Genomic DNA, 144,179 nt, shown 5'->3' with positions numbered 1-144,179 from the left:
GGTGGTCTACACAGCTACATGAGGCATACCATCCTCATGTTTAATCCCACTAGTATAGATGAGGTATCTGTACAAGCTACTCATCTAGAAGCTAGAGGAAAGAATGGAAATCCAGAACTTGGGGGACCATCCCAACCCACTGTAAGCAAGAACAAGGAAAAAAGAAAGCAGAAGTGGAAAGCAAGGAAGGCTAACACTGCACAAAAAGGCAAAGCTTCATGCACTCACTGTAAAAATGAGGGGCGTGATGATGAGCACTAGTGGATTCTGCATCCAGAGCTGAGACCTAAGAAGTCTGAGGGCAAGAAGAAGAAGACTGTTGTAGCTATTCAGAAAGATTTGGGGTCAGACTCGGGAGATGAAACAATCATTGCAGCCATAGGTATAAAAGGTAAGAATTCTAAAGCATCTACTAGTAATTCTGCTCAATCTGTTATTAATGAAGAACATGAGAGAAAAAGACATGAGCTTTTCCATATTCGAGTTATTTCCAAAAATCAAAAGATTGATACTTTGTTTGATAGTGGCTCACAAGTAAATCTAATTTCTGAAGCAATTGCAAAGAAATTGGGATTAGCAACTACACCTCATAAGAAACCATACCAATTAGGATGGTTGAATGATAAAGCACAACTACAAGTGACTAGACAGTGCAAACTCAAGTTTTCTTTTGGGTCAGCATTTGTAGATGAGGTTGAGTTAGACATAATTCCTTTGGATATATGTGGAATTGTTTTATGAAACCCTTACTTGTATGATAGAAAGGTTATTTTCTATAGAGCTGAGAACAAGTATCTGCTTGTTAAAGATGGAATCGAATACTTTGTAAGAGCTCATAAGCTCAAGAATAATTATACTCTCATAAACTCAGGACAGATGAAAAGAATGATACATTCATGCAAACAATTCTTACTAATGGTTGTAAAGGAAAAGAAACCTGATAAAACCAATGTATTTGAGGGTTGTAATGCTGATCAACAAGCTGATATAGAAAATATTATTTCAGAGTATGATGTCTTGTTTCAAGAACCTAAAGGTCTGCCACCCAAAAAGGGAATAGTACATGATATTATTTTGCAACAATATGTTCCATTGCCTAACATTGGGATGTACAGGTTGTCTACTTTAGAGAATGTTGAAATCAAGAAGCAGGTGCAAGAGTTGCTCAAGAAAGGGTTCATTAGGCCTAGCACATCACAATGTGGGTCACCAATCGTTTTGGTGAGAAAGAAATATGGCTCATGGAGAATGTGCATTGACTACCGAGCACTGAATAAGATAACAATAAAAAATCGTTATCCCCTTCCTCGCATAGATGATTTTTTATATCAATTAAAGGAAGCTGTTTATTTCACCAAGCTGGATTTGCACAGTGGATACCATTAGGTCAAAGTTGCAGAGCAAGATGCATGGAAGACTGCTTTCAAAACAAAGCAAGGATTGTATGAATGGCTGGTTATGCCTTTTGGCTTAACTAATGCTCCTGCTACTTTCATGAGATTAATGAATGATGTACTCAGACCTTTTCTTGATGATTTTGTTATTATGTATCTGGATGACATTATGATTTTTAGTAAAACGTGGGAAGAACATTTAAAGCATGTTAAGCAGACATTGGATGTTTTGAAAAGAGAAAAACTTTATGTTAAACTCTCAAAATGTGAATTTGGAAAAACATCTCTAAACTACTTGGGTCATATAGTAGGGGGAGATGAATTGAAAATAGACCCCTCTAAAGTGGCAGTCATTGTAAACTGACCTAAACCCAAGTCTGCTACAGAAGTGAGAAGCTTCTTAGGAGTAGCACAGTATTGGAGGAAGTTCATTTCTAACTTTTCCTCAATTGCAGCTCCCTTACATGCTTTGACAGGATTGAACAAGGTGTTTCAGTGGGGAGGCAAACATCAAAAGGCCTTTGACACCTTGAAAGAAAAGATTAGTATAGCACCTGTACTAGCACTGCCAGATCTACAAAGACCATTTGAGATCCAAACTGATGCCAGTGACTATGCCATCGGAGCAGTGTTGACACAGCACGATAAACCCATATGTTATCATTCTAAGACTTTTAATCCTGCAGTAGTTAACTATCCTACATATGATAAAGAATTGTATGCATTAGTTCAGAGTGCGAAAAAGTGGAAACATTACTTAATGGGCAAAGAGACAGTAATACATACTGATCATCAACCACTTCAATACCTACACTACCAAACTAAGTTGTAGCAATCAAGACATTACAGATGGATGGGTTTTCTACAACAGTTTCATTTAGTCATCAGATATAAAAAGGGCATACATAACAAGGTTGTAGACATGTTATCTAGACCCATTATAAATGCATCTACCATACTTAAGCATAATTCTGTGATACATGAAATCTACATAGAACAATATGCTCAGGATATGGACATTAAAGATGTATATGCAACTTTGAGTCAAGGAAAAAGAGTAGAAGAATTGGACTATCATGTGAAGGACCGACTCCTATACCATTGTGGGAAACTCTGCATTCCACAAACTGAGAGGATAAATATAATTAGGGAAGCACACACTTCTCTGATATCAAGTCACTTTGGGGTAAGTAAAACAGTTGCGCAGCTGCAAAGGTTTTGCTATTGGTCGAAAATGAATGAGAAAGTTTCTAGATATGTAAGAGGGTGTGCCATGTGTGCCAAAAGCAAGCCCAGCAAAAGAAAACTAGGCTTGTACACTCCATTGCCAGTTCCTTCTCACCCTTGGGAAAGTGTTTCCATGGATTTTGTTGGAGGACTGCCTAAGTCTAGGAAAGGTCATGATTATCTATATGTTATTGTGGATAGGTTCAGCAAAATGTGTATTTTGATACCTTGTAATAAACAGATTACAGCTGAACAAACTGCAAGATTGTTCTTTCAACATGTATGGGTTCATTTTGGATTACCCACTTCCATTATTTCTGATCGAGACACCCGATTTGTGGGGAAGTTTTGGTCGAGTCTATGGGAACTGATGGACACCAAATTAAAGAAAATCACAGCTTTTCATCCACAAACAGATGGCTAGATAGAAGTAGTTAACAGGACAGTGATCCAGTTACTGAGAGGATATTGCAGCAAACATCCTAAGCTTTGGGATGAACACTTGTGTTATGTGCAGCATGCTTACAACAGAGCCAAACACTCTTCTACACATAGATCTCCTTTTGAGACATGTTTCGGTTTCACACCAAGGTCTCCTTTGGATTTTGTCTTTGGTAAAGATACCATGGTTGATAGACACAGTGATGTGGACAAGGAAACTACATTCATTGAACAGATCCAGGAGATCCACCAGGCAGTACAGGAACAACTGGAAAGGAGCCAAGCCAAGTACAAGGCTAGGCATGATAAGCATCAAATGGAGCATAGTTTTCAAGTTGGAGACCAAATTTGGTTGTATATCAGCAAGGACAGGATGCAAGGTGAAGGTAAAAAGCTAAAACCTATCAGGTATGGACCCTTTAGGATCCTTGAGAGGTGAAAATGCTTTTCGCCTTGATCTACCAGCTTACATGCACATCTACTTAGTCGTAAATGTAGATTGCTTGAGGTTGTTTGAACTTTCAATGATTGAGGACCGTGAAGAGCAGAGTTAATTGCCTTCTGTTGATGACCTGCTACCTGAATATCTTAATGAATTGTAGGAAGACATAGTGCTGGATAGGAAGGTAAGGATGACGTGCAAGGGAGATGTGGAATACCTCAAGATTGGGCTCAGAGGTTCAAAGTCGAGCAGTACGAAGTGGATTGAGATTGGACAAGTGAGAAAGCAATACCCTCACTTAGTCGATGCTTGAAAACCAGCTTTTTGTGGTCCAAAGCTTTTTCAGTGGGAAGGCCATGATCCGAATTGGATCCATGAAAGACTGTCAAAGAACCATGACTGTATCAGGTCGGGACAAATCTCTAAAGCATTCCAAAACAGCGATCAAAAACACCCTATACCAGTGGCAATGGTAGCCAGCGTGGAACGACGAGGACCTCGGTCAAAGCGCGCTAACTGAGGCCCATGGAGACTACGCAGGAGGTCAAATTAGCCCTTGGGAGCCCCGGATAGGGAAAATAAGGAGGTTTTTGATGCATGATTAGCGCCAAACAGGGCCGAAATGGGGGGAGCCCAAGCACTCTGACGCATGGCGAACCGGAGAACCGCGGGCGGAAAAGGAAAAAAGCACTAAACATACAAAGGCGGGACCCGCGCTCTAGAAACCGATGGTATTCATCGAGGCGCCCTCAAATGGTAAGCGGGTTTGGATGGAAGCGGAGCAATCCCACTCAACGATCGACACGTGGCAAGCGGAGGTGAGAGAAAACCGCCGTTGATCGCGTGCTATCGGTCGACCAAGTCAACTGCCCAGGACGTGCGTATGACATTGGATCTGGGGGACTCAGATCGGACGGCTGAGATTGCGCCCAATTGAGGAAGCAGAATTGACAAAGGATTAAGCCATGTTTGTAAAGATTTGAGGTCTGTTTGACCACCATGGTGGAGGAAAGACTTCATCCACGATGTAACTGAAGAAATGAACCGACAAAGCAGGCTGGCGCCATTTAGAGGAGGACATGTGGCCACTCTCTAAGCATTCATGCTGATGACGAACAGGGAACTCCAAGCGCAACTGCAGAAGGTGAATCGACAAAGGCAGAAGAGGAACCGAATAGGCATGGGAATGAATGGCTAAAAGCCATGAACAACAAAAAAAAATACACAGTCAAGTCAGAAAGATGAAAAAAAAGAGAAGACAAAGAGACCAGAATCCCGAGAGGAGGACAGAATACAAAGAGAAGAAGGCAGTAAAGCAAAAGCAGAAAGAGATAGAGGGTCGAGCTGACCAGCGGTAGCATCGAGCACCAGAGAGCTTGAGAGATTCAAGCCATCCCATAGAGGAATCTGTCCGGACTGAGCACCACATTTGGCTCTTTCCACTGTAGACCAGAAGGTTATAGAGCTAGTATGAAGAAGAAGAGTCTGTGTACTCCAGTGGCTTGGGGAATTGTTGTGGGGAAAAGTATCCAACACGGAATGACCCTATCCCACTCTAAGGGTGATAGTTCCTTAGCAACAGCTGAAGCAAATCTATCTAAAGTTACTTCTTTATGACATGCAAGAGACGAAAGGAAGAGATCCACTTACCGATGTCTTGCGCAAATGGTCGATCCAATCTCCTCTATTTGCCGCTTGCTCCCAGCTCCAAGTCTTCTCACGGGCCCAGCTACACGAGATCCTGCGAACAAGACAAGAAAAGGAAACTACAAGAAGCATGCATTCATAATTGATTCAAGGATTAGCATAAATCAAATACACAAGTAAGACAATACACCATTGAAACACATGCGAATAGAAGAACCTCAAATGCTTTATTAATATAAGGAAGTAAGGTTCAGGCGGTGATACAACCGTAAGAGGTCCAATCCAGCATCACCTTCCCGACGGAAAGAAATCTCCTCTTCACCTCCCTCAAGCAATCACCCAATACTCACAACTGTAAACCAACAGCAATTCTTTGCACTAAATTCCGGCCTCCAGATCCCATGGGATGAGATCCTTATATAGAGTTTTGGAGTGAAGATAAGTCAGCTTGATGTGTGACTTGTTGTCCTCTTCAACTCCAGTTGTTCTTCAGTCCTTGAGTCCACTCGGAGTTTCTACCTTCCACTTGGAGTTTTAGAAGCTCTTAACTCATCATTAGGCGAATCTTCTGATCCAAGTGTCATTTTGGAAGCTTCCTGGGCACTGGCACATTGAGAAAAGATTCCTCCACATGTCAAAGTACGCCCAGCGCAGGTAGCCTTTGTTGCACTTGCTATGCAGCGCAGGTACACCATAGAGCTTTTGACATTCAGCGCAGATGCTTAGTGGAGCAGCTGCTTTGATCCAAAATTGACCTGATTTTGAGTGTTTTTCAGTGGAGAACTGATCTGAAGTGTTGTGGTTTGCTGACCTTGTTCCTCTAGGGGTAGGAACAACATGTTTAGGGACTTTGGATCCCTTGGATTATTGACATTTCATGCTCTATGTTGTAAGGCACAAAAATGTCTATAACAGTTGCCCCCTAAAGTATGAGGTCGTTTATCGGGTGAAATGCTTTATTAGGAGGATCCGAAGTTCATTCAATCGTCGGGAGGTGACCTGTAACAAAATACAATACAATACATTATCTTTTCATACTTTCTTTCATGATCTAGCTGATGCGGGCATTTCCCATGCTCAGCTTTATAAATACATTTGCTGTACATAGACAGACGATCGTCTGATAATAGACCGATAATTCTCTGCTTTTAATTATCATCCTTTTAGTAGGATGATCATCTGCTGCACATGTCTATGTTTTTTATCTCCTGAATATATATCGCAGCCCGGATGGATGAAACTAGATCCGGGGTCTTCAAACTTGTCCGATCTTCACTCTAGTACAAGTCGATCCATGTGAGAATTTCTTGAAGTCGAACATGGAAAGACATCGCTTGATTACCAGTCAATAATGTAAACTGTTAACAAGCGCGAGAGGAATCACCGATAATGATGATGACCCTCAAGGTACTGCAGCACAATTCACGTGGCGTGAATATCGGATCTGACGTCGAACACCACGCAAAGTCTCCTGGTCGAAGGTCATTAATGTATACCTATCGCCGGAAGTGAGAAACTTGCCATTGAGGCATGCAAGCTTCAAAGTACTGAGGGGGTGTTCCTAGATCAACTTCTTGGATAATGAGCTGATGTCGACAAGAAGTGATCCGTCAAAGGAGGGCCTTAATGAATCCCACATCAGTGACACGGAACGGAGCTAGTGATGATGGTGAAAACGATCTGTGAAATATGATTCAGGGTGGTGGTCATGGAAGGATGAAAGATGATGTATGGTAGTGGATGGGACCCGGTTGACACTTTCTGAATGACATCTCTTGAACATATAACGACACTGATGTGATGGATCGGTAGCATTACCCCATGTATGGATGGTATGGCGAGACCATGGTGAAGGGACCGGTGAATGATAATAACCCAACCCGATATTTACGGAGGCAAAAGTGTCATGTTCAAGAGCGACTTGCTACCATTAAGCTTTGAGGTTCTCCCAATTTTTCCCCAGTCATTTCTGACCAGTACCTCTTTATTTTTGTCAAGCTTGAGGAGGATAACATATGCTTGTTCTATAACCTGCCCTTCGGGCAAGCCCATCGCTATGTTTTAACGAGCCTAGCGATAGGGAAACTCGTTCTCGTCTAAAGACAAGTTTGTCGCTATTCAATATTTTTAACGAGCCTAGCGACAAAGACAACTCGGTCCTTTTCATTTTTAGAGAGTCTGAAAAGAATACATAAAGTGGACTCCAGGGGTCCTTTTTCGTAATCTAATCCCTTAAGTCCGAAAAAGTATAAAACAATACAGAAGGGATGAATGTTCGATATCTTTATCGAGCCGAACTAGACAAGCGCTCGATCTTTTTGTGCAATAATCCCTCAGGTCCAAAAAGATTAAAATCTAGAGGAGGGATATCTCTTCCGGTCCTTTTAACGAGCTGGAAGGCCAAAACTCGGCAAACTTTTCATATTTTACGAGTTAGTGAAAAGAGCTCAAAGAAGACTCGTCTTTTGAGGAACGAGTGATAAACAGGGATAGCAGCAGATTCCAGGTACAGGTTGGAATTTTCCAATCACGGCAGTATTACAAGGATGGCTAAGTGAAATCACTCTTCGCAGTTGTTCCTCAAAATAGGTAAACAATCAAGTGGATGTGAATGATCAGCCAAATGAAAAGTGGAGGTGACGGTGCACAAACACGACCAAGGCTTTTATGGCTGATGAATTTACGGTCTCAAATGGTTATTTACCAGTTCATTTTTTCTGGATGAGCTTGAACTCTGGGGGGAAGCTTGCTCACATGCTTATGTTTATTTTTTAACGAGCATGAAGTCCGCGTTAAAACTGCTCGGTTTTGCGTTTATTTTTTAACGAGCATGAACTCTGCCAAAACTGCTCGTTTTTACCAGTGATAAAGTAGGAAGGCCTCCTGGAAGATTGCTATTTTTTTAAGGAGCTTCATCTCCCTGCGCTTTGCTCCATATCCTCTCTTTATGCAAGCTGGGTATCGGCTAATCCTACGAGTTTAACGGGTTAGACCTACAGGTTTAAAGGGAGGACCTAAAAAACTAAAAAACAAAATAGCCGCCCGTGCTTGCATTCCAAGAGGTTTGCATGCCCCCAGGTGTAAAGTCTAATTTCAAGGTCGCCCCTACTTTTCCGTTTAAAAACTTTTGTTTTCAACGGGTGAGGCTTGCCTCTTTCTGGTTACCCAAAGATCGTTCTGCTAATCCTTTCAAACAGAAACTTTCTTCGGCGATGTCTATCATTAGGTTACTCAAAGATGGTTACAATTTGTTGCAGCAATAGAATCTCTTTCTTTGGAGGCTGCCCCTACTTATCCTTTAAAACATTTGTTTTAATGGGTGAGGCTTGCCTTTTACCCAAAGATGGTTACTACTTGCTGCCACAAACGGATCCCCTTCTTTGGCAGAGCCTACTTATTTAGACAAAGGTGAATGACCTTTGTCAAACAAGTAACCTTGACAAAAGAATCCTTTTCCAGAACAACCCCATTCCTAACTGCCTCTTCTTCTGCATGAGAGCTCTTGCCGGCTCTTCTGTTTTACGAAGATGAAGGAGGGGATGGGGTACGGACTAGTCATATTCTCCCGCGGAAATTCTACTTTACACCCAAGGTTTTCTCTGACCCCAGCAGACTAGGATGCATGCCCCCTGGGTTCCGACCCTACTTTCCCGAATCACTCGCACTCATCAGGAAGAAGAACCGGAGGTAGAGACCTTTCTTGATCAAATAGACCATTCAGGATAGGTATGTGACTATTTGCGATGCGTGATCCCGGAAATGAAAGTTGGTCTACGAGTTTGACCATTCTTCCTTCGTATGGAAAACACATTATTCGAAAGAGTGAGGAGACTATTGCTTCCATGCAATATATATAGTCTCGTCCAAGGAGTAGGTTATAATCCAAGGGTCCTTGGACGACCATCAAATTCATCTTGACAGCCTTCCCTTTCAATGTAATAGGCACGTTAGGTAGAATCCCTAATGGTCGACTGGTTCCTTTGTCAAAACCCGAGAGATTCTTTATCTCAGGCAAAAGCGCTGGGTAACCCAGTGCTTTCCAAGCAATAGAGGACAGGATACTCACAGATGCCCCTTCATCAATGATAGTTCCAGCCATCACCATTTTGTATATTTGGACTATAATTCTAAATGGTATACTGGCTGGCAACCGGGGTCTGCCTAGTTGGTTCCAATCAAAGGACACAACCAGGTTGCTTGGTGGTGGGACCGAATATATGGCCGGGTATGATCCTGACGATGCTCCTTCCTGCGATAAAGGAGTGGGCACATTGCCTTGATGTTCATCAGAATCGGTGTTGATGAAAAGAATCTGGACGGTGTCATCCTTACTCTCTTCGGTAGGGGTGTCAGCTGAAGATGAATCCTCAGTGACTGTGGTATTTGAAGATGAAACTTCTGAAGGGAGAACCGGGTCAACTGCCATTTCGACCTTTGGACTTTCGTCCGGTCCGGATTCAGTAGGTTCACTTTCAGTGACTGACACTTCAGCTGGCCCTATGAGTGGGGCAGCTGTATTTTCAACCAACGAAGGACTTGGCGCGAGTTTTTGATATCTAGGAGGAAGTAGCAATGGTGCAACCGGTTGATCTTCCAAAACTCTCTTTGCTTCGTCTAAAAAGGGACAACGGCAGAGGGTGTGATTGCCTTCACACAGTTCGCAGGGGAATCTCATTCCCCTTCGTCGTCTAGAACCTTCACTTTCGTTGGTCGACGGTAAGCATTCAACCTGGTTGTCAGAGGTTGACGCTTCTGAACTGTGCAAACGAGGGGACCAGTCCCTTAGTATCCGGGGAATACTGGGACAATCACGGTGGAGGTGGTCCCCTCTACATATGACACATGGCGATTTGGGCCCGGTCCATGCTGTGTGTGGATTTTTGTTAGATGCCTTTTGCTTGCCCCCAGGCGCCTTTGGCTCCTTCTGCTTCTTTTCTTTCTTCTTCTTTTCCTCCTTCTTTTCTATGGGAGCTCCGCTTTCGGCGGCTTGACCTTTCGAAGAAGAAGGATCGGAGGAAGGCTTATAAGAAGTGGAAGGTTGGAGGGTAGCTCTAGACTGGTCTAACTGTTGACTCGACTGTTCAGGAACCGTGGTGGTCTGAACTACAGTGGTTGAGAATAGCCAAACTGGCAGGCCAATTGTCAATCCTGGAAGCGACAACGTGGCCATGTGGGGCGCACCAACTTCTCCCCAAGAGGAGAAAGGGCTAGGGTTTCCATCATGTGGAATCCCTTGGTTGGTGTGTTCCATGTTCTCAACCTAAAGATCAACGTAGGAATAAGGGGTGATTATGTTCCGTTTAGAATGAATTTTATATGACGACGCTTTAGACACAACTTGCTTTTTCAATTTTTAAGAGTCGAGAAAAAGCTAAAGATGACTCTAGTCTCCTTCGATGTATTAACGAGCCCGAAGTGACAAATGCTCGGATGGACTTTTTCAGTTATAGAGTTTGAAAAAGGCCAAAAGAAACTACTCTGGAGTTCTAGGCAGAGGGTGTGCCAAACCGTTCGCGAAACCACAGAATACGTTTTATGGTACGAGTGGTCGATCTTCGTGAATGCTGTGTTCACTACATCGCGATCAGTAGGGCGGCCGACACGGCTTCCTATGGATAAAGGCTTTGTTCCTATAGGGGTCTCCCAATATACGCGACGGTACGCGGGAGCACAAATCCGTATTAGTGCTATCGTCCCTCAGGAGGAATCACCCACCTTCGTAGAGATCGACAGTCACTATGTTTAACGACGTCGGTTCACGTCTCTACCTAGACCTCTACTGTGTTTCGTTATGTTTCAAAGCGTTGTTAGATAAATTCAGTTCTTTTTAGGTTGATCTTGCTTAGCAGTTTGCCTTTATGGATCACCACGTGATGTATGATACAACTCCTAAATGCAGTCTAAGAATGATAAGCAAGCTTTTTCAATTCTTTCAACTTATGAAAATCTTAACTACTGAAGGAAAAGAAATACATCATCTTTTCAAACAGATCATAGAGCACACACTGATGCACTTTCCTAAATCGACATGCAAACTGTCAAAATGCACATGCACAATGCAAGTATTTCTTTTCTTCTTCCTTAATGTTGATGTATTACAAAAAGAAAGTTGTTGTATAATTTCGAATTCAATTTCAAGCGAAAGCAAACAAGTTTTTGTCCAATAATCAAAAGAACACCTTAAGATTCACTCGTTTCAAACACAAGAAATACTGAAATCCAAACCCTATAACGAAAGCAAATGCTCAAGCAGCTATGAACAACAATAAACTAGCTCTTAGAATCACAACGACACTTTCTCACAGGTCTAGATCCAAGAGGTCACAGCAAGACTAGTTCACTTTCGCTATGGGAAACTGTGAATGAAAGCAAGAAATACAATAAGAACAATCACGGTTTCTTCATACAACTGAGGCGGAATGAAGGCAAAGAAAGGTAGTTTCAGCTGGGTATACAGGTTGACAACAGGCTGCAAAAACAATATTGAAAACTGGGCAACAGACAGGAGGGAACCCCAGTTGCACAAGGCAAAACTGGATCAGCGCAGGTGTTGCACTGTCAATCTGACATGCAGCGCAGGTAGCCCCTTCGGGACCTGCGTTGCAGCGCAGGTAGCCTTTGCTGCAGCTGCACTGAAGAGACAACTCTCGTCTCTCTCAGATTCTGGGTCACAGTTTGCTCAAAAATCAATGGTTTTTGGCCAAATCAGAGGCTATCAGCCAAGTATACACTAGAGGATGATTAAGGAAGATGAACACTATCACAAAGAGCTAAAAAGAGTCCTTGTGGATCAGCTCTTCAAATCATAAACATGCCCAGCACTGGGCTAGAGTAGCTGCCCTCTACTTTGCATTCGAAGGATTCGGATGCAGTTCGATTCGGTACTCCCTTTGTTTAAGAAATGAATAGCAAGAAACACAAGCTACCAACAAGACACGTTCCCCGGCGGAGTCGCCAGTCTGTTGTGGGGAAAAGTATCCAACACGGAATGACCCTATCCCACTCTAAGGGTGATAGTTCCTTAGCAACAGCTGAAGCAAAGCTATCTAAAGTTACTTCTTTATGACATGCAAGAGACGAAAGGAAGAGATCCACTTACCGATGTCTTGCGCAAATGGTCGATCCAATCTCCTCTATTTGCCGCTTGCTCCCAGCTCCAAGTCTTCTCACGGGCCCAGCTACATGAAATCCTGCGAACAAGACAAGAAAAGGAAACTACAAGAAGCATGCATTCATAATTGATTCAAGGATTAGCATAAATCAAATACGCAAGTAAGACAATACACCATTGAAACACATGCGAATAGAAGAACCTCAAATGCTTTATTAATATAAGGAAGTAAGGTTCAGGCGGTGATACAACCGTAAGAGGTCCAATCCAGCATCACCTTCCCGACGGAAAGAAATCTCCTCTTCACCTCCCTCAAGCAATCACCCAATACTCACAACTGTAAACCAACAGCAATTCTTTGCACTAAATTCCGGCCTCCAGATCCCATGGGATGAGATCCTTATATAGAGTTTTGGAGTGAAGATAAGTTAGCTTGATGTGTGACTTGTTGTCCTCTTCAACTCCAGTTGTTCTTCAGTCCTTGAGTCCACTCGGAGTTTCTACCTTCCACTTGGAGTTTTAGAAGCTCTTAACTCATCATTAGGCGAATCTTCTGATCCAAGTGTCATTTTGGAAGCTTCCTGGGCACTGGCACATTGAGAAAAGATTCCTCCACATGTCAAAGTACGCCCAGCGCAGGTAGCCTTTGTTTCACTTGCTATGCAGCGTAGGTACACCATAGAGCTTTTGACATTCAGTGCAGATGCTTAGTGGAGCAGCTGCTTTGATCCAAAATTGACCTGTTTTTGAGTGTTTTTCAGTGGATAACTGATCTGAAGTGCTGTGGTTTGCTGACCTTGTTCCTCTAGGGGTAGGAACAACATGTTTAGGGACTTTGGATCCCTTGGATTATTGACATTTCATGCTCTATGCTGTAAGGCACAAAAATGTCTATAACAGGAATCCAAGAAGCACCCTGCCAAGCAAAATCGCTTCAGGAGAACTCACATTGAGTCCCTGCATTGTAATTCTCTGCTTAAAGACAAAATAAAACAAGGCCACCACTGAAAGCTAAATTGGAGATGTAGCCCTGGAGAATAAAGTGAACTCCTTATTAAAAATTCTTGTGTCTTTATGTTTGCTTACTGTATTTCTCTGCTGTCTTTCCATTTAAATGTCTGTGTATTGGCAATCTAATTGATTTGTTGCTTAAATAACACAGAACACACACCAGCACATGAGTTTGTAATACCTTTGTTTAATAAATCTTCAATTGATGTCACTCATAGGGTGATTATCAGATCATTCTTTATCAAGAAGATTCACCCACAATTAGATTAATACCCATTAACATTTTAATTTTCCTAAGTTTAGACTTAGGAACTCCATTAAAAATATTAATTATTTTAGTATAATCGTCTTTGGGTGTAATTTCCCAAAAGGGTTTATGGGTTCTTTGGAATGCGTGTGCCCAAGCCTCCCTACAAAATTTGAGGCTTAGAGCACATCCAATGCTACCCAAAATCAACATATACCTCATTGATCGAACAGGGAGGAGGAGGTGCATTGAGAACCTTGGGGACAGAAGGTGCTTATGTTTGCCCCACTTTTCAAACTTCAAATCAGCATTGGACAATGCAAGAAACCTCTTACCCTCTTAATCACATGGCTTAAAAACAAAAATACTCACAACATTCATGAGCAACGCACAATTTCACAAACACCACACAGATATAAGCGAAAACATGCCTCTTGCATGCAACTCTATGTAGCAACACTTTCTCGCACACACAATTCACAATTCTCTACCCAACACGATAGCACAGGTTTTTCTAGATCACATTCGTGGCCTTCATGCAACATCGATTTATTACACAACCTTCACTACAATCATGTCTTTGTGTAGTCCTCGATGCAACTCCAGGTAGCATGTCACACTCTCAACATCCTCACTAGTCACACTCAACACTGCACTCATCACAACTGAACTTCATGTTGGAAATAGTATTGAGAGGGGGGGGGGTGAATCAGTATTAGCAATTTAACATTTTTTCATTTTCATAAACAAATTGATGTACACTACTTTTGTTAATTAAACCTGCATATATACGCAACTGTGTTTAGAGAAAACCGTGTTTATCTTGTAGAATTCTAATTTAGTTAGTTGATCTTAATCTGTGTATCAGAACCATAAAACAGTAATCAAGTGCGGTAAACAGTACAGGCAATCACACACATGAACACAAGATATAAGGTGGAAACCCAATGTGGGTGAAAACCACCTGCTGTAATTCATCTCTATCTTCTTTTAATAAGAAATTTATTTTTACAATATTTCTGTACTGGTGCAGTCTTATACCAGTATGCAGGCTACTACCTGCAGAAGGCTACAACCTTCTCTCGTTCTCCAGCTTCTCCTGGAAGGGAGCTACAACCCCCTTAGCTCTTGTACTAGTTGATGTCCTAGTACTTAGACACTGACCTACAGAAGGCTACAACCTTCTCTTTTCTTCCAGGGACCACGTTTCATAAATTTTCAAACTGGATCCATCAATAGCATCAATCAAACATCAAATATATCTGCATCAACCAAACTCCTTTGAACCAACCAAAACTGAATCACACAATCACTTCTTTGAATGTTGTAACTAGAATACAGTGACGGTACCAGAAACCAATCCTGAACCCAGAGCACTGCAGCAATGAACTGAAGTAGCTAAAACATAATTTATGAGATGTACGCCACTTCAATATGTGGAACCTACATGCATACGCTACTATATTAAGGCAAACCTGCATATACATTGTTTTGAATTACCAAACCAGCGTGTATACGCGCCTTTTCTATGCCGAACCTACGTACAGATCTATAAAAGATAATTTACCCTTTTCAATTATTCAGTCATCAGTTATACCTAGATTATCAGATTTATAGATCAAGTCTTGTGCCAAGTATACACAAAGATACTTCTTTTCAAGCCTTGAGATCTTGACCCATCAATAGAACTTCTCCTTCTTCTAGCGCTCTGGTTCCTCCTTGATTTAGATCCAACTATGCATCATAGCCCAAAGTTCAGTATTCTAGATCTTGCTCTTCATCAGATATTCAATACTTGAGTGCCTTTGCCTAATGATCTCCTTCCCCTTTTATAGTCTTAAGCCTTGCTCAATACCATGGTCCAAAACCATAGGTCCCAATACTAAGGACTGAATACCATGAACAAAAAAACAAGTTTTCCCACATGTATGTGCTTTTCCTTGCATGAAAGTGCGTGCATACACATACATGCCTTTTGATTGTCTATCCCGCATGTATACGCGACTTTGTTAAGTGGAATCTACGTATATCTCTTTTTCCTTCATTCTGAGAGCCTGAACTGTGATCTGTCATCTGAGTGAGTTGTCTCTTTTTCCTTCATTCTGAGAGCCTGAACTGTGATCTGTCATCTGAGTGAGTTTCCATCAAGGACAACACTTGTGTCATAGTGCCAAACCTGTGTCATAATGCCAACAATCTCCCCCTTTGGACTTGATGGCAACCTCACGTCACTCAAAAACATTCTCCCCCTTTGTCATCAAGGGCAAAGATTTATGCTCCCCCTGAGTACATGCTAAAATCTCTACTCTACTGTGCTGTACATGCTCCCCCTGACTGTAGGAAAGATCTATAAAAAGTTTTTCTACAAGAAATAACATGACTCTATACATCATAAATGACCTTCCTATCATCAAAGACTCATACATACATCCATCTCCCAACCAAGTGGGGATGTACCAAGATTGACTCATCCACCCAACCAAGTGGGGATACACCAACAGTTTACACATGATAAAACAAGAACATTACATCATCCATCCCAGGCATAGTGGGGAAACCAACATAGGTCGTTACATGACCTTGATAATAAAAGAAATACATGACATAGAGACTAAAATATCTAAGACAAGACTATGATAGTCATCAGCAACTATCATCAGCAACATCTGTCAATCGTCATCCAGACCAGCAACCATGATCTCCCTCTGCAACTGTTCCACCAAGATCTTCTAAGATAATGCCAACAATGCATTATTAGAAGTATATGCTCCCCCTGAACCTGTGCCAGTGGGTCTCTGTCAGACCCATATCATACTCTTTTCATCCTGAGTCTGGCCCACTGATTGTCTTCAAACCAACATATACGCGACTGTATCCACAGAAACAGGCGTATGTACGCGGATGCTCTTCATGAAACTCGCGTACAACCACTTTTCTCTGAAACAGATAAGTGTCAACAGCAAGATGATGCATCAACTACTCCCAGCTTCTGTTTGAGGTATTCAAATGTCTCCCTGGGCAGTGGTTTGGTGAATATATCAGCAACCTGTTCCTTGGAGGGAACATACTCCAATTTGACCTTTTGTTCAAGCACTTGTTCCTGGAGAAAATGATATTTGATGCGTATGTGCTTGGTCTTTGAATGCATGACTAGATTCTTTGAAATACTGATTGCACTTGTATCATCACATAAAATGGATATAGGTGGAGTACAAGTGATTTGAAAGTCTTGCAAAGTTTGCCTCATCCAAAGGAGTTGTGTGAAACATGATGCAGCAGCCACATATTCTGCTTCAACTGTAGATGATGCAATTGAATTTTGTTTCTTGTTGAACCAAGATACTAATCTGGAACCCATAAAGAATGCACCACCACTAGTGTTTTTTCTGTCATCCACGCTTCTTGCCCAATCTGCATTTGTATATGCATGAAGTGTGAGATCTGTATCTCTAGGATACCATAAGCCATAGTTTTGTGTTCCTTGAAGATATTTGAAAATCCTTTTAACTGCCTGAAAGTGTGCTTCTTTTGGATTTGCCTGGAATCTTCTGACTATTCCCACTGCATGCATGATGTCTGGTTGGGTACCTGTCAGATAGAGCAGACTACCAAACATGGATCTATAGGTTGGTTGATGTACTGCTGCTGATTCATCATTTGTGCTAAGGTTGCATCCTGTTACCATAGGGGTACATACTGGTTTCAAATCTTCCATGCCATATTTTCTCAAGATCTGCTTGAGGTACTTGGTTTGTGACAGAAAGATACCGTCTTTGTTTTGTTGGACTTGTAATCCAAGAAAATATGCGAGCTCACCAAGCAAGGACATTTCAAATTCTTTCTGCATCACCAAAGAAAAGTTTTGACTCATGGCTTCTTCATTGCTACCAAAGATGATATCATCAACATACACAATAAGTATTAGCAATTTATCATTGTCAATTTTTATATATAGATTGCTATCTGCTGATCCTTTTGAAAAACCTTGTTGATGGAAGTATTTGTCCAGACGATAATACCAAGCCCTTGGAGCCTGTTTAAGACCATAGAGTGCCTTCCTAAGTCTGCATACAAGTTTTGGATCATTTCCAAGGATGAATCCATCTGGTTGCTCAATATACACTTCTTCTTCTAAGTCTCCATTTAGAAAGGCAGATTTCACATCCATTTGATATACTTTGAACTTCTGAAAGCTAGAAAGAGCAAGGAACATTCTTATGGCTTCAAGTCTAGCAACTGGTGCAAAAGTTTCTTCAAAGTCTATACCTTCTTGTTGAGCATACCCTTTACAAACAAGTTTGGCCTTGTTTCTAATAACATCTCCATTTTCATTTAGCTTGTTTTTGAATATCCATTTGGTCCCTATGACATTCTTATCATTAGGTCTAGGAACCAATTCCCAAGTGTTATTCTTTTCAATCTGCTCAAGTTCTTCATTCATGGCCTTGACCCAGCATTCATCTTTGCATGCTTCACTTACATTTCGTGGTTCGACGGAGGAGAGCAATGCTAGATAGCTTGAAGCTTCTGTAATAGTTCTTCTTGTTTGAACACCTGCCTCTTTCTGCCCCAAAATTTGAGTCTCTGGATGATTCTTCTGTACGTACCTAGATGGAGTCTTTTCTTCTACCCTTATCTGTTCTTCTGGTGCCTCATAGGTTTCTTCTTCATCATTAGTCTGATTTGAAGTTGAAGGATAGTCCTCTTCATCTTCAAAATCTTCAGTTTTTATCTGCTTTGGATTGTCGCCTGCTTCATCAACCACCACATCAATACTTTCAACAATTTTTCCAAGTCTTTTATTGTAGCACTTATATCCTTTACTTCGGGAAGAGTAACCAAGGAGAATGCCTTCATCTGCTCTAGGTTCAAACTTGCCAAGATTTTCATCAGTCCTTTTGATGTAACATTTGCTTCCAAAAACTTTGAAGTATTTTACCGTAGGAGTCTTACCATACCAAAGTTCATGAGGAGTTTGAGTGTTGTTTACCCGGACGTTTGTTTTGTTGAGAATAGTAACGGAAGCAAATGCAGCTTCACCCCAGAAGGTTGCAGGAGTTCCAGACTCATCAAGCATAGCATGAGCCATTTGTTGAACCGTTCTGTTCATCCTTTCCACTACTCCATTTTGCTGAGGAGTCCTTGCAGTAGAGAATTCCCTTCTTATTCCATGTTCTTCACAAAAGTCGAAAAATTCATCCGAGGTAAATTCCCCTCCTTGATCAGATCTGAGGCATTTGATTTTGCGATCTGATTCATTTTCAACCAAGGCTTTGAATGCTTTGAATTTTTCGAAAGCTTCGTCTTTATGCTTCAGAAGTCCTATCCAACACATTTTGGAAAAGTCGTCAATGAACAATATAAAGTATTCTTCTCCTCGAGGTGACTTTTTCCTTGATGGACCACATAAATCAATATGGACAAGTTCAAGTGGCTTAGTAGCTGATCCTTCCTTCTCAGGGAAATGAGTTATGGTTTGCTTACCAAACTGACATGATTTTCATATTGTATTGTCTGGAATTCTGATGTCAGGGAGATCATGAACCGCTTGATATTTGCATGCTTTCCTTATCTGAGGGAAGCTTAGATGCCCCAATCTTCTGTGCCATAGCCAATGTTCATCATTTTTTCTTAGATAGCATTGTTGTTGTCCTCCCTTGAGTATGTATAAATTATTTGGAGTTCTTATGCATTTGATAATTGTTTCTCCTGTATCAAGCTCACGAACACTACATCCATTTGATTGAAATATTACCTCATTTCCTTGATCACACATTTGACTAACACTCAATAGATTATGCTTTAAGCCACCAACATACATAAAATTTCCAGCTTTGACCTTTTCTTTCAAAAGAACAGAACCTTTACCTTTTATGAGTGCAGGGGTGTCATTTCCAAATGAGACCTTCCTTTCCTTTTCTAAGGCACTATATGACTGAAGTTTTTCTTTATCGCCTATCATATGTTTCCAACATCCACTGTCGATGTACCACTGATTTTCCTGTCCTTCTGCATATAAGGCTATACCAGATCTTTCTGGTTGTGGTTCTTTATTTCTCCATGTTTTGGGACCCAATGAAGGTTGCTCCTTCTGAGATGTTTGCCAAAACTTACTCCTGCATTCAAAATCTTCATGACCGAAGTTGTTACAAATAGAGCATTCTATTTCATTTTCAAGAGCAAAAAGTTATTGTAGGTCCTCTTCATGATCCCAGTCACGCTCCTTTGATTTCGTGCTTCTCGAGTCATGATGGTCTTGTAGGCAACACATTGAGCAGCTTTGTGTCCAAAGTTATGACATGAAAAACATTGGCCATTAAAAAAATTCCCGCGATTATCAAATTTACTGTCCAGGTGATTGTAGTTTCCATTGACATTCATTCTTGAGGCAAATTGAGAATGATTTACCTACAGTTGGTTGTAGCTTCTATTCATCCTTGAAGTAGAATGACCCCGATTTACTTGGTGATTCACTTTAAGCCTTTCCTGATGATTGTCGACCTGTTCACTTCTCCTTGCTGCATCAAGATAACTTTTGGAGGTGGATGGCTTCTGTGCTTGAGATGCTTCTTCAGTATATCCAAGACCTGTCTTGATTAGAGGAGAATGTTGCACTTTGATAATCTCATCTAAAGTTTCAGATCCTTTAGCAAATCTAAGATTAAGAGCTTTTGTTTTCTCAATATCTTTTCTAAGTCCCACAATTTCACATTCTAACTTTTCATTGTGTTTTTCCCTTTCAGCAAGTTGGAATGTCAGAGTATCTATGATCATACTCTTTTCTTCTAAACAAATTTTAAGTTTAGAAATTTCTTCATAGAGATCATCTTCATCTATAGCATCCAAGAAATCATCATCTTCAAAAGCCATCAAAAGTCTATAATCATTACCATGTTCATCTTCATCACTATTTGAAAGTCCATCGTTGTCTTCATGTGTATAATAGCTCTTCCTACTTACATTATGTTTTATGTTCCATTTAACTGGTTCCTTACCTTTATCAAGCTTATCTTTATGAGGACATTTGGCTGCATAGTGACCGACTCTCCCACAAGCAAAGCATTTGAAAGGTAGCTTACCTCTGAATCTTCCTGAGCCCCGTTGAAGGTTCTTGACAAAGTTTGATTCTTCCTCTCCTTCTAACGTATGTCCTCACTCATTGTATTCTCCTTTTGAAGTTTTGAATGCGGCTTCTCTAATGTCTGACGAAGCCCCTTTTCTCATTTCGAAAGCAGTTAGGATTCCGTGCAGTTGTGACATGGTAATACTCTAAAGATTCTGCTTTTCTTCTATGGCAGAAACCTTTGATTCAAACTTAGAAGACAAAGATCTTAAAACCTTTTCAACTAAAGTAACTTCTTTTATCTCTTCACCCAAGTTTTTCATGCGATTAACAATCTCATCTATACGTAAGAAATAATTAGCCACAATTTCATCATTGTGCATTCTGAGAGTTTCATATTGAATTATGAGAGATTGTAGTTTTTCACGTTTTACCTGATCGTCTCCTTCATAGCTTAGAATGATCTTGTCCCATATTTATTTGGTGGTTTTGAGCTGCATAACCTTGACGAATTCTAATTGAGATAGACTCCCCAATAGAGTATTGATAGCCTTTGCATTTGTTTCATACTAATTTTTACCAGCTGTATCTGTAGGAGTTGCTAATGGGAATGTGTATCCTCCTTCCACGATATCCCAAACTTCTGCACCAAGAGATTGAAGATAGGTTGTGGTTCTTACCTTCCAATAGATGAAGTTGCTCCCATCAAAGATTGGTGGCCTGATGGATGCCTCCCTTTCGCAATTGCTTATGATGATAGATCTTCCTTCAAGCGATCAAGCTTCTTCTAAAGGACCGGCTCTGATACCAATTATTGGAAATAGTACTGAGAGGGGGGGGGGAATTAGTATTAGCAATTTAACAATTTTTCATTTTCATAAACAAATTGATATACGCTACTTCTGTTAATTAAACCTGCGTATATACACAACTGTGTGTAGAGAAAACCGGGTATGTCTTACAGACTTCTAATTTAGTTAGTTGATCTTAATCTTTGTATCAGAACCATAAAACAGTAATCAAGTGCAGTAAACAGTACAGGAAATCACACACATGAACACAAGATATAAGGTGGAAACCCAATGTGGGTGAAAACCACCTGCTGCAATTTGTCTCTATCTTCTTTTAATAAGAAACTTCTTTTTATAATATTTCTGTACTGGTGCAGTTTTATACCAGTATGTAGGATACTACCTGCAGAAGCCTACAACCTTCTCTTGTTTTCCAGCTTCTCCTGGAAGGGAGCTACAACCCCCTTAGCTCTTGTACTAGCTGATGTCCTAGTACGTAGGTGCTGACCTATAGAAGGCTACAACCTTCTCTTTTCTTCCAGGGACCATGTTTCATAAATTTTCAGACTGGATCCATCAATAGCATCAATCAAACATCAAATATATCTGCATCAACCAAACTCCTTTGAACCAACCAAAACTGAATCACACAATCACTTCTCTGAATGTTGTAACCAGAATACAGTAACAGTACCAGAAACTAATCCTGAACCCAAAACACTGCATCAATGAAATGAAGTAGCTAAAACATAATTTATGAGATGTACACTACTTCAATATGTGGAACCTGCGTGCATACACTACTGTATTAAGGCAAACCTGCGTATAAGTTGTTTTGAATTACCGAACCAGCGTGTATACGCACCTTTTCTATGCCGAACCTGCGTACAGATCTATAAAATATAATTTACCCTTTTCAATTATTTAGAAATCAGTTATACCCAAATTATCAGATTTATAGATCAAGTCATGCACCAAGTATACACAAAGATACTTCTTTTCAAGCCTTGAGATCTTGACCCATCAATAGAACATCTCCTTCTTCTAGCGCTCCGGTTCCTTCTTGATTCAGATCCAACTATGCATCATAGCCCAATGACCAATATTCTAGATCTTGCTCTTCATCAGATATTCAATACTTGAGTGCCTTTGCCTAATGATCTCCTTCCCCTTTTATAGTCTTAAGCCTTGCTCAATACTATGGTCCAAAACCACTTAGAACCAATACTTGGGTCCAAATACCTGGGTTCAACACCTCGGACGAGATACCATGGTCCAAAACCATAGGTCCAAATACCAAGGACTGAATACCATGGACTAAAAAACAAGTTTTCCCACATGTACGTGCTTTTCCTTGCATGAAAGTGCGTGCATACGCATACGCACCTTTTGATTGTCTATCTCGTGTGTATACGCGACTTTGTTAAGTGGAACCTGTGTATATCTCTTTCTCCTTCATTCTGAGAGCCTGAACTGTGATCTGTCATCTGAGTGAGTTGTCTCTTTTTCCTTCATTCTGAGAGCCTGAACTGTGATCTGTCATCTGAGTGAGTTGCCATCAAGGACAACATTTGTGTCATAGTGCCAAACCTGTGTCATAATGCCAACACTTCACTTCACTAGTCGCACTCGGCACCGCACTCATCAGTGCCGAACTTGGCGACCCTCAACTCACTCCTTCCTAGCTCTAATACCAATTGAAGATAATTAAAGAAAAATAAAATAATATGAGAGAGACAAAAGCTTTGGCGGAAAAGGCTTTTAAGCCTCAATGTCCAATTGAGCCGGTTTTTGGAGTTGACTTAGTTGTCGAGTGAGAAATTTTTTGTCTCTCAAATATTTTGGCCAAATTATCTATGGAGTTTAGCATCTATAATTTTGTACTCAGATTTTAGTGGTGCATTATAATAAAATATAAACCATGCTCGGTTTTTTTTTTTCCTCTAGATTTTTCAGAGACTATTGTCCAAAAATATAAGTGCCATTTTTATTTTGTGTGTGCATCTATTTTCTGAGATTCAACATTTTCTTTAGCTTCCACAAAATTTATTTTGTAAAGAATTAAAGTGTGATTTAAAAAATCTAGGAAGGTGCTAACCATTTAGAAGAGTAGATTCTAGTTAGTGCAATTTAAGGAAAGTTCACGAAGAAGACGATGGCCACTTAATAAAAGAGGAATGAGATAATCATAAGAAGTGATTTTTTTTTATTCCCACCTCCGAAAAGTCCAATTGGGGGTAGGATATAGCCCATTGGTACTCATAAGAAATAAAATATATAGATAATATGGATTTGAAATTTGAATTGATTGTGTAAATGGGAAACTCTTGAAAAAATAAAATATATAGATAATATGGATTTGAAATTTGAATTGATTGTGTAAATGGGAAACTCCTGAAAAAATAGGTTAAAAAATGGCATTTATAAGTGACTTTGAATGCGATAGTTATACCATTTTTAAGAAAAACATGAAAGGTGACCAAAGCGACATGGCACGTAGAAATAGATGATGAATTCATGGGGTAAAGTAAGATTCCCATCTTTCTCTAACTTCTTTTGTAAACCCATTTTCACAAATAAATTACTTACTAAATAGTAATAATCAATTTTATAACAATCACTTTCTAATTAACGTAGCATGGGAAAAGTAACTGAATAAATTTTTTAAAGTGCTTTACAGTGATTTGTTTTTATAACTTAAAACTGAAATCTCTTACAATGAAGTTGTGAAATAACTCAACTTTGGATGAGAAACTCCTAACTAAGTGAGATAATTCAAAAAATAAGTGTGTTTTAGTAAAGAAATAGGTATATTTATTTTACTCTTGGTCTCATTGTGCATGCTCGGAAATCTTCTGAATCTCAACAATAATGATGTTATATTTCAATTAGATTAGGTATAAAATGCAATTTCTCTATACTTTTTATTTGCTAAGAGAGAGTGCACAATAAACCACAGCGTGCATAGTAAAGGAAAATGCTTTCCCCTTTCTTTATAATTTCGAAGATAACAAAAAATGTAAGACACAGAATATACATGGATTAGAAAGAGTTGTAAACTCAAAATTAAAAGTGGAAAACCGAAAGTATGACTTTTAAAACGGTGAGCTCAAGTTGATTTGCAGATTTCGACAATCTGATAGACATGACCGCCAAAATTGACTTCTCTCCAAGAAATCTGCAGTCAACTTAAGAATGGCCCTTTCAAAATAAAAAATTGTATCTCAAAAGCCCCCTTTTTAAATAAATAGCTACAGGAGAAGGAGCAAGCGAAACCTCTCCGCTCAGGTTTACCGGCGTGTTCAGGCTTACCCTCGTCTAAGGGTTTGAAGAAGCACCCTAACATGGCAAGATTCGCAGAAATCCTTCACTCAGGAAGCAAAGCTAGTGGCAAGCCCAGGAAACCAAGGTTTTCTGGCGATTTATGGCTTGAAGTACCATTTTTATATATTCGCAGTGCATTTCAACTCATTTCGTTGCCCTTCAAAACAGTTCATTTGGTCCTCCAATCCATTTCCGCTAGTATGCGATGGGCTTTAATTTGAAAGTGCCCCCTGGCTTTAGATTTGATCCAACAGATGGGGAGATGTTGGACTACTTGCAATGGAGACTCAACGATTTGAACGCCAATAGGTTGGCCTTTATTCCTAATATCAGGATGCAGGACCATGATCCGTCTGAGCTCCCTTGTAAGTCATTTCTTCTAATTTTTTGTTTACATGTGCCAATTTTAGTGATTAGAATTTAAAAATTTTAGTGAAGACGGATAAGATTTCTTTCGCATTAATTATTTAGAAATCAATGCTGTGTAATATCTGGTCTGTGAAGATAAATATCTGATGGGGAATCCAGGACTTCTCCTTCCCTGGGTTTTGATGCTCTGGAAAATGCAGGCGTGCTGAATTTTTAGTTCTTTTTGATACATTAACCATAATCCGGTAACTATATTTGGCAATCTGTTTTTGTATATCAGGCTTTCCTGACCAAGTTAATCCTGTATTTGACTTTATGTGTGTCAGTCCCCACTGTTTTTCCCTGATCCACAGGGTGTCCAGTAATGGTCATGTTTTGCTATATGCTTCAAAAGCTCTTGAATGTACTATCTGTTCTCTTATATTGCCTCAATATAATACAATTACAGCTTTTTCGTTCTGAAAAAAAATTAAAATTTTAAAAACTCTACATCAAAATTTGATTATTGCTTATTATTAGGCGTTTTCTTCGTGAGGTTGCGTGGTCCAACACGGTTTGCCCTACCCATCTCCTCCTCTGATATTCTCTACCTGCTCATTCTCCAAAACCAGAACGGAAACTTTTGCAAAAGATGAAGATCTCGAAAGAGGATTTCAGATTTGGCCTTGATATTTTCATTTTCGAGATGGCTTCTGCCAGTGTCATAAATAAAGGCCGTAGTCTAATTAGCCGGAGGAATTGCCTGGAAAGTTAGGGAAATTTTAGTCATATTTAGAGAAAATACGGCAATGACTTTTGTAAATCCAAGTTATAGTTGTTAAACTTCAAAATTTTAGGTGTCCTAGAAATTTTTGATAATGCTGAATCCTTTTCCACCATCAAAAACACGATTCAAACACTGTCTCTACAAGATTTTTTGAAATTTTTTTACTCAGATTCCAACCACTTTTGACCTTCAAAGCAATTCCTCTGCCTTCCTGAATAAAGCTTCGATTTCTCCTTAGTCTTTTTGGTAGCAGGTGGATGGTACGGCCCCTTAATGTAACTAGAACTGGTTTCTTGCAAAGTTATAAATAAAAGTTATAAATAAGTTGATATTTTGTATGGATTTGATCAAATAAGTCCAATCATTAAACCTGCCTCACTTCACTTTTCCACACATCTTCCGTCAATGGCCTCTGCTACCAGCTATGCCTACTCCTTAAAACAAATCTTTCTCACTTCAGCACACTTCTAGTTTCCTAGATTTCCTGGGATCCATTCCTCTCAATAGGAACGCCCCAAAAGGTTACCAAGTAACTCTCAGTTTGTTAAAAATATGCTCAGTTTCAGAATACCCAAAATGCTTGACAATACAAGAAACCTATGACAGCCTCCAATGAAGATGTTCCAACAAAAATTGACTCTAAACCTTTCTTTCATATCATCGTCCTATTTTATGACCGTTCACCTGTGATTATAAGAAACGCAGATTTTGTATAATCTTTTCCTTGATTGGATGGAATAATTATCCTTTTTTTCAAAAACGTTTCTTAATTTCATTTTAAAATATTAAATTCCTCATTTCTCTTTTCTCTTTTCCTTTTTGTCAAAACCGTTTCTTAATTTTATTTTAAAGTTTTTCTTCTTTATTATATAAAAATAGATATAAAAAAATAAAAAGATTATCCACTACCTAATAATTTGTTATAAAATTTGTGATTATTTATTTATTTATAATAAAAAATTTAGTTCGCTATATGATTATTTATGGTGAAATTTATAATTTATAATTGAAATTTATAATTTATAATGATGAGTTTAGTTTGTTGTAAAATATATGAATATTTATGTTGAAATTTATAATTTATAATAATAATTTTAGTTCGTTATAAAATATATGATTATTTATTATGAAATTTATAGTTTATAATAATATTTTTTTATTAAAAGTAATATTTTTTTTATATTTATTGTTTAAAATAAAATATTATTTTTCTTAAATTTGATAATAATAAAAAAATTGAAAAAAAAATAATTAATATAAAAAATTGAAAAAAAAATAATTAATATAAAAAATTAGTTTATTTTAAAGAAATTTTATTTTTTTTGTAATTTAATTTTAATATTTTTTTTTAATATTTAATATATATAATTTTAGAAATAAATTAATTCTATGAGTAACTTAATTTACAATTATTATTATTTTTTATGTAAATTGTGAAATTTGAGGTTCAAATTCCAATGAATTTTTATGTAAATTGTGAAATTTAAAGTTCGAATTCCCGGTGGGTTTAGAAAAATAAAATAAAAAAAATCTATAAACGAGCCTAGATTTTATTAGACATGCCCTTTGAAAAAAAAAACCATGATGCAGAAAGAGATCAAAGTTGTATCTAGTGTCGGTGGAATATGTAGTTGCAACGTGACTATACCTTCTGTTTGTTTGTTTTGTTTTGTTTTTGTTTTTGTTTTTTATTTTTTGTGTTTTTTTTCTCAGACGTACATAATTATTTCCCTCGATGTTTTGGTTAAATAGTAATGCATTTAATTAATATATGTCATTAACCTAATTTCTTAATTTTTTTTAGCTCGGATTTCCATCGACGTTTTGGTTAAGTGGCAGTGCATTTAATTAATATATGTCATTAAACTGATTGCCGTTTCGTTTTTTAAGCTCGGAGGTGCATAAACATTGGCCCGAAAATATTTTTTTTAATATATTCAAAATTACATGTTTTATTTGAGTTTTTTAACCAATATTTTTTGTCTTCATTTTTTAGAATGCATATCACAATTGAGTTCCATAATTACTATTTATAGTTTTCTGGGGTTTCTTTTATATTTTTTTATTTAACTTATTTATAGATAAGGGAACTTAGTGAAAATATTTGTGTATACTATTTTTTTTTTTTTAAATATTTAGGGTTTTATGTTAAAATTTCAAACTTATGCTAAATTTAGTAAGCACTGCTTATAATTTTATAAATATGTAGTGTAAATATATTTTTCTTGTACCACAAAATAACAATGTTATAAAAGTATTAATTATTAAATAAGTTTGATCATTTATTATATTTATTGTTTATAAATTATCTTAAAGAAGATGAAGGATTGAATATTTATAAAAATTGAAACTATTAGATATTAACTCTCTTAATTAGGATCGATGATTAATTTTAAGATTGAATTCCAAAGAAATATAAATTATCAAATATTAAATATTAATTACAACTAATGTTTTATCTTATATGGTTAGAGAAAAAAAAACGTGTACATCTTCGCTAGGATATGATGTGAATGCTCTCTAGGTTTTTTTGTTTTCCGGCAAAAAAAGAACAACTATGTTTTAATATTTATAAATATATTCTAAAAAAAATATTTTTTTACACATTTAATAAATACAAACATTTAAAAGTTTTTATTCAATCCATATATAAACAAATAATAATTTAGTATTTAAATTGTATTCAAACATTTTATAACATATGAAACATGATATTTGTCATCCATATATATATATATATGATAAATTTTTATTTAATATTTAATATTTAATATTTATTCAAATATTTTATATCATATTGTTTACGATTTATTTAAATATATTAAATAAGATATTATAGAGTGTCTAAAATATAATTTTTATCTTATTTATAATTTAGATCTGAACATACTAAATTATGGGAACAATGATCATATTTCTAAATTTTAGCAAAGAAAAACATTAAAAACATACAAGTTTGTTTCAAACTCTACAAGACCTTAAAACAACTATTCAAATTTTCCAATGATCATTTAGATTCATTGTTGGGCCCAAGATTTCATTGTAAGGCAATTCAGAGGCATGTAGCCGCCACATCTCTTCTTAGGGATAAGCTACCATCGCTCGAGCTAGTTTATTTCCATTTCTGTTACTAGGCATATTTCAATATTTTACATTAATGAAATGAAGTATTATTTCTACTGCATCTTTATATTTATGGTTATATCTGTAATTTGTTGCGTTCCTTTTTAAATTTAGATCTGTGGTATCAAAGGGGTCTTCCCTTTCTCTATTTTTCTTTGCATGTCCCCAACGAGGTCGGGATATAAGGAGTTAGGGCTTGAACTGGTCGAACCTTTGCGAGACCAGCCTTGCAAATCCCGATGACTTCCCGTGGCAGATGAAAAGAAAGACGAGGGGGAAGGAGATCCTATCAAAATCTTGCTCAAAGAGGCCCTCAAGCGACAAAGGAACATGATGATGGACAACTTTTCCCAGGTCCTTCAGCGGCTACCCAGGGGCAACACATCTACCTCCAGCAGATACTCTGGAAGCACCACACCCTTTAAGGTACAAGTTAACTTTGACATTCCCAGATTTGAGGGTCAGATAGATGTAGACGCTGTAGATAAATGGTTAAATCTGCTAGAAGGGTATTTTTCTGTTAATGGTTTTCCTAGATGGGAAAAGATTACTTTTGCTCTTCTCAAAGTTGGCCCCCACGTTAAGGACTGGTGGGAAACCTACTACGAGCAGAAGGATGAAAGTACAACCTCACTGTTTTCAGCTGCACCCACTTGGAATTCATTCCGGGATGCCACCAAGGAGCAGTACTACCCTGTCGGAAGCTATGAGGATAAATACATAAAGTGGACCATGCTGTGGTAGGGAAGGGACCAAGACGTGCTGAAGTTTACCAATATTTTTCATACCCTTCGCACAAAGTTGGGTATCAAGGATATTGAGCATCATTTGGTACTCAAATATCGCGGCTGCCTACAAAGGTACATCCAGGATGAGATGGAGTTTTGGGACATCTCCTCATTCGGCACGACGTACTGATACGCTATCAAGATCGAGCAGAAGTTTAAAAAGAAGAAGCGAGACTTTGGATCTGCGAATCCAAAGCAAGGGAAAGGTGCCCCCAAACCACAGAACAAAGGACAAAGCCAAGGCAGGGTGGCCCAGGACAACCTGCCAAAGCTGCAAGAAAAGAACAACACCGCGAAGCCGAAGAAGGACATGGAAAGTGGTGTGAGTTCCATAAGAGATCCATTCACAATACAAGTGAGTGTCGGGCCAAGCAGTCACTGGTGGCCGAGCTAAAGGCTTTAGATTCAGATGCATGTTCCAACTCCGAGTTAGAACTGGGCAAGGGGAATGACAAAGGGAATTAGATTATCGATGCGGAGCCCAATGCCACCATTGCCACCATGAAGATCCAGAAGGAGGAACCCGAAGATCCAGAGGAGGAGGAGCGCCTCTTGTGCTCCCAGATGTGGGTAAAGGGTTCCCTGCTACAGTTCATTATCAACAGCGGGAGCCAAAAGAACCTCATTTTGGCATAGGTCATGAAGCGGCTAGGCTTACCGACCACTACATCCCTAACCATACACCATTGGGTGGCTTCACCAAGGACGAGATCTTCGCGTGAGCTAGTAGTGTCGCCTTCCATACAACATCAAGCACTTCATGGATGAGGTATTATGTGATGTTGCTCCCCTTGATGTTTGTGATGTATTATTAGGCCAACCATACTTGTGGAAGAGACATGTTGTGTATGAATCAAGGTCTCGTCCTGTTATTGTTACTTTGGGAAATAAGTTGTACAGGATACCGGAGGTAACATTGCCTACCGCAATCTCTTTGGTTACTGCAAAACAATGTAGTAAGCTCATTTCCAAAACTGAGAAATTTGTTTTCGTGATGATACGTCCTGAGGGAAGGAAGAAGACGGTGGCCACGACCTCCAGACAGGGCCCCTACGCACGAAAACTACAAATGGACAAGGTCGTGGAGGAGTATGAGGACATATTCACCTCCCCCGCAAGGGTTCCACTACACTGCCAGGTCAAGCACTCCATCGATCTGACCCCAGATGTGCCGCTGCCCAATGGATCAATATATCGGCGCTCCATTCTACAGAACGACGAAATCAAGAGGCAGAATCATGAGCTGCTACAGAAAGATCACGTCCGACTGAGTTCATCGCCCTGTGGGAGCCCGATCGTGTTGGTACAGAAGAAGGATGGGACTTGGAGACTCTGTATTGACTATCGGGCACTGAACAAGATCTTCTGGACCAACTAAAGGGGGGAAATATTTCAGCAAGATCGATTTAAAGTCAAGATATCACCAGGTACGAATCGAACCCTCCAATGTGTGGAAGACTACCTTTAAAGCCAAGGAGGCCCTTTTTGAATAGTTGGTTATGCCTTTCGGGTTGACGAATGCTCCTGCAACCTTCATGAGGCTGATGGATGACATCTTGCGACCAATGACCAACTCATTTGTAGTGGTATACTTGGATGACATCTTGATCTTCAGCCAGAGTTGGGAAGAGCACCTCCACCACATCCGACAGGTTCTCCAAACACTGTGATAACACAAGCTATGTGCCAATTTGGAGAAATGCACTTTTAGCATGACCCAAGATCAGTATTTGGGATACATTATTGATTAACGGGGGGTGCATGTGGATCCATCCAAGATCCAAGTCATTCGGGATTGGCCATCTTCAAGCACTCTGACAGAGCTTCGCAACTTTCTGGGTCTTGCCAATTTCTACTGCAGGTTCGTGTTGGGATTTTCTCATATTACTTGGCCCTTGAGTCAAGTCACCAAGGGAGGAGCGAAAGAAAAATTCTTTTGGTCTGAATCTCAACAGAAGCATTCACAGAGTTGAAACATCGCCTCTGCTCGCCACCAGTGCTCGCATTACCATACTTGCAACAACCATTTGAGATCGAGGCAGATGCCTCTGACTATGCTATTGGGGCAGTCCTTACTCAACACGGGCATCCAGTGGCATATCACAGCGAGACACTTTCAGACATAGTCCGAAAGTATCCCACTTATGACAAAGAGATGTATTCCATTGTGCAGGCCTGTCGACAATGGAAGCATTACATTTTGGGGAAGGAAACGGTCATCCACATAGACCACCGACCCCTGCATTTCATATAGATGTAAGGGAAGTTGCAGAATGATCACCATCAGAAGTGGTCCACATACCTGCAACAGTTCCATTTGAATATCAAGTATAAGAAGGGAAACACCAATAATGTTTCAGATTGCCTCAGGCGACAACCGATCATGGCATTGACCACTATGCTCAACTATTATGGGCACGAGACTTCTGATTGGCCACTTCTCTACAAAAGAGACCCAGAATTCGGCCACACATACTAGACACTCTTGGAGGGTCAGCGTGTTCCATATTTTCAACTCCAAGATGCCTTGTTATTCCACGTGGGTCACCTTTGTGTTCCGTCAAGCGAGCGTGCCAAGATGATTTGGGAAGCACACTACAGTTGGGTTGTTGGGCATTTCGGGGTCGAGAAAATGGTGGCAGTGATGCGGAAGTATTTCTATTGGCCGAATCTTCGACATGATGTCGGGAAGTACATCATATTTTGCACTTCCTGCATCATTGCCAAATCTACCATTAAGAAGCAAGGCCTATATACTCCGCTACCTACCCCTAGTCGACCTTGGGAATCCATCTCCATGGATTACATGTCAGGCCTTCCTTCTACTAAGCATGGAAACGACTGTGTTTTTGTGGTCATCGACAGGTTCTCGAAGATGGCCATTATGGTCGTCTGCAAGAAGAATATCACAATAGAAGCCATTGTTAAACTCTTCTTTGAACAAGTGTGGTTACACTTTGGGATCCCACAGTCTATCATCTCAGATCGGGACAGTAGGTTCCACAGTACATTTTGGTCCAATCTTTGGTTGATGTTGGACACCAAACTCACTAAGTCCACAACCTTCCATCCCCAAACTGATGGCGAGACGGAGGTTGTCAACAAGATGATCGTACACATTATGCGCATGTACAACTCAAAGCATCCACGCACATGGGATGAGAGCCTCCCCTATGTTCAACACAACTATAATCGGGCTCTCTACAGCTCGACTGGCCACAACCCTTTTTAGGTGGGCTTTGGATTCTAGCCACTATGTCCCATTGATGTGGCCATGCCATTTGCAGCTACTCAGGAAGATTCAGCTCATGTCTAGTCTTAAACAGATAAGGCAAACAACTTCATTGAGCACATCCAACATATTCGCCAGCAGGTCCACGCCATTCTGGAGAAATCAAATGCCAAGTACAAGTAGTGACATGCTCAACATCGGGTGCCACACAAGTTTCGGGTGGGCGACAAAGTCTGGTTGCATTTGCAAAAGGAACACCTTACCGGAGCCTATCGGAAACTCAGATCACTCTGATAGGTCCTTACACCATTACCAAGGCTGTGGGAGAGAACGCATTTGAGCTCAACATTCCCCCATTCCTTGGCTTGCACCCAATGTTCAATGTGGACCGCCTTTGACCATACTTTCCACCATTATTAGACACATCCGACATTGCAAAACAACTCACACCAACAGAGTTAAATCCAGATTGCATGGAACAAGCTGCAACTGATCAGATCATGGACATGCAGATCAAGCACACTCGCCAGCAGAAGATCCAACTGTATCGAGTTGTCAAAGCAGGCCAACTCCTTCACCAGGGCAAGTAGCTCACCAGGGACCAAGTTCATAGAAGTTTCCTCATCTCATGGAGGAACTCAATGTAATGGCGATTATTGCTTCCTAAGGGGGGAGGAATGTTCCAGGTGGATATTGGTGGCCACCCGCCAATTCCACTTGGACCCCCACCATTGTTTCTTTTAGCTTTTTAGTTTCCTTAATTGTCGCATAGTTTACTATTTTTAGCAGTTTTTCATGTCCTAAACTTCGGAGCCTTTTGAGACCCTAAACGACGCTTTTTTGTCAATCTACCGCCAACGATTTCTAAATAAAATTGTCTTTTCTGTTGTAGTCCTTGGAGAGATCTTTCCAACGGGGTATCATGCGCATCAAATGGAGATAATATGACCAAGTCACGACCCTAGGAAGTTGGTTGTCCAACTAACCCCAACGGGGCCCATAAACTCTTAGTGTTACATCTCCTCGGGTTAGGGTTTTGGTTGTTTAGGGTTTTCTCTTATTGTTCAACAATAAAAAGGCCCTTGAGTCTCATTGTAAGGCAGTTCAGGGGCATGTAACCGCCACATATCTTCTTAGGGAGAAGCTACCATCGTCCGAGCTAGTTTATTTCCATTTCTGTTACTAGGCATATTTCAATATTTTACATTAACAAAATGAAGTATTATTTTTGTTGCATCTCTATATTTATGGTTTGAATGAATCATCCTCGCTACGCATTGCTGAGAGGGAAAGTTGTATGAAAATTGTCCATAATTGATGCATGCAATCGTTGTGTTGCTCATTATTCCTAATATAATGTCAGTGCCTACGCTACCTTCGCAAGCAATGATGTGCAACGGTGCAATGTTAGTTGACAATTCCAACTCAAGCAATGATGCAAAATGGTGCAATGTCAGTTGACAATTTCAACTCAATTTTATATGACTAGAGATTTGAACCCAAGACCAGATATGCACAACATACATGTGAGTTGAATATGAGTGATAAAAAACAATTGGGTTGCTTGGACTTAACACTAAAAGTCGAATTGAATTGAAGTGAATTACTCATGTACGTGAACATAAGAAGAAGAAACTAAAAATGATGATTGCCAATATTGATTTGGGTCCTTCCATTTCAAAAGCTTAGTCCCTCCTCTATCCCCACCAACTGTAGAAACAATATGATCAATGGAAAAATTCTAAGAGGCTCGAGCCCATTCTGCTCCAAATGGAAATGGTCATATAAAATTCAACCATGAGTTGTGCAGACTTTTGCTTTTGGATCATAATTTACTCATAAATGCAAAAGTGCAATCTTCTCTGCCAGTCAAGAACACCTTCAGGAAACCAAATCACTATTTCCTTCTTTGCACTCTCAACTACAACACTGCCATGCATAATGTTCCTTCGAACCTCTACAGTAAAGTCACATCTAATAGTTTTGGGTTTATATGGGTTTAGATGTTGTAGGATTTGTAGTTGTGATGATTTTCCTACCAGTTGCAACAACACCTTGCCTATGGGTGTTCCTTTGCACCTCTCGATGAAATTGCTAGTTTATTATTTCCTTTACTTATAATTTATTACACCAAAGGTGTTTTCGTTGTGGGCTTGGGGTGAGCAGACACTACTCACCCTACCTAATAGCAACCCTTTATTTTCATTGTCCTCCAACAAATAAAAAATGAACACGTGGCTCTTTGACTTTGCCATCTGTCGATTGTGATGTGATGTTCATTCCCTATAACTACCCCTGCATGTTCGCCTTTACCCATTCCAATGTCACTGCCTGATCCATAATGTTGCCCATGTATTCATTGGGCAACCCCACTACAAATTCGATTTCAGTGTTCACAAACGCCTCGCCTTCACCCATTCTAAGTACCCCTTCATGTTCTCCTTCACCCATTGCATTGTCACTACCTCATATTTAATGTTTCCCATGTATCTGTTGGTTAACCCCACTACAGTTTCGATTCTAGTGTTTGCAAACGTCTCTAAAACCTGTCAGCTCGCATTGTATAATTTTAAAATTTCTTGATAATATTGATTGAATGCAGCATCCTCGCCAAGCGTTGCTTAGAGGGAAAGTTGTATGAAACTTATCCATAATTGATGCCTTCAATTGTTGTGTTTCTTGTTATTCCTAATATAATGTCATTCCCTGCGCTACCTTCACAAGCAATGATGTGCAACGGTGCAATGTCAGTTGACAATTCCATCTCAAGCAACGATGTGCAAGGGTGCAATGTTAGTTGACAGTTCCAACTCAATTTTATATGATTGGAGATTTGAACCCAAGACCAGATATGCACAACATACATGTGAATTGAATATGAGTGATAGAAAACAATTGGGTTGCTTGGACTTAACACTAAAAGTAGAATTGAAGTGAAGTGAACTATTCATATACATGAGCATACAAAGAAGAAACTAAAAATGATGATTGCCAGTTCCAACTCAATTTTATATGACTGGAGATTCGAACCCAAGACCAGATATGCACAACATTACATGTGAATTGAATATGAGTGATAGAAAAAAATTGGGTTGCTTGGACTTAACACTAAAAGTAGAATTGAATTGAAGTGAACTATTCATGTACCTGAGCGTAAGAAGAAGAAACTAAAAATGATGATTGCCAATATTGATCTGGGTCCTTCCATTTCGAAAGCTTAGTCCCTCCTCTGTCCCCACCAACTGTAGCAACAATATGATCAATGGAAAAATTCTGAGAGGCTCGGGCCCATTCTTCTCCAAATGGAAATTATCATATAAAATTCAACCACGAGTTGTGCAAAATTTTGCTTTTGGATCATAATTTACTCATAAACGCAAGGGTGCAATCTTCTCTGCCAGTCAACAATACCTTTAGGAAACCAAATTGCTATTTCCTTCTTATAAAATTCAACCACGAGTTGTGCAGACTTAAAACCACTAGTGGTTTTAAGTCAGAAGTGGGTGAAGTTAAGGAAATTGTGGAGGAAATGGGTGAGGCCAGTCTTTCCAACTCATGGTTGAATTTTATATGAAGGAACACTCACTCGGATAATTTGATTAACTGATCCATGATTCTAACAAACGTCGTGGGAACTTAGAATGTAACGACACCTAGAGAAACAAATGTCGTGGGAACTTAGAATGCAACGACACCTAGAGAAGGGGAGTTGTCACATGTCATTTGTGACTTACGTGTGTAAGGCATGTGTTCTATCAAAATAAAAAACCTATCACTTTGTAGTGCAATGTGGAAAATGCGTACCATGCCAAGGTTGCGTTATGGTTGGTTTTGGAATGATTATATCAAGATTGATGTATAAAAATGTATGTTTTGCTTGCCTTGAAGGATCTGCCCTAATGGATCGAATCTGCCACGTGATAAATTAGAGAGTTGACCTTGACTAGACAGTTGACTTTGAAGGAAGGTGGTGTTCCTGCCATAGAAAACGATTGTAATGTCATTGCTTCCCGGGCAACTGAAGGTGCTGCCAGACAGGTGCAAGTGGGCATTGGTGCTTGAAAATCCTCGAATATTTCTTCTTAAATAAGTAATCATCAAGTTGTATCCACTATTTAATTGTTATATATATTGTAGTGTTTTTATCATCAAATTTATTGATAAATTTTGGTTATCACTATACATTGTGCTCTCAATATTATAATAGCTTACATTCATGATGATAATTTTTTTCGCACATAGTGAATATATATAGGGAATTATTATCATTTAGATAAAACATTAGCATTTATTCAGAAGGGAAGTAATATGATAGTTAAAAGATCTTTTTGGTTAGGATGGATTGTTATGAAACCAGCTCAAGAAAAGATAGAAAAGATAGATCAACGCCTTAGAATTCAGCCTCTTCGAGGGGGCAACCTCCTTTACATTACATAAATGAAAAATTCTTGGATGATTCAAATGACAAAACCTCCTTTCTATATCTAGGAGTCTAAGGAATCACGATATAATCTAGCCGACCTAACAATAATAATATAAAGCCACAAAAATAACAATAGAGGGATTCTATGGGGCACAGTAATAACAATATGGGGGAAATAGGGGCACAACAATATTAATAAGGGGTATAACTACAATAGTAATGGGGTAATCACTAGTATTATAGGGACCCAACAATCCACTATTTAATTGTTATATATATTGTAGTGTTTTTATCATCAAATTTATTGATAAATTTTGGTTATCACTATACATTGTGCTGTCAATATTATAATAGCTTACATTCATGATGATAATTTTTTTCGCACATAGTGAATATATATAGGGAATTATTCTCATTTAGATAAAACATTAGCATTTATTCAGAAGGGAAGTAATATGATAGTTAAAAGATCTTTTTGGTTAGGATGGATTGTTGGTTGTACAATATTTTCCTCATTTATTCTTTTATATAAAGGAAAAATGTAAAAAGATCATCTCGCTTGTATTTGAATTAAATGGCTTCACTTGAAGAGAAAGCCTCATCACCTAATGCCCAATCCCTAGTGTTTGTTGGGCAGCAGATCTCCCCATAGCGGGTTTTTGGGGCTGGAAGCCCGAATTTTGGTCAAGTGTAATGTAAAGACCTCGTGAAATGCGGGCGTAGAGCGCAACATTGTCTGCCCTAAAATAATGTAATTTAATGTATGGAATGTGGCCTACCCATGGTCCGCGGACCATGGGATTGTATAAATAGAGCGAGGCTCTAAGTGTAAAGTGAGTCTTAGTTTTGACAAGTAACAGATAGATGCGAAGGCATGGTTAGAAGATAGAAGTAAATCTGAAGTGTATTGGGTCATAGTGGTAGGTAGAGGTTCTGCAGCTGAGTGCACAGAGGCCCAGTAGAGTCCGCAGCTGAGTGCACGGACCCTTGCAACTGAGTGCGCAGGGGGGAGTTGGGGTTGTACTTGGACAAAGAATTAATAAAAGATAAGTTGATTCTGAAATATTGTGCATCTGATCTGTATTTCTATGTTCTGGTTATTCTTTATGCATTTATATTATTTCCAAGTACGCGCGCTAATCTGAAAGTTGAGCAAGTAATAAGAATATTGGGTCCGCACAAACTAAGTTAAGCACTAATATAATAGTACAGTAAGGATAAAAGATCTAGACAACACCTCTTCGCGCTCTTTACAGAGTTACGCGGAAGCAGTTGCACAAGTTGCAAAGGACAGACGGTTGTGCGGAGCAGCGCAAGCGCGCAGACTCCGTTCGCGAACTTCCTAGACTTCATTAAGACATCCCTAAGGTGCGGAAACCTGGTTCCAGCACCCTCCCATACTACCTCGAGAGAGACCTCAGTCCGCGCACAACGGATTGTTGCCGAAAGGGCTGGTAGTTTTGGGATTTGTTTGGCTAAATCACTTTTGAACCTGGGTCAGGCCCCAACAAGCCAACAATGTTTCTAGTTAAGTGGCCAATGATTTACTGCTTTTTATTGCCCCTTAGACCCTTCTACTATTAAGTAAAGTAAGAGCAAGCTACTACCTCATCTTTGGTGTGCGCCATTTTTTTATTCATTAACTTGTTTAGATACTATTTGTAATATTACCGTCAAATAATTGAAGATACTTATTTGTTCCAACTCAAATCTATGTTTATTGTTTTTTCATCAATCTCCTCTATTTCAATATGACACACATGATCTAAGAAATGTATCATATATGTATTACATCCTTGGGTTGAGAAATTTATTTTATATTCATTACACACTTGAGTTTTAAGGGTTCTTTTACAACATTGTTATTCTTATTAGATTTGATGATTTCATATGATCATTATTCTTATTAGATTTGATGATTTCATATGATCATTATTTGAGCTAGATTATTTAAGAACCTTGAACATGCTCTATTAATGGCAAGATAAATTTCTATAATCTTCCTACCAGGTACTTTGCATTTTTAGAAACAATTGCTATTTTATTTATTTTAGATTTTAAGCTTATGTAGTTTTACAGTCTTAGTACGATGAATTTGAACTTTTTATTACTATGATATGTGAAGTGTTACACTGAAAAAGTGTTCCAAAAATTCACATTATCATATTATTACTGTGAAAGTTTAGAAGGTAAAAGTTGCTGTGGTACTGATATTTCTTCTGCTATGCAGGGTTAGGCGCTGTAACGGGAAAGGACGGTATAATGTATTTTTTCGCGGTGTGGGATAAAAAGTATTTGAAAGGTAAACGACTGGACAGACAAGTGAAAAAGGGTTCCATGAAGGGTCGCTGGAAGGAAGTGTCCGGATTTGAACCAATTAGGAGCTCCGATGGTGATAAAGAAATTGGAACGAAGAAAAATTTTGTTTTCAAAGTCGGTGATTCTTTAATAGAGTGGCACATGGAAGAATATCGTCTTTGTACGGAAGAACCTTCGCAGGTAATCTTGGTTTTGCTTTATTCACTAATCTCGATTTCGGTTCCAAAACATTTATGCCAAAGAAACACACAATATTTTTAAATTCACAATAGTTTAACTCTGGAAATGATGTTTTACATCTTTGGTCAAATTTCCATTTTTATTATCTAAATTGAATTTTTTTAGTGTGTATATGAATGCATTTAATTCAGAAATATTCTGTAATGGTAAGGAATTCAGAATCCAAATTTGTAATAATCTCTAACAAGTAAATTTCCAATAAATTAAAAAAAAAATCTAAATATGCAAAATCCAGTGCTATTTTTTCTTCCCACCCCATCATTACACATTTATAGTGTGACAGTCATGATCCACACACATTTATAAAGTGATAATCAGGACCTACTCATTTTTTTTGATATTTTTAATTAAATTAGGAGTTGTTTTTTAGTGTGATTTTTTGGATTTTCTGTGTCAAAATCTTGTGGAAAAATTTGAGGTGAAATCTTGATCTGTGTTATTTAAACTAGTGTTTTTTTATTATATATATAGATTCAGCACCCTATAAAACTTTTAAGGCACTTCAATTACACAGAATTACCCATAAAACTCGTAATTTCAACAAATTATACCTAAAAAACCCACAAAAAAATCGCACTAAAAACAACTCGATTAACAACTCTATTAACTTATATTCCCCATCATTATATATTTAATATTCTGTTATGAAACTTAAAAATTATAGACACAATTATTTCACATTTAATATTTTTAATGCATTTATAACGATTTTGTGCGTAAGTGTTTTATTTTAGTCTAATTAGAACAATAATGGGGAGGGATGAGGATTTTTCCAATCATTTTGTATCATAGTTATTAAATCTCAAAACATGGTATATAGTTGATTGTTTTATATATATATATATATATACAGCAAACACATATGTATATATTTATTTTGTTAAAATCTATTTTGTGTAATAAAATAAATTTACTTTTAAAAATATTTCAAAGATTTATGGGAGTGACGTTGAATAGAAAATAGATTTAATTCAAGGTATTTTAGTATATATTATTATAAATGTAATATTATGTTATTTTAATATTGTATAGAAATTTTGTTCGCAAAGTATTTTTCAAATATTTTGCTATTATGGTAATAAAACTTCTAGAAAACTTTATTATTATTATGAGTTTAATCAAAAGTAATTGAGGCTAACTATGCCAACACCTCTTCCAAACACTTGTTATTAACTACAACACTCTCTCGTCACATGTAATAGGGATATAACCCACATAAAGCATGTACAAAATAAGTCAAAACATACATCTACTGCTGCGACTTGATATGGCAAGAAGTATGCTCGAATAACTAGAGAGAAACTGCCCAAACATTCCTCCTAGACACCACACATGATGCCTCAGGCCTACGGTTTATCTCTGCAAGAAATTTACACCTCAAAACACAGAATAACTCTCTGGATATTATGTTGTATCTGCAACTCACTTGTGGCCCAAAACAAAAGTCAAAAACACTATAAAACAAGCACATAATCACCCTCAACCTTACCTATGATATGTGGCTATGCCCTGCAAGGAATCCACACCCATAAACTATCCAAAGGTTGACCTCTAAGCATCCTCGTTTTCTCTTACAGACCTTGGACATATGCAACCTTATTTTCTCTAGAAATCTGTATGACAAGAGTGACCAAGGGACTCCTTCATATACTCGTCCTTCTTGCTTCCTTAGATCTGATGCCATTTCAAAGATAATATATGATGAGATTGACCTTAGGATTGTCAATTATGTCTCACACTTGACCTATATTTATATGCATCAAGTGAATCCAAAGAATTTGTCTTTGGGCACCACTTTGAGCTCAAGCTGACTCGCTCAACTAGACAAATTAACCCATCATATCTTCAAAAAATCATATCTTAACTTCTACCACTCATATTTCGATGATTTTCGTTGCGTTGGATTCTCCTCACCATCCTCTATCATCTCCATCCATCACATGTATAAATCGCATCACGCTTTTGGCCCAAACATCAATGGGTGCAAAACCCCAAGCTTGGGTTTCAAGCCCACAAGGCCACTTGTGGAACTCATTCCTCCAAACCCTTTATCCTAAATGCTTGGATTACCTCCCAAGCTACAAAAATCAACACTCCCTCTTAGTGAGGGAGGTACTTCCAAGGCTAAGAAGTAACCATCATCATATAGTGACACAGGCCCATCTCATGTACATCACTGCAACATACTCTCTAGAATGAACCCTGCAATCTTGGTAGTTCCCCTGCCTCATCAAATTTAAACCTGAAGATCCCAGACCTCCATAGGTATGCTCCTACTGAGGCTAGAATCCCTCTAAGCCTACACAATCTCCACTAGCTCAATCCTCCAAGCACTCATCCTTCTCGATCAAATACCACTCATGCAAATCCTTCCAATATCGAATATAAACACCACGATGTGATGAAGACTCTAGCCTCCCAATCTGTAGTCCATCACATGAAGCCGTCTCGATCAACCTGATCTCGTCCAACCCAAAGAAACCATTGTGTTGTCCCAACGATTCATGGCAAGTCAAAGGACATCCATGATCAACAAATTTCCCTACAACAAACTGTTGTTCACCACGCTCACCACCATTCCACTAGAACTCCCAGCCAATCTCATTGCCAAGAGAGTCAAGACCACATCTCCATGTCTTTAGCTGAACCCTTTGCTCTATGACCTAGACACCCAAAACTCCCTCTGAGTTGCTTTGTTGTGCCCACTATGATTTGCTATCCCTCAAAGTAACTCAGATATGCTCTAAAACCATGTTTTTCCCATGACCTTGGCGTCTGGGATAAAATCTTAAATCACTGATCTTACCAAACCAAGAATCACAACAAAGCTACTTTGGACAATGGAATATAAATAACATTAAATATACTCGTGCACAAAATATAGTCAATTTTTTACAATCTTGTATAATAACCTAACTTTGTTATATTAATCAACTTGAATAATACAACATTATAGGGCTTCTGTACCAGGGATAATGGCCCTCATACATTCACTAGTACAAGAAAACAAAACTGGAGCTTGGTGTCATTCCATCGACAACTAATCTACCCTCAATAAGATACTTTGACAATATGCCTGTCACATACACTCTCAGATCCTCTCGGTCGTACCTTGTACCTACTCGATCTGTCGACTCCCGATCCGCAACACTTCCTCTATCAATGATCCAAGTTCATCTTCTTATTGAACCCCAACTTTTCAATTTGCTCATTAGTTGTGCCTTAGTCCATCAAGGGAACAACGTATCGACTCCTATCGATTTGTTCACAGCTCCACTTGTGAACAAATCTCAAGCGCCCACTGCTGCTCCTCAACTATTCAGGGACTTCAACCCAATATGGTCTTCCTGTGTTGCTCCAATGTGGACCAACATAGGGTATGGAGGGCTACCACCTATTACTACAATATGTCCATCTCTCACACTGAACACAGGCTAGGAGGACATCCCATCATCTATTGTAGAAGTTCTTCTCCACACACAATTATAGGGTAGCTCAACTGCTCCTCTTGACTGATCAAACATTGACCTCAACTTCTGCCACTCTAGAAACCACCTAAGTCCATGAAGATGGTGCACATTGGGCTCCAACCTGGACACTATCATGTTTTCCTCCAACAGACCATAAATTCCCAATATAATTTTGACACATGGCTACCTCTCATGTTTCCCTCCAATAGATCACATGTGACCAATCTTGTTGTAGCATCTAATCCTATTTAGGGCATCCAATAATCTAGGAAACCCTTCCTCTTGGTTGCGAATAGACTTAACCAACAATCATCTTCTATGACACCCATCCAATAGCATCCAACCATCAACAAGATGACATATGCAACTCACTATTGCTACCTCCTTGTCATTGATTTATGTGCATGCACAAGATTGATTAGGTCACACACAATAGCCCTAAACCACTACTTCAAAACTCACTAGAATTCTTGTCCAAACTCTCACCTATATCACTGTAACTTCTTTGACCTCTAAGACAACTTGTCACCTCCAGAAGGCTCTCAAATGATCTTTGATTGCTACAACAATTTAGGGCTGCCTCAAGGCACAAGAATTAACATTGTTTGAAGCCTCCTTTATCCCTATACACCTTCACTGGTCATGGAGATGAATGCGACCTAGTGAGAGACTTTTCCTCAAGGCCTTATTGTCCTTCAAACTCCTTCAAACACTTGGTGTTAACCACAACACTTTGCGGCCACCTGTAATAGGGATATAACCCACACAAAGCATGCACAAAGCATCTCAAAACATATCTCTATTTTTGCGGCCTGATTTAGCAAGAAGTCTACTCCAAGAACTGGAGAGAAACTGCCCAAACAATCCTCCTAAACACCACACATTATGCCTCAGGCCTGCATCTTCTCTCTCCATGAAATTTGCACCTCAAAATAGAGAATACCTCTCCAGATATTCTATTGTATCTACAACCCACCTGCAGCCCAAAGCAGAAGTCGAAAACACTATAAAACAAGCACACAATCACCCTCAAACTTACCTTTGATCCACGGCTCTGTCCTGTAAGAAATACGCACCCATAAACTGTCCAAAGGTTTCCCTCCAAAAATCATTCTTGGTTGTTACAAACCTTCAAAATCTGCGACCTTATTTTCTCTAGAAAATTGTATCAAAATAGTCAAGGGACTCCATATACTCATCCTTCTTGCTGCCTGAGATTTGCTACCATTTCAGAGATAATCTATGATGAGATTTCCCTTAGGATTATGAATTATGTCGCACACTTGACCTATATTGTTATAGACATTTTTGGGCCCTACAACCCCAAGCATGAAATGTCCATAAACCAAGGGCTCCTAAGTCCCTAAAAGTGTTGTTCTAACCCCTAAAGGAACAAGGTCAACAGATTACAGCTTCTCCCAAAAGTTCTCCACCAAAAACTACTCAGAATTGGTTAAATCAGGATCATTTCAGCTGCTCCACTGGCTAGGTGCGTTGCATTGCACCTAGATACACTGTGAGGGTGCGTTGCATTTCAAAACTCCCTTCTGTGGGGTGCGATGGGCGAGAAATGACAAATGGCAGTGTCATTCCGCGAGGTGGAGAGGTAATGGAAGCTTCCAGAATCTTTCCCTGTGACACTTGCCTCACTGAATTCGACCAAGGATGAGTAAGAGGCCTTCAGTCTCCAAGTGGAAGCAAGAACTATCAGAGAGAAGACACTAATCAAATCACAAGCTGACTCATCCCCCTTACAGATATCTATATATGGATCCCTCATCCCAGAGATCCAGAGGCTGGAATTTTGCATATTGTAAGGAATTGCTGTTGGTTTTTGAGACAAACATCAGATTGTTGGGTGATCTATGCTTTGTTTGAGGTGAAGAGGGGCTTCTTTGCTGGGAGGTTGATGCTGGGTCAGGAACCACTGGTTGTAACTCCTCCTGAATCTTTTCTTGTTTATCAATAAAATCTATTTGAGTTTTCCTCCATGCTTTTGTATCATTGATGCTTGTTACATTTGTATGGTCAATTTACATCTGATCCTAGATTGTTTATGAATATAGATCCATGTCTTTGTATAGTGCTATGCTTCTGTGATCTTATAGGTACTTTGTGAAGCTGGGTGTGTAAGGGAGCAGGTAGCTGAGGACTATCAAAGAAGAGAGGAATCGACTTGAAGGATTAGCGCAAGACAGAGGTTGGTCTTTCTATTCCTCTCTATCTATAATTCATAAAGGAAAAACAAAAGTAGTTTTTCTCTGTTTGTTTCTAAGGCAGTTGTCACACCTTAGTGGGATAGAGCAGTTCTATATAGACACTTTTCCCTGTAACATATATTTATATGCATCAAGCAACTCCAATGATTTTTTCTTTGGGCACCACTTTAACCTCAAGCCGACTTGCCCAATTAGACAAATTAACCCATCATATCTTCAAAAATTAATATCTTAACTTCTACAACTCGAATTTCAACGATTTTTGTTGCGTTAGATTCTCCTCGCTATCCTTTATCATCTCCATCCATCACATGTAGAAATATCGTCACGATTTTGGCCCAAACATTGATGGTGAAAAAACTTGAGCTTGGGTTTCAAGCCCACAAGGCCACTTGTAGAACTCATTCATCCAAACCCTCAATCCTCAAGACTTGGAGTACCTCCCAAGCTACAAAAATAAACAATAAGAAAGGTGTCACTATTCAATTGTAGTGACTCATGTGAATTCATGCCAAAATATCTCTAGCATACTTTGATTGAGAAATGGTAATCTGAGAACCATTTTGATTGATCTCTAACCTAAGGAAGAAATTCAACAAACCCATATCTGTCATAGAAAACTACTTATCCAATGCAGTTTTAATCTCAGAAATGGTAGAAACTGAACTATCTGTTATGTAAATATCATCTACGTAGAGTACAATGATAAATGAGGAGTCAATTTTCTTCGAAAAATAAACATTGGAATCAAATTTGCAACATATAAAATTATGAGATAAAAAATAGGAATCCATATTTTCATACCCCACTCTAGGTGCTTACTTGAGGCCATAGAGAGATTTCTTTAGTTTGCATACTAAAGATGAATTTTTCACATATCTCTATGGCTTCTCCATCTAAGTTTCCTCCTCCATACCATCATGAAGAAAGGTATTCTTAACATCCATATGATGCACCTCCCACCGTCTTACTACTGCAATGGAGAGAACTAGCTGAATGGAATCCTTTTTTGTCATTGGAGAAAAAGTCTCATCATAGTCAACACCATGTACGTGCTAAAAATATTTCACTACCAACTGTTCTTTATATCAGTTAACTTGGCCATATACTACTTTCTTGGTCTAATAAACTCACTTGCACCTGACAATTTTAAGATTGGAAGGTAGCGAAACTAGGTCCCAAGTCTAGTTTTCAATGAGAGAGTTGTATTCCTCATCCATAGTTGCTTCCCATTTAGGATACCAAGCTACTTCTACATAAGTCTATGAATGAGATGCATGCATAATATAAGTATGCATGGACATGCATGGATCCATAACTAAGAGTTCTTGTAGAGATTCCTCAAACTGAGGTATACTAGCAGGATCATTTAAGAAATCACTCATGTTGGGCCACTTTTGTGCTGAAGCTAGTTGAAAATCTTCAGAATTGCATGAGGAAATATTATCTCGATGTTCAAGAACTAGTGGTCCAATAGGTGTCGTAGGAAAAGGCTCATCTAGATTAGAATTCTAATCTTAGGTATCATCTCCATATGATGCACCTCCCACCATCTCGCTACTACAATGAAGAGACCTATCCGAATGGAAACCATTTTTTCCACTGGAGAAAAAGTCTCATCATAATCAACACCATGTACGTGCTGAAAATAATTTTCCACCAACCATGCTTTATATCAATTAACTTGTGCATATGTTTCGTTCTTGGTCCAGTAAACCCACTTCCACTGGACAAGATTAAGATTGGAAGGTAGTGGAACCGGATCCCAAGTTTGGTTCTCAATGTGAGAGTTATATTCCTCATCCATTGATCTAGGTGGATATTAGTGGAAACCCGCCTATTCAACCTAGAACTCTAGTTTGTTTCATTAGTTTCCTTGATTATAGCATAATTTACTATGTCTAGCAATTTTTTGGGTCGTGACCTTCTGGAGATATTTTGACCCACTACACGACGTTTTTTTGAGGTCCGCAGCAAGCTCGTAGTTGTAAGACTCCACAAAAAGCTCATAGCCATTATCCTACAGCTACAAGCTTTCTGTAAATATTGTAGTACTCTGAGAGACCTTTCTAACGAGGTATCATATGCGCCAAACAAAGATCATATGACCAAGTTACGACCTCAGGAAGTTGGCTTCCCAACCAACCCCAACGGGGCCCACAAACTCTTGACGTTCAATCTCCTAGGTTTAGGGTTTTGGTTGTTTAGGATTTCCCTTTGTTGTTCAATAGTAAAAAGTCCCTTGAGCATTATTGTAACACAATTTAGAGGCATGTAGCTACCACATCTCTTCTCATAGATAAGCTACCATCGCCTGAGTTAGTTTATTTTGTTGGACAAATGGCATTGTCTGAATGGTTGCTGAAATTTGGTATGTTGGCATTGATATCAACTATACTGACAATGAGATCAGAGGCAGTAGATGTTGGCAGTGAAGAACAGGATACAATGGTTGTGGAGTCCTGTAATTTGGAGGATATTATGTCTGAAGAGATCGACTTAGTTTGTCCTGAAAGTGACATAGATGGATAGTGCTTGAAAATAGCTTTCCAACTGTATATTAAAGTGTGCAAACATGCCTCTTGAGTCATAACTTATTGTGAGTCAAATTTTTGTGATCTTAAGTCCATGATAGTATAGTTAAAAGGTGATTGGGTGAGCCTTTGGTGCCTAGACAAAGGTGGCACAAGTTCCAAACGCGACAGTAAAGGTTAGTGGAGCCACTATATAGAGCTTCAGGCAGACATGGCCGATAGCGCAAAAGCAGGAAGAATTTATAGTGGCGCAGGAGGAGCCCACATGAAAGCCTAACCCGACGGACTTACCCTAGCCTTATAGGTATTGTAGACAAGTTAAAGTGTCGCGATGCAATTGAGCGGGCTAAAAAGGAGCCTCAATAGAGGAGCATAAGCCTTTTTCATTGGTTGCAGGTGAAGCCCAATTCACAGCCTGGCCCAATGGGAGAATCCCCGAGGTAATCACTTGGTGTGATTAAAAGGGGCACACAAAGTTAAGTGTCGTGATGTAAGTTCCTGGCCACAGAGGAAAGCAAGAGCCAATGGAAAATTCATCAGCCAGACCCCACACTACACATCATCCTGCAAGGCTGATCCTAGAGGATTGCAAAGGGGAAAAAATTGGAAGCATTGAGAGATAAGGATCGGGCCACGTAGTGACATTCTCATGGGCCTTGAGATCGAAATATTGTCAGGCCTAGTTGTCATGGGAAGTGGTTTCCCATACCGTCCATCATGTAGATCAATGGTAGAGAACCACTTCGGGACCACTCCCCTTAATACCACAAACCATAATGAAGTGTTGTCGAGGCTAGTTTTTTCAACCTAGTGGTTTGTTTATTAACAAAGGAAATTGCTTGCAAAACATGGTCTTGGGGACCCTTCCTCTCTTCTATGGCCTGAGAGGTGGAAACATGAAATTGGCTCGGATGATGCAAGTGATGATGTCAACATTGGCCAATCAGTGGTGGACATGTGGAAGTCATATTTGGAATTTTTGAGTTCCCAAAAGGCCAATATTTGAGTGACATGTGTCACCCATCACAGGTCGACACGTAACTTAGGTGACATCATCCTGTGAGTCTGACCGCGGAAGAAAATAATGTCACACTTGAAGATGTCAACGGGCTGATTGGGCATCAGGTAGACGTGGTCGTACCAGAGCACAGGCCAATTGAAAAAGTGTCGGGCGAACCCCATGGGACGTGAAAACCCGCAAAACTCAGTCTAGAGGTTTATAAACGAGTGCACAAAGTTTTGGATCTAAGGATAGATACGAGACATGTCGATTAGACAGCTCATCCCAATGGGGCCTGCCATAAATCTTCTGTTACTCGGAGATACCTTTCTAATGAGGTATTGTGTGCACCAAATGGAGATCATATGACCAAGTTATGACCTAGGGAAGTTGGATGCCCAACAGGACCCACAAACTCTTGGTGTTCCATCTCCTAGGGTTATGGTTATGGTTGTTTAGGGTTTCACTTTATTGTTCAATAATAAAAAGGCCCTTGAGCTTCATTTTAACACAACTCAAAGGCATGTAGCTGCCACATCTCTTCTCATAGATAAGCTACCATTACTCAAACTAGTTTATTTTCCATTTTGTATGTAAGCATCTTTCAATTCTTCGATATTTATGAAACGAAGATTTATTTCTACTGCATATCTATATTTATGTTTAGATTTGTATTATGTTGCATTCCTGCATAGATCTAGATCATCCATAGTTGCTTCCCATTTAGGATGATGTTGTCATTGCGATAACACCCTCCAAAATTATTCCTACACTCGAATTTTGGAGCCTACTGGGGACCTTGTGATTGATCCTTTTATATTCACTTCTTGGCTGGTGATGATTTGTTAAGATTTTGGGCTCCCTTCTTGGATTGCAAGTGTCGAAATCACTTTCTCACACATGCTCAACCCATAATGAATTCATGAGCACATTATTTCACGCAAGCTTGAACAGGCCTAACATGGTTTGTCAAGACAACATATATTCCATGCTCAACCGATGTCAGCAGTTAGTGCACATGCTCATTGATTATCTCTAACTTTCGACTACGTTTGTACTTCTATTTTGGTGAGTTTTTCAAACTATCGCTTTTGCGCACCTTCGTTTTCATGAGTGTCATTTTCATGTCTTCGACTATCTCTTTCACTTGGTTTCACTTTAATTAGTGTCCTTCTCATGTTAATTTTTCTTTGGCATGTGTCACTATAACTGGAGTTCACATATTGCAAGTGTTGTTCGCACTTTTCTTTTCGTATCACATGTGTCGTATTCTAGCATGGGAAGTGTCACTCATCACATAAAGTTGAGTTTTGGTTTGTCTCAAGGGGTAATATTTGTGATAATGAATTTTTCTTATCATGTAAACATGTATCGCACTCATTCTCAAAGTTTTAAGCATTGTCGCACAAGTGTGGCATTTAGTAGGAGTCATCGCAAATTTGTTGAATTGAGGAAGGTATGTTGTTCATATGTTTCGAGTGTTCCTTGTTGTATTGCCAAGTTATCTAAGTGTGACATCATGCTCAAAGTCTCTCTTTTACTCATCTTCATCTCACTGATCCAACACTTAGTCGAATAGGGAAAAATCCATGACCCAGCCACTCAACCTCATTCTTCCCTGCCTAAACTGTGCAATGCACAGTCTCAACCCTCAAGGAAAACCCTTGTCCCTTGACACAGTGTAATGTGTAGTCTCTACCTTCCAGAGCTACACACAACACAATATTAGTGCTCAAGCCCAACCCCTAAGCTCCATAGTTGTGCAATATTTATCCCTAACCTAGCCCGAACTGCACATTTCACAATCTCATTCCTCAAGGCTTAGCCTTGAACTCTTGAGCCATGCAATTGCACAATCAATTGGTCTCCCTTTCTCCTAGAACTGCATAGTGGGAAAATTCAAGGCTCACACCTCCAACCTGAGCCCTTGGGTCCCTCAACTACGCAATCCCTTTTCCCAGGCCTCCCTCAACTATGCATTACATAGTATCAAGGCTCAAGCCTCCAGAATGAGTCCTTTAGTCCCTCAACTGCATAATTTCTTGGCCTTTGTCCTTTCATAATTGCACAGTGGGAATATTCAAGTCTCAAGCCCTTGACTTGAGCTCTTAACTCCCTCAATTGGGGAATACGTTGAACTTGGCCATCTTGAACTGCAAATTGTGTAGTCTCAAGCCTCAGAGCTAGACCTTGAAGTCTGGAATTGGATAGTTCTCTTAGCCAGTTGCTCAACCAGTCACCAGTTCCAACCCTAATAGGTGATTTCATGAAACATGTCAGGTTAGGGGGTTTTGATACTCATTCATGAACGGTTTTCAGTTGTAGGTACTTTTTCTTATCATGATAGGATGATGATGTAGGAAAAGGAGAGGAGGAAATTTCTAGAAGAAACATATGGACCTAATGAGATAAGATGATCATCAGGGGAGAATACCAAGGAAGACCAGATTGCAACATAAGATCAAAGATCAAGACCCCATGAAGTTTCCATCTGATTCACAACCCTTCGAAGGGAATATATGAAGAACAAAACATATCTCTCACGAATATAAAGCATTGCACATATCATATTGAAGATAAAGCAACAACAAATAATTGCTTGATATTTCCATGTAATCATGCAATCCTTGACATCATTGTCATGTCGTGTCATGAATCATCATGTGCCATATCATTTTTGGATTCTATAAATTCTATAATGGAAAATGTAATGTAAATTGGAAGTCCGAGAGTCATCCATATAATGTGAAAAGTCATGTGGGAGTCGAAAGGTCATAAAGAAGTACATTCAAAGGACTTTTCACCTTGGCTCCTTCTATTCGGCATTAGAGAGGAAGATAGTTGTTTTGGAGGAGCACATGATTTCTCTAATGCTCCACTATTGGGACTAGTCATGTTTGTTTTCTTGATTTATCTTGGAACTTTTACTTAATTTAGAAGCATATGTCGTGAATATTGTAAGATTGTTCTTTGAATGTTTGTGACGTGTGTTGTTTCTCATATGTAATAAAGAAATTTAACTATTTTAGTGGCCTTAGTACTTGTCTTGTTAAAATTGTGTTCTATTTTCTTTAACAATCGTTGTTTCGTTGTGAACTATTTCATTGGTTGATCAACGATTTATTATTATGTATGTGCTCGTGTTACATTTCTAGATTAATACTATTACTTGTATTTAAAGGGACCACTTTTCTCTCCCCTTTCGGTAGAAGGACCTTGATACTTTCTGCAACTGAACATTTCATAAGGCATACTCACTTGTTGATCTGAAGATACTTGTGTATTACTCTCTTGTGCTGAACTTTATTGCCAAGAAAAATCTACAACAATACATGACAATTGGGATGATACTCCATATGGGGCTTCTACTCCAAATGGTGTGAGCTCTAATTGGGACTTCACATCGAGGAGACCCTTTAGTTGATAAATTTCTAGCACAGTCAACAATGGCACTAGAAGGAGGGTTAGATGACAATTTGTGCCTATTGAGTTTGTTTTGAATTTCTTATCGCAAATGGCTCATCCACAAATCATACTCCCGAGGTGTTTTTCTAACCTAACCCCTAGTGAGATTTCAACCCCAGATGAATATCTTCATGACTTGTCTCAATTCAAGTTTGATGGTGAGGGTGATACATCCATTACCAAGCATGCATCTCTTTTTATCAAGTTCTATGAATACTATGAAATTTATTGTGAAGATGTGGCTTGTATTGTTTTCTGGCTCACCCTTGAAGGTTGAGTCAGCCGATGGTGTCACACTTTACTACATGCTTTCATTCATTCTCTTAACAATCTCGTTGAGGAGCTTCATTTAGAATTTGATAGGTATTATTACCGATATGTTTATAAAAGAATCAATTAGCTTAGAATGAAGCTTGATGAATCAGTTGAGGATTTCTCTAATCGATTCCTTCACCTTTGTTATGAATTTCCTGAAGAAGATACAGATTGGGATTTATTGAAACAAAAGTTTGAGCATTTGGTTCATATCTCTTTTCACGGTGAATCCAAACCACCTGATGTCTCTTCTTCCCTAACTCTTGTAAACCAAGAGACACCCCTAATTTTAGAGGAGGAATTTACTACTCCTTTTGTTCCTTGTCCTCCTCCTTTTCTAGTTCTGATGAGGGTGCCTTTGTACGATGATAATAAAGTTGGGAAATCTTCACATCAAAATCCTAATCCATATTTTCATCCTCTTTCTGATTTTCATGATTCAAATTCAATAGAGGAAATCCCAGAATGGCTCATGAAGCCTATGGTGAAAACGATTTTTTCCATTCCCCAAGATGGTATTAACATTTATAACTCTGTTCTTGAATTTGATTTCGATTCATGTCATCCTCTATCATCTACATCCCATGAATCTTTTTACCATGATCCACTTGATCAATATGCTCCACCAACACACTCTCCTAATTTTCAAGTTGTTGGTCCAAGTTGCGATCAGATTCAAGGTTTTCACATTACACGCGTAGAGAAGGAGGAAGGCGAATATTATTTCAATATTTATTCTCTTTTTCAAAATCCTTCGTGTAAAGATGGTGTTTCCTCATTTTTGGCTGATATTGAATATGTTAATCATGTAATGAATCAAATCAAATTAGTTTGTTTAGACTTGTAGTATTGCACAAAAATCAATCTGATGGTGATAATTATGTTGATGTAAGCGATTATGAATTCCCAAGTGCACTAATTGATCTTTCGATTTCTCATGAAGATTTTAATTTGAAAGATTTATATCTACAATATGAATTGGTCAAAGAAGACATTTTTGTCAAAACTTCCTATTCATCTCACTATCCCTTGTGCTCTATTGTTTTTGTTGTATCTACATGTGATGAACATACTCCATACACTTCACGTTCTTCATTAGATGATTTCACTTCGCAATTCGCACAAGGTAGTGAGGTTGTCCATGACAAAAGAAAAAATAATCATATCATTGAGTATCCTGTCCATCCTATATCATCTCTTGTTTTGCATGAAGACAACCCTTCAAATCGGCTTGTTCATGAAATTTCTTTGATTCATACATCTATAGATTTGTGACCAGAGGAATCTTTTGAATTGAGTAATTTGATTATTGAAGTTGTAAAATCCGATCAAATCAGTGACATAGATGGCCGCCATCAGGTCATTAGTGATCTCATTGAAATAAGTGAAATCAACTATCCTCACTATTCATGATCTGGTTCAATCTTCGAAGTGCGATTTTACAATCCTTGAAAGTTATGGGACTTGTCAAGGAGTTGAGGCACCTCAATTTCCGTTGATGGTTATGACATTATATTGTCACTCTAGTAAGATCCATGAACTGAGTCACATCTAGCTTTCCTCTGAAAACTCTTCTTTCTACATGGTTTCACTCGATGTAAATTCCTTCTTGAAATATGTTTGGTGTTGCAGATATACTATTTCAAACTTTAAAGATTCGATTTTTGATCGGATTTAAGTTTCTATTTCAGTTGATCCATCTCCATGCAAAACTCTTTCTCTTAACTTAGGTTTGAAGAGTGTATCTCTCTCAGAAGCATGGAATTGTGAAGTTGATTATCATAAAGGTTACCTTTGGCTAAAGGAGTCATACCTGTAACATTATTTCAAAAAAATTAGCTCCTGATCCTTCTTATGAATATTCTGATGCTAATATTTTTCTTCACCGCACCTAAAATCCTCTTGAGCGCTACTGAATCCATGGATTATTTGATTAATCAAATTCTCCTTAACTCATTTTACCCTGATTGGTTCCATGTGTTTTTTATACTAGTGTTCCTTTTTTACTTTTTTCAATGATTACAATGTTAGCAAAATGTGTGACTAGTTACAAGGAAATGGTTTGTTACACTCATCACGTGAGGAAGATGGTTCTACTATGAAAAGAATTTGCGAAACTGTTCAAATTCATCTGTCTTTGGTAATTACAAACTAGGAATTTGATGCTTTAATCAACCCATTTGATCATTATTTTGTCTCTGATGAATGTCTTTCAAATTACTATTTTCCCATCAGCACAACCAATGACAATTGTTTTACAGCCTTTGATTTTTATGGTTTAACACCTCACTATCCGGGTACTTGGCAAGCAATTGAGGTACTTCCTCACTCGCTGATGGTTATGTCAGATCCTCACTATCTTGACATGCCTACAGAATATGATCAGATCTATTTTACCTCGCAATATTCTCATCGTAATCCTGTGCCTATTATTCAGCATTAATCTTTTCAAACCTTTCAGGGTTTTCAAGAGGGTTGTCATGAATTTTACGATCCAATCGTTGAATGGTTGGAGAATATTACCTAGCAAGTGTCATCACAAATCACAAGTGTCAATATTTATGTGTGCTTGCTAAGGAGTTCAGTGTAGTTGAAGACACATTCGTAAGAAGCTTCCAATGGTTTTTGAATGATGGTTTTCATAAAAAATGTAAGAATGTGAACTGGTTAGAGGTAGGGACTATGGCCTATCTTTGCTGACAGGAATGAAATTAAAATTTTTGTGCAACTTATTTAAGTTTTTATCTGTTATGTTGCAAATTTATTTATGCCAATTTGAATCGATCATATCTTTGTGTATGCAGGTCAGGAGTAGCTACGGTGGCTACATTGGAAATTTCATTATACATGACCTCGACCTTTTAGATGGTTATGTCAGGAGTAGGTCTAGTTGCATACTAGTTTTCATGGACATCCATCTTGCATTCATTTTCTATAGTTTTTCAGGTTTTCTCATTTTAGTTTCACATCATGTTTTGGTTTAGAATCCTTTTGTTTTGTCTTCTAGTTTTTTTTTCTTGTTGTGTGTTGTCTTTTCTTTCGTTTTGTAAGACCTTGCATGAAGATGCTTTGTTGGCTCAAAAGGGAATGTGGAAAAATAGAAAAGGGCTTTGTGACACTACAACATTTGTCTAACCTTCTGTCCATATCTTCATCTTGGTCACATATTTTAGTGAGTGATGTTCTGACAGAATATAAGATCCTTTCATAAGGAAAACCTTGTGTTAAGCCATGATACCCATGTCTATCCTAGAAACCATACACCTTCACTCAGTTCAAAATGTTTCAGTGTTTTCAAACTAATCCAATCGATTTGAGAAGGACAAGGAGAAAATCTAAACGAGAAAACCAATATCATAGGTCTTATATATGCTTCTCTAAAGGGACATCCTCTTATGCTCTCAATAAGTTGGGATCCCTCCTCCTCCCATGAAATAAATAATTGTCAATGCATAGTCCTATATAAAATAAATAAATAAAGGAAAAAGAAGAGAAAGACTTCCTGCACAGAGAGGTGAAGCAAGCATCTCTTTTGATGTACTATACAGGCCTGTTGGTAGCAGAGAAATTTTTGTGTCCATGAAGTGTTGTCTAGGCTTGTTTGTTGTGGAGCAAAACCAGAGATGAAAATCTACACTATGAAAATCTAAAGCTCGCAAATTTCATTACCCTTTTCATACATTATGTGATCGTTGATATTATGTTTGTGTTCAACTGACCAAAGGAATAAAGGAGGCTATATTCATGCACAAGGTAAGTGGGGAAGTTGTGGTATCCAAACTATGAATCAATACTTCCTGAATAACTATACCTTGCATATTAAATAATTTACCAAGGAAAAGAAGTTGGAGTTCTACCAGTGTGACAAATTTTTGTCGTTATGAAAACAACCTCCAAAATTTTTCCTACACTCAAATTTTGGAACCGAGTGGGGATCTTGCAATCAGTCGTCCTGTAGTCACTTCTTTGTCAGTGATGCTTTGTTAATAATTTTGGCTCCCTTCTTGGATTGCAAGTGTTTAAGTCACTTCCTCACACATGCTCAACCTGTAATGAATTCATGAGCACATTATTTCATGCAAGGTTGAATAGGCCTAGCGTAGTCTTTCAAGACAGTGTCTACACCATGATCAACCCATGTCGATAGGTAGTGTGCATGTTCATTAATAGTGTCTCACTTTCGGTTGCGTTTTTACTTCTATTTTGGTGAGTTTTTCAAATTTTCACTTTTGCGCACCTTCATTTTTGCGAGTGTCGTTTCATGTTTTCGATAGTCGCTTTTTCCCGCTTTCACTTTAATCAGTGTCATTCTCATGTTATCTTCACTCTAGAATGTGTCGCTCTCACCATCGTTCATGTATGGCAAGTGTCATTCACACTTTCATTTCCGTATCACATGTGTCGTATTTTGGCATGGGAAGTGTCACTCATCACATAAAGTGAGGTTTTGGTTTGTCTCAAGGGGTAATCTTTGTGATAATGAGTTGTTCTTATCATGTAAACATGTATCAGACTCATTCCAAAAATTTTAAGTACTACCGCACAAGTGTTGTGTTGACGTTGCTAGAAATTTGTCAACCAAGGGGTCTTCGCGATGTGAAGTCCCAATTAGACCTCACATTATTATCAACATGGTTTCTATGTATCCTTATGGATATGCCTTGGCTCTAATTGTTAACAAGAGATAGGAGTGCAAATGCACCTTTGAAAAGAAAGGGGAGTGTGCCTCGTGATTGTTCGATCGTATGTGTGTCAAAGTTCTTTCATTGTAGAGGGGAGGAAAAGTGAGCCTCTAAGAGAGAGGTAGTAGTACCGCCCTAGTAGAGACACACATGAACAAGAAGGGTCCATACAACATCAAGCAGAATAGTCCACATAGATGCGATGATCTTTGAAACTAATATAACAAGGAAGATCTGTCTAATCATTGGGGGAATTTTGGGGTGTAAAATGGGCCTCCTAAGGAAATTATAAAGTAATAGTAGAAATAATAAAATAATATTAGGTTACATCATCAAATTTTAGAGGGAAAAAACAAAAACTATTTTTTCAACTCGTATTTTCAACTTATCTTCCAATGGATTTACTCAAATTTTAAACGACAACACTCGTTGGATGCAAAATTTGATTCCTCATCCAAGGAGTATCCATATTGCATACTTTCGATTGACCTTGCTACATGAAAAATGAGAAATACATGAAAAAATGTGATTGCAATCACGTTTTTTTCATGTATTTCTCATTTTTCGTGTAGAAGGGTCATCGAAAGTATGCAACATGGGTACTCCTTGGATTAGGAATTAAAATTTCATCCAATGAGTACTCCCACTCGAAATTTGAGTAAAACCTCAAGGAGATAAGTTGAAAATACGAGTGAAAAAAGTAGCTTTATTATTTTATTATTTTTACTTTTTTACTCCAAAAATGGTGATCCCCCATGGTGGACATCATCATCTTGAATACTATTGGTTCTTATAAAGTTTATTTTGGTTGTACATTTTTCTTGGGAGGCCCATTTTAGACCTAAAAATTCCCCTAATGATCCAGCGGAATAGTCCACGAGGATGCGGCAACATTAATAGAAATTAAAACACATTCTCAATATGATAAGTACCAAAATAATTGAAATAGTTGAACTATTTTAGCATAGATGAAAGTAAACATTAATTAAAAAAATTCACAGAATAGTGTTACAAATATCCATAATCCATATGAAGAATTCACTCGCCCATAGGTCTTCTCATATTAAGTAAAAGTTCCAAGACACATGTATCCAATGAACATCACTAGCTCCAATAGGGGAGTGTTGGAGGCCCTCCTTGCTCCTCAAAAGAACTGATCTGTCTCTCTAATTCCTTGCGGGAGGAGCTAAGGTAAAAAGTCCTTTGCTCATACAATGAGGGTGTATATAGAACCAAGGGTGACTATTTGACTAACCTCATGACTATTTGACTTCCTATGACTTTTCAACTTACATGGCTCTTTACATTCCATGTGTTTCCTTTGGGCTTCCACTTTACAATACAATTTTTATACAATATACATGTTCCATGATAGTGACGTGGCATATGACCACTCATGATATGACATGACATGAAACTATTAACATGGAATGCTTGATGATGTGGCAATGCCAAGCTGCTACTACTGCTAAGTGCTGGATGTCCTCTTGAATATGATTTTCTTTCCACCTCTGAATGGCTTGGTGATGAGGAATCTTAAATGATTTGAAGTCTTGAATAGTGGTCGAAAACTAGTGTCCCTTCACTTTCTCTTGATTGATCAACTTGTAAGTTCAGCTGCGAGAGAGTCTTTGATCATGCTTCTCTCCTTATTCTCCATTTTCATCATCTTTTCATGGCATGATAGGGTACTTTTTCCTGCAATTCACTCATGATGAGACACCATCAATCCGAAAACCCCTTTTCTAAGATAATGCATTTTGATCCAACAACTAAGCCCGAAAGAAGTGATAGGCTAGGAAAAGGGACTCAGTGACTGCATAGTTCCAACAACTAGGGGAAAATCTTGAGCCCTGAGACTGCATAGTGCGCAATTCAGGCAAGTCTGAGGGACAAGACTACGCAATTTCCGGTGCTAGTGGGACAGGTTGAAGGGATGGGCACTAGGAGAGCTATGTAATTTAAGAGCTTAGGGAATGAGCTTGAGGCTTGAGGTTGCGAGGTATGTAGTTTAAGTTGGGTTGGGGGACAATACTGCACAATTTTGGAAGTTAGTGGGATAGGCTGAGGGAATGAGCACCAATAAGACAAATTATGCAGTTATGGGAGACGAGAGAGCCAATATTATTGTAGAGATGTGCATTTCAAGGACTTAACCTATGATATTGAGGCTTGTGATTGCGCAATGCACAGTGGAGGCTGAGTTGTAAGGAATGACTGCGCAATTTTGAAGGTGAAGTTCGGGGCTTGGGTAGAAACACTGCACAGTGCAACAATCCTAGGAGGTAGGAATTGTGCATTGTGAAAATTCAAGTAGAAAGGTCACAGTTAGAGGACTGAGACTATGCAGTGAATAGCTCAATGGATGTCTCGTGAAGTTGGGTTACCTAATCAGGGAGTTTTTCCAAAAATGGCTAAGTGTGGGATCAGTGAGATCGGTGTGAATGGTGATGAACTTTGACTGTGATTACACACTTAGACATTTGATAAAACAACAATATAGATCATCCAAACACATGAACCAAGCATTTCCCTTCATGCAAAAGCTTTACAACAAGTTACGATAAGTGCGACACCAAAGATGTACTTTGCGGTGACCGTGACGACACTTGTGTGACAATGCTCAAAATTTTGGCAATGAGTACAACGGGTACTTACAAGGTTAGAAAAACTCATTTGTAAAAATATTACCTCTTAGAAGCACCAGAACAGGTGTATACACAGGATACGAGAACCAACATGCTAAAATACGTCACTTTTCCCATCTTGCTAAGGGGAACAAAAGACTCTAAGAAAAAAATGAAATGAGTTTCAAAGTTTACGACAACAACTAGAAATATCAAGGAAGGCTATAAAATTGGGTATAGGAAAAAAATTTGGAGGGTGTTGTAGTAGCTACAACACTTGGCGACAGACTAGTAGAATTCAACTTCTCTATCTCGATTGAACTTTCTCTGTGCAGAGCCTTGGTTCTTTAGGGAGTATTGATTCATTGTGCATATTAATTTGGTTTTCTCACTTACGCCATGAATACACGTGGTCTTCTTTATGCCTTCTCGATTGAGCACAACATAATATTCAACGATATCACTATATTTCGAGTTGGGAAGGGCAGTGTAGCTCGTGAGCTTAATTTTTTCAGAGTATAATTTTTCATCTCTCGTGTTTCTCTGCTACCAACAGGTCTAGATAATACCTCGATGGAATCACGCAGCAACACAAACATTGCTCCACTTCCAGCGAGCTTGCACAGTACCCCGGTGAGGTTGCTTGATTCACCTCTCTATGCAGGAAGCCTTTCTATTATTTTGCCTTTATTTATTTATTTTAAGAGCACTGTGCATCAACACTTATTTATTTTTTGTTGGAAGAGGGCTCCTGATTTATTGAGAGTAGAAGAGGTTGTTCCTTCAGAGAAGCATATAGAGACCTCTGATTTAGGTTTTCTCGTTTAGATTTCCCCTTCTCCGCTTCTATTGATTGGATAAGCATGAAAACACTAAAACACAAGATCGTTTGTAGGAAGAATGTTTCATAAGTAGACACAAGTTCATGGTTGGATCAAAAGTCTCCTTATGGATGGATCATATTTTCCATCCAAACTTCATCAACCAAAATATATAACTGACACAAGGAAGATAGACTAGAGGTTAGCCAAATATTGAAGTGTCACAAGACTCTTTAGACTTCAACCACACACATACTAAGAAGCCAAAAAAGGTCCAGGCACAACACTTATGCACATCATGGAAACAAAAGGAGACAAAAACACGAAAGAAAAACAAAAGAAACAAAACGAAAGGAAAGACAACAAACCATAAGGAAGCAAAACTAGAAGACAAGCAAAAGAAGCTAAGCTAACACATAATGCAAGAGAAAAGTAAGAAAAGATAAGAGAGACTAAAGAGAACAACACAAGATGAGTGCAAGATAAGGAAAACTAGGATGCAACTAATCCTACTCCTAACCTAACAACTAGAAGGTTGGGGTCACGTATAATGGAATTTCCAATGTAGCCATTGTAATTATTCTCGACCTACAATCACAAAGATGTGATCAATTAAAATAGATATAAAGAAATGTGCATGAGAAAAGATGAAAGCTTGAATGATTTGCACAAAAAATTGAAGGTCTTGTGTGTGGGAAGAAAGATGTGTCACAACCACGAATTTCATCCAATTCACACTCTTACCTCTCCAATGGAAAGCTTAATAAGATAAATCTCGAAGACTTCCTGCGAGTGCACATTCTTCTGTGTCATCTTACTTAGTAAGCATGAGAAAATATCGAAACCTGTTTATTGCACTGGAGCTTTCCGAGTAAGATTTCTCCAACCATTCATCGATTGGATCATAAAATTCATGATGATCCTCTTGAAAACATAGAAATATTTGAAAAGATGTATTTCAATAAGAGGGCCAAGATAATAAAGAGAATATTGTGAGGAAAAATAGATCTGATCATATTCATTAGTCATGTCGAGACAATGAGGACCTGACATAACCATTAGTGGAGATTGGAGTGCCTCAACAACTTCACAAAAATCAGAACAGTGAGATATTGAACGATGAAGATCGAAGGATGTAAAATAAATTCCATTGGATATACTGGTGGGAAAATGATAACATGAATGATAATCATCAAAGATAGAATAATGATTAGATGAGTTGATTAAAGCATCAGATTCCCAACTTGTCATAAATTAAGGTAAATCAATTTGAACAGTTTTGTGAATGTTTTAAACAATCGAACCAAGTTCCTCGCAAGCCAAATGTGACAAACCGTTTTCCTGTAACTGGTGACAAATTGTGCAAGCATCGTAATCATGAAAATAATTTAAAAGGGATGTCAGCACAACAAATACATGAGACTAGTTAGGACATGGTGAACGAAGAAGAACTTGATTCATGTGATAACTCATGCATTCATTATTACTCAAGAGGACTTTAGATGTGATGCCAAGGAAGATTTTTAATATAACATTGACGAGAAAAACCGAGAGATGACTATTAAGAGATGAATCTGATAGGCATGATTCCTTCAGCCAAAGATAGTCTTTGAAATGATCAACTTCACAATTCCATGACTCTATGAGAGGCACACATTCCAAACCCAAGTTTGATGCGAGAGATTTGCATGAAGATGAATAAATTGAAAAGTATTTATGAATCCAGTCAGAGGTAAAACCTTGAAAAATTGAAATATCATACTCGAAATACAAAACATTTTTCAAAAACAAAAATCATCAAGTGAAACCATGCAAAGAGAAGGATTGTGTAGGAAAACAAATATCTAACTTAGTTTGGGGGAGTTACTAGAGTTGCGAGATCCTAACATAACCGTCAATGGAAGTTGAAGTGCCTTGAATCCCTGGCAGGTCTAGAAACTTTCAAGAATTGTAAAATCACATTTTGAAGACTCAATTAGATCGTGCATGGTGTCAGCATAGCTAGTGCCATTGGTTTCAATAAGATCATTGCTCACCAAATGGCAACCATCTCTGTCACTAGTTTGACCAGATTCTTCAACTTCAACAACTAGATTACTCAAGTCAAAATATTCTTCTGATCGTAAATTTGAATATGAATAAATTGGGGAAATTTCATGAGCAAGCTGAATTGAAGAGTTGTCTTCATGCAAGAGAAGGGATGATGAGGAATGGGAAGAGTAATCAAAGCCTTTGATTGTTTTCGTTTGAATCATGGATAATCTCACCAACTTGTGCCACTTGAGAGATTAACTCATTGAATGTTGGAATTGAAGAACATGGAGTATCTTTGTTGCAAGTAGATGCGCTGTAGATGGTAGAGAACAAGGGATAGTGAGATGAAGAGGAAGTTTCGATAAGCATGTCTTCTTTGACCAAATCACATTCTAGCTCTAAAGTAAAATCTTCATGAGAAACCAAAAGATTAGCTGATACACCTGGGCATTCGTGATTGCATGCATTAATAAAGTCATCATCATTGGAGTGATTGTTTCGCAAGGCTATTGATAGGTTGAAAGAATTGACTGCACTCGATTTTCTACTGAGATGAGAATCATCTAATAATTGAAGTGCATGGAGATAGGAAAGATTGAAAGCATCTCCACCTTCCTGCTCTTTTACTTGTGTAATGTCACTACCTTGTACCTATAGGTTTTAACCCTGTACAAAAATTACCTGCAGACGAATTGAACTAAAAAATAGAAAATAAACAATGACGAGGATATAAAGCAAACACACAAATATTTCCCCTAGATCCGAAAACCAGGAATACCAGATTGATTTTTCATTATGTTCCTTTCCATGTTAGAATAGATATATATACATTTTGAAACATTCATAAACCCAAATCCATTCACCTCTGATTAGAACATAATTGTAGTTCCCTTGATCAGATCTACAAAATGCCATGGGAAGAAAACCAACATTCCCAAAACCATGTGAAAAACCAATACAAAAAACCATAGGCGGTCCCACCCACCTAATATAGGTTCAAAAAAAATTTCTCGGGGTGTTTCCCTGAACACTGTGCAGGGGGACTACCGGCCCCCTGAAACCCCCCGACAGGGGGGGGATGCACCCCCCCTGTGACCCCCCTGTTGTGCCCAACGCAACGAATGGAGGGGCTATCAACCCCCTATGAACCCCCCCACCTCCACGTGTGTGACTAATCATTGAAAGAATATAAAAAATACTCAACATAACAAGTCGTATGAGAATATAGGTCACGAGTTCGATACACACCTGCCTCGCGTTGAGGGGGAGATTATTGGACATTGAATAAAGCAACACTGTCCGTGTGTTATGTGACATGGAATGAATGCCTCTCATGGATCCTTATCTCTAGTGATACGATGATTGACTAACACTTGCAAGTTTTGGTGTAATGACAATCATGATTCCAATAGTAGCTGATCACAATTTAGACCAGTAGCGTGAAAATCAAGAGTGTGAAAAACTAGCTAGTGGAGTAGATTGATCGAGCATGTCATGGTACAAAGAGTAATGAAATGTACATGATAGAGGATAATATAATTCCATATCATATTTGAGACTAGAACTATGAACAGTGACAACATCTTACGGAATGGAGGAGTTAGTCTTCACCGTAGGCTTCATGAGCCATTCTGGAATTTCCTCCATTGAATTTGAATCATGAAAAGCGGAAGTAGAATGAGAAGATGAATTAAGAATTTGATTTTCATATTTCCCAACTTTACAACCTTCATAAGGAGGCACCTGCATTGGGACTGGAAAAGGAGGAGGACAAGGAACAAAAGGGGCAATAGATTCCTCCTCAAAAATTAGAGGCGCCTCATGATTCACAAGGGTTTGGGGATAAGGAATATCAGTGGGTTTAGTTTCACCGTGTAAAGAGATAAGGACCAAGTGCTCAAAATCTTTCTTCAAGAAGTCTTAATTCGTGTCCTTTTCAGTAATTTCACAACAAAGGTGAAGGAATCGACCAAAAAAATCCTCATCTGACTCATTAGGATTCATTCTTAAGAGATTGATTCTTCTACAAACATCTTGGTAATTATACCTATCAAAGTATTGATGAAGCTCCATGAGGAAATGAAAAAGGGAATTTATGGAAGAAGGCGGAAAGGTATGGCACCATCAATTAACACAACCTTTAAGGCTAAGGAAGAAAAACACACAAGGAAACACTTCATCATTGATTTCGTAAGATTCACAAAATTTAAGAAAATCATAAATGTGCTCGGTTATGGATGTTCCATCCTCACCATCAAACTTTAACTGGGACAAGTGATAGAGAGGCTCATCGAGGATTGAAAATTGATAAAGGGAAAAATTATATAAACACCCTGGGAGTAAGATTTGAGTATGATCCATTTTAGATAAGAGATTCAAACTAGATTCAACGGGTTAAGCTTGTCATCTGGCCCTCCTTTCTAGCACCACTGTTGACAGTGCTAGAAATAGGTCAACCGAGGGGTCTCCTCGATGTGAAGTCCCAATTATACCTCACACCATTTGGAGTAGGATCCCCATCTGGAATATAAACCTGGTTTCCATGTATCCTTATCTATATGCATTGGCTCTAACTATTAGCAATCATGAGGAGTGCAAATCCACCTTTGAAAAACAAGGGGAGTGTTCATGGTGAGTGTTTGATCATATGTGTGCCAAATTTCTTTCACTATGGAGGGGAGGAAAAGTGATCCTCTAAGAGAGAGGTAGTAGTACCACCCTAGTAGAGACACACATGAACAAGAAGGGTTCATACAACATCAAGCGGAATAGTCCATAGATATGCGACGGTCATTGAAACCAATATAATGAGGAATATTTGTCTAATATCTAGCATAATATTCCACGAGGATGAAATAATGTTAATAGAAATTACGACACATTCTCAATATGATAAGTACAAAAGTAACCAAAATAGTTCAACTACTTTAGCACATATGAAAGAAGACATGAATTACAAACCTTCACAGAATAGTCTTAAAAATATCCATAATCCTTGCATGAAGAACGTGCTGGCCCATAAGGCTTCTCATATTAAGCAAAAGTTCCAGTACAAATATATACAATGAACATGACTAGCTCCAATTGTGGAGCATTAGAGCCACTCCTTGCTCCTGAAAAGACCTAATATGTCTCTCTAATTCCTTGCAAGAGGAGTCACGGTGAAAATTTCTTTGCTCATATAATGAGGGTGTATATATAAACAAGGGTGACTCTTTTACTACCCTCATGATTTTTTGACTTCCTATGAATTTTCAACATACATGACTCTTTACATTCCATGTGTGTCCTTTGGACTTCCACTTTACAATACATTTTGTATACAATATACGTGATCCATGATAGTAAGGTGGCATATGACCACTCATGCCATGACATGACATGACACTACTTGATGATGTGGAAATGTCAAGCCACTATAGTTGCTAAGTGCTAGATGTCCCTTGAAGATGCTTTTCTTTCCACCTCTGCATGCCTTGGTGATGAGGAATCTTCAATTATATCAAGTCTTGAATATTGGTTGTAAACTAATGTCCCTTTGCTTTCTCTTGATCAATCAACTTGTATGTTTAGTTGCGAGAGATTATTTGAGCATGCTTCCCTCGTTATTATCGTTTGTCATCATCTTGTCATGACATTAAAGGGTACGTGTTCCTGCAATTCACTCATGACGAGATGACATCACTGTAGGTTTTAACCCGGTACAGAAATTACCTGCATACGAATTCTAAAACATAGAAAATAAACAATGCGAGAGCATAACACATATACACAAAGATTTCCCCCGGATCCAAAAACTGGGACTACCAGCTTGATTTTTCATTATGTTCCTTTCAATGTTACAATATATATTTATACATGTCGAAGCATCCAAACCATGGACCGAAAACCATTGCGTCCAAAACACTGTGCGAAAATCATGCACAAAACCATAGGTAGGTCCACCCAACCTAACATAGAGTCCAAAACCAAAATTTTCCAGGGCGCTGCCTCGGACCCCATAGAGTGGGGTTACCTGCACCCCTCAAACCCCCTGTGACCTCCCCCCCTCCCCCGCTATGCAATCGTCGCAATGAAGGAGGGGCTCTCCCCCCCTTCTAACCCCCCGGTTAACTACGTCGGCTAGTCGTGGAAAGAATATAACACAACCCAACATTATCCCACTTGTTGTTTTCTTTCCACAGGGGGCCACAGGAGAGCTTACTCATTTATCCAGCCTTGCAATGCCCATTGTTTCCCTACACCAAGAGAACTTCTCAGAGCTCACAGATTTTGTCAATGCATCTGCAGTATTCTTCAAAGTGTCCACCTTTACCAGCAACACCTTTTTGTCTTCTATCATATCCCTCACAAAGTGATACTAAACATCAATGTGCTTTGTCTTTGAATGGTAAGTAGGGTTCTTTGCCAAGAAAATTGCACTTTGGCTGTCACAGTCTATCCTTATAGCTCCCTGTACTAACCCCATACTTGAACACAATCTCTGCAACCAAATTGCTTCCTTGCTTGCATGAGTGGCTGCCATGTATTCTGCCTCTGTAGTTGATAGTGCCACTATAGATTGTTTCTTACTCATCCAACTGATTGCACCTCCAAATAGGTTAAATACATACCCACTTGTAGATCTTCTCTGATCCAGATCTCCAGCCCAGTCCGCATCAACAAAGCCACGAATATCCAAAACTCTGTCCAATCCTTGGTAGCACAAACCATAATCACTAATGCCACGCAAATACCTGAAAACCTGCTTCACTGCTGTCCAGTGCTCCTTCCCTAGTTTTGACATAAACCTGCTCAATACTCCCACTGCATGTGCGATGTCTGGTCTAGTATAGACCATCACATACATCAGGCTACCAACTGCACTTGCATATGGAACACGGGACATGTCCTCTTCCTCTTCTTGTGTCTCGGGACACTATTCAACAGATAACTTTACACCTATAGGAATAGGAACCTTCACTGGTTTACTATCCTGCATATTAAACCTCTGCAATATTGTTTCGACATGTTTCCTCTGGTTTAACTAGAGATTCCTCTTTGTCTGATCTCTTTTTATTTCCATGCCCAAAATAGAGTTTGCAGCACCAAGATCTTTCATGTCGAATTTGGAGGACAAATGGGTCTTCAAATCCTGGATAATTTCTTTGTCATTTCCAACTAGCAACATATCATCCACATACAAGACCAGATAAATAACACAGTCACCAACTAATTTAAAATACACACAGTGATCTGCTTTGCTTCTGGTGAAACCAAGTCCTTGTATAAATGTATCAAATTTCTAATACCACATCCTTGGTGACTGTTTTAACCCATACAAAGACTTCTTTAAATTGCATACCAGTTCTTTCTTACCCTTCATCGCAAAGCCTTCAGGTTGCTTCATGTAGATCTCCTCTTCCAGATCCCCATGAAGAAATGTTTTCTTCACATCCATCTGCTCTACATCAAAATCAAAAGCAACAACAATAGATAGAAGTAATCTAATAGAAGCTACCTTGGCAACATGAGAAAAAATATCACTAAAATCAATTCCCGACACTTGGGAATAACCTTTTGCTACGAACTGAGCTTTGTATTTCTCCACCTTTCCTTCTGCATTTGTCTTCTTCTTGAAAACCCATTTGTTGTCAATGGCTTTCCTTCCAGCCGGCAACTCCATTAGATCCCATGGCTCATTTTTGTGCAAAGATGCCATTTCATCAACCATGGCCTCTTTCCAGAGTTTTCCATCCTCTCAATCTACTGCTTCCTTCACAGTTCCGGGATCATCATTAGTAATAGATAAAGAAAAATTTAATAGAAAGCAAATGGACTATACCTTTCTAGTTGCCTTTTTTCTCGAACTGATCTTCTCACACCCGGAGTTTGTGGCTCTTCATCTTCTGATTCCTCCTCTACTGTAGAGTCTGATTCTTCCTCCTTTAGCTCAAAATCTATCTTCTCAGGTTCCTTTGGTTGGAATTTATGTTTAATAACATCTTTCACCTCTCTAAACACCACATCTCGGTTGTACACAACCTTAAGTGTTACTGGGTTCCAAATCTTATAACCCTTTAAACCATCCTTATGCCCAATAAAGATGCATTTTTCAAATTTACTATCCTACTTGGTTCGTTTCTCCTTTGGAATATGTACATATGCATCACAACCAAATAACCTCAGGTGTGAAAGAGAGGGTTTCTTACCAATCCATACCTCTTGTGGAGTCTTATCCTCCAATGCTGATGAAGGTGATCTGTTGACCAGGTAACATGCTCTCTCCATCGCCTCTGCCCAGAATTCCTGTCCTAACTCGACACCACTGAGCATGCTTCTTGCCCTTTCCATCAACGTCTTGTTCATTCTTTCTGCAACTCCATTTTGCTGAAGTGTATATGGAGTAGTCTTCTGTCGTGCTATACCACACTTCTTATAGAATTCTTCAAATTCCTTACTGCAAAACTCTCCACCGTTATCTGTCCTCAACACCTTTATCTTCTTCTCTGCCTGGTTTTCCACCGGAGCCTTAAATTCTTTAAACCTGTCAAAGACTTCAAATTTTTTCTTAAGGAAACATATCCATGTATTCCTTGAGAAGTCATCTATAAATGATACATAGTACACAGACTTACCCAGTGATGGAACCTTCACAGGTCCAAACACATCACTGTGCACAAGCTCTAATATATGTTTCGTCCTCTTACCACCAGAGGGCAAACTCACCCAATTCTGCTTCCCATATACACAATTTTCATAGAAATCAAAATCCAAAGAGCTATTACTCATACCTTCTACCATACCTTTACCATGAAGTATTTGAAGGCCCTTCTCTCCAATATGTCCAAGCCTTTGATGCCACAACATGGTCTTCTCTCCAAAGACCACTAGATTTTCTGTTCCACTTTCAGGAACCACATAACTGTTGCACCCATCAACAACAGTGCTACTTTGCAGCTTGTACAGAGTTCCAATCTGAACTCCCCGCATCAATACTAGTGCTCCCCGAACCATCTTGCAGGTATCCTTCTCAAACACTGTTTTTACACCTGCATCATCTAGCTTGCTTATAGAAATCAGATTTCTAGCCAATGCAGGAATATGTAGAACACCCAGAAGTGTTCTAACCCTTCCACCTTGTAACTTCAACTTTACTTTTCCGCGACCAATGATTCTAGCCTTCCTATCATCCCCTAAGAAGACATCACCACCATCGTATTTCTCATACTCGCAGAACCACTCTCTATGGGGAGTGAAGTGAAAGGATGCACCTGAGTCAATCAACCATGCCTCATGATCTACATGTGTACTTGAAGAAGCCAAGTACACATCCCCACCTTCCTCTGAGGTGGTTTTCGCCTATGCAAAAGGAGCATCATTAGATCCCTTTCCTTTGTTAGGAGCTTTAGATTTACAGTCCCTTTTGTAGTGCCCTTCCTTTCCGCATTTCCAGCACACCACCTTTACATGTTTTCCTAGAGTTTTAGATCTCCCTCTAGATTTAGATCTCCCACTCGATGACTTATTTTTTGTTTCTGTTCTGGGACCATCCTCGTACAGACAAGGCATCACCATTCTGGCTCTCCATACTTTTTCATCTCATCTCCTCTGTCAGCAAGGATGAGTCTATTTCATCAAACTACAAGGCAGTTGCGTTGCTACCTATTGCAATAACCAGACTATCCCACGAATCTGGTAGAGAACACAACAAACTAATGCACTTATCTTCATACGAAATTTTGATATCAACAAACGATAACTGACTTACCATAGTGTTAAACGCATTCAGATGCTCTATCACCGAGTCTCCATCTTTCATCCTTAGGCTATACAACTTTTCCGTAGGAATAGTTTATTCACCAGAGACTTAGATTGTTACAAAGTCCCTAACTTGTCCCACAAAGCCTTCGCTGTAGCTTCCCCTATACATTTAGCAATACTGAATCTAAGACTCACAATCGTATTGTGCTCTTTGCCTTCCGATCCAACTTCTTCCATTCTTCATCAGACACTCTCGTTGGTTTAGTACCCGGATCTACCGCGATCCACTGATCTTTATCCACCAACAGATCCTCCATCTTGAGTTTCTACAACTCAAAACTCTGACCATTAAATTTCCTAATCTCTATCTTTACACTGCTCGCCATCTTCTTTCACCACCAGAATCGATCTCGCAGATCTACCACTAAACAGGGTCTACCACAGGCCCGAGCAAAACCCCTCAGCAACAAAGGCTTCCCCTTGAAGTCAAAATAGCTCTGATACCAAATGTAGGTTTTAACCCCGTACAAAAATTACCTGCATATGAATTCTAAAACACAGAAAATAAACAATGCGAAAGCATAACGCATAAAACACATATACACAGAGATTTTCCCCTGGATCCCAAAACCAGGACTACCAGCTTGATTTTTCATTGTGTTCCTTTCAATGTTACAATACATATTTATACATGTCGAAGCATCCAATACCATGGACCGAAAACCATCGCGTCCAAAACCATGTGCGAAAATCATGCACAAAACCATAGGTAGGTCCGCCCAACCTAACATAGGGTCCAAAACCAAAATTTTCCAGGGCACTGCCCCTGGACCCCATAGAGTGGGGTTACCTGCACCCCTCAAAACCCCTGTGACCCTCCCCCCGGCTACACAATCGTCGCAATGAATGGGGGGGCTCTGCCCCCCTTCTAACCCCCCGGTTAACTACGTCAGTTAGTCATGGAAAGAATATAACACAACCCAACAATCAATCTAAAAACCTCCTAATCTGAGATGATGCATTCTGATCCACCAAATGAGCCCGAAATAAGTGACACATTGGGAAGAGGGACTCAGTGACTGCGCAGTGCACAGTTCCAATAGTTAGGTGAATTTTTTTTAAGATTTTCCTGTAGATTCACAGCTCATGTAATGTACTAAAACACAAGACAAGAATCTACCGTACTCTTTAACAACGAAAACCAATAGACCGATGAAAAAATAATCAATAAGAGGAAGATAATAAATTACACATAACACAATATTTCGCTGGGGAAAACCACTGCTCAAAACCACGACTATTTATATTGCATTAATCATAAATCTGAGTGAAAACACAAATCTTTTTCTCACTAGAAAAATTCTTGCACAAGTATGATCAACTCTCTGCCTCACAAGCTCGCTCTAGCGAACACTTAGCCAATTCTGCTACCTCCAAAGCCCCTATTTCCTTGCGCAATGCATGTGAGGATTAGCCCATATTTAATTGCGAAATCCTTTCTCCATAATTGTGAAATCCAAAACTAGGTCATTCTCTGATTGCATGCATGATCTGTACAACTCAGAAAATCATACAACTAATACTACATTGTCATTGCACTCTAATCTCAACTAGGTTTTCCTATGAACTAACATGCATATTTTTCTCATGAGTGAATCTTCAATTAGTTGGAGTAGCAATGAGGATGCACCAGTGCACCAACTCACTACTAGACCTCTACCACTTCCTCTAACAATTAGAACTAGTTTAACTGTCTATAGCTTAGTCAAACTGATTTATCTAATTACAAGTCAAATAAACTCATCCTCAACTCCTAAAATTTATGGATCAAACATACATGACTATAGAAATACTTCCAACTTGAAATTCCTAAGGTGATTAAGTCAATTAAACTTAATTAACTATTTACAAGTTGCTATGAGAATAGAATTTGATTTTAATTCACAGTTTAAATTCAAGGCTAAATTAAGCTAGAATTTCTTCTTGCCATTTCTCAATAATCACTCTCAACAAGAAAGGAATTATCAGCTACCTTGATCCTGTCTATGTGAAACTCGAATTTACATCTTGACAATGCCTTTGTCAAAATGTCAGCATGTTTCTCCTTTGTGGGAACATAGTCCAACAAAATAATCCTCTTTAATACACAATCTCGAAGATGATGATATCAGATATCAATATGCTTGGACTGATCATAAAAAATGGATTTTCATGGAGTTTGATACAACTCTGATGATCATAGTAAATCACAGTCGGATCCATTTTCTTACCAAACAAACCAACCAGAACCTTCCTCTTCTAGATGGCTTCACATGCTGACTGACTTGTGGCCATGTACTCCACCTCTACCGAACTGAGTGCAATCGATCTCTGTTTCTTGCTGTACCAGGAAACAATGACTGAGCCAATATTGAAGATCCCTCTTGATGTGCTCTTCCGGTCGGATGGACTCCCTACCCAACCTGCATCGGTGAAGCCTTGAAGCTTCACTCCCTCTATCCATTTGTACCACAATCCGTACTGAGTAGTGCCTATGAGGTATCTCAACACATGATTTTCCTTCTTCCAATACAACTTGGTAGGCCTAACCATCACTTGACTAAGATGGTTAATTGTATATCACATTTATGAGTGAACCCAGAATCTTCCTTTAAATAGTAGCTTCCACTACTTTACCCGAAGTAGCATCTTCCTTCCTCTAGTTACCTGCAAGAGGAGTCTTCATGGGCTTGCTTCTCTCCATGCAGAACCTCCTCAGTATCTCATTGGCATACTTTCCTTGACACACGAACAATTCCCCATCACCTTGGCATACTTCCATGCCTAGAAAGTAATGAATGAGCCCCAAGTCCTTCATCTCAAACTCTCTTGCAAGATCCTCCTTGCAAAACTTGATCAACTTATCATCACCTGTCAAGATCAAATCGTCAACATATAAAACAATGATAAAAAAATTACCTTCCACCACTATGTGGTACATGTTCGCATCTGCTTCACTTGTGGTGAAGCCCAACCCGGTGAAGTAGTTATCGATCCTGGTATACCAAGCCCAAGATGCTTGACTCAACCCATACAATGCTCTCTTGTGTCGGCATGCATGTGACTCATGATCAAATGTCTGAAAACCTTCAGGCTTCTCTATGTACACCACTTCCTCAATCATGCCATTAAAGAAGGTTGTCTTTACATCCATATGATGTATCTCCCAACCCATCTACATTGATAGTGCCAATATGGATTTGATCAATGAGTATCTAGCAGTAGGAGCAAAGGTCTCATCATAGTCAATCCTTTCTACCTGTGAAAGGCCATGGGCGACAAACTTGGCCTTATGCTTCTCCACACTACCATCTACAACTTGCTTTACCTTGTAAAGCCAACAATCTCACCACTAACTTGTCTATCGGTCTTGGGACGACATCCCAAACACTGTTACAAACTATGGAGTCATACTCCTCCACCATGGAATCAACCCAAACGGGTTGTTGCACTACCTCCTCAAAGGAATAGGGATCTATCTCAACACATCCACTCATAGGATCCACGTATACATTGTACCTCTGAAGTGACCTCCTCTACCTAAGCTCTGATGTGGGTACTCCCACATTCTCTCTCGCATCATGCAACAACATGTCAGCCTCTCTGGGGTGCTTTCTCCCATATCTAAAAGACTCTGCCTAAGTGGATGTCTCCACTCTTGGATCCTCTGCATGTGGATGCTCCATATCAATCTGAGGCTCCTCAATATTACAAGATAAAAGATCCTCAATTGCATGTAGTTGAATCTCCCTCTCAAGGGAACATCGCATGGCCTTCTCCTCATCGAATCTGAAATCCCGGTGAACCACTGTCATCTTGCTAGTTAGCAGGTATACTCGATAGTTGTGAGGTGTCTCAGTGTACCCCACAAATATCCCCAACTATGTTGTTGGCTCAAGATTCTTTCGTGCATCTTTGGTCACATGGAAATATACTGATGACCAAAAAATCCTGAAGTGACCAACATCTGGTCTCTTACCAGAGAAATCCTCCTCTAGTGTCTTCATCCCAAGTATTTTAAGCGGGCTTCTGTTCTGTAAATAAAAATTTGGGCTGCATGCCTTAGCCTACAAGTGTAGTGGTAATCCCGGATCATGCAACATCGCCTCTGCTACCCCTATGGTGCTTTTGTTCGTCCTTTCAGTCACCCCATTCTGTTGTGGATTATGGTGTGCCGTCAACTCCTGTTTAATCGCTTCTGCCACACAGAAGCTATTAAACTCATTTGAGACATACTCACCACCATTATCACTCCTCAAAGATTTAACCTTCTTGCCATACTATTTCTCGACGAATGCTTTAAATTCACAGAACTTTGCAAAAGTTTGATCTTTCCTTTTCATGAAAAATATCCAACATTTAAAAGAAAAATCATCAACAAAGATATCATAATACTTGGGTTTGGTCGTGGATGCTATCAAGAATGGTCCACACACATCTGAATGGACTCGCTCTAGAATCGCCTTTGTTCGACTGACTCTGTCGTGAAATGAAGCCTTCGTGTATTTTCCCAAAGTACACCCCTTGCATGGATCAACTTGCTTTAGCATACCTTTGGGAAGACCGATAGAAATCTGTTGCATGATTTTCAAAGCCCCATGACGCAAGTGACCCAACCGCATGTGCCACAACTCGCTAATGCCTCGGCTCTGCACCATCCCTGCTTTCATGCTCAAAGCAGTAAAATCCTCTACCTCCAACTTATGGAGATTCTTAACTGGAAACCATATCTTCTTTACCTTACCCGTGGCTATGTGTCGAAGGAACGCCTTTACTTTGCTAAATACCACATCATAGCCTATATCCTCCAACATGGCGACCGATATCAAGTTCTTCTTCAACCCAGGAACATACATAACATCTCTCAAGCTAAGAGGAGCACCCCGCTCCCTCTGAAAAGTAACCATGCCCAATCTAGTAGAACTATCCCTCCCGTCGTCACCCATCTCGATATGCATATGGAGATCCTTCTCCTCCAGTCACTGAACAAATCCTTGTCACCATTCATGTGGAATGAAGCTCCACTGTCTAGGTATCATACACTACCCATCATTGATGACACCATGTGTGCAACCAGGGTAAAGTCCAATGTGAATTGAGAGGCAAGAGCTTGACCCGACGCTCCTCTTGAGGAATTCTTCTTGGACTTCTTGAGCAGACAATTGGTAGCAAAATGTCCCAGCTCATGACAATGAAAGAACTTAACTTTGACGTGTCTTTCTTCTTTCCTCCATGACAAGAATCTAATTTGAAATGGGACGTCTTCCCTTTTCTCTTCTATGCCTTACCCGCTAAGGAAAAGTTTTTCTCATCATCAGTCTTTGATGAGGAACCATCTATGGTGTTCCTCTTGATCTCTTCCTACACCAAATCTGACTACAATCGTTCCCAATCTAGCAGCTTCTCCCTCCCATTGATAGAGTCCTGATAACTATGCCAACTCTTGAGGAGTCCTAAAAGAGCTAGGCTCACCATATCATCCTCGGCAATGATTATTCCAACACTTCCAAGATTATCACGACAGTGAGTGAACTTGGTCAAGTATTTCAAAATGGTCTCGCCCTTCTCCATCTTGATTTTTTGAAGTTTGTCATTTATTCCCAACTGCCTATGGTCATTGTTGTTCTAAAACAGGTCTTTTAACTCTTTCCACATAGCATACAACTTTTCCTTCCCATGGACACTCGAGACAATGTGGTTTCGAACTCCCTCAAGGATTATCTGCTTCACCTTCACCACACACCTCTTCCATTTGGCTAGATTCTAAGCATATTTCTTGATCAATGAATTCCTTGAGGCCATTATCTTCTAGCACTGCTTCCATCCTGTCCTTCTAGGCTATGTAATTTGAGTTTCCTTCCAAGGCAGACTTGAGTCTTAAACCGCAGAAAGCCAATTTCCGTTCACAAAGTATGAATTGCAAATTCGAATTTGACCTGTAACTCCAAACTTGAAATCTCCTCTAGTATATTGTCTTCAGTTCTGATACGATGTATATTTTCTTGTAGATTCAAAACTCATGTAATGTACTAAAACACAAGACAAGAATCTACTCTACTCTTTAACAACAGAAACCAATAGATCGATGAAAACAATAATCAACAAGAGGAAGATAATAAATGACACATAACACAATATTTCTCTGGGGAAAGCCACTGATCAAACCCCTGACTATCTATATTGCATTAATTAGAAATCTGAGTGAAAATATAAAGCTCGTTCTCACTAGAACAATTCCTGCACAAGTATGATCATACTCTGCTTCACAAGCCCGCTTTGGCTAAGACTTAGACAATTCTGTTGCTTGCCAAGCCACTATTTCTTTGTGCAATTCCTGTGAGGATTAGGCCATATTTAATTGGGAAATACTTCCTCCATAACTATGCAATCCAAAACTAGGCCATTCTCTAATTTCATGCATGATCTGTACAAATCTGAAAATCATACAACTGATAGTACACTGTTCTTACACTCTAGTCTCAACTGGGTCTTCCTCTGAACTAACATGCATGAGTTTCTCATGAGAAAATCTTCAGTTAGCTGGAGTAGCATTGAGCATGCACAAGTGCACCAACTCACTACTAGACCTCTATTAGTTCGTCCAATAGTTAAACCTAGTTTAACTCTCCATAACTTAGTAAAAATGTGTTATCTAATTACAACTCAAATAAAGTCATCCTGGACCCCTAAAATTTAGGTATCACACATACATGACTACAGAAAGACTTCCAACTCGAAATTCCTAAGATAACTAAGTCAATTAAACTTAATTAACTATTTACAAGTTGCTATGAGAATATAATTCGATTTTAATTCACATTTTAAATTCAAGGAAAAATTAAACTAGAACTTCTTGTTTCCATTTATCAATAATTTTGAGCGAGGGACATGTTGCATATTTTCTGAAGCCAATGGCATAGGCTAAAGGGATGGGCATTAGGAGAGCTCATTGCACAGTTCTGGGAGTCAAGGGGGGAAACGTTGCTGCAGATCTACGCATTTCAAGGGCTCAAGGAATGAGCTTGATTCTTGAGGTTGCAAACTACGCAATTTAAGTTGGGTTGGGGGACAAGACTGCGCAGTTTTGGAAGCTAGTGGAATAGGATGAGGGAATGAGAACTTAGAGAACATGTTGTGTAGTTCTAAGGGATAAGGGAGGCAAGGCTACTATGTCGCTGTGCATTTCAAGGAATTAGGGGATGAGCTTAAGGTTTGTGATTGCGTAGTGTGCAAAGGAGGTCAGGCCGGGAGGAATGACTGTGTAATTCTGGAGGTGAAGGTTAGGGCTTGGGCACACAAATTTTGCAGTGAAATAATCCTCAGAGGCACAAACTGCGCATTGCATAGTGCCAAGCAACAAGGTCACAGCTAGAGGACTAAGCTTGCGTAGTGCACATTTCAAGGGAGGCTTGGTGAAGCTACGTTTCCCGGTCAGGAAGTTTTTCTGAAAATGGCTAAGTGTGGGATCAGTGAGATTGGTGTGAATGGTGATGAACTTTGACTATAATCACACACTTATAATGTTTGATGAGACGACAACATTTATCATTCGAGCACATGAACAAAGCATTTCCCTCCATGCGATAGCTTTACGACAAGTTACGATAAGTGCAACACCAAAGATATACTTTGCGGCGACTGTGAAGACAATTGTATGACAATGTCAAAGCTTTGGAAATGAGTGTGTTGGGTACTTACAAGGTTAGAACAACTCATTTGCACAAACATGACCTCTTAGGTGCACCAGAATGGGCTTATACACATGATATGACAATCAACATGCTAAAAGATGACACTTTGCCCATGTTGCAAAGGGGAACACAAGACTCTAAGAAAACAAATGAAATGAATTTCAAAGTTTGTGACAATGACCAAAACGATCAAGGAAGGATCCAAAATTGGGTACAGGAAAACATTCTGGAGGGTTTTGTAGCAACTACAACATGTCGTCACTGTCGTCGCAAAGTGCATCTTTAGTGTAGCACTTGGTAGGAGACATTGCAAAGTTGCTGCATTGAGGAAGGTATGTTGTTCATATGTTTTGAGTGTTCCTTGTTGTATCATCAAGTGATCTAAGTGTGTGATAATTCTCAGAGTCTCTCTTTTACTCATCTTCAGCTCACTGATCCAACACTTAGTCCAACTGGGAAAACTCCTTGACCAGGCCACTCAGCCTCATTCTGCCTAGCCTGAACTGTGCATCATGTAGTCTTAGCCCTCAAGAAGCATCCTTGTCCCTTGGCACTTTGTAATGTGTAGTCTCTCCCTTATATAACTGTGCACTGTGTAATTTTAGTGCTCAAGCCCAATCCTTGAGATCTAGAACTACACAATCTTTCTCCCCAGCCCAGCCTAAACTATGGATTGCGTAGCCTCAAGCCTTAGCCTTGATCTCCTGAACTGCATAATTGCTCAATCACTTGGTCTCCCTGCCTCCCAGAACTGTGTAGTGGGAAAACTCAAGGCTCAAGCCTCTAGCCTGAGCCCTTAAGTCCCTCAACTGTGTAATCCCTCTACCCAGGCCTCCCTCAACTATGCATTGCACAGTATCAAGGCTCAAGACTCCAGAATGAGTCCTTGAGTACCTCAACTACACAATATCTTGGCCTCTGTCATTCCAAAACCACGCAGTGGGCATCTTCAAGCCTCAAGCCCCTACCTTGAGCTCTTCACTCCCTCAACTACACAATCTCTTGAACCTAGCCATATCGAATTGTGCATTGCGCAGTATCAAGCCTTTGTCTCGAACCTTGGCCTCTAGAACTATGCAATCCCCTTATCCAATGATTCAACGAGTCACGAGTTCCATCTCTAACAGGTGAGTTCATGAAATATGTTAGGTTAGGGGTTTTCAGGACTCATGTTGGCTTCTCATGAATGGTTTTTAGGACTAATGTTGGCTTCTCATGAATGGTTTTCAGTTGCAAGTACTTTGTCTTATCATGAGAAGATGATGATGGAGGAAAAGGAGAGGAGGACCTTGCTAGAAGACATAAATGGAGTTAAGGAGATAAGATGATCATCGGGCTGAAGACCAAGGAGCACCAAATTGTGACATAAGATCGAAGATTAGGACCGCATGAAGGCTCCATCTCGTTGACAACCCTTTGGAGGGTGGATATGAAGAACAAAGAATATCTCTCATGAGTCATCATGTGGCACATCATTTGTGGATTATGTAAATTATATATTGTAAAATGTAATGTAAAGTAGAAGTTCATGAGTTATCCATGTAATGTGAAAAGTCATGTGGGAGTTAAAAGGTCATAGAGAAGTCAAACAACCATGAGGGTAGTCCAAGAGTTACATGGGAGGTGAATGATCACCCCATTTGTTATATATACACCCTCATTGTACATGGAAAGGACTTTTCACCTTGGCTACTCCTACTAGGCATTAGAGAGGAAGATAGTTGTTTTGGAGGAGCAAGCGATTGCTCTAATGCTCCACTATTAGGACTAGTGGTGTTCATTGTCTTGATGTATCTTGGAAATTTTACTTAATCGAGAAGATCATTGAGCCGATACACTTTCATTTATATGTCATGAGCATTGTAATATTGTTCCTTGAATGTTTGCGATGTATGTTGTTTCTTATTTGTACTAAGGAAATTGAACTATTTCTGTGGCTTTGGTACTTGTCTTGTTAAAAGTGTGTTGTATTTGCTTTAACAATCGTTCCTTCCTTGCGAACTATTCCACTGGTCGATCATCAATTTATTCTTATGTATGTTCTCATGTGCCTTTTTTATATTAGTACTATTACTTGTCTTTAAAGGACCCACTTTTCTCTCCCCTTTCGGTAGAGGGACCTTGATACATTTTGCAACTGAACATTTCACAAATCATACTCACTTACTAATCCAAAGATACCTATGTATTATTCTCTTGTGCTGAACTTTGTAGCCACGAAAAATCTGCAACAATACATGGTAGTCGGGCCAATACTCTAGACGGGGCTCCTACTCCAAATGGTGTGAGGTCTAATTGAGACTTCACATCAGGGAGACCCCCTAGTTGATAGATTTCCAGTACCTTCAATAGATGGCTATCTTATTTTGCACAAGTCTATGAATCAAATGCATTCATCATATAAGTGTGCATTGGGATGTATGGCTCTATAGCTAAGAGTGTTTGTGTGGCTTCCTCAAATTGAGGCATAATGGAAGGATCATCTAAGAGATCACTCATGTTGTGACACTTTTGTGTTGAAGCTCGTCGAGAATCTTCCGAACTGCATGAGAAAATATTATCTCGATGTTCAACAACTAGTGGTCCAATAAGTGTCGCAGGAAAAGTCTCATCTAGATCAAAATTCTAATATGAAGTATCATTTGCATACTCATCAACTAGTGGAGAGGGTAGCTTTGTAACAGGTTCATTTGGTGGTGCATGCAATGCATCTTCTTCAAACCTAACACTCCTTTCGATAAAGAGCTATTTACTATTGATATCAAGAAATATCGACCCTCTGAATTCATCAGAATATCCAACAAACATGCATTCCTTGATCTAAGGCTCCAAACCTTTCTCTTATCTTTACGAATGCGAGCCCATGCTTGAGATCTAAAAATGCAGAATTGACTGACTTCAGGTTGCATGCCATGCCACTCCAAGCTAGAAAAGGTGTTTTCCAAGTAACAAATTTATGAGGATATTTTTTTTTTGACATATGAGGCACAATTAATAACTTCAACACACAATTTTTATGGAAGAGATCTTGCATGCAACATGCAACTGGCCATCTCTTTCAAATATATATTCTTCCTCTTGACCACCTCATTTTGATGCCGAGTGTAAGGAACTGTATACCTACTTCATTACAAATATTTTGGATATCTTTGTTGAAATATTCCTTCCCATTATCTATATAGAGGATCATGATGTGTTTTCGAGTCTAATTTTCCACATGTGCTTTGAAAATATTTAGATATTGAAAAACTTCAAACTTGAGTTTCATGAAGTTAACCCAAGTGAATCTCATGTAATCATCTATAAATGAAAATGCATATCTTGCTTTTCTAATTGAAGTTACTGGAAATAGACCCATGAGATCACTGTGTACAAGTTCCAAAGGTGAAGAGGCTCTCCATGCATGACACTTCTCGTACGTGTCTTGCAAATGCTTTCCAAGAGAACATCCATTACAAACACCATTTGAAAATTCAATGGTCAAGAGTCCTTTAACCATACCTTGCTTGCTAAGTCATTAAACATATATTAAATTCAAGCATCCAAATCTCTCATGCCAAATCCTACTTTCTTCACTTTCATGCATAAGTACCAAAATATAACCTGAGTGAGGAACAAATTCATAAAATATATATAGATGAGATTGATCATTTACCTTGCGAGATGAAATCTTTAAATTGGTTTGCATATCATAAATGTTCATAGAATCTGGGGTAAATTTCACTTTCCATCTAGTGCCAGTGTGCATCGTCTGATACACTAAAACAAGAAGATTCATAGAAAGCCTTAAAATATGGAAGATATTCTCAAAACTTCCATCTACAAACTGCACTCTTTCTTGTCTAGTTGCATTAACTACAAAATTGTCTTGCATGAGAATAGGAGGTCCTGAGTATGCTTGTAGAGAGGAAAATGATCCCTTTGAAGAAGCCATATGATGCGAAGCTCCTGAATAGATGATCCATTCTTGCAGTGTAGAATGAAGAGAAATAGAAGCATGACCATTACCCCTTGTTTCTGATGGTATTTCCTCCATCTCCTTCTTGGCACTTTACGGAATGTGATGAGCAAGATTATTCTGTTGAAGAGTCATTGACACCAGATCAATAGTCTTCTACATGCAAGAGGATTCAGGATGACAACCTCTTTTTGAATAAGGACATTTGGTGTTTCCTTTCTTTCCCTTCTTACCCTTGGAACTAGAGGAGTCATGTGGAGGTTTTAGATTTCCTCCCTTTCTTGGATATGGATCTTGTTCCTTTCATTTTCCTTTCGATTGTGGATTTGGTTTCGAGTTGGAATTTCTTTTTTCATGCATGGCAAGTGCATGTGTATTTGAAGACTTTAATGAACCCATCTTGTTTATCATGCTTACTAATGAAAGATTCAACAAATACATCAAGTTTGGGCATTTTCCATTTATCTCCACTTGCAAGTATAACGGTAGGAAATGTAGAAACAAAAACAACATAAATTGAATTAGTGTATAATTAATTATAATTATAATAATGAGCAAACATTCTATAAAATCACATTATAATGGAAATATGTCATTAATTATTGTCCGTAAAAATATGACAAGATTACATTTAATTTAATTTGTATAAATAGAATCACATTATAATGGAAATATGTCATTAATTATTGTCCGTAAAAATAAGACAAGATTACAATTAATTTAATTTGTATAAATATAACTCAATGATGAAGGATGATTATTCCTGTCTCTATTAATTATTACATTTTAGAGTTGCTTATGTTTTGAAGGTTCTTTTTTATAATCTTTTTATACTATCATTTTCGAATTCAATTTATTTTCAATTTGAATTAATATAATCCAGGTGGAGTTCCAAAATCTAAATAAAATTTTATTCCATATAAAATCCGCAGGTTTCTATATGTACAGTTTCAAAGAAATGCAGTCAAGCACGAGGAACAACCAAAATCGATGCAAAGGTCCATGATGACAATGAGTCCAAACTCCATCCAATCTCAATGCTTTCTTTTGTATCCAATGCCTCTTTTCCGTATGTGTTTAAACTCATCGATTTGTTTTAGCATGGGTGTTGTAGGTTGATAACCGACCTGGTGAGCAAAGGCACTTTGACCATGTTACTGAAGTTGCAAATTGTCCAAAGTCCCTACAGGAAACTCATTCATATGATCTTCATATCTCTCATTCAGCTGCCGAAACCTACAATTCTAACGGGGAAGAGGAGGCTCAACCTTACTGGTGTAACTTCTGTTACAGTTGGTACCCACATGACGAGACTCTTCATCGTTCGCTGAGGAACTTGTGTAACCGTTTGCACGACCAAGATCAGAATCTTCTGTTTTGGTTGAATTCTATTCTGGAGGGGTTCGAATGTGAATGCCCTCTACCCAATGTGGGTGATTTAGGTCCACAAGCCAACAACTCTAAAGGAAAAAAGGAGGCTGGTCAATCTTGTATTAGTGACACTGGAAATGGTCCCGAGAGGGAAACGTTTGACATGGATTCTGGTGAGCAATCGCTTTTTGCCCATATTACTGAAATTGGAAATTGTCCAAGTCCCTACAGAAATCTCATTCATATGATCCTCGTGTCTCTCATTTAGGTAGAGAAATCAACAAAGGACAAAAGGACGGTGGTCCACCTTCCTGGTGTAACTTGTGTTGGGGTTTGCATGCACCAAAGGAGAGTGGTTATTCTTGCTGTGATAATTTACTGACGACGTCCCCTCCACTCAATGTAACCACATTCATAAGTCAATAAAAAGCGTTTTTCTGTGTGTGTGTTTAAACTGAGGTGTTTTTTTAACTTTTGTTTTGTAGGTTGACAATCCTGATACTGGAAATTATCAAAGTGCTAATGATGTGACTGAGATGGAAAATTGTTTTTTAAGTCCGGACCATAGTTATCCAATTTGCTCGAATGCGGCTGAAGAATATGTTCGTTTCATAGAAAATCTTCTTTTAAGTCCTCAACGTATTCTTTACGTCAAATAAAATGCGTTTTTTCTGTGTATCCAACGCCTATTTTCTGTGCTGATAGGTTTTGTTTAACTTGTGTTTTGTAGGTTGACAATCTTGATACTCGAAATGATCAAAGTGCTAACGATACCGTACTTCTGGACATGCCAAATTGGGTTTTAAGTCTGGACGATATTGATCTAAATCGGTCGAATCCGGCTGAAGAATATGTACGTTTCATAGAAAATCTTCTTTTAAGTCCTCAACATATTCTTTACGTCAATAAAATGCGTTTTTTCTGTGTATCCAATGCCTATTTTCTGTGCTGATAGGTTTTTTAACTTCTGTTTTGTAGGTTCCCAATCCTGATACTGGAAATGGTCAAAGTGCTGACGACACAGTACTGTACATGAATGATGTGACTGAGATGGTAAATTGTTTTTTAAGTCCGGACCATAGTTATCCAATTTGCTCGAATGCGGCTGAAGAATATGTTCGTTTCATAGAAAATCTTTTTTTAAGTTCTCAACATATTCTTTACGTCAATAAAATGCGTTTTTTCTGTGTATCCAACGCCTATTTTCTGTGCTGATAGGTTTTTTTTAATTTCTGTTTTGTAGGTTTACAATCTTGATACTCGAACTGGTCAAAGTGCTAACGATACCATACTTCTGGACATGCCAAATCGGACTCTGGACGATATTGGTCTAAATTGGCCGAATCCGGCTGAAGAATATGTACGTTTCATAGAAAATCTTCTTTTAAGTCCTCAACATATTCTTTACGTCAATAAAATGCGTTTTTTCTGTGTATCCAACGCCTATTTTCTGTGCTGATAGGTTTTTTTAACTTCTGTTTTGTAGGTTCACAATCCTGATACTCGAAATGGTCAAAGTGCTGACGACACAGTACCTATGGACATGGATGATGCGATTAAGACGGGAAATTGTGTTTTAAGTCCGGAAGATAGCTTAAAAGACTATCTTCATAAAATCGAAGGTTTGCTTTTAAGTCCTGAGCAATTTGGTGAGAAAACACATTTTAAGTCATGTTACAAATTTGGTTGAATCCTACCCAATAATATGGTCCTCACATGGGAGATTCTCTTTTAAATCCTAACCATACACAATACAATACCAAAAATATTCATTTATATTTTTAGTTTTTTAATAATTAATTATTAAATGTTTTATAAGTTTCCCTTCTTATAAATATTTCATTTGATTTTTGAAGGTCATATTTGATATCAACTCAACTATTTGTATTCTGCATGTGAAATGAAAAGCAAATCAATACTCTATTCAAATCACATTTTTATATTGGAATTCTTTATAAACTAGATTCATTTTATATTGGAATCTTTAAAGAATTCTAGTGAACCTTTTTTAGAGTCAAAATATAATGTGTAATTTTTCATTGTTAAAATTGTATTTTTGAGTGTTATATAGATTACATAACATTAAATATATTGTACAATTTTTTTTACTTATAATTACATGAAATTATATTACGTCATATAGAAAACTAACTAAACAAGCATAACATATTGATTTTTGTTTTTTTTTATTATAACTTACATTGATTTTTCATTTAAGGAATATTTTATTTTTATTTTAATAGTACACATGTCAACTCTAGGGTTAGCACAAAGATACTTACACATCACTCTCATACTCGACTGTAAAACCAACCTAGATCCATCTAACTCCGGATCTATCATGCACTAGAAAGATCAATTTCCTTTAGGTGCAAACCTTCTTTTTGGAGTGTAGAATTTAAAGAAAGGTTTGCACCTCGAGGGATTTGATCCCACTCAGCGCATGATAGATCCCAAGTTAGACATATGTATGCTCGTTCCAGCTCAGGGAAACAATATCATATTTTTATATTATCGTAATTATGTATATGTTTAAGATAAACTCCATACTTTGAAATTTACATTATGTTTTCTTTGCCTTACATGACCATATAATTGTGTTCTTTAATTTAGTCTATGTTGCTTTCCTTGAATGGTTTGTATGTTTGTGTTTGGATGTTTTGAGTGCTTTGTGTGTCTATGTGTTTGGATGCTTTGAGTGGTTTGTGTTTATGTGTTTGGATTTGGATGGTAAAGTTTGTGAATGTTACAGTTTTTGTGTTATATTTCTATGTATATGTAATTATCTATTAGTAATTAGTTGGTGATGAAGAAGGAAGACAATTTTGTCAATATCTTGCACAACGATTGATATTGCACATCATTTTCATTTAACTTTAGGTATCACAATATTTGACAAGTAATTAATTCTTAATGGTGTCCCTCCACGTATTACTAAATATATGTTAAAGAGTAGTTTTAATTTTAAATTTCTTCAGGTAACTCAATCTGTTGACATGATAGATATTGTTAATAACTTTAATTATGAAAATTGATGAAATAAAAAATTTGAATGTGATCTAACAATGTAATAGTGTTGAATGGTAGACAATATGAATAATGAGAATGTAGTCAATTGCAAATAGTCTTCATTGGGATCAATATCAACTATTATATTCTACTATTCTTATTACCACCCTGGTTACATTTGCCATATTTTAATATCGATTATATCAAAAGTGTACTTGAAATCATAAACCATTCAAATCTTTATCTCAAGCTATTGTAGTAAACATCTTACTTTTCTCTCTTTCTCTCCAATATTAATAGGTTGAATTACTATAACAAAAAAATCAATGCACATTGTCATTAATATTTTTATGCTTACATTAAAATCAATCACACTCTTAATCCAATCACTTTAAAATTAATGTACCATCATACGTCGAGTTACATCAAATCAGAAAACAACATCTACACTAAAATCAATGCATCTAATGCAAGCAATCAAATACGATTCGAAAAGAAAATCTACACTGAAATCAATTCATCTGATGCAAGCAATCATATAGGATTAGAAATCAATATCTACATGGAAATCAATGCATCTAGTGAAAGAAATAAAATATATTATAAATCAACATCTACACTGAAATCAATACATCTAGTGCAAACAATCAATATAATTAAAAATAAACATCTACGCTTAAATCAATGCATCTAGTGCAAGCAATCAAATAGAATTAGAAAACATATACACTAATATCAATGCATCTAGTGCAAGCAATCAAATAGGATTAGAAATCACATTTACACTTAAATCAATGCGTCTAGTGCAAGCAATCAAATATCATTAGAAAACAACATCTACATTGAAATCAATGCATCTAGTGTAAGCAATCAAATAGGATCATAAATAACTATCTACACTGAAATCAATGCATCTAGTGAAAGAAATCAAATAGAATTAGAAAACATCTACACTGAAATCAATGCATCTAGTGCAAATAATCAAATATGATTAGAAATCAACATCTACACTAAAAATAATGCATCTAGTGCAAGCATTCAAATATCATTAAAGAATCAACATCTACACTGAAATCAATGCATCTAGTGTAAAAAAATTTCTTCCCTCTCTCCCCCTCCATATATCTATATATATCCCTCCACTCTCCTTCTTTGTCTCTTTATCTCACCCCCAAGCATACACACATTCTCTCCATCTCTCCGTTATCACTCCATCTCTTCCTTGCCACTCCCTCTCTCTGTCTCTCTCCACTTCGCTCTATGTATTTCTTCTCCAACAATGTAAACTTTGAAACGAGAACTATAAACTCAAAACGGGAACTCTGGCCAAAAAACGCCCAAAAAACATCAAAAACAATGGTAAAAACGAAAAGTGTGTATACTGGAATGATGGTTTTTTTTCTTTTTTAAGGACAATTTTGAACATCTTTTAAAAATGACAGTCAAAATGATTTTTTCATGCAAAATACAGCTTGAAAACGAAAAAGTGATGATACTGGAACGATGATTTTTTTTTAGGGTCAATTTTTTTTTTAGGGTAACTCCCCCCACCCGCAATCGGCTGGCCACCCACTCTCTCCCCCCATGCCCGACCCTACCCGCCTCCTCCCCACACTCCCCTACCCTATCTGCCCCCTCCCCCCTCTCACCCCACCCCTCACCCCACACGCCCCCTCCACCTCACGCCGACCCCCACTCGTCCCGACCCTCCCCCGACCCCTCCTACCCACCCCCTCACGCCCTCGCCACCCTACTCGGCCCTCACCCTACCCGCGCTACCCGCCCATCCCCTCACGCCCCCCTCGCCCTACCTGGCCCTCACCCTACCCGGCCACCCCGTCACGCCCTCCCCACCTTGCATAAAATAAGAGAAAGAAAAAGGCACTTCAATGTTGTATTTTAGTAGCTCCCGAACTTCAATGCACCTTCATGGTGATGAGGGTTAACAATTGGTTATTTTCTTGGCACCCATACTCGTATGGTGATGAGATATGGCCAATGGGTTGTGCAATTACTTCCCTTCTGTTAAATATGATTTCCATGTTAGAGACTTAATCTTGGAGGATGAGGGCATTGCCAAGAAATAACTCAAACTAAAGAAAAAAGCCTATAAAAAGGAAGGAAAACCCTAATCTTCAATTGAATGCTCCACTTGATAATGAGACTATTTTTGTAAAGAAAACAAAGCATTGTTTGTGTTAATGGTTTCCACTACAAATCTATGTAATGGTCACTTGTATAATTGATTTTGTTGTTTTAATTTATCCTATGCATAATGTACTTATAATTATGCGATATTCAACTTTATGTTTCATATACTTCGAATGTGATTATAAATAAGTTTTGGAATGGACGCTAATTCTATTTTTTCAATAACATATGATAAATTTGAGACATCTATATCTACACTCTTTAAAGTGATCCTCATTTATATGGATTACATTTTTTTTATGAGCTCAACATGTCACTTATCAAATATAACTTGAGGGAGAATAGCATTCCATTCCACAATCACTCTAACAAAACCCAATTAATAAATAGATTACACACCAATAAACATCAACCAACTCTCATTTTCCTAATGATGTAAAAATATATATAGCCTATTAAATGTGTTTATTGACTCTCACTTTCCTCAGCAATGATGTAAAAATATATATAAACTATTAAATATGGACCATTAAAGTGACCTTACGTATGTAAACATGCAACTAAGAACATAATAGATATATATTTCTTTAAATTTTAATTTTAAGATTTTGATGGCCGATTCTGAGAATCGACCAACCACCCCGGGCCTCCGGGCCGCCGGGGTGGCAAGGACTTTTTTCTACTCCCCGTAAGCTTCACTACAGCCAGGAGGAAACCGATCTGCTCTCTTTAAAAACAGAAATTCCAGGTTATGCCATTCATAATTAATAGCGTCCACCAACATTTTAAAGTGGTAAGGATGGGCAAGTCAACGTGAGATTGATCTTGTTGTCTGATTCTTTCCCGGATTTCCAACGCAATGTCATTGTGGACATCGTGGTGTAAGGATCCACACTATTCACTATGCCTGAAGACACTTAATCGCTGACCTAAATACTAAATTAACTCTACTATATTGATTTTAAATATTTCAAAAAATTAATGTACAGGAACAATGAAACGATATTTTACAAATTCCCACATCTACATGGGAAACCAGAATAACGTTAAAGATAATTTTCTATTCTTAAAACTGATTTCTATGTTTTCACATTTTATCCAATGGTATCTGCCACATTTCTCAATATAAAAATATCTACTGTCTGCGTCTGGCATAAGGGCAGTGTTTACGGTTGATCTTCGTTGCCAGCATTAGATGCCACATTTCTCAATATTGTTTGGAAATTTCTGTTCATTTCAAATACAAAAGAAATTGTAGAGAGAACAATGCTCTGCTTCAAATACATGATCTTTGATTATATAAAAAAAAACTGTTACAAAAATAGTCTTCCTCTTCAGAGGGGTTACAACAGGAACACTTCAGTTCCAGAAACTGATTTCACTATCTCAGAAAATTATAGTTTCAGCACTACTGTGCGTTGCAAGAAAAAAAGAACTCTTCTTGGCTAATACTCTACACCTATGTCTGCTCTTGCATTTTTTTTATATAATGAACAACACAAAAATATCTTACAATACGTGTTGCTTGTGCCCATACTTCCGTAAAATAGAAAATAATAAAATTAAAAATTTCACCTACATTTACCAACCGCGGTAAATATCATTAATTACACGGCTGAAAATATCTTCTCGGAATTTAATTCATGGCTTATCACAACATCGCACCATCGCATCGGCGGATAAGGAGCAAAGGTCTTAACGCGCAGAAGTTTAAGATTTGCGATCTGCGATCTGCAATTTGATCGCATCGCAAGATCGAGATCGCAGAAAACAAAAGGTAACAAAAAAATGAAACAAGGAAAAAATGCGATATGCGACCAGATCGCATCGCAGGGAAACTCCAATCGCTGTTTTCTGAATAAGCTGAGTCGCTGTTCAACTGTCAGCTTCCGGTAGGTTGAAATTATCATTACAACACTCCCCTTTAATTTCAACTGCTGGGTTTTTTCTGCATACCCAGGCATTTCCTGAAATGATCAAAACTTTTCTTTCCCAATGGTTTTGTGAAGATGTCAGCTAACTGATCCTCTGTTCTGCAGTGCTGCAAAACAATCTCACCATTGTTAACTAATTCACGTATGAAGTGAAATTTGGTGTCTATGTGCTTTGTCCTTTTATGAAAAACAGAGTTTTTAGACAATGCTATTGCTGAGCTATTGTCACAGTAAATGGTTGTGCCCTTTTCCTGTTCATAACACAAATCTCTGAGAACTCTTCTCAGCCACACTGCTTGGCACGTTGCTGCTGTTGCTGCCACATACTCTGCCTCTGCTGTTGACAAAGACACAACTAGTTGCTGCTTGGAAGCCCATGAGATGGCTCCCGATCCCATATGAAACACATATCCCGATGTGCTTTTCCTATCATCAACACTTCCAGCCCAATCACTGTCAGTGTAACCTGTCAACATGAAACTTTCAGAAGAGGAGTATAAAATACCAAACCTCTTCGTTCCATTCACATACCTTAGAATCCTCTTGGCTGCCTACCAATGAGTCTCTTTCGGTCTTTCCATAAATCTGGAGATTAAACTCATAGCATGAATAATGTCTGGCCTAGTTGCAGTCAAGTACATGAGGCTGCCAACTATGCTCTTGTATAATTTTGGATCAAAATCCTTGCTGCTGTCTTCTTTGGTTAATTTCAACCCTATTACAGTAGGAGTTACAGCTGCCTTGCTGTTCTGCATGTTAAATCTCTTCAACACTGCTTCTACATATTTATCTTGAGAAATGAAAACACCATTTTCACTTTGGTCTACTTCAATTCCAAGAAAATATCTTAAGAAGCCCAAGTCAGTCATTTCAAATTCACTTTTCATGACTGTTTTAAAATCAGCAATGCGAGAAGCATCATTGCTAGTAAAAATCAAATCATCTCATATAAAAAAAAAATAATAATCTTACCGTCATTCTCCTTTATGTAGAGTGTGGGTTCACCATCACACTTGTCAAACCCTTTCTCAATCAGATAAGCATCTATTCTGCTGTACCATGCTCTTGGAGCTTGCTTCAGCCCATAAAGAGCCTTCCTCAGTTTGCAGAATTTATGCTCTTGGCCTTCAACTTCATAACCTGGAGGTTGTTCAACATAAACCTCTTCTTTTAACACTCCATTCAGGAATGCTGATTTAACATCCATCTGATAAATCTTCCATTTGTGTTGTGCTGCAATAGACAACACTGTTCTGACTGTTTCCATCCTTGCTACTGGTGCAAAGGTTTCATCATAGTCTTTGCCTTGTTGCTGCTTGTAGCCTTTCACAACAAGTCTTGCTTTGTGCCTATCAATCTTGCCTTCAGCATTGCTTTTGGTCTTGTAGACCCACTTAACTCCAACGACATCTTTGCCTTTAGGGAGGTCCACTAACTCCCATGTTTTACTCTTCTCAATTGCACAAATTTCTTCATTCATTGCTTCAATCCATTTATCTTCATTTACAACATCTTCAAAATGAACTAGGTCATCAACATGACAATACAAAGCGAATAATGAATTCAGACCAGTATTGTTACTTACCTCTCCTTGTTCATAAATCTCATTTAGATTTCTAAATCTTGGTCTTCTTGGTATGCTTGGAGTTCCATTCGAACTTGAGGGTATTTCTGATCCCTGTGGTGTGCTTGGAGAAGCACTTCCTTGACTTCTTAAGGCTGTTCGAATTTCAGCTGGTGGTGTGGTTTGTTGTACTTGCTGTGGTGGAGGAGGAACCACCAAGGAAGGATTATTTGATACTGTCCCTTCCTCTTCTTCTTCATGAGACACAATTGTCTTCACATTCATTGTCTTCTCTAAGCTTCCATCCCAAGCTTCATCTTCAATGAACTGCACATCTCTGCTTACTATCAATTTCTTGGTGGATGGATTATAGAGTTTGTATGCTTTTGACTCATCACAATAGCCAATAAAAACACACTTCTCCCCCTTACTATCAAGCTTCTTCCTTAACTGATCCGGTACATGTGCGTATGCTACGCAACCGAATACTCTCATGTGAGTGACAGTTTGCTTTTGACCACTCCATGCTTCTTCTGGTATTTTGTTCATTACAGCTTTGTTTGGACATCTATTCAAGATGTAAACTGCGCAAATGACAGCTTCTGCCCAATACTCATGCGGCAAGTGTTTTGCCTTCAGCATACTTCTGACCATATCAAGAATGGTCCTATTCTTCCTTTCGGCAACACCGTTTTGCTGAGGTGTATACCTCGCGGTGAACTGCTTTTGTATGCCATTCTCTCTGCAAAAACGCAGAAAGTCTTTGGAGATGTACTCTCCTCCTCTATCTGTTTTGAGCACTTTGATATAATGCCCACTTTGCTTTTCAACAAGAGTTTTGAAGTGGCGGAATTTCTCAAACACTTCACTCTTCTGTTTCAGCATATACACCCATGTCTTTCTGGTGTAATCATCAATGAAAGTTAAAACATATTTATTTATGGAAAATGATGCTATTTGCATCGGTCCACATGCATCAGAGTGAACAATTTCCAAGGGTGCTTTTGCCCTTATACTCTTTCCTGCTGGAAAGCTTTCTTTGTGTTGCTTGCCCAAGATGCAGCCTTCACAAAGGCTGTCTGGTTTCTCAATCAATGGCAATCCCTTTACCATTCCCTTTCTGTGCAACAGATTCAAGCCTCCGAAATTGAGATGTCCAAATCTCAAGTGCCACAACCAATTCACATCTTTCACTTGTTCCTGAAAGACTTCTTGTGTTACAGCTGCAATAGTTCTTCCTTCCTTCAAATCTGCCCTGAGTTTGAGAGGAAACATTCTATTGCTGGTCATCTGCACCTGTGCAATGATTTTCTTACTTGGAGGTATATCTCTAATTGTACGCATATCATCTTTGAAGAACACATTGTAACCTTTATCAATGAGCTGTCAAATGCTCAAAAGATTACATTTCAGACCAGGTACGTAGTATACCTCTGGCACAATCATTTGTTCTCCATTTCATGCTCGGATACTGACTCTGCCCTTACCCTTGATAGATATCTTATTATCAGTCCCTGTTGTTACCTCAGATTTCACATTTTCATTCAGATTGGCAAACATTGCAATATTTCCAATCATGTGATTACTACAACCTGAGTCTAAGAACCAAAAATCTTCTTATTTATTTTGTGCTATGTTACATGTTAATAGCACGTTCTTTGGATTCTTATTTTCTTCATTTGCAAAATTAGCATTCTACCAACTATTCATGTCATTTTGTTTTTTTCTACATTCATTGGCGTAGTGCCCATATTTCTTACAATAATGACATTGGACTTGGGATTTGTCATACCTTTGTCCATGAGCTTGCTGTTTGCTTGAACCTTCATGTTGGTTCTGATTGCAGCTCCTTCCGCTTGTGCTTGCAGGATTATTTCTGCCTTTGTTTTGGCTTCTTCCACGACCTCTGTTATTTGCTCTGCCTCGACCTTTTCCTTGGCCAAAAGACATCTGAATCTTAAATGCTTGCTCAAAAGAGGAATCTGTTCCTCTATTTAGTCTGCGTTCATGAGACATAAGAGAAGCACTCAGTTCATCTACCGTGAACTGTGAGGGATCCTTTGTTTCTTCTATTGCTACCACAATAGATTCAAACTTCGAGGGTAAAATTCTCAAGATTTTCTCTACAATCCTTCTTTCTTCAAGAATTTCACCATGAGATCTCATCTGGGTTATCAACCCAATAACTTGAGTGAAGAATGAATCTATTGTATCAGATTCCTTCATGCTGAGATTTTCAAAGTCTTTTCTCAACATCTGCAACTTTGCAGTCTTCACCTTTTCCATGCCTTGATAGGCAGTTTTGAGAATATCCCATGCCTCCTTGGATTTTGTTGCTGCTACAATCCGTGGAAAAACACTTTCATGTACTGATTGGAAGAGAAAAAAGAGGGCTTTGGCATCCTTGTTCCTGTTGCTTTTCAACAGATCCTTTTCTGCTATTGTCAAAGCAGCCAGTGTTGTTGCATCTGCAGGTTCAGCATAGCCAATTTCAACCAGCTCTCATAGTCCTTGAGAAGAAAACAATGCTTTCATTGTAATGGACCAATAACTGTGATTTTTCCCATTAAACTGTGGTAGTTGGGAATTTGTCAAACCAGTTCCAGCATCTGTCAACTTTGCCTGTATAAGAAAAGAAGAGATACTGATTGTATGATTAAAACAAGCTTCTTACAGCTCCTACAGTGAAAAACAAACTCAATAAGCATCTGCCATCTTTGCTCAATAAGCTTCTTACAGCTCCTACAGTGAAAAACAAACTCTGTTTTTGACTCATTGAGTGCCTAGACTAGCTCTGATACCATGTTTGTAAATTTCTGTTCATTTCAAACACAAAAGAAATTGTATAGAGAACAACGCTCTGCTTCAAATACAGGATCTTTGATTCTATAAAAAAAAACTGTTAAAAAAATAGTCTTCCTCTTCAGAGGGGTTACCACAGGAACACTTCATTTCCAGAAATTGATTTCACTATCTCAGAAAATTATAGCTTCAGCACTACTGTGCGTTGCAAGAAAAAAAGAACTCTTCTTGGCTAATACTCTACACCTATGTCTGCTCTTGCATTTTTTTTATATAATGACAAACACAAAAATATCTTACAATACGTGTTGCTTGTGCCCATACTTTCGTAAAATAGAAAATAATAAAATTAAAAATTTCTCCTACATTTACCAACTGCGGTAAATATCATTAATTACACGGCTGAAAATATCTTCTCGGAATTAAATTCATGGCTTATCACAACATCGTACCATCCCATGGACGGATAAGGAGCAAAGGTCTTAACGCGCAGAAGTTTAATATTTGCGATCTGCGATCTGCGATTTGATCACATCGCAAGATCGAGATCGCAGAAAACAAAATGTAACAGAAAAATGAAACAAGGAAAAAATGCGATATGCGACCAGATCGCATCGCAGGAAAACTCCAACCGCTGTTTTTTGAATAAGCTGGGTCGCTGTCAGCTTCCGGTAGGTTGAAATTATCATTCCAACAAATATACAGGGGTGGCGTGGACTTTTTTCTACTGCCCGTAAGCTTTGCCCGGGCCGAGAGGAAACCGATCTGCGCTCTTAAAAAACAGAAATTCCAGGGTATGCCATTCATAATTAATAGCATCCACCAACATTTTAATGTGGTAAGGATCGACAAGTCAACGAGAGATTGATCTTGTTGTCTGATTCTTTCCGGGACTTCCAACGCAATTTCGTTCTGGACATCGTGGTGTAAGGATCCACACTATTCGCTATGCCTGAAGACACTTAATCGCTGACTTAAATACTAAATTTACTTTTCTATATTGATTTTAAATATTTCAAAAGAGTAATGTACAGGAACAATCAAACGATATTTTACAAATTCCCACATCTGCATGCGAAACCAGAATAACGTTAAAGATAATTTTTTATTCTTAAAACTGATTTCTATGTTTTCACATTTTATCCAAAGGTATCTGCCACATTTCTCAATATAAAAATATCTACTATCTGCGTCTGACATCAGGGTAGTCTTTACGGTTGATCTTCATTGCCAACGTTGGATGCCACATTTCTCAATATACAGGGAAGGAAATCACAAGAGTTGAAGATTTTATATCTGTTTTATGCAAGCTACCTAGAGGATCACGCGTTCCGCTGGAATTTGTGACAAATGAAGATGGTCATCCAAGTACTTCCGCTCTTGTCACTGTTGACAGGCATGCATGGTATTCAGAGCCTCAACTCTACACTTGTGATGATCTGAGTGGATTCTGGAAAAAAAAGGCCTGCCTCGTCAATTACATCTCTTTCCATTTTTCATGATGAGAAAGATACAACGGCTTAATCACAAGTATCATCAGGCACAAAATTTGTTAGTGCGGAGAATGATTCATCAAAAGTCTGGGAAAATACTCTGCCCTTAGTTGATGGCCCATTTTGAGAATCGGCCATCCATCTCAGGCGGGCGCGCAGGGCCCCGAGGTGCCGCCCATCCCGCGCCACCCAGACGCTCGCTCGCCAGCGCCACCCGGACGCTCGCTCGCCAGCCCGGGGTGACCGGCCTAAGGGCGGAGTAATTTCCAAGACTTTTGATGAATCATTGAGAACTAGCTATGGGCGATAAGGTGGCTTATGACTTCTGTCCATTTATAGTTAAATTTGCTTAACTGAATTTATTAAGAACCAAGAAGTTTAAACGATGTTGTGTTCAGCTTACGATGTTTAAATGACAAACGTTAAAGCAGGAGGAAGTCAGGCCAAGTTCAGAGCCCCACTTGGGAGGAAGTCAAGCTGTATTATTTTGTTTTGACAGTGTGGATAATATGTGCCCTGGCTAATATGTGGTCCACCAGGAATCCCTCTTTCGGGGTATAATATTTTTCTCTCGATACCAATACTCGCGATCCTCCATTTTCGCTTTCGGTTTCCTCGACGGTACCAAGTCGACGATAGCCGCTAACCTGAAATGAGTAAGACGAATCAGAATATGAATAAAAGTTCAGAAAACCAATAACTCGTTTACTCTGCTGAATAAAACCTTATGCGCAGCTCGTTCATGCAAATACGTGTATTTGACGGCCGCTTGATATTTACTTTCGTGGTAGTGGTTTGCTGCTACCATTTCCAGCCCTCTAGTTCCTGCTTCCAATAAGTTAAAGATTAATATATGAAATAACTTCAAGACGGATTAAATAAATGTAATGTTTAAATTGTTGCTCGCGTCCAGAATTCTGAGGTTCATTCAAAAGTCTTAACATTAACACGATAACGTGTCAGTGTAAAATGTGCCTTCATTAAAACAATTTTTTTTATAAGAATAATAGATTTATAGATGTATCCTTAGTTTTTAAAGCGGTTGAATGTTAAGCTGAAAGGTTTTTTTTATTAATATAATATCTTGGAATATAACCTTCCATTATTATAATTTACTTGGACTTAATTTTTCTTGAATATCAAAGAGCATGAACACTAAAATCAACATTATTTAAAAAGATAATCTCGGAAAATGAAGTAAGTAGTGTCACGTTTCTCTTATTTCTAACTTAGTTTTCCTCTTTCTAGATTATATGAAAGGTTATCTTTAACTTCTAATAATGTAAATATTTAATGGAAGGTTCTAGGAATGTAAACGTTTCTAAAAATATATCTCACTTTTTCTTCATCTTTAAATGCTTAAACTCCAAAGTTAAAGCTGAATTTATACTTAAATCCAAAGTTAAAACCAAATCTATACTAGCTAATCATTTTTCCCATACTCATGAAAAACCCTTAGGTATACTAATCATGTTTCCCATACTGATGAAAAACCCTTAAGTATTCACGATCGTAAAGCTGTAAACACTTACTTTCAGTAGTCACGGTGATAGGGCTCTTAAAACGGCCACCGGACATTGCCATTCGAACCAGTCCACCAGTAGCAAGCAACGCCAAGGTGAGAATTGCGACTCGTCTAAGCTGGTTCGCCATTATATCTAAAGTGATTCTCGAACTCGAATGTTTAGCCGGCGGGAGAGTTTGATAGCCATGGAAGAGAGTCAATTTAAATGGAAGAGAGTCAAGCTGTATTATTTTGTTTTGACACTGTGTGCACGTATTATCCACAGTGTCAAAACAAAATAATACAGCTTGACTTCCTCCCAAGTGGGGCTCCGATCTTGGCCTGACTTCTTCCTATTACAACATTTGTCGTTTAAACATCATAAGCTGAACACAACATCATTTAAATTTCTTGGTTTTTAATAAATTCAGTTAAGCAAATTTAAGTATAAATGGACAGAAGTCATAAGCCACCTTAAAATACTCGGCCCTTAGTTGACGGTCGATTCTGAGAATCTGCCAGCCACCATGGGCGGCGGGCAGGCCGCCGAGGTGGTGCCGAGTGAGCTGCGGTGGCTCACCCCGTGCCACCCCAGCGGCCCACCTGCCCGCCCGCGGTGGCCTAAGGGCGGAGTATTTTCCAAGACTTTTGATGAATCATTGAGAACCAACTGTGGGCGATAAGGGCGATGATTCGCAGTGGTAATGCTCACTGGAAACGATTACAACTCTTGTATAAATTCAAAAATTGTAGGACCTCCATACTAATTTAACTAGAAAAGCGAAAGGATGGAAGGAGTAATATATCTACTACCCATTCTAATTAAATTAAAATGGCCAATAAATAAAACGACTAATATATCTATTAATACCTAGTGTATGTATGATTACAAGGGAAAGAAAATTAATTACAGTTACATCACAATAGGGATGAATCAATGGGTTTTCTGCAACTATGCTGTCACTGAAAGTGCCTGAAGTAGTTTGGTAGTTCAATGACCCCAAAAGTTCCTCCAAATACTTCAGCAAAACGATCTCTTCGTGCACTCACATTTTAAATACTGCATGCTTTTAGGTTCGACGAAGTGCTTGAAGGAACTCCCGGTGTTGAGAACCAGCTGTGGGCGATAAGGGCGATGGTTCGCAGTTGTGATCATTACAAATGCATAACAGGACGTAATTCAAGACGTGACTTTGCGTCGAAGACTTTGGTTCTCGTCGCCTTAGGGAAATCTCTTAACCTTTTTCCAAGAAACTTGTCCTTGAACTTTAGGGTTCTTATCCATAATTCTTGGCATCAAGACAACATTGGTTTTCAAGGTAATTTTAACTTGGTTCTAGACTAATCAAATTTTGAGCGACTATTCCAATTTATACAAGAGTTAGATAATTACACTTGATTATCCAACTCTTCGGTTCAAATTACACTTGATAATTAATACTCTTCGGTTCAAATTTCAATAAATTATTTAAGAATGTCAATGTTTTGGTTTTGAAGAGATAAAAGTATACACAACAATATATTCTCTATATTTGAATGAGGAAATTATACACATATTTATACAATCAACAGTCTCAAGATAGGAATCCTATCTTAGACGTACAGTAGTGTGGTTGAGAGATTCTCTCAACCACACACTAAACTAGGAGAAACTAAATTCCTATTATGTAGGAACAAACTCCTCAAATGGAAAATTACAACCATAGACAAGTAGGAATTAATTATTTCCAACTCCCCCCCTTAATGACTACTTGTCATGATAGTCAAATCCACCACCATCAGGCGAATTGCATGTACAGAACCTCCAAAAAAAACAAAGAGAGATCAGTGCCTTTCTAAGCCAAATATTCATGTCCAAATACCAATCGCAAACAGTTGCGCTGATTGCGCCTTTCGACGCAACTGTTAGATAGAAAAGTGCACCAACCCTCTTATGCTCAGACACTCCAATATCTGAGACTGTGAGCCAGGTGTTACTGCAGTCCACCTGCTCCTACGAGCACAAAGCTCCCGTGTACACGTTAGCCACTCAGGCAATATGCCACCACCGGGCAAATCCACCAACTTCAATATGCCACCACCGGGCAAGTTCGATCTGCCACCACCGGGCAAATCCGCCAACTTCAATATGTGCACTAAGCTCTCGTGTACACACAGCCACAAAGGCAAGCTTGTCAAACAACGCATTGACATCCACGATTCGAGCCACAAAGGCACCTCAAGCCACATAGGCAATTTAGCCACAAAGGCACTTCAGTCACAAAGACTATATAGATGGTTTCTGGCTCACCACCAACCCTCACTTTCAAGTGATAAAAGATGGTTTCAGGCTGACCATAAACCATTACAAAGTGGTTTTGAGATCACCACGAACTTTCAGATGCCCTTAAAAAACTTACATCTGATTCCACATTTTGGAGTTTCTGGGTACATACAATGACTATTATAATAACATGCTAGGGAGTCTATTCCACAAACCACTCTAATTCAAACAAACATCTACTTTGTTGTCCACCATAAACGTTGTCGCTGCTCCTTTACCTCATTTGTGAGGGGTCCACTGATAAAGGAACCAGAACATAGGCACTCATAGCCACACGAAGAGAACACAATTTTCCCTTCAGGAACAGTAATCCAGGACTCCACGGTCCAATCCTCCATCGCATTTCAGTATCCAATTCTCCTGGCATCGCAACATAATGCCACTTCCCCTACCCACAGTATCAAGGCTAGTCATTGTTTTCAAGCATACTGCCTCATGCTTACTAACAATCTGCAACATGATCTCTGATGCAACTCCTCTAATGCCTTCTTCACTGTCATGTCTTCATTATATCTGATTGCTAAACATTCCTGCAAATAAATTTGTCTATTGTTGGAATGGCCAATTCCAACACAGACACAAATATGTGACAATAGTTGGCCAAACTAAATGCCACTATATTCTTTTAACCAGATATAACTAGATATACATTACGGACATATTACTTTCTCAACAATAAAATTTAAACAATGGCATTATCGAAGTGACAAATCGGCTCATCAAACTTGATTATAAGGATCTTATGATAGCTCCGCAAGTGGGTTCTCCAAACAACGCCAACATATCTCCGTTGGTATCGCCAACAACTCGGGTCCTCCAAATGCCGGAAGATCGGTCCAGCTCTTCTATGAGGCAACACCACCGCGCTTCTACTATACTCGGTCTCTCCACGCTGAATTTTCAAATCAACTTCATTTCAGCCTCACGTCCAAACAAATCATTACCATCACTGGACCGTTGCAACCCCACGCAGCTCTGAAAACTGCTCTTGCAGCAAGTGACTCTTTCCCCCATCGGTAAATAGAACGCCAGTCAGTCAACAGTCTCAAGATAGGAATCCTATCTTAGACGTACAGTAGTGTGGTTGAGAGATTCTCTCAACCACACACTAAACTAGGAGAAACTAAATTCCTATTATGTAGGAACAAACTCCTCAAATGGAAAATTACAACCATAGACAAGTAGGAATTAATTATTTCCAACTTGAAGATGTTTAATAATTAGTATTATGAACACAAATAATTACTTGAAAACAAATTATTTATTAACATTTTTAGTATAGTGTTTTCTAGGTTTTGTGGTAGAAAAATAAAGATATAGACACTTTACTTTGACATGAAGGATCAAAGACTAGTATGAATAAGATAAAAGTTTCATGGGATGAACACATGGTGAGTTAAATGGTACAACATTGTTCAATGTACAAACACTGTAGTTGTATTTTTCTTGTTTGCATTAATTTATATATATTGATATTTATAGTGTTAATTAGATAGCATTTTTTTCCCTTATATTTATTTGTGCATATTGATATTTGTAATGTTTGTTAGATGACAAATTGACAACTCAATTTTTCTATTGTCCAAGTATTATCACTATATTTTTCTTTGATATTTTTAATGTTTGTTAAATAAATATTTTATTGGGTATATTTTTACTGTACATGAAACTCTTATACTACTGGTTGGGCCACTAATACCATATTACAACTCTACTAACAATTGTTGGATAATCAAGTGTAATTGATTAACTCTTTGTGTCCATTGACTTCGAAATTGTAGCACCACTTTAAATTTTAATATGTATTGGTAATTTTCTCTTTAATTGTTTTTAGCCCTGTGCATGTTAATATATATTTCAAGTTGTTCATAAGTTGTGCTATGAAATCCTCTGTTCTTGGTTCCACTTGGTAAGCAACGCTAAGTGGTGGTAGTCATCACCATAGTTGAAACTCTTATACTACTGGTTGGGCCACTAATACCATATTACAACTCTACTAACAATTGTTGGATAATCAAGTGTAATTGACTAACTCTTTGTGTCCATTGACTTCGAAATTGTAGCACCACTTTAAATTTTAATATGTATTGGTAATTTTCTCTTTAATTGTTCTTAGCCCTGTGCATGTTAATATATATTTCAAGTTGTTCATAAGTTGTGCTATGAAATCCTCTGTTCTTGGTTCCACTTGGTAAGCAACACTAAGTGGTGGTAGTCATCAGCATCGTTACAGGGTTCAACATGTGAGGTGATAACGACTCAGCACGGGTATATATATATATATTGCTAGGGTTGTTGGAATCAAACATTAAAAATAAATAACATTAAATAATTATATTTGGTTCCCTCTTTTAAATCTTAAAATTAAAATCTAAAGAAATATGTACTATTATGTTCTTAGTTGCATGTTTACATACGTAAGGTCACTTTAATGGTCCACATTTAATAGTTTATATATATTTTTACATCATTGCTGAGGAAAGTGAGTCAGTGAACACATTTAATAGGCTATATATATTTTTACATCATTGCTGAGGAAAGTGAGAGTTGGTTGATGTTTATTGGTGTTTAATCTATTTATTAATTAGGTTTAGCTAGAGTGATTGTGGAATGGAATGCTATTCCCCCTCAAGTTATATTTGATAAGTGACATGTTGAGCTCATAAAAAAAAAATGTAATCCATATAAATGAGGATCACTTTAAAGAGTGTAGATATAGATGTCTCAAATTTATCATATGTTAATATTGAAAAAACAACATTAGCGTCCATTCCAAAACCTATTTATAATCACATTCGAAGTATATGAAACATAAAGTTGAATATTGCATAATTATAAGTACTTTATGCATAGGATAAATTAAAACAACAAAATCAATTATACAAGTGACCATTACATAGATTTGTAGTGGAAACCATAACACAAAAAATGCTCTGTTTTCTTTACAAAAATAGTTTCATGATCAAGTGGAGCACTCAATTGAAGATTAGGGTTTTCCTTCCTTTTTATAGGCTTTTCTCTTTAGTTTTAGCTATTTCTTGGCAATGCCCTCATCCTCCAAGAGTAAGTCTTTAACATGGAAATCATATTTAATAGAAGGGAAGTAATTGCACAACCCATTGGCCATATCTCATCACCATATGAGTGTGGGTGCCAAGAAAATAACCAATTGTTAACCCTCATCACCATGAAGGTGCATTGAAGTTGGGGAGCTACTAAAATACAACATTGAAGTGCCTTTTTCCTTCTCCTATTTTATGCAAGGTGGGGAGGGCGTGGGTGGGGAGGACGGGTAGGGTGAGGGTCGGGTAGGGCGAGAAGGGCATGAGGGGGTGGACGGGTAGGGCGGGTAGGGTGAGCGTTGAGTAAGGTGGGGGAGGGCATGAGGGGGTGGGTGGGGAGAGGTGGGGGAGGGGCGTGAGGGGGAGGAAGCGTGTGGGGTGAGGGGTTGTGGGGGGGAAGGGGGGAGGGGAGTGTGGGGAGGGGGCGGCTGGGGAGTGGGGGGAGGGAGCGGGTGGCCGGCCGATTGTGGGTGGGGGAGCAAGTAGTGGGCAGGTGGGGAGAGGCGCGAGGGGGAGGGGGAAGGGGGGGTTTGAGAGGGGGGAGGGGGTGGGTATGGTGCGGAGGGGGGCATGAGGGGGGGGAGGAGGAGGGAGGGGAGTATGGGTGGAGGGGGCGGATTGGGGGAGGGGTGGGGGTGTAGGTGCTGTGTGAGGGAGGGGTGGCTGGTAGGCCAAGAAGGGGTTGTTATGCATTCAATGTTTGTAATATGTGATTTTCTCATTAATTTTTTAAAAAAAAGTGATTATTATTATTTTTTTGACATGAAATTCATTTAAAAAAACTATTATTTAACTATTTTTAGTTAAAATTTTTGTATAAAAATTGTGATTTTCGCATGTCAATTGTAGCAAAAAATTATCAAAACGTGTAGTTTTTTAGTTATATTTATGTTAAAAATGGCTATTTTTATGTCCATTATTAAAAAATATTGTTTTTTAGAAACAATTATTTCTTGTGGATTGAAAAATTAGTTAACGATGTATAAATATGTAGAATATTAAAAATTCAAAATATCGGCCTTTTTCTTTATATATGCAAAACAATAAAAACCTCACTACAAAAAATAAAATTAAAATAAAAACAAGAAAATATGAAGAAAAAACACTTCAAAAATTATTAAATTTACAAAATAATTATTTACATTTCATACATTAGAAAATAAAAAAAATAAAAAAAAAGCCTTTTAAAAAAAGGGCCTGGTGTAGAATTACCACGTTTTTAAATTAGCATAAAAAACACTACCATTCTGAAACGCAATGTACATAAAAAAATATATAGTGCCAAAAATTATGCTCTGCAAAACACATGTGTGTTCTGCATCACCCTTTTTCAAAATCGGGTCACTTTTTTGCTATCTCTACAAAATGGGTAACGGTATGAGTTCCCATTTCAAAGTTAACATTGTTTTCGGCCCCCCCCTCTTCCTTTCCAATTCCAACCCTTTGTCCCTCCCTCTCTCCTCCTCTCTCTCCATCCCTCTTCCTCTCTCTCTCTCTTATCCTTCGTCTTTATCCCTTTCTCTCCTCCTTTCTCTCTCTCTCTCTTTCTACCCTCCAACCTTGTCACTTTCTCCCTCCCTCTCTCCTCCTCTCTCCCACTCCATATTTGTGTCTCCCTACCTCTCTCTTAGCCTTATCTCCCTCTTTCAGTCCCCTCCTTCTCTATCTCTTCATTCCTCCTCTCCCCTCTAATTTAGTTAATCTTCTTCAGTGTAATCAATCAATTAGAATTAGAAAAAACCATCTACACTGAAATCAATGCATCTAGTGCAAGAAATATTCTTCACTCTCTCCCCCTTCCATATATATCTATATCTCCCTCCATATTTCCTTATTTATCTCTCTATCTCACCACCCTAAAAACATATTCTCTCTTGCTTTATTTATCTATGTCTCCCTCTCTTTATCTCTCTCTCCTTCCTTCTCTTCACCTTCCATCTATATCTCTATCTCCCTTTGTCTCTATTTTGTCTTTCTATATCACCCCCAAAACATACACACTCTTTCTCTATATCTATATAACTCTCCCTCCCTCTTCCTCTACCTCACTCTCTCTCTTCCCCTTCTCTCCCTCTCCGCCCCCTTCTTTCTCTCTTCCTTCCTGCTCTCCTATCTCCCTCTCTTCATCTCCCTTATCACTCCCTCTCACTCTCTCAACCTTTCTCTCTATGTGTATTTCTTCTTACCTTGCTCTCTTCCCCCTTCCTTTCTCGTCTCTCTCACATCCTCGCTATCTTCCTGCCTCTCTCTCCCTTTCTCTCCCACCTCACTCTCTCTATGTCCGTCTCTCTCTCTCTTTTCCCTCCAAATATGTCATTATCTCCCTCCCTCTTTCCTTTTCTATTCTTCTCTCCCTCCTTCTCTCCACCTCTCCTTCTTTGTCTCTCTATCTCATCCCCGAGAATAAACATTCTCTCTTCATCTCTTCCTTGTCACTCCCTATCTCTCTCCACTTTTCTCTCTTTATGTCTTTCGTCTTCCCTCCCTTTCTCTCCTTCCAAGTCAATCTCTCTATCCCTCTCTCCCCTTCTCTTCCTTTCTCTCACTCCCTTTATCTCTCCACCTCTATCTCTCTATGTCTTTTTTCTTCCCTCCCATATATATCTAGAGTTAATACATATCATTATAATATAAAAAACATTAATATTATATTAAATTATATGTTGTATTAATTAAAAGTTATTAATTTGAATAATATTAATATTATAATTTATTAATATTAATAATAGATTTAATAATAATATTAATCTTTTAGTAGTATTATTAGATTTAATGATTCTTTTTATATGGCATGTTAACAAAATTTATAATAAACTGCATCAAATGAATATTTTCAAATATTACAACTTCGACCTCAAAATATTTGTGTATAGTTATTTTTATATATCAATAGGATATGATTTTCCTTTTAAAGATTCATTTTACAAATAATTAGTTAAAAGAAATATTAAAATAGTTTAAAGCAATATTTTGGATTCTTTGTGTTGAATTAACCTTTTTACTTTGATTTAAGTAATGGTAGTTTAGTAAAGAGTAAAGATGTTTAAAATTTTACCTAATTTGGAATTTTAATGTGGTAAATTTTTTTGTTGAAGGTAAATTTATGATCCATTCAAATTCAATGTATATGATAAAAGAATTATTAAATGCATGAGATAATTGTATTGTAATTTTTTTTATCTAAACACATGAGATAATTGTGTTGTAGTTTTTTTTATCTATATGGTTATTTTCATTTTTGTTTTGGGTCAACATTAATTTTTTCTATATTCATTATTAATATTTTTTGTTTTGGGCCAACATTAATTTTTTCTATTTTCATTATTATTATTTATTGGAGAGACGAACATAAACATTATTTAGATTTCTAATTTTTTATTTTTATGTTGGTCGACATTAGCTAAAATTTAACTTTGAGCACGGACATACTTACACATCAAGGTCATACTAGGTTGTAGAATGTGCCTTTCGGAGCAATGAGCCTCTAGGTTCAACTAAGGTGAGCATGAACATGCTTACACATCACCCTCGCATTGGATTTTTAGAGCCTACCTAGATCCATCTAACTGTGGATCTATCATGTGCTGAGAGGGATAAAATACCTTGAGGTGGAAACCTTCTTTTTGGAGTGAAGAATTTGAGGAAAGGATTGCACCTCGAGGGATTTGATCCCTCTCGATGCATGATAGATCTGGAGTTAGATGGATCTGGGCTCGTTCCACCTGAGGGTAGAAATGTCATATTTTTATATTATCGTAATTATGTATATCTTTGTGTTCATGGTGTTGGACCCGCCAACATGTCAGGGGATCTCCCCGGTAAGAAGTCTCAACTAGAACTTAGACCATTTGGAGTAGAAGTCCCAACAGTGGGTAGTACAGTATCACGTTGACTTCGGTTGCGCGCAGAGGTAGGTAAGATGTCCTTGTTGGAAGAAATGGTGTGACCTTGCAACAAGTCAAGGAAGGTGCATGAAAGGCTCTAACACACGGAAGGGGAGAAGAGTGTGCCCCTTAGAAGCCTGTGATAACACACAACTTTAAAGGGAACACACGAGCAGAAAGACATCACGAGATGGAAATCAGGATAGTTGACAGTCCAAAGTGACAGATGATACCGACAACATGCTTCGATAAGATTCATACAAATGCATACGTAATAGTCCAAACATACATGCGTAAATTACAACTACATACATCATTACAGTAGTGAGGATAACCGAACTACAATAACAGTATATGCATGAAACGTGTTGGCTCTGTTATATTAATAGAGTGAAAGATCCAATCATACATACACTCATGAAAACCATTAGCCTCGATAACGAAACATTACAGTCACTGTCTCCTGCTCCTCCAAAGAGATGTACTAGCTCTACACTGTGGAGAAGCCAAGGCTTATTACAATACACTCCAAGCTTTCTCTAAGTTATACCTATAGGAAGTTTGGCTCCCAAAAGCCTGTCAAATGAGTTATGAGGTTCTATAAATAGAAAAGTGTGGGGTGACCCTTGTCATTCCCCTTTATGACTCTTCAACTACCCTCATGACTCTTCAACTTACACATGACAGTTACATTCTACTATTGACACTTGGTCTTTCACTTTTACAACATGTTTACAATACAATCTTCACATGCACCCATGTGAGACAAAAATAGGCATGAGTAATCCATGCAAGACATCAGTAAGACTCAGACAGCTATGGGAAGACTGACTCTTCAACATCCTCTCGACGATCAATGGTGGTGAACTGATGCCAAGCATGGTAATCTATTATGGTCTCTGCGTACTCTATGGTAACAAACTTTTGAAAATGAACCCTTGCCTCCGTTGCATCCGGGTACACTGATTTGGTAACTCTATTGACTTCTTCAGATAGCATGTGCATCATGGTCTTGAGTGCATACAAACCAACGACATGCTGATGCATAGTTTCTGCGCTCATCTGCAAGTCTACGTTGGTGGCTATGCACATTAACTCATCAAAGTACATGTCCATATCTAGTCGGAGTTGGTTGTTTGTCTTCGCCTTGGTGAGTGTTCCAGTGGATGGGATTGCATGCTTACACACAATGAAATCCATGCTCCTGAACACTCGTGCATGTGAAGCCTGTAAGGTGTTGATGAGCTGGTGGAGTTGCTCATAGCTCCGGATTTTACTCCGAATGCATGCCTTCACCTCCACTACCTCTGGCTTCATCATCTTTCACAAGTGCAATGGGGCTCCCTTGTATCTCATTTTCCATATATTCATGTGAACGACAACAATGTGCATGTCTGACAAGAAGTGTGCTCTCCTAGCACAACGTTGCTGCCAACCGTTAAGATGGACAATTGACTTATGCATTGTCACGAACCTGTAGTACAACTTCCGCATGAATGTCTCGAGAGACAATACTTCATCAAGTATCTATTTCCTCAACTCTACTTTGGCGGATGCTATAACTTGCTCTTCTCCCTGCTCAGCTGCTTGTAGCTCCTTAGCCATGTGCTCATTCTCAACTATCAAGAATCTAACACTTGAGCTGGTGGCTTCGGCATATTATTTGGTAGCAGCGGCCAATGCAGCTAGATGTCTTCGTACATCAGACACAATCACTCATTATTCAAACTGCATAGGAGATACATGCACATTCGGAGTGGGCACTCTGTGCGACTGCACAACTCTGTGTTGTGACTCGTCGAAGGATATGTTGTGCACATCCACTTTCAGATTCTCTTCAAGGATTTCAGCTTCTCCTTGATCGCTTAGGAATTGCTTTGATCCTAGATCGGGTGAAGTAGGTGGAGTGACCTCTTGGTTTTGAGGCATGGGGTCAAGGTCATGATCTAACTTTGGTTGAACCACATCCACATCCATCTGTTCTAACATATGTTCAATCTAAGCAAATTCCTTCTCCTGCGACTTCTCACCTTGTCTGCTATATTCCAGTTGCTCGGATGAATCAATAACCTGTATGGGCACAGTTTCATAAATGTGTGCACGTTGCGCCTCTTGTTGTTCTTGGTCTTGCTGTGCTTCCTTCTCTCTTCTTCACAACTCTTGTTCTTCCCCACGTTGTTGCTTCAACTCCTGCAACTCCTTTTCTGTTTCCTCCAACTTTCGCTTCTCCCTCTGCCTTTGCGCAATTCTTCTATCATGATGTCACCTCTTTGCCTCAATCTCTAAAGCCGCTCTGTGGTGAAGTAAAATTATGAGTGCAGACACAAACAATTCACCTAGCTCGATAATGGGTCTAGCCACAACTGATACATTTTATGGAATATTTCCTTAGGTTGGAACCAATTAAAAGGGCCTACCTCTTAGTACGCTTATCTTGTTTGATGATGTCCTTGCTTGCTTGCTCCAACTATCTCTCATTTCGTTCTTCAAACACCTGAAACAAGTAAACAATAGCAAACAACAACCGTGAAAATAGACAAATTGTAATTCAACCTACTTAACAAGTCAAGAGACATGAAGCCATAAACATGTAAGATGACACATCATGTAGGAAATCAATCTATATTTGCATATATATTGAATCAAGAAGAGATTACAACCATTGTCTTGGTGTCTCCATTCTCCTCCGACAAAACCAAGTTCCCGTACACTTATGCTAGTATTCCATGATGGTCTCAACAATAATAGTTTTAAGGCTCTTCCCTTTAGGCTTCATATTAAACCAAATTCACACTTCTCCCTCACATAACTAGAGAGATACAACTATGAATAGCTTGTTGTTTACTCCAAACTTAATTAGCACTAGCACACCAACCTTAAGACTAGCTTGTGCTTGGGAAAAAGGGAGGTTTATATAGCATGAATGGATGGTAGATGGATCCTATTCTCATGGGAGAGGTCTTATCTCTTGAGGTAGTTCCATCATTATAGGGGAAAGGAGCCCAAACTGACATCCTCAACCCCATCCGACAAAACCATTTACTAGACTTCCTTTACAAAGCTTCTAGAGTTGGAAGCTTCGACTCTTTATTTAAAAAACTTTCCATAAGAGGACTGGCACGATTGGAACAAAGCTCAGTCGCTCCAGTCAGCACTAGGGACAGTGTTCATCCCTGCATATCGGCATGAGGAGGACAAGGGCCATTAGGGCCGGTCTTGTAAACTGGGAAAAACAGAAGATTGTGGGAAAATGGTGCAAAATGGAATTGTTTTGGTCATGAAGAGGGACACAATGGGAGTTTCTTCATGAAGGGTAAGAATGTAGGGTTCACTATAGAGGTCCTCCAGGATCAAGGAATGGGGAATACATCAACAGTGACAAAATGCTATGTAATAGATGCCCCCTAAATCGTGAAGGCCGAACTAGAGTGAGGGATGAAATTCTTTATGAATCAGTGCGGGGAATCGTGGTCTGCCATCAGAAAACCTGCAAGAAAGTACAGATACATATACATAACTAAGAACTCTATCAAATGAAACATGAATCGTGGCATTGACGCATCCATCCAGAGAATTATCATATAAATGGATCAAGGTATGGGTGCAACCATCCATCAAAGAGGATCATAATGAAACCAAGGTATGGTCGCAGCCATCCAATAATGAGAAAGATCACATATGATAACTCATGGTATGGTCATAGCCATCCATCTGAAAAAGACATGTCATAACCATGTCACATCATTTCACAACTTGGACTTTTGTGATCTGAGCCCAGGGTCTTGTGCTCCAGCATGACCCAATCAAATTACAAATCCTAACATGTGAATAGATGTGTTGATGCCGAACATGCTAGAAAGTTGCTTGATGACCAGTCAATGATGTAAACTGTTAACAAGCGTGAGAGAAACCACCAATAATAACAATGGTCCTCAAGGTACTATCAGAAAAATCCACGGAATGTGATAGAGGAACTGGAGTCGAACACTCGTGAAATCACTTGATCGAAGCCAATGATGTGAACTTGTCATCAAGTGCAAAGAACTTTCCATTAGGGCATGCAAGCTCTAAGGTATTGGAAGGGAGTCTCTTAATCAACTTCTCGGATAATGAGTTGAAGTCGATAGGAAGCAACTGTGTCGAAGGAGGGCCATAATGTATCCCACATCATCGAAGTGAGACAAAAGGATGCAAAATGATTTTGGATGATACAGAGAATCAGAGGTAAATGTAACCGCAGAAGGAAAAGTCTTGAACATATCAGCGACAAGACTGGAAGTTTGGTAGCTTTTGGATCCATAGGATCGGTAGTCATGATGACGTGGCAAAGATAAAATGGAAGGCAAAAATGAATGGCCTAACCCAGGAAGGTCAATGATACAAAAGGAGGATATCCCAATCTGACACGAAGCAGAAAGTGTCATGTTCAAGAGTGAGTTTCCGACACAACTGATTAGATTTCCAAATTTCCCCCCACCATTTTTGGTAGGTACCCCAATTATTTTTAATCGCAAGCTTGAAGGGGATAGCATATTCTTGAACTATAAGTTCATCCTTCAGATGAATTTGATCTAGTAAGTTTAACGAGCCTAATCTCATGTTTGTCATGATGACAAATTCGATGTCGTTTAATATTTTAACGAGTCCGACAAAGGTGTAACTCGACATCTTTTTCATGTTTAGAGAGTTTGAAAAAGATTCGGAAAAGAAAACTCCACATGGTCCCTTTTTGTACATTTGTGTCTCTCAAGCTCGAAAAGGTAGAAAATGATACTTGAGAGAACCGCTTGACCATTTCAGTTAAGGATTACCTTTTTCGTAAATAGTGTATCCCAGACCGAAAAAGGGGTAAACTTACACTGGGCGTACGATGTTTCGCATCCATTAACAAGTTCGAAACGACAAGGGCTCCGCTATCTTTTCATTTTAAAAGGGTCGGAAAAGAGCTTGAAAGCGGATCCCCATTTTATTCTCTTTTACGAGTAAAAAGGGAAAAATACTCGGCAATCTTTTCATATGAGTTTTACGAGTCGAAAAAAGAGCTGAAACGTGACTTGGCATCATCGTCGAACATCCATCACCTGTCGCTATGCCAAAAGGTAAAGTGAATAATCCAATTCTTGAGGCAAAATAGGTCAAAATATTTGCAAAAACCTAATATTTTCATGAAAAAATGAATAAAAAGGAGGAAAAGTAAATATTTTTTACCATTTACCATTTTACCTTATTGTGAAAGACCTTTTACTCACTTTTTCCCTAATTGTTCCGGAACAGATTGCGGGAGATCCGGGAAGTCATTTATCGAGCCGCCAGTTACAGGTAAGAGCCAAAGCCCTGAGCTTCATTTTCATGCCATTTATTACTATTTTTAACAATTTTTAGGGATTTTGAGGGAGGATTTATCAAAAGTTTTTCACCCTCAGTCAGCACGAATTTTGGGCACAAAATCATGTCGGCTAAGGGTAATTAACACGGCCTATCATACCGTCAACACAACTATTTTTAAAACAGGCACATTGACACCGCGAATAGGGAAAAACCCTATTTCCTCTTAAAACCACCATTGAAACTTGAAATTTATGGGCCAAAAGTGATTGTTGACTCAAATCTATGGCTTTGTAGGAAAGAATCGTTGAAAATGGTAGACATGAAAGAACGAGAGCACGAGGACATGGACACCCAGGCATTAAATGATCCAAATAGTTTGGAAGCTTTGAGGGCCTGTGGGCTCCTCAAATTCTTTCTCATGCCAGGGATGTGGGCCCAACGTGAGTTGCTTCAGTACCTAATTAGTCTCTGGGACATAAATCGAGAAATATTCGTCATTGGTGACTAGGAGCTCGAGTTAGAAACTTTATACATATATTTCATCACAGGAATATCCCGAAGAGGGGAACCAGTCAAGTTATATGGGCCGCAATCGATTGGGGCAAGCATATCTATGTTGCTTGCCGAACATTGCCCTGAAGCCCTCAAAACCAAGAGTGGGAAGATTGAGATTTTCACTGTTCAGGATCTGACACTGAGAGTGCTACTATTGACTATCAACATAGTGGTGGGGTCCCAGGAAGCGCACGAGACTAAGAAGTCGAATTTCCTATATGCTATCGACTACACAACACCAACGATCTTCAGTTGGGTGGAGGCCATGAAGATCAACATAAAACGCTATTTGACCCAAGCTAAGGCGGGGAATCTGTAGCAATTTTGCTTCAGATCCATACTAGTGACCTTTTTCTTGGAACGGGTGCCACTGTTCCAGTACCAGTTGACTAAGGTAGATCCTCCCATGCCACGTGACCCGCGGATGGTCCGCTGGAGTTGTTTGATGCCCAGGATCATTGGGGGCCAGCGCATGTCGTACAAACTTGCATTCATTTCATGGCTACGGTGACAGAAGATCATCGTGGAGGACTGGTTGTATAGTGGCACTGACTTCCATGGAGCTCTGGACATGCCGCTACCAGATGGAGAGGATTTTGACGATGAAGGTAAAAAATCAATTTTTTAATTTTGTGATTTTTGTTAACTATTTTTGATATATATATGTGTGTGTGTGTGTGTATTTTTATAACATCTCGCTTTGTTAATGTAGACGTCAGACCAAAGCATCTTGCTGGGATTTCCCCAATAGCCAGGTGCGTTGCTCACCCAATTGATGTTGTTGCTCATTATTAGGAGGGGAGTGACAATGAGGAGGATATTGCGAGGAACCTTGAGGGGTTGACTCGTGGTATCTCAGAGTACGCTCGAGTGGGAGACATTCCTCACTAGTACCAGAGACACACGGTGGGAGTATTAGATCAGAACTACCGATTGCTGACTCATGTCGCACGAGCTGTGTCATGCTACCACGATCACCATGCTGATTAGTTACTAGGTCCAGCATTTACATTTTTTGAGGCCTGCGTGCCATAGATATATGAGGCCTGCGAGTTGCCGATGTTATTTTGGACACACATATATTATTTTCTGGGGTTTTGATGTATCAAACATTATCACCATATATATATGTTGTATTTTCTTTCTTACTATGATAAAAATGATTTGTTTTATCTTTGCACATGTTTCGTAAATGTCTATCCAACACATAATTAGCTAATGCATCTGTCAATGTATTCATGCATCTAGGAATATGACGATATGTAATGTAATCAAAATGTCTTTCTAGTAGACGAATACAAAGATACATTCTCAATATTTGAGGGTTTCTGACGAAATATTTCCCATTGAGTTGAAGGATTATAAGCTGTGAATCTAGGTTGACAACCAACTCTCGAATGTCAATAAGAATGGCTTCTGAAAATAGTTCAATGACTGCACTGTATTTAGCAATGTTGTTAGTTATGCAACCTAAACAGATACCTTGAAGGTCAATCAACTCACCATTAGGGTCATAAATAGCCCATGTCGCAGATGATAGGTTCCGGGTACTACAACAAGCACCATCAGCAAAACTGATGTGGGGAGTCACAGACATCTGCAAAGTAAGGAAAACATAGTAAATAGGAAAATTGTTTGAAAACTAACACACCAAACCACACTGCACAAAAATGAAAGAGACACTAATGTGCACAAGTAACCATGCAAGATGACCTAAGAATAGTACTTCTTGAGGTAAAGCCCATTTTAGGGCTTATCTAGAGGATTGCCTTCATAATCAATAAGCTCATAGGCCCCTTTTTGCAAAACACATTTCACAATGTAGGGCCCATGCCACATGGGTTCGAACTTGCCTGCCCCCAGCTTATCATTAGCTTGGTCATACAGTAAGACCAAATCACCCTTAGAGAACGTGCGAGGGGAGACCAACCGATCGAAATGGGACTTGACCCGTTTTTTTTGTGCTTTGATAACCAATGCAGCGAGATGACGAGTCTCATCTGGTCGTTCTAAATATTGTTGAAAAATGTGCAACAAGAAATGCTAAATTTAGAATGTGATAAAAATAGACCAGCTAAAAATAGCATGTCTAAAAATAGCAGTTTGGCCAGTGAGGTCATTAGCCACATTGGGTGAGAGGTGAAACTGCTAAAGATAGAAAGTTCTAAAAATAGCATTTCTGGGTCCCTTCCTATTTATAGCAATCCCTAGTCTATTTATAGGAAGTAAAATTAATTTTGGTCTTAACAGCAGTTGGAAATATTAATTAATTAATTCAGTTGAGTTAATTAGTTAAGGAAATTCGAATTTGAAGTCTTTATGAGCATGCACATGAGTTGTCCCACTGACTGAGGAATTTATCCTTAATTTTCTCCACTGATTGAGGGAATAAGTATGAGCTCTATAACGAGAGAATCAGTTGACTTAGTTCTAACTAGTCAAGTCCAGTTAGATTATTTTAACAAGTTGTTAAAATAATAAAATATAGTTTGTTAATGCTTGCATGCATGTGACAACTATTATTTTAGATAACTGAGAATTCACTCATGGATAACTGTTGCATGTCAGTTTTGTCAGAGACCCAGTTGAGATCAGATGTGGGACAATGTACTATCAGATGCTTGACTATTTCTAGTAAGTAGTTTTTGCATGGTTGAGGAACTAGTGTCCTCAAGGATTGCGTAGTTGGACCATTGGTTAACTTGGTATGTTTGGAATTAATTGCATATGCTTTTGCTATTATTTCCTAAGAAAACTGCGCAAGGAAATAGGGATTGGACCATAGGTAAAGCCTTTATATATAGGGCTTGGTTGGTTCATGAGACATATCTTCATATCTTCATAGTTCATTGAGAACTGAATAGCTTGAGAGCTAATTCTTTTTGTATTGTGAAGAGGATTTCCACTTGATTGATAATACATGGTTGGGGTTTTATGCTGGTGCTTTCCCCTGGATATATCTTGTGTTATGTGTGATTATTTCTCTTGATCAGTTATGCATGTTTCTACTTGATGTTGCTCATGAATTCGATTATGCTTCCGCTTAATGTTTTGTAGAAGTAGAACAAGTATTATGCTTTAGGACATTGCATATATCGGTTTGTTCTGCAGGTGAAATCTCTACAAATATAAGAGGCATTCTTCCTGAGGTGATGTTTCGGGGAGAATTTCAATAGCTAGCTTGAGTGAAGGAATCTCGTATTCGATCGACAATGTTGCTTCCAGACCATAGACTAGCTGGAATGGTGTGAAACCAGTGGCATATTTGGTTGAGGTTTGGTAAGCCCACAAAGCTGAAAAGAGCATGAGATGCCAATTTGACTTGTGCATCCCAATAGTACACTGAAGCATTGTAACAAAAACCTTGTTCATGGCTTCAACTTGGCCATTGGACTGAGGGTAATACAGGGTTGAGCCATCGTGGTGCAAACCCAACGCGGATGTCAGCTCAAACATCATGTAATCTCTGAAATGGGAGCCATTCTATGTGACAATGGCTTGAGGTACATCAAACCTGGAAATAACATGATTGAAAAGGAATTGAGCTTCCATTTTACCGTCTGCAGAGTATGTAGGCATCACTTTGACCCATTTAGTGAAATAATCCACAACAATGATAATATAGCCATGCCCCATGGTTGAACGAGGGTTACATGTCATATAATCGATGCCCCATTTGGAAAAAGGACCAACGATAATAATGGGGTGTAGGTGAGTGGGTGGGGCACGCATCTTGCATTGGTAAATTTGGCATTCATGGCACTTGCGGACAACAAGGATGCAATCCTTGAAAATGGATGGCCAGGAATAAACAGTGCGAAGGATTTTTTGAGCGGTAGCATAGCTAGACATATGACCACCACATGCCCCGAAGTAGCAGTCATTGAGAACTATTTCAGCCTCCTCGAGCGTAAGGCATCATCGAAGAATTGAATCGACACCAACACGGTATAAAGTATCGCCAATAATACAGTAGGGATGGGAGTGATGCCGAATCCTTCGGTGATCATCCTTCATCAACGTGGACCAGAACATGGATGTTTCGAGATACATGATGATATCGCCGTATCATGGATAAAGGGTGCTGATTAGGAAGAGAGTCTCATCCAAGAGTTGTTCATCTGCACCAGTAGGGAGAGACTTAGAAGGATGGGAACAAATCAATTCGTTGAAAATGAGTCACTTCTTAGATTTGGTAGTAGTAAATACCAAATCGAATTCTTGCAGGATGACAATCCATTTAGAATACTTGCCCCCCAGCAACTGACAAGTTAGGATGTAGGTCATGGGGTTGCATTCAGAAATCACTATAGTCGTGCATAAGAGGATGTAGTGCCGAAGTGTTGAACAGCTTGGACGAAAACCAAAGCCAACTTCTCGAGATGGGCATATTGCGTTTCAGTGTCAAGGAGATTACAACTAAGGTAGTAGATAACATGTTCGTTGCCTTCGTCGTCGTCATGGACCAAGACCATAGCAATGGTGCTAGGGGTTGTAGCTAGGTAAAGGAAGTAATCTCGATAATAATTTGGGGGATGCAACAAAAGAGAATTTACGAGGACAACCTTGAGATAATCAAAATATTTTTGGGTGACCTCATCCCATACAAAGGGCGTTCCATGTTTGAGCAACTGGGTAAATCCTGTTGCTAGCCCAACATAATTGGGTATAAAATGATGGAATTTTTTTTTCCTTTCCTTGTAGGATCTTGAGTTGGTGCAATGAAGATGGAGGGGGTAAATTTACAATGGCCTCGACTTTAAGTGGATTGAGGCGAATACCATCCTTGGAAACGATAAGGCTGAGGAGTCGTTTGGATTCTACATAGAAAACACATTTATGCGGGTTTAACTAAATGTTGTAGTGTCTACAACAAAGAAAAATTTGCCGAAGATGGTCAAGGTGATCTTGGCACTTACGAGAATGAGAAGGAATGTTCATCCAAGTAAGGCTAGACAATGTGGAGAATATCGTGAAATGCATAGGACATTGCCTACCAAAATGTAGCCCTAGCATTTTTGAGGCCAAAAGGGAGATTTTTGTATGCAAATGTACCCCACGGATAGATAAAAGCTGTCTTTTCTTGATCGGCCGGTGCAATGTTAATCTGGTTGTAACCAAAAAACCATCCGTAAAGGAAAAAATCTCACTCCTGGCACATTCATCAATGATCTGATCAATGAAGGGAGTAGGGTAGTTATCTTTAGGATAGGCACGATTGAGATCACGATAATCAACGCAAACACGGATTGTTCCTTTTTTTTTGTCACTGGGACAATATTTGACACCCAATCTATAAGGGGGATGGGGTAGATGAACCCAGCTTTGAAAAGTCTTTCAACTTCACCCTTGATAGTGGTGGCCTTCCTAAGTTTCACTGGGTGGAGCCGTTGGCGAACAGGCTTCGTGTGAGGATAAGTTCATATTTCATGCACAACAATGCTAGGATCAATGCCAGGCATTTCTTCATAGGACCATGCAAACACATCACTGAATTCTTGAAACAGACGAGTATAGGTTTTGATCTCATTCGAAGAATAAGATACCCCAATATGGACATCTTCAACAACACCAGGCTTGATAGAAATATAAATCGGAATTGTTTGGGTAATATTACCCAAATTTCCTTCCGACCATACTTCAAGAGTCATTATTGGTGGCAGAAGCAGGAGGGAAGGAAACATAGAAGAGAACTCTTCGAAATTGGTAGACATGACTGTCGGTTGAGGCAGGAATGAGGAACGATGATGAGTGTCAGTCCCAGGTGGTGGGTCGAGAGACATGACTTCCATGATACCTTCATTAGCAAGGAAGGTCTTGGCTAAGGGATCAAGTGATTCCAAAGTGCCAAGCCATGGGAATTGAGAATACATATCGAGAGAGGTCTTTGAAATAGAAAAATCAGAGGATGCGGAACTCGAAGCCAAAACAATTTCCACGTAATTGATTTCGGCAGGACTAAGCAGGATAATCTCGCCCCAGGTATCAACAAGATCTAGTGAAGGTATGACCCAAGGGTTAGATTTAACCAAGATCATGATGACAGAGGCAACATGAGAAGGTGGGAGCGAAAAAGTTCCCATTAAGGCAAAATCTTTGAAAAGACCTTCCCCCACACTCTCATAGGGAGCACCAGTGTGCTTGACATATGGAACATTGCCATCCGAGGAGGAAGAAGCAAAGAAGGATAGCTGGTCAATAGTGACAATCTTCCTTTGATGGGGAAAATGACTCACACGGAATAAGGAGGAGGCTAGAATAGCATGGGTCTAGCTCTGGCAGAGTAGAAGATTGTAATTGAGATTTGCGTCAACAATCTCTACCTCGAATTGTACTGTCTTGCCCTCCAGAGTAATGGCAAGGTTAGGTAAGACACTGAAGGGTTGTGAATCATGCCCATCAAAAGCTTCAAAGTGTTCGGGGATTGGTTCAAAGTAGGAGAACCAATGGCCTTCCAGCATGCGATTGACATGATGTAGGTGGAAGCACCTTCATCGATGAAAATCCTGTGGATGGTCTTCTCGTTTATGATTACCTGAATGAAGAAGGTAATCTGATGAGGGAGATGTGGAACATGGTTCTCTAGATCAAAACATATCAAATTGGAATCAGTGGGATAAATACCCTCGATAGCTGACAACAAAGATTTCCGTTGCGATGGGCAGCTTTGGAGCACCTCGAGAACCAACATAGCTGATGACACCTGAGCCAAATCCTCAACAATATTATAGAGCTTAGCAGCTTCGGCGTTGGAATTTGTTGTGGTATTCAACAACCCCCCATTTAGTAATAATAGTAGTTAACATTACATTAACTAAATGGGGACCCTTTAAAAATTTTATTCAAAAAAAACAAAATTTAACATTTAGTCATTTCTTTTATTTTTGAATAAAGCAAAATAACAATCAAGACCTTTTTGGGAACTACTAAAAACTCATGTTTTCATATATAGCACGTCTAAAAAACCCACTAAAGGAACTTTCTAAAAAACCTCCAAAATCAAGCAAAGCGTTTAAAATAAGGGCTCCATGGCCTAAATTATCATAAAATCCGACGAAAAGCAAAATTCCTTAAACTTTTTAGGCTGAACTCTCGCATCATATAACACGACCCATGAAGAGTTCTCTCTTAAATACAGTATAACAAGGTTTGCGAGTTGTGAAATCACGATGGCGCTTTGGCTTTTATCACATTGCATTTCGGGTATTCAAGCAAACACTTTGCACTTACCATAAGCCGATATTGCGATATGTGATTTGCACCCGGACCCACACCGTAAAGTATTAAAAGAAAATATTTTGAGTCCATCAAGTCTATAGCCTAAGATGAGCCTGGTAAGTAACCATACGTGAAACAACTAATGGACATCTCGCATCTCGCTTCTCGTAGACACACAGTAGGAGGTAAGAATGCTAAGAGGTACACCTTGTGATATTGCGATCTACAATATTGCTTCGCAAATCACACAATCGCTATCATCGTAGTATAATGGCTCGCTACCCTAAAAAAAACTTTCATCTCATTTTTCGACGCAAACGTTTACGAGCAATAAAGCTAAGGGATAACAAATCCTTAGTGGGCATTAGTGTGGAACAACTGCATCTATGTGTGAAAATCCATTTAGCTTGATATGATATCTTGTTACGTGCGTTCAAATAATGCTTATTTTACCACCTTTACAAGCTATCAACATTATTTCATTTTTACGTTCATCTTTGAGTGTCTGATCACTTTCGTTCTTCATTTCAGGAAAACCTGCAGAGTAGGGCATTGAGAAGAATGGGGAAGAAAGGCAAGGTTGTAGCCTCTGAGAAGACAAAGATGACTCCCCTATCCATAGACACCACATGCAGTAGACAGGGAGGAACCTCTACATGGGAGACTATGTACAACATACTAGAGGAGGAACAACCAAGGATTATGGAAACAAATGTTACAGTTGATGGTAGAGATTCCTCAGACGTTTACATGCTAGAGATGGCTTACTCGTTTTTGCATCTCATAACTGCTCGGCCGAAGACAATCCCTTATATCGATATGGTAAAATGGGTTATTGATGAAGCAGATATTTCAGATAGACAATTCAGGACGAGAATCCAAGGGGCCATCAGATTTGTTACCACAGACAATTTACGGCTTATGTACCACCTACCAGAGCCACAGGTCATCTACAATAGGAAATTCGTAGAAAATTTTGTTAAAGAGAACAATGACCCAGCGGATTGCACCCGTGCCTGGTCGAATAATGAAGAGAAGATCAAGAAAGAAAAAAATGGTATGTACACTACTGCATCCATTTGTCCCCCTTATAGTTTTGCTACGGCTATGTTATGTCAACTATTTGGTAGACTTGATAGTACCAAGTTCTCCCCGAATTGGTTGCCATTAATAGAAGCAGTCGTTATACAACTATCATGAATTGGACCCAAATCTTGTCAGATAATTTAGCAAAAACAATTATCGAGTATAGAAGAAGAAGAAGCATTGCTTCGAGGGTTTACGCTTCATTTTTTATGAGCGCCTATGTTATGGACACTATTTGTTTTAGTTCAAAGTTCCCCATCATGGGATGGAAATGGACTGTTCAAGATCCACTTCCCATTTACGTGTACCACAAGGTCATGTGGGCCAATTTTCAACCACATGTTTTCAAGATTTTCCATGGCATTATGCTCCCTATTTATAAACGGCTGTATAATCAAGACGCCCCCAGATTTTCCCAAGAAGCTGAAGTTGACATCCTCCCAGTGGCCAGATGGTTCGGGGAGGAGACATTTACATATATCAGAGTTTTTGGCAGCATCACCTCCCCCCACATCCTCCCATACTATGTTCCAGATAAATTGATGGCTAGGGAAATAGCCTATAGACATGTACTGAGGGAGGAATGAGCCATACATTGAAAGAGTCAAAGAAGGCCATTTGGCCTACATTCCCTGTACAGTGTGGAGCATTTGCACTACACAACCTGGGACACGCATTAAAAGAAGCAGAGAACATGCTATCTCTGCAATTACCCAAATTCCCTGGACGACAATATGACCTGTTTGGAATAGTCAAGAATTTCACCACCATGGTGAAAATAAAAGTATTCACCAATGAGGAGGATGCTTTTGATGATATATTTTTGCAGAAAAATACCTTTTCAGAGGTGAAACACATGGCCCAACTACTTTTTGACCATGAAGATTTGGAAAAGTTTTACAGTTACAGAGAAAGAAGGATCGCAATGGTCCCATTGGACCAATTGTTAATTGAACCAATAAGGGAGCCTACTCCCAGCCTGACTATAGAAGGTGAATCCAAAGAAAACTCCAAATTCGATTCTCGAGCAGATTCCCAGGAAAAATCTACCGGGGAATCACAACATTCATCACAGAACGGAAGAAGCAAGAGCATCGAGGATATGGCCCAATCTAGACAAAATATAGATGAACAAACTTCAGCTAGCAAGCAAGTTGAAATCCCTACTACCTATGCACAAGCAATAAAACCCACGGTGATTGATTTAGAGGAAGAGTGGTATAATTTTAATAAAAGTCTTAATATAGAGGAACAGGTGCTAGAGCTACAAACCCTACAACAGAAGACAGCTCTGGAAATTACAGTGGAAGAAACTGCAAATGAACCAGAAGTAGAGCATACCCCTGTCACCCCCACCTTTGAGATAATTATGAAAATTGAAGAAATAACCCCTCTGGTGGTCCGAATTGGATCCATAAAGAACTGTTGGAAAGACCATGACTGTATCAGGTTCGGACAAACTTCTAAGAATTCAAAATAGCAATAAAAAAAACCTCTGAACCAATGGCAGTGGCAGCAAGCGTGGAACAAAAAAGGGCTAAAAGCTAAAGGCAGGACCCACTTCGAAACTGGTGATATTGATTAGGGGCTCCTTGAACAGTAAGCGGTTTTGGATGAAAGTGGAGTGATTCCATTCAGTGATTGACGCATGGCGAGTGGAGGAGAGAGAAAATTGCTGCTCATTGCACACTAAAAGTCGAGCAAGTCAACCGCGTGAAATGAGCGGACGACGTTGGATCTGGGGGATCTAGATCTGACGGTTGATATTGCGCTTGACGGCCAGACTAGATCTAACAACGGAATAAGCCGTGCTATAGAAGAATTTGAGGTCTGCTTTGACCGCCACGGTGGAGGAAGACTCATTCCATGACCTAACTAAAGAATTGAACCGATGAAGAAGGTTGGCGCCGTTTACAGGAGGACATGTGGCCACTCCCTATGAGCTTGGTGATGACGCCGAATAGGGAACTCCAAGTGCAGCTGCAGAAGGCGATTCGATGGAGGAGGAAGAGGAACTGAATAAACATGTGCTCGAATGGCTTTAAAGCCATAAACAGAAGACAGAAGACACAAAGAGAACCCCGAGAGGAGGACAAAACACAGAGAGACAGAAAACAGAGAAGCAAAGAAGACAGTAAAGCAAAAGCATAAAGAAGACAGAGGGCCGATCTGACCCAAGGTAGCATCGAGCACCAGAGAGCTTGAGATATTCAAGCCATTCCTGAGAGGATTTGTCAGACCAGAGAGGTCAAAGAGCTGGTAGGCAACAGAGTCTGTGCACTCCAGTGGCTTGGGGAATCCAAGAACCACCCTGCCAAGAAAATCTGTTTCAGGTGACTCATATTGAGCTCCTGCATTGTAATTCTCTGCTTAAGACACAATAAAATAAGGCCACCACTGAGAGCTAGACCAGAGATGTAGCCCTGGAGAATAGGGTGAACTCCTTATTAATTTCTTATGTTCTTGTATTTGCTTACTGTATTTCTCTGCTTTCTTTCCATTTCAAGTGTCTATGTATTTGCAATCTGATCGATCCATTGCTTAAATAACATAGACACACACCAACACATGAGTCTGTAATACCTTTATTCAATAAATATTTAACTAAGGTCACTCATAGGGTGATTATCAAATCAAGTGGTATCAGATCTTTAGGCTGTAAGGTTAGACAAGCTTGTGTTGGTTTAGCTGTTGAATGCTCACTAGATCAAAGCTAAAATTAGGAGAAGAAGAGTTGGTGGAAACTAATCCTGAAATTGGGAGAGTCTATCCTCGGAAGACAATGTCAGAGGAAGGTTCTGTGGGGCCAGACCCTCAATTCATAGAAAGTTTCCTAGCTATAAAGTCTATGGTAGAAGAAATGTACAAGGACTTTAGAAAGCATAAGGATGAAGACTCCTCAGGTTCTAAACAAGATAAAGAAGAAGATGAGTCTCATTTCCATGACCACTCCAAGGGAAAAGGGAAAGAGGAAAGCTTTCTCACACCTCCTAATAGCCCTGTGCATAATAAGAAAGCATCTTTGATCAAGCTAGATGTTAAATTTGATTTGCCTATATATGATGGAGAGCTAAATGCTGAAAAGTTGGACAATTGGATTAGACAAATTGATGTGTATTGCAAAGTACAAAACATAGACTCAAACAAGAGCAAGATTCAGCTGGCAAGCCTATGCCTAGGAGGCATTGCCTTGGTTTGGTGGGAAGGCAGAACCCAAGCTAATATGAAAAGACATGGTAAGACTATCTCTGTCTGGAGTGAATTTGTTTCTGCAATCAAAAAGCAGTTCTATCCATTGGCCTACATGCAACAAGCCATGATGAGTTGGCAAACTCTTCAATAGTTGAAAGGGCAAAGTGTTCAAGGGTATACTCAAGAATTTAGAAAGAGAGCATTGATGCTGGGTATCTCATTAGACTCACCAGAGAATCTTTTTAAGTACATTGGTGGTCTACATAGCTACATGAGTCATACCATCCTCATGTTCAATCCCACTAGTATAGATGAGGTATCTGTACAAGCTACTCATCTAGAAGCTAGAGGAAAGAATGGAAATCCAGAAGTTGGGGGACCATCCCAACCCACTACAAGCAAAATCAAGGAGAAAAGAAAGCAGAAGTGGAAAGCAAGGAAGGCAAACACTGCATGGAAAAGCAAAGCTTCATGCACTCACTGTAAAAAGGATGGGCATGATGATGAGTATCGTTGGATTCTGAATCCAGAGCTGAGACCTAAGAAGTCTGAGGGAAAGAAGAAGAACACTGCTGCAGCTATTCAGAAAGATTTGGGGTCAGACTCAGGAGATGAAAAAACTATTGCAGCCACAGGTATAAAAGGTAAGAATTATGAAGCATCTACTAGTAATTCTGCTCAATCTATTATTGATGAAGAAAATGAGAGAAAAAGACATGAGCTTTTCCATATTCGAGTTGTTTCCAAAAATCAAAAGATTGATACTTTGTTTGATAGTGGCTCACAAGTAAATCTAATTTCCGAAGTAATTCCTTTGGATATATGTGGAATTGTTTTAGGAAGTCCTTACTTGTATGATAGAAAGGTATTTTCTATAGAGCCGAGAACAAGTATCTGCTTGTTAAAGATGGAATCAAATACTTTGTAAGAGCTCATAAGCTCAAGAATAACTATACTCTCATAAACCTAGGGCAGATGAAAAGAATGATAAATTCATGCAAACAATTATTACTAATGGTTGTAAAGGAAAAGAAACCTTATAAAACCAATGTATTTGAGGGCTGTAATGTTGAACAACAAGCTGATATAGAAAAGATTGTTTCAGAGTATGATGTCTTATTTCAAGAACCTAAAGGTCTGCCACCCAAAAAGGGAATAATACATGATATTATTTTGCAACAAGATGTTCCATTGCCTAACATTGCAATGTACAGGTTGTCTGCTTTAGAGAATGTTGAAATCAAGAAGCAGGTGTAGGAGTTGCTCGAGAAGGGGTTCATCAAGCCTAGCACATCACCATGTGGGTCACCAATCGTTTTGGTGAAAAAGAAAGATGGCTCGTGGAGAATGTCCATTGATTACTAAGCACTGAATAAGATAATGATCAAAAATCGTTATCCCCTTCCTCGCATAGATGATCTTTTAGATTAATTGAAGGAAGCTGTTTATTTCACCAAGCTAGATTTGCACAGTGGATACCATCAGGTCAGAGTTGCAGAGCAAGATGCATGGAAGACTACTTTCAAAACAAAGCAGGGATTGTATGAATGGTTGGTTATGCCTTTTGGCTTGACCAATGCTCTTGTTACTTTCATGAGATTAATGAATGATGTACTCAGACCCTTTCTTGATGACTTTGTTATTGTGTACGTGGATGACATTATGATTTTTAGTAAAACGTGGGAAGAAGATTTAAAGCATGTTAAGCAAACACTAGATGTTTTGAAAAGAGAAAAACTTTATGTTAAACTCTCAAAATGTGAATTTGGCAAGACATCTATAAACTACTTGGGTCATATAGTAGGGGGAGTTGAATTGAAAATAGATCCCTCTAAAGTGGCAGTCATTGTGAATTGGCCTAAACCCAGGTCTGCTACAGAAGTGAGAAGCTTCTTAGGAGCAACACAATATTGGAGGAAGTCCATTTCTAACTTTTCCTCAATTGCAGCTCCATTACATGCTTTAATAGGATTGAATAAGGTGTTTCAGTGGGGAGGCAAACATCAGAAAGGCTTTGACACCTTGAAAGAAAAGATTAGTACAACACCTGTACTAGCACTGCCTAATCTGCAAAGACCATTTGAGATCCAAACTGATGCCAATGACTATGCCATGGGAGCAGTGTTGACACAGCACGGTAAACCTATATGTTATCATTATGAGACTTTTAATCCTGCAGTAGTTAACTATCCTACATATGATAAAGAATTGTATGCATTAGTTTAGAGTGTGGAAAAGTGGAAACATTACTTAATGGGAAAAGAGATAGTAATACATACTAATCATCAACCACTTCAATATCTGCACTCCCAAACTAAGTTGCAGCAATCAAGACATTATAGATGGATGGGTTTTCTACAACAGTTTCATTTATTCATCAGATATAAAAAGGGCATACATAACAAAGTTGCAGACATGTTATCTAGACCCATTATAAATGCATCTACCATACTTAAGCATAATTTTGTACTACATAAAAGATACATTGAACAATATGCTTAGGATATGGATTTTAAAGATGTATATGCAACTTTGAGTCAAGGCAAAAGAGTAGAAGAATTGGAATATCATGTGAAGGACCATCTCTTATATCATTGTGGGAAACTTTGCATTCCACAAATTGAGAGAATAAAGATAATTAGGGAAGCACACACTTCTCTGATATCAGGTCACTGAGAGAATAAAGATAAATAGGGAAGCACACACTTCTCTGATATCAGGTCACTTTGGGGTAAGTAAAATAGTTGCACAGCTGCAAAGGTTTTGTTATTGACCAAAAATGAATGAGAGAATTTCTAGATATGTAAGAGGGTGTGCTATGTGTTCTAAAAGCAAGCCCAGTAACAAAAAACTAGGCTTGTACACTTCATTGCCAGTTCCTTCTCACCCTTGGGAAAGTGTTTCCATGGATTTTGTTGGAGGACTGCCTAAATCTAGGAAAGGTCATGATTATCTATATGTTGTTGTGGATAGGTTCAACAAAATGTGTATTTTGGTACCTTGTAATAAACAGATTATCACTGAACAGACTGCAAAATTGTTCTTTGAACATGTATGGGTTCATTTAGGATTACCCACTTCTATTGTATCTGATCGAGGCACCCGATTTGTGGGGAAGTTTTGGTCAAGTCTGTGGGAACTGATGGACACCAAACTGAAGAAAAGCACAGCTTTTCATCCACAAACTGATGGCCAGATAGAAGTAGTTAACAGGACAGTGATCCAGTTACTGAGAGGATATTGCAGCAAACATCCTAAGCTCTGGGATGAACACTTGTGTTATGTGCAGCATGCTTATAACAGAGCAAAACATTCTTCTACATAGAGATCTCCTTTTGAGACCTGTTTTGGTTTCACACCAAGGTTTCCTTTGGATTTTGTCTTTGGTAAAGATACCATGGTTGATGGACACAGTGATGTGGGCAAGGCAACTAGGTTCATTGAACAGATCCAGGAGATCCACTAGGCAGTACATGAACAGCTAGAAAAGAGCCACGCCAAGTACAAGGCTAGGCATGACAAGCATTGGATGGAGCATAGTTTTCAAGCTGGTGACCAGGTTTGGCTGTATATCAGCAAGGACAGGATGCAAGGTGAAGGTAAAAAGCTAAAGCCTATAAGGTATGAACCCTTCAAGATACTTGAGAAGATTGGTGAAAATGCTTTTCGCCTTGATCTACCAGCTTACATGCACATCTACTCAGTTGTAAATGCAGAATGCTTGAGATTGTTTGAACCTTCAATGATTGAGGACCCTAAAGAGCAAAGTCAATTGCCTTCTATTGATGACCTGCTACCTGAGTATCTTAATGAATTGTAGGAATACACTGTGCTGGATAGGAAGGTGAGGACGATGTGCAGGGGAGATGTTGAGTACCTCAGAGTTGGGATCAAAGGTTCAGAGCCAAGCAGTGCAAAGTGTATTGAGATTGGGCAAGTGAGAAAACAATACCCTCACTTAGTCGATGCTTGAAAACCAACTTTTGATGGTCCAAAAGATTTTTCAGTGGGAAGGTCATGATCCGAATTGGATCCATAAAGAACTTTCGGAAAGACCATGATTATATCAAGTCGGGACAAACTTCTAAGAATTCAAAACAGCAATCAAAAAAACCTCTGAACTAGTGGCAGTGGCAGCCAACGTGGAATGACGAGGACCTTGGTCAAAGCGCACTGATCGAGGCCCATGGAGATCGCGCGGGAGGCGAAATTAGCCCCCGGGAGGCCCGGATCAGGAAACAGAGGAAGTTTTTGATGCGTGATTAGCGCTTATCGCACATCACTGAGCGAAATGGCTTGAAATGGAGAAGCCCCGAGTGCTTGGTCACATGGAGAGCTGGAGAACTGAAGGGCAAAAGGTGAAAAAGGGCTAAAATCTAAAGGCGGGACCTGCTCCGAAACCGACGGTATTGATCAGGGGCTCCTTGAATGGTAAGCAGTTTTGGATGAAAGTGGAGTGATTCCACTCAGCGATTGACGTGTGGCGAGTGGAGGAGAGAGAAAACCACCGCTCATCGCGTGCTAACGGTCGAGCAAGTCAACTGCGCAAAATGAGCAGACGACGTTGGATCTAGGGGATCTAGATCTGACGGTTGATATTGCGCCCGACGGCCAGACCGGATTTAATGAGGGAATAAGCCACGATCTAGAAGGATTTGAGGTCTGCTTTGACCGCCACGGTGGAGGAAGACTCATTCCATGACGTAACCGAAGAATTGAACCAACGAAGCAGGCTGGCGCCATTTACAGGAGGACATGTGGCCACTCCCTGTGAGCTTGGTGATGACGCCGAACAGGGAACTCCAAGCACAGCTGCAGAAGGCGATTCGACGGAGGTGGAAGAGGAACTGAACAGTCATGAGCTCGAATGGCTTTAAAGCCATGAATAGAAGACAGAAGACACAGAGAGAACCCCGAGAGGAAGACGAAACACAGAGAGACAGAAAATAGAGAAGCAAAGAAGACAGTAAAGCAAAAGCATAAAGAAGATAGAGGGCCGAGCTGACCATAGGTAGCATCGAGCACCAGAGAGCTTGAGAGATTCAAGCCATTCCTGAGAGGATCTGTCAGACCAGAGAGGTCAAAGAGCTAGTAGGCAACAGAGTCTGTGCACTCCAGTGGCTTGGGGAATCCAAGAACCACCCTGCCAAGCAAATCTATTTCAGGTGACTCATATTGAGCTCTTGCATTGTAATTCTCTGTTTAAGACACAATAAAATAAGGCCACCACTGAGAGCTGGACCGAAGATGTAGCCCTGGAGAATAGGGTGAACTCCTTATTAATTCTTGTGTTCTTGTATTTGCTTACTGTATTTCTCTACTATCTTTCCATTTCAAGTGTCTGTGTATTTGCAATCTGATCGATCTGTTGCTTAAATAACATAGACACACACCAACACATGAGTCTGTAATACCTTTATTCAATAAATCTTTAACTGAGGTCACTCATAGGGTGATTATCAGATCATCTGGATGTACTCTATAGCCCACAGCATAAGGCCATGGTGAAAAGGCAAAGAAAGAAAAAGAAAATTGGACTCTGTAGTTGTTACTACCCCGAAAATGAACTAATGGATGTTCTATGGAAGGACTTGCCAGTTGATCCATCTGCCAATTTAACTAGACTCTCGTAGTTTGTAGGTTTTTATGCTACAATGACCATAGACAAAGCAACAGAAGTCCAAAAGTTGCTTAGAGAAAAGGAAAATAAAATAACGTTGCTCGAGCAACAGTTACAGCAAGTTAAATCCGACCAGCAGGCAGGGATACAGTTGGCCAAGCTTCAATAGGAATTTGAAAAGATGCAAATAGAACATCGAATCAGCTTAGCCGAGAAGGAAGCATAAGTGCAGGTGATAACTGATATTCATAAAGAAAATCCTAAACTTGATCAATTTATCACCAAAGCACTCGCACTTAATTCCCAGTTGACACATCAGAAAGAATTACTGTGCCAGAAGATTTCACACTAGAAATCTTATTGCAAAACAAGTGATAAACTAACAAGTCAAGTCGTAGAAATGTGACTTGAATATGATGAGATCTGTAAAAAAGTATCTGATCACATTGTCTGGCAGAATACAAAGGAGGGGAGAAAAGCCGACCTCCCCAAACTAGAAGAATCACATAAGGAAATTCTGTTTGCAAGCTGGTATTCTCGACTAAAAGAAGCAGAAAGGGCAACAGGAGATGCGGTGGCAGCAGCAAACATTATCATAGAAAATATAAATGAGATTTTGCATGGTGCCAATCTAGTAACAAAGTCCATTCTAGGGTTCCTTCCGGATGCAAAACAACTCGAACAACATTGGAAATAGGTAGCCGAAGAAAATGCAGAAGTGATAAGGCAAATGACCAGGCTAGACTGGGAGGCATATTGGAAAGATTTGGTCAAGCCTCACAGCCAATAGATGACCCTGCGATGCCTAACCACCTCTGCCGCGAAAATGGCACCAGCACTAACCGATGTCGTATTGGATGGATGGTTAAAAGATGAAGTTGGTTGGCCTACACATCTGAAGCCTATGGTGGATATCTGCAACCTGAAGGATTGAATGGAGCATAGTTAGTCACCATGTTTACTTTAGTTTTGATTTTATTTTTGCATAAATTGAGGCAAGTCGTTTAAACCTCCTCAAACTATTTTTGTAATAATCTATTTTTAGCATTATAGTTTTAGTATTTAAACACCTCTCATGCATTTAGATGTTAGATGATCCAAAAATACAATATTATCATAGGTTATAAAATTAGAATAAAATAATTATTAATTTAAGATATTAAATTAATAATTATTATTCTAGAATGTTTAATTATTTAATGGAGACATTTAGAATTAGTATATTTTTGTAACAAGATATGACTCTCCAAAAGTGTCATATCTTCGGCTCTATTTTAGGAGATTTGTTAGCTAGTTGGTTTGAATAGCATTTATTGTACAATGAACTATTGTTATTTAATAAGTGATCCATAATTAGAGGTAGTTAGGACATGGAGCTTATAAATAGCTCATTGCAAGAGTGTTTGGTTGTTCGGGTGTAAACTCTTGCAAAATCAAATTATGTAATTTTTTTTTTTTTTATTAATAAAATTACGTGTTTGAGGACACTTTTGCCATTATTGTGGTATTAGAGCTCCAGTAATGTTGCATTGGATGTGAGGAGGAGATTCGAAATCTACAAGTTTTTGGAAAAATCCATTGAATTGATCAGCAAATAATTGGTATGAATTGTCCAGTTTTATGTTCAAAAGAAAAGAAATTTTAGTATTTTAGTGATTTTAGATTTTTTTAAAAATCTGAAAATCAATTTTTTATTATCAAAAATTTCCCTTCGTTTTCTTTGCGAGAGCTAATTCATGCTGAATACTGTGAACTGGCGCTATCTATTTTACATTCATTGAAGATTCTCACTGGCCCTTTTCACTGCGAGTGATTATTATCATTTTGATTCGATTGCAAAGGGTAGAATTGATATTTCTTGCCTATTTTTGGTTGGAAGAAAAGCTTAACATGAGCAGGGGAGTCATGTACGGTTCTGTGCAGTTGTTGCAAGGAAATTTGTTGTTTAGTGTTTTCAGGGTTTAACTGTGTGCGTGCGATGTACGTGGTCAAGCACAGCGGCTCAGAGGAAGGATCCACTGGATTTCTTTCCCATTGCTTTGCGTGCATGGAGGAGTTTGACGGTCGTGTTTGACCTGGACCATTTCGCCCCTTAAATTTTCAGCCCATCTGTCTAGACACAGAAGTGCATCAAACAATTTTAATACTTGGGCACGAAATTTTTTGGCAGAGAACGAAACGAGATTGTGTGCAGCCTTCAGAAGCATTGGTGCACGGACCTTTTGTTGTTTTATATGGAACTCGACAATTGTTAAATGTGGGTAGAAAAATTTTGTTGTCGGCATCAAACATAATAAGGAGAAACGTTTTAATGCGCGGGTTTATTTTGTTGAACAGTGATGGAACTCGAAATCACCAGATTTCGGCATTTAACTTTCCTAAAAGAGCTTTATAGAATTTTACGTTCACGATATTTGATTGAATGGCTTTTTGTCTAATTCCGTGGGAAGCTGAGACATTCTACATTCAGAAACGTTTTCTGAATTCACTTTTGGCTCTATATTTGGAGTGAGGTGAGACCAGCATCGTCTTTCAGAACTTTGGGGCAAACTAAAGTCCATAATCTTCATTTTCTTGGTGAGCTGTGTTGAATAGAGTTAGAGCGTGCAGAGGTTATGGAAAGAGCAAAGCCAGCGTTGCTAGCCTGCCAGCTAGCATTGCCAGCCTGTGTGGAACAATGAAAAGCACGTTACTTAAGTGGATTTCTAAAAGCATGCACCGTGAGTTAGTTTAAATGGTCAAAGGATGTGTTTTTTTTTAAACATGATGTATGCTTTAAAAGTAGATTTATTCACATTTTTAAAGTTCACGTAACATTCACCTTTTTTTAATGGGAGTTTTAAAAAGAAAAGAGAGTAATGATAAGATGGATAATAAAGTTTTTTTTGTAATGGGGAAATAAGGTGAATCATAAAGTTTTTTTTTATAGTTTGTAATTTGGAGAGATAAGGTTTTTGTTATATATAGTTTGTAATTTGTAATTTGGAGAGATAAGGATTTTTCTATTATTTGTAAAATAATATTTTTGGAGAAATAAGGTGTGAGGGGTTATTTGTAAATGTTTAGGGTAGTAAATTTTTTTGGAGTAATAAGGAGATTTTATTTGTAATTTGTTTTTGGAGAGATAAGTGTGGCATTGTAACTCAAAGTAATTTTACTTTGAGGGGGGTAACATATTTTTTTTTTTACTAGTTTTTGCAAGAGCATCATTGTAAAAGTCAAATTTTGAAAGTTACCTTTTAATTTTTGAGAAATTGACTAGAGCCAAGTGCAAAGCTCAGTCATTTTTCTCCTGATTCAACGACTATACGAGGGTCAAGGCCAAGCCCTGATAGATCGTGTTTTTTTTGCGTGGTGTGTTGTGTTGTCCATCTTGTCATTTCTATTCTGATTCTTGGTGCGAGGCTTCAACGCTACAATGTCTAAGTTGATTAATTTGTTTTCTGATTCTGACAAACTTGAAGGCACAAAATATTATAAAACATGACACCGTCTCATCAAAAGCACTCTCATTTACAATGAATTATGGCAAGGTATATGTGATGGAGATATTAAGCCGAATAAACCCACAGACGCAGCTGCACTAGCAAAATGGGAAGTTAAGAATGCCAAAGCCTTAGCTCTTATTAAATCTTCCGTGAATGATGAAATGTATGTCCATATAGAAAGTGCTACAGATGCATGGTCTTCTTTGAAAACTTTTAAAGACCTATTTGATACTCATCCTAAATCAAAGAAAGTTGATTTACAATTAAAATTGTTGCAACAAAAATTGACTGAAGGAGGTGATGTTCTTGAATATATCTCAAGACTTAAGAATATTAGGCAGGAAATCATTAATGCTGGTTTTCCAACAATAGATGATAGTTTTATGGTAACAATTGTAATTGCTGGACTTCCTTCTTCCTACACGCATTTTTTGGAGACTCTACAATTAACTGGAAAATTAGAGAAACTAAAGTTTGATGAGCTTTGTGAAATGTTGACTCAACATGATAAAACCTTTGGGAAGAAGAAGAAAGTTGGTGAAGATGTTTTTCTCACAGAGCCCAGCACTAGTAAATCATCAGTAGACAGTTCTCGAGGCAGAGGTAGAGGCAATCAAAACCAAGCAGCACAAAGTCGAGGTCGAAGCCACAACTTTAATAGAGGCAACAGTTCAGGAAGGAGTAATGTTCAAGGTAGAGGAAACAACCAAGGAAGAGGCATTTTTCAAGGACAAGGAAATAATAATCAAGGTAGAGGACAATCTCAACATAGAAGTCAAAGCAGAGGCAGAGGAAAATCTTCAAGAAGAGGAAGAGACTTGAGTCAAATTGTGTGTCGAAGATGTAATAAAATTGGACATTATGCTGAAGATTATCGAACATATCTTAATAAAATTCCCAAGTTTCAGCAGCACTCAGCGCAATTTGCAAATGATCAAGATGATGATAACTCAGAATATGTTTTTACTTCCTCGCCAGCATCACAACTTTCATCCCATCTTAGAAGTGATTATGAAGATGCCTGGATCTTGGATTCTGGGGCAACTTAGCACATGACTTGTCGACGTGATTTTTTTTGGAATTTTCAAGATTTCCAACTTAATTCCATTTTTCTTGTTGATGATACAAAACATACTCCTTATGGAAAAGGAGCAGTTAAATTTTTTCTCCCTGGCATTGGAGAAAAAATGATTTCCAATGTATGGTATGTACCAACTTTTAAGAAAAATTTGCTCTCTTTAGTCACGATTCAACAAGCAGGACATCAGGTGATTATGGAAGATGGTTTAGTCAAAATTAATTCAGTCAAACAGAGCTTGAAAATTGTCATGACAGGTTATGAAGATGGAAAACTGTTACGGATGAAAGGGACAATTATTCCAAGGCATTCTGATTTTGCAGGGGCAGTGACTACAGGTATTTCACCTGTAAGACTATGGCATGTAAGATATGGACATTTAAATTTTGAGAGTCTTTCTCAATTGCAGAAACAAGGAATGGTTAAAGGACTTCCCACTTTCAAAAGGGAAAATGCAAAATGTTAAGCTTGCATTTATGGCAAACAAAGTCAAGAAATTTTTCCAACAAGTTCACGGCATGCAAACAGGCGGCTACAACTAGTTCACAGTGATGTTTGTGGACCACTACAAACTTCCTTTGGTGGTTGAAAATATTTCTTACTATTCATTGATGATTTCAGTAGCATGAATTGGGTTTACTTCTTGAATAACAAGTCAGAAGCATTTGATAAGTTTAAAATTTTTCGCCAACTTGTTGAAAATGAAGTCAAAGAAAAGATAGGTACTCTCAGGATAGATAATGGGGGAGAATTCACTTCAAATGAATTCAAAACTTATTGCAGTGAAAATGGCATAAGATGACATCTTACTAATGTTTACACTCCAACAAAATGGGGTAGTTGAAAGAATGAATCGCACCTTGCTAGGAATGGCGAGATCCATGTTAACTTTCAAGAGGTTAAGTCCAACATATTGGGCAGAAGCAATACATACAGCTGTCTACTTAAGAAATAGATCTCCAACTGCTTCTTTAGATGGAATCACACCTTATGAAGCTTGGTTTGGTTTCAAACCTCGAGTTAAACATCCTAGAGTGTTTGGATCAGTATTTGATGCCTTAGTTCTGAAAGAAAAACGAACTAAGCTTGACTCAAGAAGTTTAAAATGCACAATGATTGGCTATTCTGATGAGAAGAAAGGGTATTGTCTTTTGACCAATGGAAAATTCATTGTGAGCAGGGATGTCATTTTTGATGAAACTAAGAGTAAGAGTGCTGAAGAAATTGAAAATCTTCTTCACAAGTTAGAAACTAAGGGAAGTAAAAGAAATGGAAAAATGCAAAGTCAACCAAATTCACCAAATTGGTATGAACTTGATTTTCCTTCCTTTGAAGATGAGTCATCCAGTCCATCTACATCAACAACCTCATATGGGTCTTCTAGCAGTTCATCCGTATCTCCAAGCCACAGCAGTTCTTCTGACAGTGATTCTCCAGATTCTTCACCTGAACGAAGAACATCTGTTTATATTAATCCTCTTTACAATGATGGAGATTTTACAGAAGTGCAAACAAGTGAGCACCAACTACTGAAATGGGCAGTTCAAATTTTGAAAGATGTAAGCCTGATGAGTAGAATAAAACAGGCACCAAAAGGGCACATCGAAATGAAGGCAATTTTTCCTTGTTAACAAATGATTTTACTGAACCTTCCACATACAAAGAAGCAGTAAAACATAAAGAATGGCAACAGGCTATGGTTGAAGAATACCAAGCAGTAATTGATAACAACACTTGGAAACTTTTTGATTGTCCATCAAATGTTAAACCCATAGGATGCAAATGGGTTTACAGAATTAAGTATAATCAAAAGGGAGAACTTGAAAAGTATAAAGCACGACTTGTCCCAAAAGGTTTTGTGCAGCAGGAAGGCATTGATCATGAGAAAACTTTTGCTTCGACAGCTAAGTGGAACACCATCCGATTAACACTTGCATTGGCCGCTCAGAAAGGATGGAAAGTTCATGAAATGGATGTGAAAAGTTCTTTTCTCAACGGGGATTTATAGGAAGAAGTGTATATGACACAACCACTAGGTTTTGAAATTGAACTGCATGAACATAATGTCTACAAATAGATCAAGGCTTTATATGGATTAAAACAAGCTCCCCGAGCTTGGGATGCAAAGATGGATGAATATCTTAAGAAAGTTGGTTTTCAATGAAGTGAATCTAATGATACTTTGTATGTGTGTCAACAGGAAAAATATCTGGTAATTCTTGTTATGTATGTAGATGATTTGATCATTACTGGAAACCATGATGATCATATTGCACAAGTGAAAAAGGAGTTACATGCAGGTTTTAAGATGACAGATTTGGGATTACTTCACTACTATCTTGGAGTTGAAGTCTTCCAACGTCCACATCATATTTTCATTTCTCAAAGTAAGTATGTAGCAAAAGTTCTTCAGCGATTTTGCATGTAGGATTGCAAGCCCGTTCTCACCCCCATGGAGCAAAACTTGAAACTTTCAAAATTTGAAGGGGGGGAAAAGGTGGATAGTACAACTTACAGACAATTGATTGGCAGCTTGATTTATTTGACAAATACTCGTCCTGATCTATCTTATGCAGTCAGTATTCTTTCATGTTTTATGCAGGAACCACGAGACAGCCACTGGAATGCAGCCAAAAGAGTTCTTCGATATATCCAAGGAACAAAAGATTTTGGTCTTCTTTACACAAAGACTAAAAATTTTGTACTTGGTGGATATTCCGATGCCGAATTTGCTGGAAGTATTGATGATTGAGCATCAACATCAAGTTGTTTAATGAACATGGGGTTAGTAGTAGTATCTTAGAGTTGTAAGAAACAAGCTACAATGGCCACTTCTTCCGTAGAAGCAGAGTACATTTTAGCATGGGAAGCAGCATGTGAAATTGTTTGGTTGCACCGAATTTTGCAGGACTTGGGAATTTCTCAGGCAGAAGCTACATCATTATTCATTGACAGCCAGTTAGCCATCAAACTTGCCAAGAACCCAGTTTTTCATTCAAAAACAAAGCTTGTGGACACCAAGTATCATCATATCAGATCTCTCATTGCCAAAGATGTCCTCAAGCCAGTTTATTGTCCTTCCGAAGATCAGATCTCCGACATTTTCATGAAACCGCTTGGCAGAATAAAATTTACTAAGTTCAGGGATGAACTTGGTATCTGTTGTAATGTATCTTTGGATCATATGGGGGAATGTTAGATGATCCAAAAATACAATCTTATCATAGGTTATAAAATTAGAATAAAATAATTATTAATTTAAGATATTAAATTAATAATTATTGTTCTAGAATGTTTAATTATTTAATGGAGACATTTAGAATTAGTATATTGTTGTAACAAGATATGACTCTCCAAAAGTGTCATATCTTAGGCTCTATTTCAGGAGATTTGTTAGCTAGTTGGTTTGAATAGCATTTATTGTAAATGGACACTTGTTATTTAATAAGTGATCCATAATTAGAGGTAGTTAGGACATGGAGCTTATAAATAGCTCATTGCAAGAGTGTTTGGTTTTTCGGGTGTAAACTCTTGCAAAATTAAATTATGTAATTATTTTTTTCTGGTTAATAAAATTACGTGTCTGAGGACACTTCTGCCATTATTACAGAGGGGTCTAGAAATTTTATCAAAAACATTCTTCAAAACATGCAGTTATGCCCCTTTGAGGAAGTTCTGGTGGAATTAATGGAACATGATTTATTTTTTACTTGATTTAACATCTTCTACTGAAATTGCACTTTGTACTCTTAGATGATGTTGGGTGACTTGAAAGTAGATCAATATTGTTGGAGCATATGAGTAGGATGTATTATAAATGGTACTTTTATCTCTTAATTATTTTTACTTATAGGTCAAGCAATAACTTATCTTCAAGTTGTTTATGTATGAAATTTTGAATTGTTGATTGCCATTATTGCACTTTTGTACGATGATGATCTGTAGTTTATGCTGAGTACATGAATGATTTTTATGCGATATATATCTCACAATCATTTTGGCTAACTTTTTATATGAAATGATTATTGTTAAATGAATTCACTTCTCATCGCAATTGAATAATCTTTATTATCAATCGCTTTCAGACATTATTGTAGATCGTATATGTCACGTTACTCTTGGGATAGTTATATTTAGATAATGTTTTAGATTAGGATAAACTGCACATGATTGTTAGTTTAAATTAGATTAGTTTTAGGATAAGCATTATTCCAAATCTCAAATATCACCCCATTTTCACAATCATAAAAATAGATTGGGAAACTGGTCCCATCATCCCCAATCAAAGCCACTACTCCAAACGGAAAAGGAGCTGTCAACCAAGGTCCAGACCGGGTGGTTATCCCCCATTGTTGAGGCAACGATTTTCGGGCCTTCAACATTTTTGGTGCTAGAAGGAGGGCCTGACTATGAATGGCAAGTAAATCTAAATCTACAGGCCATTCTAAGAGTAAAACTCCCTCACCATCACCTCCAACTTCTCATTCACATTCTAAATCTCCTAATCCCAAGTGAGAAGTTGCAAAGAAAAATACACAGCCCACTGCTGAAATCCTAAACAAGCCAGACAATTCTTCCGAACCCCCTGAAGTACAATCTTTGATTCATAAATTGCAGGGGATTTCAATATCTCAAGAAGAATCTGAGTTATCCCAAGGTAGTGTCACTTCTCAATTTACCCCATCTCCACGACTAACTAGAGCACAGAGTGAAAAACTTGGAATCCCACCATTTGAATTCCCTCTACCAAGTCGTAAGAAAGCTAAGAAAACACCATCAGAATCTCACAGTGAGGTTCTTTCATCATCTATGTCCATTCCATGTATAACATCACAAGGTCACATATCCACCTCCCAACTCCATATCGTGATTCACACAGGTACATGAGCTACACCTTCCTCTACCCAATCACCTTCAACCACTGCTACACCCTCTTCTACTCACATCCCAACAATGGAACAAAATCCTCCTTGGCCATGGACGAACCCAGGAGCTATTAGAATCACTAGACCTTTATCCCAATCGCCAACACATCCAGAGAAAAGGTTACCTAAATTCAATCTTGATAATGGCCTGCTAGCTGAAGAACATATTAATAGTTTCATGTTTTCCATTAATTTGAATGGAGTAGCAAAAGAAGACGCGGTTGTAAGATTATTCCCATATACTCTACAAGGAACAGTAGGATTGTTGAGCCTCAAACCTGCACTTCTTTACACATCCTCTCAGCCTCCTTTTTCCTACTCATTTCCTTATTTTGCCACTCATTTCCTTCATCAAATTGCTCAAATCATTGTATTATAGGACTTTTTACATGATTTTCTAATTATGCTAATGACTGTTGTTGGTTTAGATTTTTGGTTCAAAATGCTGCGTTTCTGCAGCTCACACAAGGTTTCCGCAGCTGATCCCGGTTTCCGCAGCCAACCCCGGATTCTGCAGCTGTTTTCTTAAATGCTATGTTCCAGGTGTCCTCTGGGTAGAAGAGCCACATGGGCAAGTTTGAGGGATCAAGGACATGGTGTGTGTCCTTCCAGCTCATCCAAACCGGTCATCAAAACCCGTGGTCAACGAGGAGGCAAATACGGTCAAACTGAAGTCATTGGCGGTGGCACGGCTCTGTGTGTTCGGTTTGGAGCACGTAAAGAACAGCTGGCCTCTTCCTCAGCCACGAGGACCATGGGAAACAAGAATCCAACAACAGATTGATAGCCCATAACGACCGTTGCCTAAATCCGAGGACGGTGTCAGATTACGTGTTTTTACACAGCTGATAGAATAGCCTAGTTTGCGTTAAGTTAGTTTTCTTTCTCTGCTATAAATAAAGCGTCTCTAAACACTGGATAGTTAGTCTTTTTAGTCTTTCTAATCAGTTGTAAACTCTGTTGAGACCTATTTTTATAAGCATTTTGTAAGCTCCCCACTGTATTTTTATATGTGCTGTTAATACATGAGAAGACTGTTCTGTTTCTAAGCGTGTAACTGATCTTTTGGATTGGTTGAAGTAGGCGGAGGGCCCCTGTCTGCTACAGCCCCTGTACAGTAGTCTTTACTTTATTTTCTTGCATTTCTTTTTCTGATTTTCATGTATATTAATGTACAGTTTGAATTGCTGCATTTTATTTTCTTTTAACATGTATATTATTGTACATAAACTTTGAATTATGCTGATTTACATTTCTGCACTTTTGTTCATGATTGATCAGTGTGTTTTTGCAGATTTCTTAGGAGCCCGGGACAGTTTTCTTTCTTCTCTTTTTACAACTAGTGGCATTTGTGATCGTCTTATCTAGACTGCTGATCTTTATTTTTGATTTTCATTAGTATCATTGCTTTAGTTTGCACTTTACTTTCCGCTCATAGCTTATCAAGTTGTTCATCTTTTGATGGCTCTTTTTGTCATAATCAACTAACTTTAGTGGAGCCAAAGGATCACTTAGTGCAGCTTGGTTTATTTTGTTTTAAGACTCACATTGCTAACTTGCTCATAACTCTTTCTTACATGATCAATCCAGCTGAAGGCAGAAAGGTTAAGGGAAAATTAAGTGGTGTGATTTGTCACCTAGATTTTACATTGCTTAAGATTTAATTGAAGAGTTAAAGTAGTTGTTCTTGTTTTTAATTGAGTTAATGTAGATGTCATTTTCATTTTCATTTTCATCAGCAGTAGAGGTACTGGGCCGATGCCATTGGTCTTTTATTTGATGCCTTTACTTTCCTTTAAAGCTTTGATTTCATTTCAGTTATTGTTCAAGCTTTCTTTAGAATACTCTTTAAGTTTCAAGAAATCATTTAGAAGTCGCCACAAACACACACATTCACTCGCTTGATTACATCTCCATCACATCACATTAGGAAAGATAAATCAAAAACAAACTAAAAAGATAAAAACGACAAAAGATTAAGAAAAGGTTATCTAAGTACATATAGTACACCTCACTTCATCAGCTTACGAGCCCCGGGTTGACATTTAAAAGTTGCAATTTAGACATCACTAAATTGACCAAACATTTTGGCGCCGTTGCCAGGGAAGTGAAATTAGGTAGCCAGAAAAACACAATAAGAAAATTTTAAGGAAGGAAATTGATAACATCTCAAAGTATGCTCTCCTCTTGCACTTAATGTGATCTGGAGGATCAGAAAAGAGAGATTTATTGGTTTAATAGTTTCTTGGGTATGCTCTCTTCTTGCACCTAGAGTGATCTGGAAGATCAGAAAGAGAATTATTAGCCCGACTTGAAGAAAAATAAAAAAAATGACATGCATAGGGCAAGAGATTCTAGGGGAAGGTTTTTAGCTAGAGCCAAAAGTTCGATTTTTACAACTCCATCTACTTCAAGGAATAGACAAGAGACACCTCCATCATCTCCAACTTATACTCCTAGCCCTAGGATTCCTGGAATTCAAGAGGCAGGAGTCGACTCTCCCATAACTTCCATCGAATCTGAATTAGAGAGAGATCCTTTCCTTCTTTCTCCAGAGAGACAAATTGTAATTGAAGAAGTAGAATCACCTGAAGAAGAGGGAGAAATTCCTTCTCATACACCCTTAGTAGAAGAACTAGAAGACTCTGAAGTCTCCAAGGAAACTACCATGACAGAGGAAGGAGCAACTGGATTTGGTAGAGGTAGAGGTAGAGGAGGAGGAGGAAACAATGGAGGAGGTAGAGGTAACATTGGAGGAAATAGGGATGGGGATAACTCATTCAGGTTTCCTATAGTTGATGAGGACTCCTGAGCCACAATGAAAAACATCTCACCATTTGTCCTCCCAAACTTCCATGGGTTTAGGAATGAGGACCCTGAAACATTTCTATTTGAGTTTGAGGTAGTGTGTCGAACTTATGATTATCTGGATGACTCTCAAAAACTCAAACTGTTTCCTTCAACATTGAAAGGAGCATCCTTGAAATGGTTCATGGGATTACTCACTCAATCCATTAGGTCTTGGAATGATATGAAACAGGCATTTTTGGATAGGTACCTGGACTATTGTATGCCCACCAATCACAAGGATGAGGTATTCAAAATGATGCAAAAAGAAGATGAAAACTTGGAGGAATTACTTGAAAGATTTCAATATAATCTGAAAAGAGCAAAAATGAGTAACTTGGATGAGGAGACCTTGAAATCCCTTTTACTAAAAGCCATTAGAGATGAATGGATAGATCTTTTGAATATGATGGGAAAAGGAGATGTATCTCAACTTCCACTTTCTGATATAGCAGAATTATGTGTCCATCTCTCAAGGGGGAAATCCAAAACTCAAAAAGGGTCTAGAGATCCTTCTCTCATCAGAGCAAATAAATCTGCAACTGGATCGGTAAGTAGGGCTGAGATTGGCAACATGCTTGATGAATTCAAAACTGATATCTTAGGGAGTCTTAGTGAGCAACTAGACACCCTTAAGATTCACAATAAGCAGAAAGCAGAAGCTGAGGCTTTGGCCATCTTTTGCCCAAAGTGTAGGAAGAAACATGCTCTAAGGGAATGTCCCTTGGATGCAAAAGTTGTAGAAACATGTGTAATCTGTTCAGAGAACCATGAGACCAAGGATTGTCCTTCAATTCCTGGGCTCAAAGCTGTCTTTCAAGAAGATCCAAATACAATCGAATCTCTCTGTTTTGTTGCAAGGAGACCTTCGCAGGGGCAACAAAATCAAGGGTTTAACAACTCTATGAATTTTCAACCCCAACCAAATTGGAATCCTTGGCAACAACCTTGGTCCCAACCTCAAAATTCTTTTCAATCATGGGTACAAGGTATGCAAAATCCTTATGGGAGATTTGCTCAATTTTACCAATATCCTCCATCTTTTCAAAACCAACAAGCACCACAACTTCCAAATCAAAATCCACAATTATCATTGCCATTTCCACAACAACAACCTTCCCAACAGAATCCAAATTCTCAACTCTTGCTTCCATTCCAACAGAAGTCAAATCAACTTCCTTCTCAGCCA

The 144,179-nt window shown here is 38.7% G+C and overlaps 1 protein-coding gene across 1 annotated transcript; it reads left to right on the top strand.

Moving 5' to 3' along the window:
* The first annotated feature begins 24,648 nt into the window (after positions 1-24,648).
* LOC149211600 (uncharacterized) lies at positions 24,649-85,746 on the top strand. Its single transcript, XM_089390465.1, has 10 exons — positions 24,649-25,063; positions 39,630-39,898; positions 83,489-83,554; positions 83,671-84,100; positions 84,196-84,329; positions 84,413-84,529; positions 84,658-84,780; positions 84,906-84,980; positions 85,171-85,287; positions 85,414-85,746. Exons 1-10 carry the CDS (start codon positions 24,904-24,906, stop codon positions 85,615-85,617), a joined length of 1,695 nt encoding a protein of 564 aa, XP_089246591.1. The 5' UTR covers positions 24,649-24,903; the 3' UTR covers positions 85,618-85,746.
* Positions 85,747-144,179: the final 58,433 nt, after the last annotated feature.

Source organism: Pinus tabuliformis, chromosome 1_1 (genome assembly GCF_031772625.1).
Source record: "Pinus tabuliformis cultivar Carrire ecotype Pingquan chromosome 1_1, CPIR1, whole genome shotgun sequence".
In the NCBI taxonomy this organism is placed as follows: Eukaryota; Viridiplantae; Streptophyta; class Pinopsida; order Pinales; family Pinaceae; genus Pinus; species Pinus tabuliformis.
The sequence above is the reverse complement of the archived record's forward strand: the minus strand, read 5'-3'. Positions and strand labels throughout refer to the sequence as shown.

Bases quoted from the DNA above. Each gene is read 5' to 3' on its own strand.
- LOC149211600 (XM_089390465.1), top strand. From the start codon at position 24,904: ATGGGCTTTAATTTGAAAGTGCCCCCTGGCTTTAGATTTGATCCAACA. The intron at 25,064-39,629 runs GTAAGTCATTTC...TCTGCTATGCAG, and splicing joins TGATCCGTCTGAGCTCCCTT to GGTTAGGCGCTGTAACGGGA. The intron at 84,330-84,412 runs GTAACCACATTC...TTTGTTTTGTAG, and splicing joins CGACGTCCCCTCCACTCAAT to GTTGACAATCCTGATACTGG.